This window comes from Erythrolamprus reginae, chromosome 9, assembly GCF_031021105.1.
Source record: "Erythrolamprus reginae isolate rEryReg1 chromosome 9, rEryReg1.hap1, whole genome shotgun sequence".
In the NCBI taxonomy this organism is placed as follows: domain Eukaryota; kingdom Metazoa; phylum Chordata; class Lepidosauria; order Squamata; family Dipsadidae; genus Erythrolamprus; species Erythrolamprus reginae.
In genome coordinates, this window is record NC_091958.1 from 19,511,393 (window position 1) to 19,654,650 (window position 143,258).

At 41.1% G+C, this 143,258-nt stretch overlaps 4 protein-coding genes across 16 annotated transcripts in view; all 4 read left to right on the forward strand.

Moving 5' to 3' along the window:
• The window catches only part of NUDT7 (nudix hydrolase 7), a 20,485-nt gene extending 19,537 nt beyond the window's left edge, over nucleotides 1-948 (forward strand). Inside the window, exon 5 of the mRNA XM_070760422.1 lies at nucleotides 305-948. The gene's annotated coding sequence lies outside the window, so the exon portion shown is untranslated. The remainder of the gene's footprint in view (nucleotides 1-304) is intronic.
• Nucleotides 949-17,278: 16,330 nt separating this feature from the next.
• Nucleotides 17,279-101,102, forward strand: VAT1L (vesicle amine transport 1 like). Its single transcript, XM_070760426.1, has 9 exons — nucleotides 17,279-17,622; nucleotides 34,425-34,554; nucleotides 45,073-45,288; nucleotides 58,832-58,974; nucleotides 67,265-67,368; nucleotides 71,940-71,995; nucleotides 73,308-73,502; nucleotides 98,485-98,568; nucleotides 100,320-101,102. The coding sequence occupies exons 1-9, from the start codon at nucleotides 17,348-17,350 to the stop codon at nucleotides 100,419-100,421; spliced, it is 1,305 nt and encodes a 434-aa protein (XP_070616527.1). The 5' UTR covers nucleotides 17,279-17,347; the 3' UTR covers nucleotides 100,422-101,102.
• A 12,522-nt stretch (nucleotides 101,103-113,624) lies between these two features.
• Nucleotides 113,625-121,734, forward strand: CLEC3A (C-type lectin domain family 3 member A). Its single transcript, XM_070761676.1, has 3 exons — nucleotides 113,625-113,745; nucleotides 115,042-115,125; nucleotides 119,885-121,734. Exons 1-3 carry the CDS (start codon nucleotides 113,631-113,633, stop codon nucleotides 120,274-120,276), a joined length of 591 nt encoding a protein of 196 aa, XP_070617777.1. The 5' UTR covers nucleotides 113,625-113,630; the 3' UTR covers nucleotides 120,277-121,734.
• A 16,786-nt stretch (nucleotides 121,735-138,520) lies between these two features.
• Nucleotides 138,521-143,258, forward strand: part of WWOX (WW domain containing oxidoreductase) — a 760,885-nt gene continuing 756,147 nt past the window's right edge. For 12 of the 13 annotated variants that reach the window (XM_070760429.1, XM_070760430.1, XM_070760433.1 and 9 more), the window contains exon 1: nucleotides 138,527-138,713. In XM_070760429.1, coding sequence (XP_070616530.1) covers nucleotides 138,607-138,713 — 107 coding nt within the window. In that variant the 5' untranslated portion in view covers nucleotides 138,527-138,606. Of the gene's footprint in view, nucleotides 138,714-143,258 lie in introns of all 13 variants that reach the window. The other variant, XM_070760427.1, reaches the window with a different exon arrangement.

A 143,258-nucleotide genomic window follows, 5' to 3' on the forward strand; every position in this document is an offset into this window, starting at 1 on the left:
TCATATCTTTTACAAGCAACCTTACAATCTCCCTAGAATCTTAAGTCAGTATAATACCAAGGGGGGAAGAAACTGGATAATTCCAGAATTAAAAATTACGAATTCAACGAATAAAACCTCCAAGAAGTATAACACTTTGTCCCTATTATATTATGCTGCCAGTAAGACAATGTTATGATGCTCATTTTTATTTATTGCTCACTGAGCATTGGTCTCTGCTTAGGGATTTCTCATCCACTAAGAATTTCTACTAGACAAAAAGTACTTTCGTAATACAGGAAGCTTCTTGGTTGATATTTAACAGATTAACAGAACTGGAACTTGGAAGGGACCTTGCAAGTTATCTAGTTCAACCCCCTGCCCAAGCCGGAGACCCTACATCTGCCTCTACCTAGAATTGAACTCACTGTTGTGGCCCACCACCAGCCCAGGTGAAGAGGATGGTGTGATGCATCAGCGGCCTTTGTAACTGGCTGCCGAGTCAGACAGGAGGCTGGAGAGGACTCAGTGCCAAAGGTGGAGCTTCAGCCAGGGCTTTCAGAACTTCCTGAAGCTCCCATCAGTGATAAGAAGAGGAGGAGCCTATTCTCAATGCACAGGGATGGATAGCTGCCAAAAGGCAGGAATGGTTCCTCAGGAGGAAGTCTCAGGAGTAAGGCTTGCAGCTAATTGGCCACTCCCCTAGCCTATTTAAGGGATGATGACAAAGGAGCCAATTTGCAGGAAACAACTTCATTCATATTCCTCCTTCATGTCTTGACTCCAGAAACATCTGATTGGCTCTTGTTCTCTCTTGGCATTCTTCCTGCAAATTGCTTCTGGGCATTTTGCCAACCACTGTAAGATTGCTGTTATCTATAAGACTGTTTACTCAGAATTGTTATTTCATGGACTCATGCTGGCTGTTAATGAAGTTGAATTAACAGCTGGTGTTCAGAAAAGACTGCTTTAAGCTGTATTTGTGTTTGAGGACTACTAAGAAAACTCATTAGTAGCCCTTAATTAGTAAACTAAGGTTTGTACAGACTCTGTGTGTGCTGTGTTCTTTGTGGTCCATAGTTGCGGCAGAACAACATGGGTGTCCTCCTCAATCCACAGCTAATTTTGGACCATCATTTTTTGGCTGTGGTGAGGGGGGAATTTGCCCAGGTTTGGCTGGTGCACCAGTTGCAGCCCTATTTGGACAGGGAGTCTCTACTCACAGTTGCTCATGCCTTTATCACCTTGAGGTTCAACTACTGCAATGCTCTCTATATGGGGTTACCTCTGAAGAGTGTTCAGAAACAAGAGCAATCATGGGCCTCCCCAGGCATGCCCATATCTCTCCAACACTCTGTGGACTGCATTGGTGGCTGATTGGTTTCCGGACACAATTCAAAGTGTTGGCTATAAGGCCCTACATGGCATCGGACCTGATTACTTGTGGAACTGCTACATGAGTCCCAGTGACCGGTTAGGTCCCACAAAGTCGGCCTTCTCCAGGTCCCATCAGCCAATGTCCCTTGGCGGGGCCTAGGGGAAGAGCCTTCTCTGTGGGGGGCCCAGCCCTCAGGAATCAGCTCCCCATAGAGATTTGCACTGCCCCCACCCTCCTTGCCTTCTGTAAGAGTCTTAAGACTCACAAGGCTTGGGGCAATTAGGTCTCAGCCCCCTGGCCAACAAAACGAAATACAGTATATGTTGTATGATTGAACTGATATGACTGTTTTTAAATGTTGAAATTTTTAGATTGCAATTTTAAATTTAATTAGATTTGTCTTTATGTTGGATTGTCATATGTTGTGAGCCACCCGCGTCCTCGGAGAAGGGTGGCATACAAATCTAATAAATAAATAAATATATAAACACTCACAACCTCCTGATTGTGAGACAAAGAGCTCCACATCTAGGTCAGATATCAAAAACTCAAGCAGGTTGGACTTTGTTGGCAGTTACATGGAAGATGACGAAGATGACCCAAGAACTTAAGCAACACTGCAGACTAAGCTGGATGTTGAAATAAAGCTAAAATTCTAGAATTACAGTGATCCCTCGGTTAGCGCGGGGGTTACGTTCCAAGACCTCCCGCGCTAACCGATTTCCGCGTTATACTGGATGCGGAAGTAAAAACACCATCTGCGCATGCGCGCCCTTTGTTCCATGGCCGCACATGCGCAGAAGGTGGAGCGACGCAAGTTCGGAGGCTGGCAATGCAATGGTGATTTTTCCGGGCTCCTCGCCGCTACCCACAGGGCAGCGTTGGCGGCAATGGCAATGGCAACCCTCCCTCCTTCCCTCCTTCCCTTCTCTCCCTCCCTCCTTCCCTCCTTCCTTCCTCTCACCGGCTTTCTTGGGGCAGCGCTGGCGGCAATGGCAATGGCAACCCTCCCTCCTTCCCTTCTTTTTAGCGTCGCCGCCTCCACTCCGTGTGCAACGTTTAGGAGGCATCTTCCAACAAGTCTGAACAAGTTCCAACAGTTGCAAAGCTTTTTTTTGCGTTTGCAACGATTGGTCGAGATTTTGGCCAATCAGCAATCAGTATGACGTCATCGGGCGGGAAAAACCGTGGTGTAGGGAAAAAAACACGGACTTATTTTTTAATTAATATTTTTTGAAAAACCGCGTTGCAGCGTTTCGCGCTAATCGAGAACGCGCAAATCGAGGGATCACTGTAAACTATTTCTGTGCAATCACCAAGAAAGTAGGGGTATATGGTTGCATCGCTATGTATCCATTTCAATTCAGAGCTGATTTTACCTTTACTATTATTGACATTGTTCCTCTTGTGTAGAGGACTGTTTGGTTAGCTTTCATGGCTGAGACCCCCCCCCCCCAATATCTATAGGATGACACATAAATAATGTATAAACCCAGCCTGCCTAAACACTCTATGCAGAATCTGCACCATCACGGTTAGACCTCTGGCAATTGCAGAAAAACAGCAGTGACTTTGAGTTAGATAAGATAATGTCTTCTATGTTTTGAAATGGGGGATGCAAAATCATTTGCAAGATGAACAGTATTTTTTTTTTAATCCAATACAAGGCAACAGACTCCTAGGTGGAATAATGAGCTTTAAATGTACCTCGCAGAAGCAGAATCCATCTACTTTCTAAATATACTACACATTTATCCTTGAGGATTGTTTACTTAAGGGGGTGCTATTTTGCTAAGCATTTTGATTACCTGCAGGATTTCTCTTTCCATTAGGAGGCTGCTGATATAATCGAGGGAGTCAGTTTAGTATAGTGATTAAGGTGCTGTGTTTTAGTTCTGCCTTGGGCAGGAAAGCCAGCTAGAAGTCTGTTGGGTCTGTTCATTATTTTCTTAGCCATGGGAAGTGGACAAATCACTTCTAAAATGCTGCCTAGAACCATCAGTGACAACAGCGTCTTTTCATTTGCAAATAGGAGATCCAGTGGTGTCCTAGTTCCTCCACTTTAAGTTTAAAAAAAAAATCTGAAAATTTACAAGACTATTGCATTCTCATGCAAAAATTCACTGAATTCCCCAAATCTCACAATATTTTATAGTTTGGTTTTGCTCCCTCGTAAGCATACATACATGCATACATACACCCTCACTGGGACTTGAACCTGCAACCTTTGCCTTCTAAGGCAGAGAACCTCTAGGCTACAGTATCCAATCCCTTCAGCTCTCCAGCAGGGAAAGGTTACATATTTTTGTATCAAATTACCCTGGTGTATTAAAGGAACATCACAGCTCCTATTTTTGCCTCTCGGCCCAAGCCACGGCTATTTCCAAGGCAGTTAATTTTATTGATAGCCGACAATTCTATCTGTATGTATCACATGTTTTTTTGCTGAATTTGAAAATTAAGGGAGACTAGGATAGATCTATTTCTGCCTTATTTTGGCCTCATCAGCTAGCCATACCCTCACTGGGACTTGAACCTGCAACCTTTGCCAGGGAAAGGCAGAGAATTAACCTCTAGGCTACAGTATCCAATTCCTTCAGCTCTGCACCAGGGAAAGGTTACATATTTCTGTGTCGAATCACATATATATGCTACCAACCTGCCTTCCATTGACGAGCTCTATACTACATGAGTCAAAAAGAGGCTGCTAAAATATTTACATCCTAGACATAAATTGTTTCAACTCCTAGCCTCAAAATGATGCTATAGAGCACTGCACGCCAGAACAACTAGACACAAGAACAGTTTTCCCCCAATGCCATCACTCTGCTAAACAAATAATTCCCTCAACACTGTCAAACTATTTCCTAAGTCTGTACTACTATTAATCTTCTCATCGTTCCCATCACCCATCTCCTCCCACAAAAGACTGCATGACTGTAACTTTGTTGCTTGTATCCTTACAATTCATATTGACTGGTTCCTAATATGATTTGATTGCTTATTTGTACCTGGACTATCATTAAGTGTTGTACCTTACGATTCCTGATGAACTTTTATGCACACTGAGAGCATATGCACCAAAGACAGATTCCTTGTTTCTCTAATCACACTTAATAAGAAAAACCATTTAGAATGGACAGAGAAAAAAAAATATTATGAGATCGCTTTCCTAAGAGACAAGAACAAGAACAAGTTGGGCATTTAATGTTACATTATTTCACTCAAGGAGATAAAAGCCAATTGCCTCAATCAACTTTCTGTCTGCACCAGAGGGATGATCTTGTACAGCCTTGTTTTTGTTTTATTCTTTGCAGTATGTTCTCTTGCAAAATATTAAAAAAAAAAACCTAAAGAAAATTGTTAACATGTTAGAGCAGACCAGCAAAGTCCTCAGTTTGGTTTTGGCCTCAACTTTGAAAGTTCATAGCTGGATTTTGACAATCATTCTCTCAGTCCAGTGCAGGGGTCTCCAACATTGTCAACTTTAAAACTTGTGGACTTCAATTCCCAGAGTTCAATTAAATTCCCAGAGGAACTCTGGGAGTTGAAGTCCACGAATCTTAAAATTGCCAAGCTTGGAGACCCCTGGCCTAGTGTCTCGACTGTTATAAAGAAACTTAGAGGAAAGGATAATAACTGTTCCTTTTGAGGCCATTGGAGGAATAAATCTAACAAAAAGAGAGAAAAAATTGGCTTTCCCCATTATCGCTAATAGACATCTTGCAAATTTATGATTCCCTTTTTGCAGCAGCTTCATTGACTTTTAAATGGAAGCTACATTTTCCTTTGGATCCTTAGAATTTGCAGCGAATGCTTGTTTCACTCCATTTCTCAGCCTTTCCCAAAGACATTTGTAACTTTGGCCTGGCAGGAATTTCAAGCACAACTGTACAAGATGGTTTGGGTGATGGATGGGAATCCTGTAAGAAGGCAAAACAGAAAAAAACAACAACCTGTGGATGTATCCATTGAAATCATCAGGAACTGGGCTCAGTTCAAAGAAAACTATTTTTTTTAATTGAAAAAAGCTTCCTTCTTGGACTCACTTTTCATTTTGCTAAGAGATGAAAGGAAGGTGGGTTGAATGTATCTCTTAAATATTGTGTGGGAGGATGTACGGATGAAGATACTATCAAAGAACATTAGAAACTATCTCGCAATTATGGGAATCTATTGCCTGAGCTTTTAAACTCCCCCCTCAACAGTTCTGGAAAAAACCCACCCAAATTAAACTCAGGGATCTATTTTGCCCTATCCAGACAATGCACTAAAGCTGAACACCTTTGGACACAGTGTGTAGGCAGAGAAATTATATTAGCAGATTCTCCCAGTTTTTCTAGGATAAAATTCTCCCTTAAAGGTAACAGAAGCACCTTTCCTGGGAAAAATTCTTACCTGAAAATGGGAGAGAATTGGGATGTTCTTTCTGCACCAACTCAGGAAGCTCAGACTGCCCAAGGAGCTGCTGATACAGTTCTACAGAGGAAAAACTTTGAGTCTTTCATCTGCGCCTCTATAACTATATGGTTTAGTTCTGCAACCCAACAAGAGATACACAAATTTCAGAGGAGAATCAGAAGCAGAAAAAAACAAGTACAGTGTTCCCTTGATTTTCGCGGGTTCAAACTTCACGGAAAGTCTATACCACGGTTTTTCAAAAATATTCATTAAAAAATACTGTGCGGTTTTTCCCTATACCATGGTTTTTCCCACCCGATGATGTCATATGTCATCGCCAAACTTTCGTCCACCTTTAATCAATATTTTTTTTAATAAACTTTAATAAATAAACATGGTGAGTAATAATCTAAATGGTTGCTAAGGGAATGGGAAATTGTAATTTAGGGGTTTAAAGTGTTAAGGGAAGGCTTGTGATACTGTTCATAGCCAAAAATAGTGTATTTACTTCTGCATCTCTATTTTGCAGAAATTTGATTTTCGCGGGCGGTCTCGGAACGCATCCCCCGCGAAAATTGAGGGAACACTGTACTGCTAATCTGCCTTCCATCGAGGCCCTTTGTACTGCACAAGTCAAAAAGAGGGCTGTGAAAATATTTACAGACCCCTCACATCCTGGACATAAACTGTTTCAACTCCTGCCCTCAAAATGACACTATAGAGTACTGTAAACCAGAACAACTAGACCCAAGAACAGTTTTTTCCCAAATGCCATCACTCTGCTAAACAAATAATTTTTTCAACATTGTCAAACTATTCACTAAGTCTCTCCCCAGAGATCAGAACTGCCCCCCCCCTCCTCGCCTTTTGTAAACTCCTTAAAACCCACCTTTGCCGTCAGGCATGGGAGAATTGAAACATCTCCCCCAGGCCTATACAGTTTATGTATGGTATGCTTGTGTGTATGTTTGCTTTTAATAATGGGTTTTTTAGTGTTTCTTTTAAATTATTAGATTTGTTATATATTGTTTATTATTGCTGTGAGCCGCCCCGAGTCTACGGAGAGGGGCGGCATACAAATCTAATAAATAGATAAATAAATAAATAAATAAATAAATAAATTACTATTAATCTCATCATACCTAGCCCTCATCTCCTCATTTATAACTGCATCACTGTAACTTTGTTGCTTGGATCCTCATGCTTTATATCAATATTGTTTCCTAATATGATTTGATTGCTTATTTGTACCCTATGACTATCATTAAGTGTTGTGTTTTGTGATTCTTGATGAATGTATCTTGCCCTGTATGGACACTGAGAACATATGCACCAAAGACAAATTCATTGCGTATCCACACTTGGCAAATAAAGATTTTTGTTCTGCTCTATTCTGTTCTACTCTCTATATTCTATATTCTAATTTATTTATTTGTTTTTTTATTTATTAGCTTTGTATGCCGCCCCTCTCCACAGACTCGGGGCGGCTCACAACAATAATCAAACAGTATACAATAAACAAATCTAATATTTAAAAAGTATCTAAAACCCCATTAATTTAAAACCATTCAATGCAAGCATACTATACATAAAACTATATAAGCCTGGGGGAAATGTCTCAATTCCCCCATGCCTGACGGCAGAGGTGAGTTTTAAGAAGTTTGCGAAAGGCAAGGAGGGTGGGGGCAATCCTAATCTCTGGGGAGAGCTGGTTCCAGAGGGTCGGGGCTGCCACAGAGAAGGCTCTTCCCCTGGGTCCCGCCAAATGACATTGTTTAATCGACGGGACCCGGAGAAGGCCAACTCTTTGGGACCTAACCAGTCGCTGGGATTTGTGCGGCAGAAGGCAGTCCCGGAGATATTCTGGTCCGATGCCATGAAGGGCTTTATAGGTCATAACCAACACTTTGAATTGTGACCGGAAACTGATCGGCAACCAATGCAGACTGCGGAGTGTTGGTGGGACATGGACATATTTAGGGAAGCCCATGATTGCTCTCGCAGCTGCATTCTGCACGATCTGAAGTTTCCGAACACTTTTCAAAGGTAGCCCCATGTAGAGAGTGTTACAGTAGTCGAACCTCGAGGTGATGAGGGCATGAGTGACTGTGAGCAGTGACTCCCGGTCCAGATAGGGCCGCAACTGGTGCACCAGGCGAACCTGGGCAAACGCCCCCCCCCCCCGCCACAACTGCAAGATTCCTTATTCTATTCTATTCTATTCCATTCTCCATACTATTTTTTATTCTATTTTCTATTCTATTATGTGATAAGACCAAGAGATTGCAGGAAGATGGAGAATCATGTACACTGAAAGACTCATTAAGCAAAAGAACGATATCTATTCTTTTTTCACCCATCAACCCTCTTTAAAAGAATTTCTAAAGCAAATCCTCTTCATCCAATGGAGTGAGAGCAAATAGAACACAACCTGGAGAATGTAAGTGAATGCATTGTATAGCTCTTCCACTGAAAGCAGAACCTGTTTTCACTCCCATGTACATTATGGGTGTATATGTGTGTGTGTGTGTGTGTGTGTGTGTGTGTGTGTGTGTGTGTGATGGAAAAGAAAATAGAGCTCTCGGTAGAGTCTCTAAACAGAAAATTGCTTCATTACATCCATGATTCATACTGACTTCTGGAGAGAAGGGGGGGAAAGAGCTTTGAGTGGAGTTGGCAGAAAAGAGGGGGAAGGAAAACAATTATCTTAGATTGTGAATATGCTTTTTGACTGACAATATTGCTTGATATAGAAAATTGGCCTAGAGAAGTTTTCATGCCTCTCCTTTTACTGATTCGCTTTCCATAACGATGACAAGCCATTGGGAAATAGATCCCTTAAATGAATGAAAAGGGATTGTAATTTCAGTCATTGTTGTTAGTTATGAAGTTGTGTCCCACCCATCAAAGCCCACGGCAACAATATCGCCAAAAAGGCTTCTAGAGTTGTTAACCTGATCCTACGTAGCTTCTGCTCCGGCAATCTCACACTACTCACAAGAGCCTACAAAACTTTTGCCAGACCTATCCTAGAATACAGCTCATCTATCTGGAAGCCATACCACATCTCGGACATCAACACCCTTGAAAAGGTCCAAAGATATTTCACCAGAAGAGCCCTTCACTCCTCCACTCAAAACAGAATACCCTACGAAAATAGACTAACAAGTACTGGGTCTAGAAAGCTTAGAACTACGATGCCTAAAACACGATTAAAGTACAGTATTGCCCACAAGATCATATGCTGCAACGTCCTACCTGTCAATGACTACTTCAGCTTCAACCACAACAACACAAGAGCACGCAACAGATTAACCGCTCCAAACTTGACTGTAAAAAATATGACTTCAGCAACCGAGTTGTCGAAGCGTGGAACTCATTACCAGACTCAATAGTGTCAACCTCTAACCCCCAACATTTCTCCCTTAGACTATCCACAATTGACCTCTCCAGGTTCCTAAGAGGTCAGTAAGGAGCGTACATAAGTGCACTAGTGTGCCTTTTGTCCCCTGTCCAATTGTCTTTCCTTTATCTCCTATATCATACATATTTTCTTCCTTTCATATATCTTCTCCTCTATTTTATATTTTTCTTTATATATATTACCTCATGTCTATTCTCTTCTATATGTATTGTGTACTGGACAAAATAAACAAACAAACATGGACAATGTTCCTCCAGGCCTCCGTCCTCTACCATCCCCTGGAGTTCGTTTAAGGTCACGTCAACTGTTTCAGTGACTCCATCCAGCCACCTCATTCCCTCTCATCCCCTTCTTCTTTTGCCCTCCATCGTTCCCAGCATTAAGTTCTTCTCCAGTGAGTCCTTCTCATTAGATGGCCAAAGTATTTGAGTTTCCTCTTCAGGATCTGGCTTTCTAAAGAGCAGTCAGGGTTGATCTCCTCTAGGACTGACCGGTTTGTTCACCTTGCAGTCCAAAGGACTTGCAGGAGTCTTCTCCAGCACCAGAGTTCAAAGGCTCCATTCTTTGGCCCTTTCTTATGGTCCAACTTTCACAGCCTTACATTGCAACTGGGGAAACCATAGACTTGACTTTACACACTTTTGTTGGTAGGGTGATGTTTCTGCTTTTTAATATGCTGTCTAGATTTATCATAGCTTTCCTCTCCAGGAGCAAGCGTCTTTTAATTTCTTGGCTGCAGTCCTTATAATATAATATAATTATATATTATATTAAATTATATTAAATATAATTTGTCACTACCTCCATTTCTTCCCCATCTATTATTTGCCTGGAATTGTGAGGGCCAGATGCCATGAGTTTTCTTGATGTTGCGTTTCAAGCTAACTTTTGCACTCTCCTACATAAACCGCATCAAGTAGCTCTTTAGTTTCTCTTCACTTTCTGCCACTAGAGTGATATCATCTTCATATCTGAGTTGATTGATATTTCTCCCAGCAATTTCGATAGTAGAAATAAAAAATTCCCAAGTATGAGAAATTCAACATTGGGACCACCACTTACCTGAAAAAAGAGATAGGTTATCCTTGATTAGATGCGCTCAAGGAGATGCTAGATAGACAGGATTCTTTCAATTGGATTCTAGAAGTGACAACAGAATGATGTCTTAAATCAGTGATTTTCAACCTTTTTTGAGCTGCGGCACATTTTTTACATTTACAAAACCATGGGGCACATTGAGGGGGGAGCGGCTAAAAAGTTTGTACAAAAAAATTTTCTTCCTCCCTTTTGCTCTATTTCTCCCTCCCTCTTTCCCTTCCTTTTTTTTCTATCTCTCCATCCCTCTTTCTTTCTTTCCTATTTTTTGCTCTTTCTTTCTCCCTCCCTCCCTCCCTCTCTCTATGTCTTTCTCTCTCCCACCTTCCCTCCCTCTCTTTCTCTCTCTCTTTCTTTCTTGTTCTCTTTCTCTCTCTCTTGTTTTCTTTCTCTCTTGCTTGCTTTCTCTCTCTTGCTCTTTCTTTCTCTCTTTCTTTCTGTCTCTGAGCTTCGCGGCACACCTGACCATGTCTCACGGCACACTAGTGTGCCACGGCACACTGGTTGAAAAACACTGTCTTAAATAATCCAAATTCTACAACAGACAAAAAATAGCACTCAATCAAGTTTTGAGAGCACCAAGGGCTCCACAGACAAAAATAGTTCAGGTATACCCAGTGATGGGCTGCCAAAATTTTTACTGGAACAGGGTTTGTGGCTTAATTTTGTGGGTGTGGCTTGATGGTAGGAGTGGTTTGCCGGCCATGTGACCGGGTGGAAGTGGCTTGACAATCATGTGATTGTGGTGGCTTAAAAGTCATGTGACTGGGTGGGAGTGGCTTACCGACCAAGGTAAGTTTTCATATAGGTGCTTGGACTCTTTTTCAGTGGATTAAGTCACATTATTTAAACAGCCACAAAAAGGACAAATGATAGACAGCATCATTTGTTGAGGTGCACAGTAACATTTTAAGGTTTTGTACTGAACCCACAAAGTTCAGTATGATAACAGATTAGGCAAGTAGCTCAATTTTCTTTAATTACAATAAAAGTTCAGTTCTAGATAATGATTAAAATGATTAAAGCGTTTATGGGTAAAAACATACTATTGAATTATTTCCTATTTTAAAAGTCGTTAAGGATCATACTAAGGTACTTAAGAAGGAAGGACAATAAAAAAACCTATTAAGTATTCAATAAATAGTGTATAAATTTACTACCCCCACTGCTTTCCCCCCTTAATGGGGGCAGCAGCCCATCACTGAGTGTACCCTATTCCATACTTCATTTGCTTATGTTGCCTGGTAGTGGGAATATTTTTATGACATGAGAAGGAATTGCTGGGCCATGTAATCAACAATATGCACAGAAAAAATCCAAGCTTTGGTTTGTGGGGTCCTTGGCAATCTCTGACCTTGGTTTTTTTCTTTCAGACCTCTCATTACCCAACTAGGTAACATCATCCATGCTAGAAGGCAGTGAGGTTTGCTCTCTGCTTACATAGAACGGTTTGCCCTGTCAGTGTGGAAAGGAAACTGTTTCCTTGATTCCTGATCATTGGAACCCATTACTTTCTAACACTGATGATGTTACCTGGATGGGTAATCAAGCATTTCAGATACCACCTGTTGTGGTTAGCTCTGCCCCTGCTCCTGCCCCAAGGACTGTGGATGTGGGGGAGACATCCACATGCCGCAGGCCTGTTTCCCCCCCCCCAGTGGAATCTGCTGATGAAGGCTCCTCTGACCAAGAAGACATGAGTGACAGGGAGGAGGAGAGTGTGGCAGACAACTCAGAAGGAGATCAATTATCTAGCTCCTCCTTGGATTCAGAACAAGAGTTAATGATACAGCCATGCATGCAGAGAGCGATGCATAGGCAACAACAACTGAGAGATTATTATCAAAGAAAATGAGGCCACCTGTGGTTGGGTGGGGCTGTGGTAATTAGTGAGGCTGCTATAAATAGCAGCCTGTGGGTTTGGCCATTGTGGAGGATTATCTGATCGTTGTGTTTCGTGACTGCTTTACTGACTTTGACCTTTTGTGTGCTGATTTTTCCCTGCTTTGAAACTAAACCAGAGCAAAGTGTGTTTCACTTTGTGAAAGAAGAAGGACTGTGAATTGTCTCACAGCTGCAAGCTAAGTATCACAGAACTGATAAGGGACTTGTACAAATTACCAGTTTGTTAGGAGATGAGTGCTCTTTGCTATACCAAAAGAGGTCTTGGTTTAAGTGAATTTTCAGTACAAAGAACATTGTTTTGAATTTTCAAACGTGTGTGTGTGTCTGAAATTTGTGAGAGCCCAACAGAATACCACCAAGGCGTCTGTAGAGATTCTGAGTCATTCAGGTTCTTGGATGAGAAGTTAAAAAATAATAAGAAGAAAAAAAGCACCTTTGGAACACACCACCAAGGACTTCACAGTTCAATCCTGAACTACCAATATTCTCTTCTGTTAGATTCTTGTTTATGTCTAAACCTTAAGCATATTCATTTCAAGGCTGCATCAGAGCCAAATGAATTCATATTGCTGTGCTTCTCCTTATTTTCACAAAAACGTTGAATTGTTGATGGGTCCACTGTTTCCTGCGTTTCCCGTTTGCCCTTCCTCACCTGTCTTTGTGATGTCACAATGCAGCCAGACTAATTAAGCTTCCTAGCGGCATTGTGTCATCCCATCCACTGTTTGTGATTCAAAATTGGCTGCTATTACCCCTGAGATTAAAGCAAAACAGAGATTGAAGCAACGGTTGGAGAAGAAAACATCAGTAAAATAACACCATCCTAGGGAACCAATTTTGCCTTTTTTGCACTTCTATTTTTAAGGTGGACTTCAGAAAACCTTCAGAGTCAGATTTTCAGTGCAGTCTTGTCTAAGGAAAATTTTCTACAATATAATTTATTATCATTTATTATAATTTATTGTTGTTGTTATTGTTATCATTATCATCATTATCATTATTATTTATTTATTCAACTTCTGTGCCACACAATCTCAAAGGACAATATAAGAGGCAGCCACAGAGAAGGCCCTGCAACCCGCATTGCTTAGTCGACGGGACCTGGAGAGGGCCAACCCTGTGCTATCTTATTGATCTCTGGGAGGCATACGGCAGGAGACGGCCCCGTAAATAGTCTGGCCCTAAGTCATGTAGGGCTTTATAGATAATAAACATCATCTTCAATTATGATCAGAGACTAATCAGTAGCCAGTGCAGCACATGGAGCATAGGTGTTATATGGGTGTACCGAGCTTGCGCAGCTGCATTCTGCACTATCTGCAGTCTCCGAACACAGCATAGATACCAGGATCCTTTTCCAAAGCTGATAACCAGCCACTTGAAGTCAGGTTCTCATCTTCTCAAACAGCCTTTTCCCCCCCTCTATATTTCAGAGACGCCCCCTCCCCAATCCAAGCTGCATTAGATGGAAAGAGAAATCCAGTCTCTTGAACTCAGCTTGACTCTTGAGTGACTTAGTGAACATGGCCCTGTTATTTCCTTGGCTACAACAAATAAAGAGTTTGCTTAGAGTTTCCCAGTGTCTTCCATCTAAGTACTACAAGGGCCAATCTTGTTTAGAGATCAAATTCAATCCAATGCTGCTTTAAAATTATCTCCGGGACCGCCTTCTGCTGCACGAATCCCAGCGACCAGTTAGGTGCCACAGAGTGGGTCTTCTCCAGGTCCCGTCAACTAAACAATGTCGCTTGGCGGGACCCAGGGGAAGAGCCTTCTCTGTGGCAGCCAAGGCCCTCTGGAACCAACTCCCCCCAGAGATTAGAATTGCCCCCACCCTCCTTGCCTTTCGTAAGCTTCTTAAAACCCACCTATGCTGCCAGGCATGGGGGAACTGAGATACCCTTTCCCCCTAGGCCTTTACATGGTATGTCTGTATGTATGTTTGGTTTTATAATAAGGGTTTTTAACTGTTTTAATATTGTATTGTTATATGCTGTCTTTATTACTGTTGTTAGCTGCCCCAGTCTACGGAGAGGGGCCGTCATACAAATCCAATAAATGAATGAATGGAGGGGATCCACTTTTGGAAGTAGGTATTGGGTTGGTTTGTTCACATGAGTGTTCTCTAGGATTAGGTTTCTTTCTCAGTTGTTTTCAGTTTTTTTTCCACCCAGAAATTTGAGAGTGTGTGTGTGCTGGCATATGATTTTCCTCTCCAGGACTTCCTATTTTCTACACTAAGTACTGTTACTTAGGATACATTGCTTCTGAAAAAGGATCTGACGGGTTGTTATTTTTTTTATCATCAACATCATTTCTTTAAAAAAATACCTTTATTGAATAGAATAGAATAGAATTTTATTGGCCAAGTGTGATTGGACACACAAGGAATTTGTCTTGGTGCATATGCTCTCAGCGTACATAAAATAAGATATACATTTGTCAAGAATCATGTGGTACAACGCTTAATGATTGTCATAGGGGTCAAATAAGCAATGAAGAAGCAATATTAATAAAAATCTTAGGATATAAGCAACAAGTTAGTCATACAGTCAACATGGGAGGAAATGGGTGATAGGAATGATGAGAAAAACTAGTAGAACAGAAGTGCAGATTTAGTAGAAAGTCTGACAGTGCTGAGGGAATTATTTGTTTAATAGAGTGATGGCGTAGTAGAGTGATGGCGTTTAGTAGTGATGGTGGAAAAAAACTGTTCTTGTGTCTAGTTGTCTTGGTGTGCAGTGCTCTGTAGCGACGTTTTGAGGGTAGGAATTGAAACAGTTTGTGTCCAGGATGTGATGGGTCAGTAAACATTTTCCCCGCCCTCTTTTTGACTCGTGCAGTATACAGGTCCTCAATGGAAGGCAGGTTGGCAGCAATTTACATTTAAACCAACAGAAACAAAGACAAAAAAACATACAAACAAAAACATAACATACACAACACAACACAAAACACAACACAAAACAACACAAAAGCATACAACTTTATAATACAGAGGTTACATTGGTTAAGCAACTGCTAGCAGAGGAATTTATTTGGCAGAAGATGGATGGATGGATAAGACCTCATCAGATTAGATTCATGCCAAAATGCTCAGATAGTTCGGATGCAACTGAATTTGTCAACCAGTTGGAAGCAACTTTCCTGAGACCCATGTCAAAAAAGCCAATCTACCAGCTACAAAGGTGGATTTGAACCTGTGTGGGGGTCACAGCTCACACAAAACAGGTAAAGTGTTGATTGCACTATTGTGACACCTGTATTGAGTTTTGACAATAAAGAAAAGAGCAGGCAATGCTATTTTTAGGAGCATTCTTCACCCAATTCTTCCTCCCCCAATTCATTACTGAAAGATAACACCTGAAAAGATCCACAGGTGTAGCATTTCTGATTTTTTTTTTTAGCCAGGCAACTAGAGTTGAAAAAAAAAAGACAATTTAATAGGGATGATACTTTTTAGTATCACTTCCTCTAGCAAAGCTTAAAGATAGTTTATTTGAGAACCTCCTTTAAAAAAAATCATGACAAATTGGAACAGGATGATGAATCATGACTCAGTCCCTTATCTGAATCTTTGGCAGATGTTGGGATTGTATCCATGGCTATAGTAGTCATACCTGCATCTGAAATTTTTCATGGGGGGAAAAAAAAGCATCAATAGGAAAAAAAGACAATTGTGGGAACATTTCAGGTGGAACAATGGAATTTAATTGGGGACAGTGGGTTCAGAGGAATTCTGAAGACTACAATTCTTCTCCAGTATTATTAAGGATGATTTCATCTACTTAATTTTTTGCTTAGATAATAATAACAATGACAACAGAGTTGGAAAGAACCTTGGAGGTCTTCTAGTCCAACCCCCTACTTCAGAGAGATGGTTATCCAACATCTGCTTAAAAACTTCCAGTGTTGGAACATTCACAACTTCCGGAGGCAAGCTGTTCCACTGATTAATTGTTCTGACAGGAAATTTCTCCTTGGTGCTAAGTTACTTCTCTCCTTGTTTAGTTTCCACCCATTGCTTCTTGTTCTACCCTCAGGTGCTTTGGAGACTAGGTTGACTCCTCCTTCTTTGTGGCAACCCCTGAGATATTGGAAGACTGCAACCGTTCTTCATATGTTTTAGCCTCCAGTCCCCTAATCATCCTGGTTGCTCTTCTCTGCACTCTTTCTAGAGTCTCAATATCCTTTTTCAATGGTGGTGACCAAAACTGAATGCAGCATTCCAAGGGTGGCCTTACCAAGGCCTTATAAAGTGATATTAACACTTCACATGATCTTGATTCTATCCCTCTGTTATTGCAGCCTAGAAGTGTGTTGACTTTTTTGGCAGCTGCTGCACACAGCTGGCTATTTAAATGGTTGTCCACTAAGACTCCAAGATCCCTCTCACAGTTACTGCTGTTGAGCAATGCACCACATATACTGTACCTGTGCATTTTGTTTTGTTTTTTGCCTACATGTAGAACCTTACTTTTTTCACCATTGAATTTCAGTTCCGTTCCCTGTTTATGCTGTCAAGGTGGTTGGAAGCACAGCCTACTGTTCTCTTCTTTATTCCATTCCATTCCTCTCTCTTATTCTATTCTATTCTATTCTACTCTGTTGTATTCGCTGCCATTGGAAAGGCAAAACCTTGCAGTATCATCACCGGCCACCCACCCTCTCTCTGAAAATCCTTTCCTGGCTCCTGAGGGGTTTACAAACCTGGGGTTGCCCTGGATAAGATAAGAATAAAATAAAATAAAATGATAAGATAAAATAAAATAATAAGATAAAATTATAAAATAAAATGATAAAATAAGATAAATAAAATGATAAAATAAGATAAGATAAAATAAAATAATAAAATCAAATCAAATAAAGTACAATCCCTGCCCGTCTGCGCCCTAGGATACAGTACCCAGCCGGCGGCCCCCAGCCCGGAGCCCCTTCAGCCGCCCGGCGATCTCCGCCGCGCGCGCCCCTCGAGCGGATTGGGTGGAGCGGATCTTTGGGGGGGGGGCTGCGCGTGGGAGAGGCGCAGACGGGCGGCCGAGACGCGCGCTCCCGCCCCTCCGCCTCCCGCTCCCTTCCGCCCGCGCGCGCCCCCGTCCCCCTTAAACGCGGCTGCCCATCCAGCCCCTCCGTCCTTCCCTTCCTCGCCCGCCCGGAGCCGCGCCATGGCCAAGGAGGGAGCCCAGAAAGCTGAGGAGACGGAGCAGATGATCGAGAAGGAGGCGCCCGAAGGCGGCGGTGGCGGCGGCGGGGCCGGGAACGGAGGCAACGACGGCGCCCACAACGGAGGCGGCGTCGGCGGCGTCCAGAAAGCCGGGGATGCCAAAGAGATGCGAGCCGTGGTCCTCTCGGCTTTCGGCGGCCTCAACAAGCTCCGGGTGTCCAAAAAAGTGATGCCGGAGCCTCAGGAAGGCGAGCTGAAGATCCGCGTGAAAGCCTGGTCCAGTATTCCCGTTTTTTTCCCTCATGTCAATTTTTTCCACGAATTTTTATTATTGTTATTATTGTTGTTCTGGTTAGCCAGCAGTCGTCTGGAAGCATCTCTCTGTCTTCCTTCCTTCGTCCCTCCCTCCCTCCTTTCTTCTCTCTTTCTTTTAGGTCTCTCTCACTCTTCCTTTCTTCCTCCCTCCTTTCCTCCTCCTTTCTTTCCCTCTCTTTCTTTTAGTCTCTCTCATCCTTCCCTCCCTCTCTCCCTCCTCTAGCATATATATTTACATTATTGCATTCCTTCCCCCTCCCCTTTTCTTTCCTCCCTCCCTTCCCTCTCCTTTCAATTCTCCCTCCTTTCCTCCTTCCTTCTTTCCCTCTCTTTCTTTTAGTCTCTCTCATCCTTCCTTCCCTCCCTCCCTCTCTCCCTCTTCTAGCATATATATTTACATTATTGCATTCCTTCTCCCTCCCCTTTTCTTTCCTCCCTCTCTCCCTCCCTTCCCTCTCCTTTCAATTCTTCCTTCCTTCCTTCCTTCTTCCTTCCTTATTTCTCCTCTTTCTTTTAGTCTCTCTCACCCTTCCTTTCTTCTTCCTTCCTTTATTCCTCCCTCCCTCCATCCTTCCCTCCCTCCTCCAACATATACAGTATATTTACATTATTGCATTCCTCCCTCCCTCCCCCTTTCTCTCCTTCCTTCCTCCCTCCCTTCCTTCCCTCTCCTTTCAGTTCTTGCTTCCTCCCTCCCTCCCTCCTGCCCCATTCCCTATCCATCCATCCTTCTAGCCATCCTTTTCTGCCTTTTGGTTTGATGGGCAAAAAGGGCATCTTCAGAAGCAGGCTGGGGGGAAAGACTCACCCATTCCAGGCAGTGCCATTAGGGACTCTTTTAATTCCAATATAAATACATGAGTAAGAGAAGAGGAAGGCGATAAACTCCCCCCCCCCAAGACCACAAAAAAAGAACCCTGTTTCTCCCCCACCTCTTTCTCCAGCTACTTTTGCAAAGTTCCAGCTCAATCTCAAGAATGGGGGAGGGGAGGGTGAATTCTATAGAGAGACACTCCCCCCCCCCCTGCAATCGGTGCCTTTCTTAACCATCATGGAGAAAGAGCCTTAAAAAAAACACACACATAACTGAACAAACAAACTGGGATTCTTCCTAAGTTATGGAGCATTTGTCTGGAGCCAAAGAGCCTTTGACTCAGCAACAAATGCACATGAGAAGTCATTGTTGGTAGGAAAATGTGCACAAAATTGCAAGCAAAAGTGACCCTCTCTTTTCTTTCTTTCTTTCTTTCTTTCTTTCTTTCTTTCTTTCTTTCTTTCTTTCCTCTTTTCATCTCCCTCTTTCTCCTGTCCTCTCCTCTTCCCTCTCCTCCCTCTCCCATCCATGGGCACTCAATAATGGGGTGGCAGTGAATCTTAAAAATGTGAATCATGATTCCCCCCACCCCAAAAAAGACCAGTGTATCAGAAGCCCTTTTCAAGGTCCCCACCCCCAAAAAACCATTTTTTTAAAGGACCTGTGTATCGGAAAGCCTTTTCTGAATCCAAGCAGCATTTTGGCCTGTTTTGATCTCTCTCTTTTTTTGGGCATCTTCCCATTTTTCTTCCATCTGTGTCCCCCTCAGCTGTGTGTGGGTGTTGACTCAGCTAGATAAGGAGCCGATTGTCTTTCCTTCCAATAACTTCAAGGTCTTTTCTTTGGTCAAGCTCATGAATTTCCCCTGCTCTATGTTTTAATTCTCATTTTGGAAATTCTCTGTTAGAAGGATGCTGGTGACTGTTAGACACAGAGCTACGGCAAGCTGAAATTAACTCAAGGCCAACAAAACTCTTGTGGAGATATTGAAAGCTTGGACAAACGTTTGAGTTGGGATTTATTTATTTTGTTTGTTTTGTCAAGTACATATTGGTGGTATACAAAGATTTAACAATATTTATATACTGATGCTAGTAAAAGAGAAACATTAGGACAGGGGACGGAAGGCACTCTCGCGCACTTATGCATGCCCCTTACCGACCTCTTAGGAATATGGAGAGGTCAACAGTGGAGGGTAAGGGTAAAGTTTTTGGGGTTAGGTGATGATACTACAGAGTCAGGTAATCAGTTCCATTCATCAACTACTCGGTTACTAAAGTCATATTTCCTGCAGTCGAGTTTGGAGCGGTTTACTTTAAGTTTGTATCTGCTGTGTGCTCGTGTGTTGTTGTGGTTGAAGCTGAAGTAGTTGTTGACAGGAAGGATGTTGTAGCAGATGAAAATCTTGGAAAGGGCATTTATGTATGTATGTATGTATGTATGTATGTATGTATGAATGTATGTATGTATGTATTTATTTATTTATTTATTTTGTCCAATACATAATACACATTGAAGAGAATAGATATAATATAAATAAAGAAAAGAATAGAAGAAAAGATATAAAAATGTAGGTGAACATATTTGAAAGGAAGAAAAGATAAAGAAGATAAAGGAGAGACAATTGGACAGGGGACGGAAGGCACACTGGTGCACTTATGCACGCCCCTTACTGACCTCTAAGGAACCTGGAGAGGTCAATCGTGGATAGTCTAAGGGAAAAATGTTGGGGGTTAGGGGTTGACACTACTGAGTCAGGTAATGAGTTCCACACTTCGACAACTCGGTTGCTGAAGTCATATTTTTTACAGTCAAGTTTGGAGCGGTTAATATTAAGTTTGAATCTGTTGCGTGCTCTTGTGTTGTTGTGATTGAAGCTGAAGTAGTCATTGACAGGTAGGACGTTGCAGCATATGATCTTGTGGGCAATACTTAAATTGTGTTTTAGGCATCGTAGTTCTAAGCTTTCTAGACCCAGGATTGTTAGTCTATTTTCGTAGGGTATTCTGTTTCGAGTGGAGGAGTGAAGGGCTCTTCTGGTGAAGTGTCTTTGGACATTTTCAAGGGTGTTGATGTCCGAGATGTGGTATGGGTTCCAGACAGATGAACTGTATTCAAGGATGGGTCTGGCAAAAGTTTTGTAGGCTCCGGTGAGTAGTGTGAGATTGCCAGAGCAGAAGCTGCGTAGGATCAGGTTGACAACTCTAGAAGCCTTTTTGGCGATATTGTTGCAGTGGGCTTTGGCACTTAGATCATTTGATATTAGTATTCCAAGGTCTTTTCCAAAAGACCAGTGTATTAGAAGCCCTTTCCAAGGTATTTTTTTCCCCAAAAACATTTTTTAAGGGACCTGTGTATCAGAAAGCCTTTTGGCCTGTTTTGGTCTCTCTTTTTTTTGGCACCTTCCCGTTTCTTTTCCATCTGGGTCCCTCTCAGCTCTGTGTGGGTGTTGACTCTGCTAGATAAGGAGGCGATTGTCTTTTCTTCCGATAGCTTCAAGGTCTTTTCTTTGGGCAAGCTCATGAATTTCCCCTGCTCTATGTTTAATCCCCATTTTTGGAAATTCTCTGTTAGAAGGATGCTGGTGACAGTTAGACACACAGCTACTACAAGCTGAAATTACTCAAGGCCAGCAAAACTTGTGGAGATATTGAAAACTTGGACAAACTGTGACCAAAACGTTGAGTTGGGATTTTTGCAAAGTGAGCCGTAGAAATCAGAAATAAGGATGAAACAGACTTGCAAAGACCATACCATTTTTGAGCTCTTTTCCTTACCTGAAGGAAATACACATATTTAAGCAAATGACAACTTCCTCATTGTGAGTCTGAAGGCAAGATCCTTGAGTTGTGCTTATTTATTTATTTGTTTATTTCTTTTGTCAAGTACATATCGGTGGTATACAAAGATATAATATTTATATACATGATACTAGTAAAAGAGAAACATTAGGACAGGGGATGGAAGGCACTTTAGTGCACTTATGCACGCTTCTTACTGACCTCTTAGGAATTGGGAGAGGTCAACAGTGGATAGTCTAAGGGGAAAGTTTTGGGGGTTAGGTGATGATACTACATAGTCTGGTAGTGAGTTCCATACATCAACTACTTGGTTATTAAATTCATATTTCCTTCAGTCGAGTTTGAAGCAGTTTACTTTAAGTTTGTATCTGCTGTGTACTCGTGTGTTGTTGTGGTTGAAGCTGAAGTAGTCATTGACAGGAAGGACGTTGTAGCAGATGATTTTATGGGCTATGCTTAGGTCGTATTTAAAATGATGTAGTTCTAAGCTTTCTAAACCTAGGATTGTAAGTCTAGTTGTGTAGGGTATTCTGTCGCCAGAACTGTGGAGTTTTTATGTTGGCAATATGGGAGTGCATTTGCCAGTATCTTCCTGATTATTTTAATCTGCTTGGTGGCCCTGAAATTTCTTAGGCTATCTAACTAAATAACAAATTCTCCTGCCTAGGTAATAGTTATGCTTAGTGCTGCTTAGCTTCCTTGCCCAAACAAAGTTAAGTTGTTGCCATCTATTGAAATGCAGTGTTGGAAATAGTTCATAGTAATAGCATAGCATTTAGACTTATACAGTGGTACCTCTACCTAAGAACGCCTGTACTTACGAACTTTTCTAGATAAGAACCGGGTGTTCAAGATTTTTTTGCCTCTTGTCATGAACCATTTTCCACTTACAAATCCGAGACTCTGAAACTGTAACCAGAAAAGGCAGGGAGAAGCCTCCGTGGGGCCTCTCTAGGAATCTCCTAGGAGGAAACAGGACCGGAAAAGGTGGGGAGAAGCCTCTGTGGGGCCTCTCTAGGAATCTCCTAGGAGGAAACAGGGCCTCCACCCTTCCTGTGGTTTCCCCAATTGCACACATTATTTGCTTTTACATTGATTCCTATAGGAAAAATTAGGAAAAATTGCTGCTTCTTACAAACTTTTCTACTTAAGAACCTGGTCACAGAACGAATTAAGTTTGTAAGTAGAGGTACCACTGTATACCGCTTCACAGTGCTTTCCAGCCCTCTCTAAGCGGTTTACAGAGAGTAAGCATATTGCCCCCAACAATCTGGGTCCTCGTTTTACCGACCTTGGAAGAGGATGGAAGGCTGACCTTGAGCCTATTGAGATTTGATCTACCAAACTGCTGGTGATCAGTAGAAATAGCTTGCAGTACTGCACTCTGACCACTTCACCACTGAGACTCATGTCCAACTCTGGCTCAACCCAACTCATGGGGATTACCTAGACACACAGTTTTGGCAGGAGGCAACCTTCATTTGCTACTGCCTCTTTCTAGGATGCTCTCACAGTTTTCTCATTTAGCTGGTTTTCTGTAAAAAAAAAAAATCTCCCATTCAAGGACTAGCCAGGCTCAATCCTGCTTAGCTTCTGAGCTGACAGAAAGTAGGTCAAGGGTAGATTGTGTTGCTTAGTTTCTTCTGTGACTGTATGAACTTAAACGTACTTTAGCCAGAAGTCATGGGACTTACTCTGTTGGAACATTTTTTGTTTCTTTTCCAGTTTTAAAAAAAATTAAGAGAGATTAGAGTGGCACAGTATATCTTTGTGTGAGCAATCTTTCTCCGGCTTTAAATTGTTCCTCTTAAAGGTTTTAACATCTTGGGGTGGTTTGATGTTGTGTTTGTTGTGAAATCAGCAGGATATATTTACTGCTGCTCTACAAGGCCATTCCAAACAATGAAGATAATTGGAAGGGAAGAGAAGTAGGAAGTGGCACATAAAAAGTGGTTTAGACTAGAATTAACCACCAACCCATCTCTTCCATCTTCCATCTTCATATTAAAACCGCCTTCTAATGATGACATGGAAGGATGGGAGTTTGCTCTACCAATCAAATCTTTATTATAGTCCTAATCCTAGCATAAGAAAGTGGAATGCAACAATTAAAATATAAAAAATTAAAATTACACATTTTTTTAAAAAAAACCAATATACAGTAGTTTTAAAAAAGTGTGTTTGTGTGTGCATACACACAAGCATACATACATCACAAAAATCTAAAACCTATAGGGAGGAGTAAAACATTAGACAAATACATGAAAAATTGATACGTCATTAAATGTATAGCAATTCATAATACTCATATAATAGATAGAATTCTTTATTGGCCAAGTGTGATTGGACACACAAGGAATTTGTCTTGGTGCATATGCTCTCAGTGTACATAAAATAAAAGATACATTTGTCAAGAATCATGTGGTACAACACTTAATGATTGTCATAGGGGTCAAATAAGCAATGAAAAAACAATCAATATTAATAAAAATCTTAGGATACAAGCAACAAGTTACAGTCATACAGTCCTAAATGGGAGGAAAAGGATGATAGGAATGATGAGAAAAAACTAGTAGAAATAGAAGACTTAGCAGACTTAGTAAAAAGTTTGACAGTGTTGAGGGAATTATTTGTTTAGTAGGGTGATGCGTTCGGGGGAAAACTGTTCTTGTGTCTAGTTGTCTTGGTGTGCAGTGCTCTGTAGCGACATTTTGATGGTAGGAGTTAAAGCAATTTGTGTCCAGGATGCAAGGGGTCAGCCTCTTTTTGATTCATGCAGTATACAGGTCCTTAAAACCCTGCTGTTCTGTTCGGGTCTGTGAGACCCGAAATCAAAGTTTGAGACCCTGTAAAAAAATTTCCCTGCATATCTGAAACTTGAAATTTCATGACTTTTCATCATTTCAGGGGTTCTCTCTATGAGAATTTTTTTGGGGGGGGTGGGAGGTTTCTTTCTTGCTGAAAAAAAAACCCTCCCTAATGTTATGTTCCCGGGTCTATTTGACCCGGACTGCAAATTGATCATTTTAGGTACTTATATTTGGTCTTTTTGAAAGCTTTTTTCACCTGGAAACATGTTTGAACATTTCTGCACACAATGGAATGAAAATTGAACTGAAAAAATTAATCCTTATTGGTTTATTTTGCACATAAATGTGCCTCCCCCCCGTTTTTGTGAAAGTTTTTTTCAATTTATGGATAGTTTTGCTTGCAAAATGCAGTCTATTTTACTGGAGTTGGTGTGGGAATGGTACCTTGAACATTTCTGAATATAAGAAAAATATAAAGGAACTGAAAAAAATGATTCTTACTGGTTTTTTAACATCAGAAATAAGGCCTCCCCCCCCCCCTCGGCTGCTTGCAACCATTTTCACTTTTTTTTTTTAATGCTCCAAATCCGAAATATTCTTTAAAATCTTAGGCATCCATTTACTCAATTTAACAATGCTGATCATCAAAAAATATTTTTGGGGTGGTGGCTAATTGTTTTCTGGGCAAAAAAAAAATCATAACTTCGAATCTGTTTCTGTTCGTATATGACCGGACCAAAAATATTTTTTTTAGGTACTTGAATTTGATCTTTTTGAAAACTTTTTCAACTGGAAAACTAGTTTGAACATTTATGAACATAATGATATGAAAATTGAACTGGAAAAAGTGAGACTTATATTTTTATTTTGATCAAAAAGCCCCTCCCCCCATCCTTTCTGAATTTCGTATCAATTTCAATTTTTTAAGGCTACAAATCCCTAAGGAATTTTCCCCCAAAAGGTTTGATATACTAAATTGAACATTTCTGAATATAAGAAAAATATAAATGAACTGAAAAAAATGGTTATTATTGGTTTATTTTTGCCACAAAAGGGACCCCCCCCCCAGCCTTGCTGTGTGCCATTATTGTCACTGTTTATACATATTTGTCTAGAAATATTTGGAATATCCTTTTGAAAATCAACCACATTGTAGCCAGATAACTAATTTTATGAAAGAAATCCATTTTACTAAAAAAAGTATGTAAGTTTGAAATTAACAGCATAATTTTTATATAAATTGAAATAACTTTATATGCAAAATAAACCAATATGCATCAATTTTTCCACTTCAATTTTCATATCATTATGTTCAGAAATGTTCAAGCTACAAATCCCACACCAACTTTAGCAAAATTGAATGTATTCTGCTAGCAAAACTATCCATAAAGTGAAGACTATGTCACAGAAACGGGGGGGGAGGCACATTTATGTGCAAAATAAACCAATAAGGATTAATTTTCTCAGTTCAATTTTCATATCATTGTGTGCAGAAATGTTCAAGCTACCAATCCCACACCAACTTTAGTAAAATAGACTGCATTTTGCAAGCAAAACTATCCATAAATTGAAAAAAACTTTCACAAAAACGGGGGGGAGGCACATTTATGTGCAAAATAAACCAATAAGGATTAATTTTTTCAGTTCAATTTTCATTCCATTGTGTGCAGAAATGTTCAAACATGTTTCCAGGTGAAAAAAGCTTTCAAAAAGACCAAATATAAGTACCTAAAATGATCAATTTGCAGTCCGGGTCAAATAGACCCGGGAACATAACATTAGGAAGTTTTTTCGAACAGAACAGAAGGCAGGTTGGCAGCAATTGTTTTCTTCTGCAGTTCTGATTCTCCTCTGAAGTTTGTGTCGGTTTTGTTGGGTTGCAGAACCAAACCAGACAGTTATAGAGGTGCAGATGACAGACTCAATGATTCCTCTGTAGAGCTGAATCAGCAGCTCCTTGGGCAGATTGAGCTTCCTGAGTTAGCACAGAAGGAATGTTCTTTGTAACATTCATAAGTAACAATTTAAATTCTCATTAAGGTTACTTTGAAACCCAGTTTGAAAGTTAGTTTGACAGATTTTAAGCACTGTTGGAAACATTGTGTTGTAGCGGGTTTAGTGTCCACAAGCAACAAAGAAATATAAAATTATCCTCTGCGCCCTTGCCATTTATGCAATAATGGTGAAATAAGGCTGTATGTTTTCATATAGTATGTGATTAAAGGTGATTAGAACTGCACTTTTCCCAAATGGATGGAAATAGGTGTTGATGCAAAATGTACTGCAGAGCATTTCAGTTCAAGAATCCAACTAATTTTGCCTATTTCAGGGGTGTTCATTTTCTTTCAACCTCAAGATTTTCAATAATCATCATGCTTTGAATGTAGAGTGTATTCCATCTTTATGGATATTCTTTTGTAGGGTGGTGTTTCCACATTATTTTATAACTTTGACCAATGGTAGAGTTTCACAGTGACTTTTTCTGTCTCTCCCCTGTTCTTGGCTGTGCCCATGTGCCACCTCTTATCTGTTCTTGCCATGGCACATGTGCTATTATCTTATAGATACAAAAAATAGGAATTGTTTGGCTAATGAGCTATTAATAGGCTGTTAATACCTATTTGATCTGTAGCAAACATACAATATGTGCACTATAGTTTCAGTTAGGTGCATGTTTCAAAGGACACTCAAAAAGTAAATTCACTCTACCACGTTTGGGGGAAATTACCTCCAGACTGGTTAAACTGAGTCCTGGAAACCCTAACCAATTTGGGCCCTAGTTAAAAAGATTTTGAGAAATCACAGGTTTGTTGAGAGGCTATGTTTTAAATCAGTGGTTCTCAACCTTTCTAATGCCATGAACCCTTAATAAAGTTTCTTATGTTGTGGTGACCCTCAACCATAAGTCTAGTGCCAATTCTCCCAACAGAGCTTTAAGCTGATTGGCAGGAAACTAAGAGGGATAAACCCACTGTAAAGGTCTGATTGGTCTGATTGTAAACATATGTTCCAAGGCGCCAGAATAGAAGCGTTAGTTCCTAACACCATAGGAAAGTTGTCTTTTCCCATGCTCTTAAGCGATCCCTGTGAAACGGTCGTTCGACCTCCAAAGAGGTCCTAACCCCCAGGCTGAGAACTACTATTTTAAAGGATATGTTAGCAGAATGAGCAGGAGTTGGAGAAGATTCAGCTCTTTATGGAGCTACATTCTGGAGTTCTGGAGATCTCACCTACAAAAAGATATTGATAAAATTGAACAGGTCCAAAGACGGGCTACAAAAATGGTGGAAGGTCTTAAGCATAAAACTTATCAGGAAAGACTTCATAAACTCCATCTGTATAGTCTGGAGGAGGGGACATGATCAAAACATTTAAATATGTTAAAGGGTTAAATAAGGTTCAGGAGGGAAGTGTTTTCAATAGGAAAGTGAACACAAGAACAAGGGGGCACAATCTGAGGTTAGTTGGGGGAAAGATTAGAAGTACAGTGTTCCCTCGCTTTTTGCGGGGGATGCGTTCTGAGACCCCCCACGAAAGTCTAATTTCCGCAAAGTAGAGATGCGGAAGTAAATACACTATTTTTGGCTATGAACAGTATCACAAGCCTTCCCTTAACATTTTAAACCCCTAAATTGCAATTTCCCATTCCCTTAGCAACCATTTAGATTATTACTCATCATGTTTATTTATTAAACTTTATTTAAAAAAATATTTATTAAAGGCGGATGAAAGTTTAGCGATGACATATGACGTCATCGGGCGGGGAAAACCTTGTTATAGGGGGAAAAACCCGCAAAAGTATTTTTTAATTAATATTTTTGAAAAACCGTGGTATAGACTTTTCGTGAAGTTCGAACCCACGAAAATCGAGGGAACACTGTAATGTGAGAAAATATTATTTTACTGAAAGAGTAGTAGATGCTTGGAACAAACTTCCACACTGTAATGTGAGAAAATATTATTTTACTGAAAGAGTAGTAGATCCTTGGAACAAACTTCCAGCAGACGTGGTAGATAAATCCACAGTAACTGAATTTAAACATGCCTGGGATAAACATATATCCATCCTAAGATAAAATACAAGAAATAGTATAAGGGCAGACTAGATGGACCGTGAGGTCTTTTTCTGCCGTCAATCTTCTATGTTTCTATGTTTCTGCATATTTTTCAAAACAATGTGCAGAGAAAGGACTCAAATTGTCCTCCTGAGAATGCCCCAGAGACTAGATCATCTCTGATACTCAAGTCTGAAATACCCTTTTCAATCCAAGGGTAACACAGTGGTGGATGTGACTGCAAAAGACCAATCGATTATTTAAAACATTTCACACTTTTGAAAATTGAATTTCCTGTATAGACCGTCCATGCATGAAATGTCCACGTGCATCAGAGGTCCACAGACAGAATTTGAAGCCGCAGCTCCTGACATCATTAGCGTGTCCTGATAGCAAATGTAACTTTGTACTGTCACCTTGCATTGGCACCCATGCTGAAATGAAATTCCAGTTGAGAAGCGCTCATGGATGAATGAATATCGATGCTCTGGCAGTATAAAGGTAGGAAAACATTTCAGTGAAGATTTGACATGAGGAGAGTATCACTTGTGAAGCATTTTTCAATGGAGTTCAAGCAATAGAAATATCTCCTGTTTGCCACCAGGTCAGAAAAAAAATCATATTTCTGCCATCCAAGTCTGGCTCCTATTACACAAAGCCTTGGCATTTTTAAAAATCAAGGTGAAATGCTTCAGTACTTATTTTAAAAGACCTTGACCTTGAAAGAGGCATTAAGGCAACTGTTTGGTGGGAACAATTAGTTGTATTGCAAAGGACCAGGCTGCAGTCATACACTGGATCTTGTTGCTTAGTTTATTTATTTATTTATTGGATTTGTATGCTGCCCCTCTCCGGAAACCTGGGGCGGCTAACAGCAATAATAAGACAGCATATAACAATAATCCAATACTAAAAACAATTAAAAAACCCATTATAATAAAAACCAAACATACATGCAGACATACCATGCATACCATGCATACCATGCATAAAATTGTAAAGGCCTGGGAGGTATCTCAATTCCCCCATGCCTGGCGGCAGAGGTGGGTTTTAAGTAGCTTACGAAAGGCGAGGAGGGTGGGGGCAATTCTAATATCTGGGGGGAGTTGGTTCCAGAGGGCCGGGGCCACCACAGAGAATGCTCTTCCCCTGGGTCCCACCAAGCGGCATTGTTTAGTTGATGGGACCCGGAGAAGACCCACTCTGTGGGACCTAACTGGTCGCTGGGATTCGTGCAGCAGTTTGACTGAATGCCTAGAATTCTCACTCAAACTACACTGCTCAGAAAAATAAAGGGAACACTCAAAGAACACATCCTAGATTTGAATGAATGAAGTATTCTCATTGAATACTTTGTTGTATGTGCACATCAGCATGTGAAATTGATTGTCAATCAGGGTTGCTTCCTAAGGGGACAGTTTGATTTCACAGAAGTTTGATTTACTTGGAATTACATTGTGTTGTTTAAGATTCTTGACAAATGTATATTTTATTTTATGTACTCTGAGAGCATATGCACCAAGACAAATTCCTTGTGTGTCCAATCACACTTGGCCAATAAAATTCTATTCTATTCTATTCTAATCAACTCAACCCATTTTTGCAAAGAGCCAGCTCTCATGAGAAGTGTATAATTTTGGGAAAAGTGGAAAGAAGAAGAAGAGGGCAATAAACAACAAAGATCAGTAAACTTTATTCTAGTGTGCAATTTTCCCCAAAATAAGACATCCCGTAATAATAAACCCAGTCAGGCTTTTTAGTGCATGATGATAAGGCCAAGCACTTATTTCAGGGCTCAAAAAAATATAAGAGAGGGTCTTACTTTTGGGGAAACACGGTAACTTTGCAATAAGTGTGTCATTGAAAGAGTTGAAGAGCCAAGCTAGGGCCAGATTATCTTGGAGAAAGTCAACTAGTGTACACAAGTTGTGTACACAATCTGTGCACAAGAACGGGTGCTAACCTGGTGGCGTATAATCCTTCCGTGATCGTGGATTATGGGCATTGTAGTCCAAAGTACCATGGTTTGCCTACCCTTGGGACGGAGGTGAATGCAATCTGATCTTGGATGGTGTTAAATTTCATTCTGCATTAGAAATGGTAGCTGTCTGTCTTTGTCCAGCGTCTATATTCCGGCGCCATTCCATTGCTTTGCTTGTTTTGGGCTTGTTTTGTCTGACGCAGTCCTTCCTATTCCACTTCTGTTCCTTATAAAATATATTCCGCAACACTAAGCATCATATTGCTGTTTACCAAAGGCTTATGTTTGGGGGGAAAATAAAAGCAATGAGCATGGGTTAGAGAAAAGTATCTGTCATTCTTCTCCTTTTCATTGTAATGCACGTCTGATTCAATAATAGGCCAAGGATTCTCTATTTCACCATCTCAGGGTTTTATCTAATTGGAGGTAGCCATTAAGGGTATTTCTTTTTCTTTCTGCTAAAAAATGTTAACTCAGAAGGAGTAGAAGGAGAGAGCAGGAAAGGGACCCAGGGAAAAGGAGTCTAACTGGAATGTAAGAAATCTTTAAAAAGCACATCAATAAAAAAGAATGAGGCAGCATTCACTAGTTCACCAAGCCACTTTCAGCAAATTAGGCTTAAGTGCCCAAAGAATAACAGTTCTGCCTTTGGATAAAACAAAACACGGAACAGCTTAGTATCAGCAAAAAACTCAAAAAAACTCCAGTGCTGGGGATAAGCATTGTCTTATTTCCATTAACATATTTAGTGGGAATTCAATTCAATTCAATTCAATTTATTAGATTTGTATGCCGCCCCTCTCCGAAGACTCGGGGCGGCTAACAACAACAATAAAAACAGTATAACAATGGAACAACTCTAATAATAAAATTACATTTAAAAAAACCCAACAATTTAAAAATCATACAACACATACATACCAAACATAAAATATAAGAAAGCCTGGGGGAGATGTCTTAATTCCCCCATGCCTGGCGATATAGGTGGGTCTTGAATAACTTGCAAAAGACAAGGAGGGTGGGGGCCGTTCTAATCTCCGGGGGGAGTTGATTCCAGAGGGCTGGGGCCACCACAGAGAAGGCTCTTCCCCTGGGGCCTGCCAAACGACATTGTTCGGTCAATGGGACCCGGAGAAGGCCAACTCTGTGGGACCTTATTGGCCGCTGGGATTCGTGCGGTAGAAGGAGGTATTCTGGTACAATGCCATGAAGGGCTTTAAAGGTCATTACCAACACTTTGAATTGTGACCGGAAACCGATCGATCGACAGCCAGTGCAGGCCACGGAGTGTTGTAGAAACGTGGGCGAATTGAAAATCTCAAAGACAGATCTGGGTTATTCAGATATCTTTGTCCCAAATCCCACACATGTTTCGAAGGTTTCCATCATTGCTTCCGGTCGAATAGGTACACTACAGAAATCCAGGGAAAACTCTTGTAATAAGGAAGTTTGGGAGTCCTGAATTTAAAACTACAAAATCCAATTGCTAAGAAAGACCGTTCAGTGAGTTAAGGCCCATTTTACCATTTTTGCCAGAGTTATTAAGGCAATTTGCTGCAGATGTTAAGTGAATCTGCTTGTTGGAAGCCGTCTGTTGTGAGTGCTCCCTGTCTACTTCAGGTCATGTCAGTTTCTGAGGAGGATGAGCCAGGCCCCTCTGGATATCCTGGGCCAGGGGGGTTGCTAGATGAAGCAGAGAGTGAGGATGAGGCAGGAAGTGACTTGAGTGAGGCTGCAAAACCACTAGAGGGCGCTGATGTGACAATGGGTGAGTGGTCCCAGTCAGAGAGTGAAGAAGACATGAGAGTGGAAAGCCATTGGATAGACCCTCGGTATAGAAGGTTGCTCCGAAGGCAAGAGGAGTTACATAGTAAAAGGTATTAGTTTACAGCCTTAGCCTCTTTGAGGTGTGATGTCACTTCCAGGCAGTATAAAGGAAAAGGATTGTGGGAAATGGGGTGTGGAGAATCAACATTGTTCAATGGAAGAGACGTGAGGCAGGGATTGAACAAGGCTGAAACATCATGATTTCTGCTTCAATAAGGGACATTCTTTGTTGGATGTTGTGCTGGGCAGCTTTCTTTTCTTTTTTTCTTTTTAAATATATTTTATTGGTTTTTGCACACACATAACACAATACAAACAACATACAACAGTGCTCTGTGCATGTGTCCCATCACCTGACTGGGCAGCTTTCGGTGGGCAAAAGCATATATTTAAGAAATAAATGGACTTTATCTAAGGAATGCAGATAAGACCGAGTTTCTGGCGCTCTTCCCAAACATAGATTACAGCTAGCCCTAAAGAGAAAAGTAACTTCTTTTATGTCATTTTAAAACCCTGTGTTTCATTATACTGTATATGTTTGTGTTCAAATAAAGAGTGGATTTTATCATAAAATAAGTGATTTCTGAGTTGGGGTTCGTGCCGAGGGCCTATTGCACAGAACACCATCTTAAAAGGATACAAGTAGTGATCACATCATCCTGAGATGATGAACCTTCCTCAGTACATGCCAGTTGCCAGGTGCCCAAATTTCGATCGTGTGACCGTTGGGATGTCATTGAAAACTGGTCCTAAGTCACTTATTTTCAGTATTGTCTTAACTTTGGTCACTAAATGAATACAGTGATACCTTGTCTTACAAACTTAATTGGTTCTGGGACGAGGTTCTTAAGGTGAAAAGTTTGTAAGATGAAACAATGTTTCCCATAGGAATCAATGGAAAAGCGATTAATGCGTGCAAGCCCAAAATTCACCCCTTTTGCCAGCCGAAGTGCCCGTTTTTGCACTGCTGGGATTCCCCTGAGACTCCCCTCCATGGGAAACCCCACCTCCAGACCTCTGTGTTTTTGCGATGCTGCAATTTCACTGAGGCTCCCCTTGCTGGGAAACCCCACCTCCAGACCTCCGTTGCCAGCGAAGTGCCCATTTTTGCGCTGCTGGGATTCCCCTGCAGCATCACAAAAACACAGAAGTCCGGAGGTGGGGTTTCCCATGGAGGGGAGCCTCAGGGGATTCCCAGCAGCACAAAAACGGGTGCTTCGCTGGCAACGGAAGTCCGGAGGTGGGGCATCCCAGCAGTGGCAGTGGGTTTGTAAGGTGAAAATAGTTTGTAAGAAGAGGCAAAAAAATCTTAAACCCCGGGTTTGTATCTCGAAAAGTTTGTTTGACGAGGCGTTTTGTAAGACGAGGTATCACTGTAGTTGCAAATCGAGGACTGCATGCTATTAGTTCATAATAACCACGTGTGAATAACAGTCTGGAGCTGATGAATCAGCTGATGCCACCTTCTTTGAAAGATATTGGACTATGGGAAACAATCCAATGAAAGTTATCAGTATTTGTGGGGAAATGAATGCTATGTTTCATTTAAAAAAAATTGCATGCTACGTTAATGCAGAATAGCAGAATAGCTTCCTTAAAAATTAAACCATTTGCAACCATTCACCCTATATCAGATGTTGGCAAATAGAGTCTCCTCCTAGTGTGGTGTCCTTTTTTCCTCTGCCAACAGGAAGTTTGGCTTCCCCACCATAGAGTCTCTTCCTAGTGTGGCATCTTTTTCCTCTGCCAACAGGAAGTCTGGCTTTCCCACCATAGAGTCTCCTCATGCGCGGCATCCTTTTTCCCCTCTACCAAAAGCCCTATCAATTGTGGTGCCGATGGGTGACAGGGAGCAGAGGGATGAAAGAGCCACATGTGGCTCCAGAGCCATGGGTTGCTGACCCCTGCCCAGTAATGGGTTCCTACTGGTAGGGGCCACACCATGGTGTTGTAGCAAAAATCAAGTTGCACATGAAGCTCCACCTGACTGGTGGGCAGGCGCATGTTACTTCAGGTTGTAAACTCTTCTTTCCTTTAGAAAAACTGCTAGGAAGTCATGTACATTGAACGAGATTTGCTGCTCAATCCATTGTTGGTGTTGCCTGCTTCTTTTAAGTTCTTGAAACTTCAAAGACAACATGCTGGTTTTGGGGGCAGGGAATGGGGGTTGGGGTGGGGGGAGGTTAATCAATGAAAGAAAATGTGTAAAGAGATTCCTATTTTTAACCAGAAATTATGATGGGAGAAGACAAAGAGAAATAAACAATATAACTTGAGTATTTTTTTCCTAAGAGTATCCCAAAAGACAAACAGTGAATTCAGCTTGGGGGAAGGGGGAATGAAAAGAAATCTCATGCAAAGAGCATTTTTGGGTTTTGGTGACTAAAATATGATTGTGAATGGCATGATAGGTTGTGTTTATCTTGGAATGTAGGCCTTCATATCTTCCCTTCTCATTCTTTTCCTCCCTTACAGCGGCTTAAATTTTATTGATCTGATGGTTCGCCAGGGGAATATTGATAATCCACCTAAAACACCACTTATACCAGGATTTGAATGCTCTGGAATTGTAGAAGCTCTGGGTGAAAATGTGAAAGGCTACGAGGTAATATGATGGTGCTTGAGAACAAAACAATACACCCATAAACCATGATTAACCGGTGGTTCTCAAACTGTGGTCCACAGACCTCTGAGGGGGGCACAATGTCATCAGAGGACATGTCCATAAAGGCTTGAAGAAATGTTATGATTTATGATAATGTTATGATAAGACCTAACCCAAGACAATACTAATAATAACAATAACAACAACAGAGTTGGAAGGGACCTTGGAGGTCTTCTAGTCCAGTGTTTCCCAACCTTGGCAACTTGAAGATATCTGGACTTCAACTCCCAGAATTCCCCAGCCAGCATTGCCAAGGTTGGGAAACACTGTTCTAGTCCAACCCCCTGCTTAGGCAGGAAACCCTACACTACTTCAGACAGATGGTTACCCAACATCTCCTTAACCACTTCCAGTGTTGGAGCATTCACACCTTTTGGAGGCAAGACATTGAATTAGGTCTTGGGAAATCTTGGCCAAGGTTCATGGCCACAAAAGGCATTTAAAGGAAGGTTTGTTGTGAAGAAAAAGTTAAGAACCACTGTGATACATGATGGTTAGTTTGGGTTTTATTATAATGTGATGTGTGTACGTACCTACCTATTGTTGCTTTGTGTTATGTGCAAATCAGGTTATTCAACAGACTGTCATTTAAATATCCTGGCATGCTACAGTGTCTTCCCGATGTTGAATTCTAAAGCAAGGGTCTCCAATGTTGGCCACTTTATAAATTGTGGACTTCAATTCCCAGAATTGCTCAGCCAGCTAGCTGAGGGTTTCTGGGAACTGAAGTCCACAATCGTAAAGTGCCCAGGGTTGGAGGCCCCGTTTTAAAGTATTGTGAATCAGTACCTCTTGATAAGGATATAGTAGAATCCCCCAAAATGGAACAAATCAATTAATCAGATAACAGTGAATTTCAAATGGTAGAGCACTTGATCATTAAGTGGTCTTGTACATAGATTCAGGTTGAACCATAAATAATAATAATAATAATAATAATAATTATTATTATTATTATTTATTAGATTTGTATGCCGCCCCTCTCCAAAGACTCGGGGTGGCTCACAGCAATAATAAAACAGTGTGACAATGTAAACAAATCTAATATTAAAAAGCATCTAAAAACCCCATCATTTAAAAACCATGCAACACACGCATACCATACATAAAAGCCTGGGGGAGATGTCTCAATTCCCCCATGCCTGGTGATAAAGGTGGGTCTTAAGTAATTTGTGAAAGACAAGAAGGGTGGGGGCAATTCTGACCTCTCTGGGGGGAATTGATTCCAGAGGGCCGGGGCCGCCACAGAGAAGGCTCTTCCCCTGGGGCCTGCCAGACGACATTGTTTAGTCAATGGGACCCGGAGAAAGCCAACTCTGTGGGACCTTATCAGCCGTTGGGATTCGTGCAGCAGAAGACAATCCCAGAGATATTCTGGTCCGATGCCATGTAGGGCTTTAAAGGTCATTACCAATACTTTTAATTGCGACCGGAAACTGATCGGCAGCCAATGCAAGCCACGGAGTGTTGGAGAGATGTGGGCGAACCTAGGTAACCCTGGTTTGTTTGCTTTTGGTATTAGAATAACATGTCCCCATTCCAATTTGTGTTCTATATCTACCAGGAGAATGGTTTTAAAATGGCTGGTTTCGAAATAGATCTAAATATAGCAGGTATATAAATATATATAAATACAAATATAGCAAATGCGCAGCAGCAGTGCTGTAAAAGCAGTTTTAGAAGGCTGGCATCATAACATAATTTTCTCTTGAAAAAACAAAAACAAAATAGGAGCGCTGTTGGTAATGTAGCCAAAGGAACATTTCCTGCATAGGAGAAAAGATGTGCAGTATTGCAGAAACAAACATCATCATCATCATCATCCCTTAATGACAATAGCTATGCTTGGTCTTAATAGAACATAGACTCTTTCAGGGCAAACTGAATAGGATGAAATTTAGAACGAAATAAGATGAAGCCCTCAGTATGAAACATGAAAAGCTAAGATAATGTAAAGGTGGGTCTCAAATTTACAACCCAATAAATCATTTTCAGGAAGGAAGGAAGGAAGGAAGGAAGGAAGGAAGGAAGGAAGGAAGGAAGGAAGGAAGGAAGGAAGGAGTTTGAGTTTAATCAGATTTGTATGCCGCCCCTCTCCGCAGACTCGGGGCGGCTCACAGCAATAGCAATACAATGTAAGACAAATCCAATATTTAAATTAATTTAAAAACACCACAAATTAAAACCAATCATACAAACTAGCGTACCATGCATAAATTTTATAAGCCTAGGGGGAGGGAACATGTCAATTCCCCCATGCCTGACGACAGAGGTGGGTTTTAAGGAGCTTACGAAAGGCTAGGAGGGTGGGGGCAACTCTGATATCTGGGGGGAGTTGGTTCCAAAGGGTCGGGGCCGCCACAGAGAAGGCTCTTCCCCTGGGTCCCGCCAAACAACAAAGGAAGGAAGGAAGGAGTGCGATGTACAGGTCTCAGTTGACAAGGACTTATCACTCCCATCTTATTTCAGAAGACATGGGATAGTAACAAGGGAGGCAAGAACAAACTAGACTGACAAAGGTGAGGAGGAAGGAAAAAAGAGGAAGTCGGCTTGCCTATGACCTAGAACAATGTTTCCCAAACTTGGTAACTTGAAGACATCTGGACTTCAACTCCCAGAATTCTGGGAGTTGAGGTCCAGACAACGTCAAGTTTATTATTTATTTTATTTATTATTTGGATTTGTATGCCGCCCCTCTCCGAAGACTAGCCAAGATTGGAAAACACTGACCTAGAAGATTACAACCTCCATTGCTGTAAACTCAGCAGAAGATCAGCTGTCTTAATCTGGGCAGTGTTGGCAGCTTGTCAGTGTTGTAGGGCTGAAGCTAGGTGACTGGAAAAGATGCCTAGGGGAGTGAACAATGGCATTTACTGGGTTCATCCAAGATACTCTAGGTCACTGGCCAAGGTAGCCTTGCTCCCTCTTCTTCTAAGGACACCTCAAATACATGTCTGCTTAGGAAGGTGATGGCAGAATCCAAGAACCTCTTTCTTTCTTTCTTTCTTTCTTTCTTTCTTTCTTTCTTTCTTTCTTTCTTTCTTTCTTTCTTTCTTTCTTTCTTTCTGCCTGCCTGCCTGCCTGCCTGCCTGCCTGCCTGCCTGCCTGCCTGCCTGCCTGCCTGCCTATCTATCTATCTATCTATCTATCTATCTATCTATCTATCTATCTATCTATCTATCATCTATCTGATTGGATTTATAGGCCGACTCTCTCCGAGGACTTGAGGCAGCTTACAACATATAAAAGAAAACAATCTGAGGCAATGTCATAAATCCAATTAAACTAAAATCCCCAATTATTAAAAAGTAAAGCATTCCCACTCAAACCACAACCATACATAACATTCATCGATCAGGGAGCTACAGTCTAATAACCCCAAGCCTGGCGGCATAGAAGAGTCTTTAAGCTCTCACGGAAGGTGGGGCAGTACGGATCTCTGGGGGGAGCTGATTCGAGAGGGATGGGCCCCCCACAAAGAAGGCTCTTCCCCAAGGCCCCACCAAATGACATTGCCTAGTTGATGGGACCTGGAGAAGGCCGACTCTGTGGGACCTAACTGGTCACTGGGACTCGTGGCTGAAGGCGGTCCTGCAAGTATTGTGGTCCGATGCCATGTAGGGCTTTATAGGTCATAACCAACACTTTTAATTGCATCTGGAAACCAATGGGCAACCAATGCAGTCTTTGGAGTGCTAGAGAGATATGGGCATGTCTAGGGAGGCCCATGATTACTTGCGTGCTGCATTTTGCACAATTTGTAGTTTCTAAACACTCTTCAAAAGTAGCCCCATGTAGAGAGCATTGCAGTAGTCGAACCTCGAGGTGATACGGGCATGAGTGACTGTGAGTAGAAACTCCCAGTCCAAATGCCCAACCTCTATTAGGAATTAGAAGGAAATGCCTCATTAGGAATTTCAGAGATTCACATTAAAACAGGGGTCCTTGCTTGCTTCCATCTAGACATTAACTGCAATGGTCCCATCTGCTCTCCACATAAGAACCAGCCACGCAGCCATCCCTGCTTCCAAGTGGCTTGTATAAAATAACCTAAAATATAGTTAGATTGAATAGTAAAAGTGCATCTATTTAATATATGTGTGCTTACTGCCCTTATTTCCTTCATTCTTGATTCATCAGAGATTTCATTGTTAAGGCCTTTGGGCTTTTGAGCTAGTTTCAAGCAACATTCAGGGCAATCGGAGTTTGAGATTCCAGCTGAAAAGGAAAAGCAATAATTTCTTTTTGGGCCCTAAATCTGTTTTTCTTTGAAAGTACAATGAGAAATAACCCCGGGGCTATTCAGACAATGAGGAGATAACTGCATTTGCCTCTGTGCAGACTGCAGTCAAGACAGTAACTTATGAATTGTTAAACTGTCTACTATATCAGCCTTAGTATTTGGCAGGAATAAATTTTACTTGTCTTACTGAACGAGAGTCTGCAGTCTTCCTTCTAAAACAAAATTAAAAGCAAGCCACCCTTTAAAAAATTACCAACTTCTCAGCAATAGCTATGGGTTGTAGAGTTTAAATGATGGCCTCTTTTATTATTTATTGTTTCAAGGTTGGCTTACTATATACAGTATACTCTGACATATATTTACAGTATATTTGTGTTTTATTGGCCAGGGGCTATAAACAAAATGAAGTTCAATGTAGAGAAAAGTAAAATCCTACACCTAGGTAAAAAGAAACCCCAAAACATACATACAAACTGGGTGAAACCACACTCAACACAAGTGACTGTGAGAGAGTTCTAGGAGTCTTGGTGGACAATTAATTAAATATGAGTCAGCAATGTACAGCAGCAGTGGCTAAAAAAGCCAACACAATCTTGAGTGGGATACAACACAATCAACAGAGGGATACAATCTAGGACTAAAGAGGTACTAACACCACATTATAATGCCCTTGTCAGACCACACCTAGAGTACTACGTTCAATTTTGGGCTCCACACTACAAACTCTGGAAAAAGTACAGAAGAGGGAAATTTCTCCTTAGTTCTAAGTTGCTTCTTTCCTTGTTTAGCTTCCACCCATTGCTTCTTGTTCTACCCTCAGGTGCTTTGGAGAATAGGTTGACTCCTTCTTCTTTGTGGCAACCCTTGAGATATTAGAACACTGCTCCCATGTCTCCCCTGGTCCTTCTTTTCATTAAACTAGCCATGCCAGTTCTTGCAACCGTTCTTCATACGTTTTAGCCTCTACTCCCCTAATCATCTTTGTCGCTCTTCTCTGCACTTTTTTCTAGAGTCTCAACATCCTTTTTGCATCATGGCGACCAAAACCAAATTAGGTTTTTTAAAAATCGCTTTTCGTCCAAGAAGCTTCTTCAGTTCAATCCGATTCATAAGAAGTTTCTTGGGTAAGAAATGAAACATTTTCAGAGAAGATAAACCAAGCCTTTTGAAAAAGCACCTTTGAGATAATCATAACCTGGATGATTGAGAATCTCCATAGACACCTAGCATGTTTTGTTAACTCAATTGACTGTAGTTTAACTCAGTCAACTGAAGTTCATTCTTCTTAAGCCAAGTAGACTTTTAACATATTGGGCAAACAAGCTAGTACAGTATATCCATTCAACTGAAATAACCAGTTATGGTTGCAAGAAATCTCACTCCAAATCTGCAATTCATCAACCAGTTGAATTAGTTTGTTTCCACTTTTTTGGAGAAGGACTGCAATTGAGATGTTCAACTTAAATTCTTAGCTTTCACCCATTGTATACAATGCTGTATCATTTTTAATATTTGTTAATAATGAAAGAAAGCAGGCTAACCATTTCATTTCACATAAAAAAATTCTACTTTTTGCTGATGGGGAAGAAGAGGTAGAGAAATAGAAATGTCATCCTGTTTCAGTAGCATTTTAAAGCGATCAGCAAATTTTACAAGTTTGTCATCTTTTCTGTATCCCAAGGCAGTTAAAATGTGGCACTACTCGAGATGCTATAAATGTTTCAGTGCTATAAACCTCTCAATCCAGCCCTACAGCCTTTGAGTGAAGACAAGTTGGGTTGTAAAAAAGTGCAGTAGAATTTGATCAAGATCGAAAAACACCGTTTCAAAATAAATGAATACCTGGGAGCTAAAAGGAGAGGTGCTTGCCGTTTCATTTTCTCATTTTGAAAGGTCACCCCCCAAAAGACACACAGAGTTAATAGAATTTGAGATTATCTATGATGGAAAGTATAATCACTGATTGAGTATTTAACAGCCTTTAACATTTAATAGGTGTCTTCGTTAAAAACAAAAGATAGGATTTGCGTCCAGTGTGGCCTATTTCAGTTCCCTGGACTGCTAGTTTATGAAAATAATATTTGATATTATTGAAAATGTACACGTAGATTCAAGTCAGCCTAGCTTGTGGTCGGTCTTTTTTTAAAGCACATTATGACAGTTGGGTGTCTTAATTCATCACTCAGCACTCAGCTGTTTTATTTGTCCATTTTAATCATGCTACAGTGCTTTGTTATTTAGTCAGCATTTATAACAGCAGTGAAGATCTCCAGCTTACCCAGATGTTGTTGGATTACAGCTCCATCTGTTTAAATGAAAATAGGGATGAGGGATGCTGGAAGTCAAAGTTGTACAACGTCCAAACTTGATCAAGTGCATTGACAGTGTCAATGGTCACTGTTTCTGTTTTGCATTTCGCAGCAACTACAAGGGTCGAACAGACAGTAACCCACCACATTTTTTTCTTCAATAATTATTTATTGAACACAATGGAACTTACACACAAGAAGGAACAATGTTTTTTCTACACTCCCGAGTGAGACACAAGGACACTTATGCCCTGTCGATATCACTCTTTGTTCTGGTCACAAAGCCATGTCCGCACTGTGCGAATCAACTCTAATGGCCTCACCCTCTGTGCCCAGCGACTAACCATACTTCTGTCGACTGCAGATTCTCCATAAACTGTACACAAATGTTTGTGAATGTTCCCAACAATTTCTTTCTTCACAGTGAGAAATTTAATGATGACATGCTGCTTGTAACGTACATCACTTACAGACGCCATTTCGAAACACTGCTGCAGCTACGCTATAGGTCTGAAGAAACACAAAATTTACATACACACTCCTGACAATTCAAATAATGTATATCTAAAGTTTTGCATTCATACCATTACTGTAGACTGAGGAAAAAATGTGGTTCATTAACTTTCTGGGCGACCCTCGTATCTCCCAACCTGGTAGACCAAGACTCTCCACTTTCTAAACAAATCCCAAATTGCAACCTATTTCAGTAACACTGGAATCCTGAGTAACCTCTAAAAAAACAAGCTCTCTTCAATATTTGTTTTTTTATTAAAGTTGTATGTTGTCCAGTTTCTCCACCAAGCACTTCTGGGCAGTTTACAATGTCATAAATAACAGAATAAATCAATTACAAGATTGACACGTTGCCACAAAAGCAGAAATATTAATATTAAAATGCATAAACCAATGCATAGATAGGGTTGAAATGAAATCTTGTCCTGGTCTGCTAGCCACCTTCAAAACGGGATAGTCGAAGCCAGTTATAAATATAACTATTAATAGAAATGAATTATATTAATATAATAACAAATTAATATAAATACGTAAGCTTGCTTCTACAACATGGGTAGAACTATACTACTCGACAGCTAGGCAGTCTTTGAAGCATGCAATTGTAGCTCGCATTAATGACGCCCAACTGTGCCATAACACTGTATTCCTGCTGGCTGACTACCAATTATTTCATCTGTCTTAATAATGCACTTCTCGGAAAAAGTACAATGGACCAAGCTAATTAAGTAACCAAAATAGTTTTATTTTAGATGAGCTCATGTGAAGAATCAGGGGGCTGTAGCAAAAGCCTTGAGTTGTTATCAATAGGCGAGTCAGCTTTGCAGTTTAATTTCATTTTCTTCCTCCAAAGCTGCAATTCTGTATTGACATCTGAATAAAACTGCACTGAGCGCTTCAACACGCTATGGTGAACGATAACAATTGAATCAATTAAAAATTGATTTTTGCTACTTTATATGGGAAAACTGTCTTCTTTTCCCTCTCCCCATATTTTATCGTATGAATAATTCAATATCAGCAAGGTAAGGAATGGATTGCTTCTTTAAAAACTATCAAAAGCAACCTGATAAAGTTGAATGTAGTGTAGGCAGAAGAATGCAGAGATACACATGTTGCCGTCTGAATCAAACAGTGTTCTCCGAAACACAATTCAGCATAGAGAAGCAGCTTATACATGAATTTAAATCCACAGATATTAAGAATGCCAGGAGGGGGTGGATATGCAATGACTGTTAAATACTTTTCATTTAAAATGTGGAGCATATAGGACTGATTTTGCTTTGGGGTTGGAATAAACCAGCTCTCTAAATTGGTTTAAACAATAAAGCACTGATTACTTTGAACTTTTGTTCCCAAAATACTGTATTATGGCAAGCATAGTTTTTATGATAAACTAGGAATCTCCAAACTTGGCAACATGGCTGGCTGAGGAATTCTGGAAATTGAAATGCTCAATTGCCAAATATGAAGATCTCTATGACAGAGTATTATCTGCACAATTCTTTTAGTTTCAAAAGAAAGAAGTCTCGGGCTCATTTGAGAAACTGAGTAGATCTGTTGCTCTGTTTTAGGAGAAAATATAGTCCTGCTCAGAGGAAAAATGGGGGGTAGAAATATGGTATTACAGTGTTCCCTCGATTTTCGCGGGTTCAAACTTCACGAAAAGTCTATACCACGGGTTTTCAAAAATATTAATTAAAAAATACTTTGTGGGTTTTTTCCCTATACCACGTTTTTTCCCGCCCGATGATGTCATGTGTCATCGCCAAACTTTCGTCTGCCTTTAATAAATAGTTTTGTAAATAAACTTTAATAAATAAACATGGTGAGTAATAATCTAAATGGTTTCTAAGGGAATGGGAAATTGCAATTTAGGGGTTTAAGGTGTTAAGGGAAGGCTTGTGACACTGTTCATAGCCAAAAATAGTGTATTTACTTCCGCATCTCTACTTCGCGGAAATTCGACTTTCGTGGGCGGTCTCAGAACGCATCCCCCGCAAAAATCGAGGGAACACTGTACAATAATAGCTGACATATTTCTACACATTTTACATCGTTCCTTTGCCCACAATGACTCTCATCTGCCCTCATAATATGTGGTTATAGCCTTGATCACTGGATGTTACAGTCACCAAGGGCTAACTACAGGGGTGAAATCCAGCAGGCTCTGACGGGCTTTGGAGAACCGGTAGAGGGAATTTTGAATAGTTCGGAGAAGCAGCAAACCCCACCTCTGGCTGGCCTCAGAGTGGGATGGGAATGGAGATTTTGCAGTATCCTTCCCCAGGAGTGGGGTGGGAATGGAGATTTTGCAGTATTCTTCCCCAGGAGTGGGTTGGAGTGGGGATTTTGCAGCATCCTTCCCCAGGAGTGGGTTGGAGTGGAGGTTTTGCAGTATCCTTCCCCAGGAGTGGGGTGGGAATGGAGATTTTGCAGTATCCTTCCCCAGGAGTGGGGTGGGAATGGAGATTTTGCAGTATCCTTCCCTGGAGTGGGGTGGGAATGGAGATTTTGCAGTATCCTTCCCCAGGATTGGGGTGGGAATGGAGATTTTGCAGTATCCTTCCCCAGGAGTGGGGTGGGAATGGAGATTTTGCAGTATCCTTCCCTGGAGTGGGGTGGGAATGGAGATTTTGCAGTATCCTTCCCCAGGAGTGGGTGGGAATGGAGATTTTGCAGTATCCTTTCCCAGGAGTGGGGTGGGAATGGAAATTTTGAAGTATCCTTCCCTAGGAGTGGGTTGGAATGGATATTTTGCAGTATCCTTCCCCAGGAGTGGGTGGGAATGGAGATTTTGCAGTATCCTTCCCCAAGTGTGGGGTGGGAATGGAGATTTTGCAGTATCCTTCCCCAGGAGTGGGTGGGAATGGAGATTTTGCAGTATCCTTCCCCAGGAGTGGGGTGGGAATGGAGATTTTGCAGTATCCTTCCCCAGGAGTGGGTGGGAATGGAAATTTTGCAGTATCCTTCCCCAGGAGTGGGGTGGGAATGGAGATTTTGCAGTATCCTTCCCCAGGAGTATGTGGGAATGGAGATTTTGCAGTATCCTTCCCCAGGAGTGGGTTGGAATAGAGATTTTGCAGTATCCTTCCCTAGGAGTGGGTTGGGAATGGAGATTTTGCAGTATCCTTCCCCAGTAGTGGGGTGGGAATGGAGATTTTGCAGTATCCTTCCCCAGGAGTGGGAAGGTAATGGGGAAGGAAGTGGGGAGGGAATATCCTTCCCCTGCCATGCCCACCAAGCCATGCCCACAGAAATAGTAGGGAATTTTTTTAAAATTTTGACCCTGGTTAACTGCCAATGTCTGAAACCAGCCTGTATTTTGGGGGATAACTTTGTTAGGACGATCCAGAAGACTGTAAGACCGATTGTATTTCTTCCCAACGGTTTCAGATTGGAGACCGAGTCATGGCCTTTACCAACTACAACGCCTGGGCTGAGGTGGTCTGCACACCGGTTGACTTTGTGTACCGCATTCCCGACGACATGAGCTTCTCTGAAGCAGCTGCCTTCCCCATGAACTTTGTAACGGCGTACATGATGCTCTTTGAAGTGGCCAACTTGCGAGAGGGCATGTCCGTGCTGGTCCATTCTGCGGGAGGCGGAGTGGTAAGTGGATTCCGTTTCACTTCGGTTCTATAAAACAATGTTTCCCAACCTTGGCAACTTGAAGATATCTGGACTTCAACTCCCAGAATCCCCCAGCCAGCATTTTCTGGCTGGGGGATTCTGGGAGTTGAAGTCCAAATATCTTCAAGTTGCCAAGGTTGGGAAACACTGCGATAAAGAATTAACAATTGTCGGTACAGAATTAATCATTACTATTGTTGTGGATTGTGCAGTTCCATCTTCTAGATCAGTGGTTCCCAATTTGGGGCCTATGCCCCATAATGTGTGTGGGGGGGCAATTTGACTTTTAATTGGGGCAATTGGAACCTTGTTTAAACCAAGTTGTTGTTGTTATTATTATGTCAATACAACACAGCAAACCAGATCACTATGCTGGATTTCGTATTTCATCACCAGTCGGGCACTTCGCAAGCACCTAGGACTGCGTGATGGAGCGGCGAATTATGTCTGCCGATCCCAGTAAAGCGGCCTTTTGCAATTGACAGGTGGAGATTTTGTCAATTCCGATGGTTTTCAAATGTCCGCTGAGATCCTTTGGCACTGCGCCCAGCGTGCCAAGTACTACTGGGACCACTTTCACTGGCTTATGCCAGAGTCATTGCTTTTAATTGGGGCAATTGGAACCTTGCTTAAACCAAGTTATTGTTGTAGTTGTTATTATTATTATTATCATCATCATCATCACCATCATCATCATCATTATTTTAGGCTTCCTCCACATGAGAAAGAGTTCACTTTTTGAATAGTAAGAATTATATATCACGGGAGGGGCAGCATCAGGATTTTAGAGATGCTTTTGTTGCATGGGCAAAAAAAAGGTTGGGAACCACTGTTCTACATTGAGAGGACCAGGTCAGTGATGGGCTGCTGCCGATGCGGGGCACTCTATAGGGTGGTAGTAAATTTGAGCATGCCTGTGCAGTTGCACATGACCGGCGTGCGCATGTGCACACACCCTATGCAATATATATGCAGGTAGCCAAATCTTGGCAATTTTTGCCTTTTTTTGCTTCCGCGCATGCATAGAAAGAAAGAAATTGGTGAAAATTGCAGAAATCTCTCACGCGAGATTTGGCTTCTGCGCATGTGCAGGAAGCCAAATCTCATGCCCGGACATGTGCGCAGACATGACAGATGCACGCATGACTGTGCCCGCCATCAGGAGTGTGCCAGGAGCGCACCAGTAGCACTGGCGGTGGGCAGCCCTCCGGTGAGCTAGATGTAAAAAAACCCACCAAACCATAGCAATAGCAATAGCATTTAGACTTACGTACCGCTTCATCCTGCTTTTACAGTCCTCTCTAAGCAGTTTACAGAATCAGCCTCTGGCCCCCAACAATGGAAGGCTGAGTCAACTTTGAGCCGGTGGTGAGATTTGAACTGCTGAACTCCAGCTAGCAGTTTGCTAAAGTAGCCTGCTGTCACTCTAACCACTGCACAACCCTGGTTCCCGGCAACCACATAAAAATCTCCCCTTCCCAAAAGAAAGTGCTTTCAAGTGGGGGTTACGTCATGTAAATAGAGGAAAAAGATACCAGAATTTCAATTTCACTATAAATAGGATTGGATACAAAGCAGTTGTTGGAATTCATTCTCTTTAGCAGATTTTGTGTACTTTAAAGCCATATGTGCTGTTTGCAAGCCCAGCTTGTGGAAAGAAAACTGGCACCTCGACCAAGAAAGTCTGTAATGACTTCCTTTCAGAATAAAATAGAAGAATAACTATTGGCTTGTGAATCCTGGCTCCTAATCTGTGGATATTGGTGAAAACGGGATGAGCTGGTTAAATTAAAATGGAGAAAGAGCAACAGGAGCTTCCAAAAGCGAATGTACATAGACTTTCCATGTAGAACTAGAGATACTCAATTGAATAGTTTTTGGAATAATCTTAACAGGATTTTATGAAAAAATATTTTTTAAAGTAGAGATATTCAATGTTTCCAAATGTAAAATAATGCACTTGGGGAAAAGGAATCCTCAATCTGAGTATTGTATTGACAGTTCTATGTTAGCAAAAACTTCAGAAGAAAAAGATTTAGGGGGCACAATCTGATGTTAGTTGGGGGAAAGATCAAAAGCAACGTGAAAAAATATTATTTTACTAAAAGAGTAGTAGATACTTGGAACAAACTTCCAGCAGATGTGGTTAGTAAATCCATAGTAACTGAATTTAAACATGCCTGGGATAAACATGCCTGGGATAAACAAACCCAAAGATAAAATACAGGAAATAGTATAAAGGAAGACTAGATGGACCATGAGATCTTTTTCTGCCGTCAATCTTCTATGTTTCAATGATATGTCACAAAGGGCTTTGGAAAATAGAGATGTTAGCTTTATCTAGGGCAGGGGTGTCTAACTGAAGGCTCAGGGGCCGGATTTGGCCTACGGGGTGCTTAGATCTGGCCCACGGGGCTGTGATGCAAAAAGCGAAGGACCAGCTCGCACTGCCTCTGCCAGTGAAAACAGAGCTTGCAAGGGCCACAGGCAACACTCCCAAGCTCCATTTTCACTGGCAGATGGTTTCAGGAGGCTGTCACAGCTGAAAACGGAGCCTATTTTGGCTGGCAGAGCACTGGAACCACCACAGGTGCCTCTAACTTGAGTGATGTTGAGCTGGCCATACCCACCCTATCCATGCCCACCAGGTGGGGGTTCCAATTACTAGCCACTACCTGTATGCTCTCCAGGATTGTCGAGGGCGTGTGCATGTCCAATGCATGCGCACATCCGTTGGTGTGAGATTTTGCTTCAGTGCATGCGCAGCAAGCGAAATCTCACACAAGGATGCTCGTGCATGTGAGATTTTGCCAATTTTCGGTGATCTCTTTGCTTCGGTTCATGCGCAGAAGTAAAAAAACACCAAAAATCGGTGAAATCTTGAATGCACAAGTGTCCTTGTGTGAGATTTCGCTTTTGCATGTGCAGAAGTCAAATCTTGCATAGGCGCATGCATGCACACATTGGGGCGTGGAAATGCATGCACATCTCGGTTTCCACTATCCAGAACCTCGATCCCAGCCGTACTGGCTGCAGCCTGATGCCCACCCCAGCCCCTTAAGGTTAAACACAACCCTGATGCGGCCCTCAATGAAATTGAGTTTGACACCACTGATCTAGGCCAAAATCTTGATCACGTAAGTTATAAACTGTCTAACAAAGACAATAAAATAAATACAATAACCCATGTTAACTCTGTACTTGTGATGGCGAACCTATGGCATGCGTGCCACAGGTAGTACATGGAGCCATATCTGAAGGCACACGAGGTCTTGCCCTATGTCAGCTCCAGTGCGCATGGCCAGTTGATTTTCGGCCTTCTTGAGGAACTGGGGGGAGACCATTTTCGCTCTTCCAGAGCCTGTGGATGGTGAAAAATGGACCCAACAGATCAATCGGAGATACTGAGATTTCAGTTAGGCCTATGTGAATGCACATGGTGTGTGTAGCATGTTTGGCGGGTTGTGCGCACATGCGCAGGGGGAGGATATTGCATTATGGGTGTAAGCAGAGGTGCTCGCATCTTTTTGGCACCTGAGCAAAAAAAGGTTCACCGTCACTACTCTGTACCCTTGTTCAATGTTCGATGATTACTCCCGAGTCATTGCAATAAAGGTCTGGAGTTATAATCTCATGATATTGTAATTTTGCATAAACAAAGAAGACATTTATTTGTCTCAAGTATTTCCTTCCTTCTCCTAAACTCCGCCAAACTCCCAAAAAGTCTCCTCACCCAAATGCAAGCCATTCAAATCATTTGAAAAGAAATTGGGTTCAAGAGAAGGAGTTACTGAATTCCTTGGGAGCGGAACTGTTTATCCGTTATTTGCAAATAACACCATACAGTCATGTAGTTAAAATAACAAAGAGTTGCAAAAAAAAAAGGAAAGGTCAGTTTAGAGACTCCCACACTAGCTCATGGCAGGAAAAATATCTGCAGCGGCACCATCCGAAACAATTATTGCCTATAAAGCTGGTTTATAAAAAATGCAAGGGAGTAGGCACTGGACGTAGCCCCAGGAAGGTGATTTGTAGGCTGGTGTGGATAACATATTCCAGGGCTTTAATGTCTACCAGGAGGGAGGACAGGCAAAGTACCCCATTTATTTCCAAATGTCATGGGCGTTCTTGAGCCATCCAGTAAAACAATGGAGGCCCTGTAGCACAAGAATCTTGGACTTTGTTTTGCATTCATGAAAAGTTCCATGTCATTGTTCCAAATCCTCCAAACATTCCAGGAGCACATGCTATCTTGCAACATCAAAAGTGTGGGAAGCCTTTTGTAGTCTTGGACCAATTGATTTATGGAGAGTTCTCCATTGGTTGCCTTGCAAGAAAAGCAGTCCAGGAGATGGGTGAGCGGTAGGGTCAATAATGGACTGCTGCCCCCATGGGGGGGGGCAGGACAGGACGCAGTGGGGGTAGTAGGTTTATGCACTATTTTTTGAATTAATAATAATAATAATAATAATAATAATAATAATAATAATAAGAAGAAGAAGAAGAAGAAGAAGAACAACAACAACAACAACAACAACAACAACATCATCATCATCAACAACAACAACCACACAAATCAACTAAAATTGAATGGGGTCCAAAGACAGGCTTCAAAAATGGTAGAAGGTCTTAAGCATAAAACGTATCAGGAAAGACTTCATGAACTCAATCTGTATAGTCTGGAGGACAGAAGGAAAAGGGGGGACATGATCAAAACATTTAAATATGTTAAAGGGTTAAACAAGGTTCAGGAGGGAAGTGTTTTTAATAGGAAAGTGGACACAAGAAAAAGGGGGCACAATCTAAGGTTAGTTGGGGGGAAAGATCAGAAGCAACGTGAGAAAATATTATTTTACTGAAAGAGTAGTAGATGCTTGGAACAAACTCCCAGCAGACGTGGTTGGTAAATCCACAGTAATTGAATTTAAACATGCCTGGGATAAACATCCATCCATCCTAAGATAAAATACGGTACAGGAAATAGTATAAGGGCAGACTAGATGGACTATGAGGTCTTTTTCTGCCATCAATCTTCTATGTTTCTATGTTGTGCCATTGATAGAAGTAATTGTTTTGTCCAGAAAGTCCAGTTGCCTCTTGGGGAAAAAAAAGCACCTTTGGGACAACCATAGCAATAGCATTTAGACTTATATATCGCTTCATAGTACTTTTACAACCCTATCTAAGCGGTTTACAGAATCAGCATATTGCCCCCAACAATCTTGGTCCTCATTTTACCCACCTCGGAAGGATGGAAGGCTGAGTCATCCTTGAGCCGGTGGTGAGTTAGCTGAAGTAGCCTGCAGTGCTGTCACTCTAACCACTGCACCATCCTAGTTCTATTTGGATGATTGAGAATCTCTATAGACATTCTGTGAATTCTTGTGTTCATTTTCCTGGTCAGAATTGATTGCAATTCAGATTCTTGTATCTTCTTTATTACAAACCTTCCGTCTCTGTAAACCACTTTCCCCCATTATCTTGTTTTGCCATGGAACTTTATTTATTGTTTTAAGTTTATTTACATTGACTTTTTTGTAATCCAAGATACACGTTCAACTCCACTGAAGCTTTCCCCCTTAATAACAAGCATCTAACATTACACAATCACTTCCCCCACTTCTCTTCCTTTCACTTCATCCATTCTCTGTTAGAAAATATTCAATTAGAAGAAAATTAGATACCTAGATGACAAAATTAGAGATCAAGGTTGGGGTGGGGGTTGGATTGACACCGGAAATAATTAATTGGAAACTTATAAGTTTGGGGGAAATTAATTATAAATAATGTACTAACTCGATACTGTTTTTATTATAATATGAAAATATTCTAAAATGTATTGAAGAGGTTTGTATGGAGAAAACAAAATTACAACCCCACCCTACCCCAAAAATGAAACTATTTAGGGGACAAGTGAAAATACGTGGACTTTGCTTCACCCTCTAAAAAGAGAAGTCTCCAAAATCATTGACTTGAATGAAGTAGCTGGGATCCAACTACTTGTCTTGAAGGGCTGTTGTCTTGAAGGGCTTAGTTGGGATCTATGTCTGGATGCTCAATGAATGAACTAGGGAATCAATTCAATTACTGGAAAACAAGAGACTTTAAGGCAGCTATTGATATTTTAAAGCCACATTATGATTTAAAAAAGGAAAGTGGTTTAAAGCCATCCAAATCTAGGGGGGGGGGGGCAATTTAAATGGTTAATGATGGTATTTAAGGCCCTGTCCTCAAACACACCAAGTTTCTTTGCAACCTATTTATCTTGGTATACACCATTGAGGGACTTACATTCAGCCTGGAAGGGTTGGTTGAGTGTTCCCACAGACACATACTGCAACATCAAAATTGTGGGCCTTTCAAGATCTGGCCCAATGCCTGTGGAGCAATCTACCCTTAGAGCTTCAGGTAGAGGATAATCTTCTCTGTTTCCGCAAGGCATTAATTCCTCTTTGATTCAGCAGATTGAAACATCCTTGTTTTGGGGATCAGCAAGAGGGGAAGACATTGGAGAGGTTGGGAAGGTTGTTAACAAGTTTTGTGGTTTTATTAGTTGTGTTTTAGTTAAGTGTGTGTATTACCTACTGTCTGTCTTTGGTAGTTGTATATGGCTTGCTGCTATGCCTTTTGTTAAAAGGGCATTATAAACAAATGTTTATTATTGTTATTGTTATTAATACCCTGTTTCCCCGATAGTAAGACACCCCCGATTGTAAGACGTATCGGGGGTTTCAGGGGGGTTGGCTAATATAAGCCGTACCCCGAAAGTAAGACATATGTCTTACTTTCGGGGAAACACGGGGGTATTGCCGGGGGGGGAGCCCGATGACGTCGCTTCCAAGCTCCCCGCGCGCCCCTCGCCTTCGCCTCGCCGCGGCGCCACCGCTTCTTCCCCGGCTTGGCAAAGCGAAGGACGGCGCTGGTCCGAAGCGAGCCGAGCGGGCGGCGGCTTGCAGTGAAGGCGCTCATCCCAGCAACCGAGTCCTGCCGAGTCCTCCCCTCCAGACACACGCTTCCCTGACACGCGTCTGTGGCTCCACGCGTGCACGCCGCTTGGAGCCCTGAGGTTGAACTTGGAAAAGGGCTCACGAGGCTCCTGTCCCGCGGCTGCCCTTCTGGACTCTGGGGAGATGCCTTCGGGAACGCGACCCTTTCAATTTTTTTCCAATGTAAGACATACCCCGAAAGTAAGACGTAGTGGGGCTTTTGGGGGTAAAAAGAAAGTAAGACACTGTCTTACTTTCGGGGAAACACGGTACTAGAAAAAATTCAAGTCAATGCAACCAATAAACTGAAGGTTTCATGAAATGCTAGAATAGATTAGAACAGGGGTGTCAACTCAATTTCATTGAGAGCTGCATCATGACTGTGTTTGATCTCAGAGGGCCAGGTGTGTGTGGTTGGGGTGTGTGTATGACCATGGCACGCCCTCCCAACGCCCCATTTTTGGCTGTGACAGCCTCCTGCATCTCTCCGCTAGTGAAAATGGGCGCCATCCCATTTTCACTGGCAGAGGCACCGCAGGCTGATCTTTGGCTGTTTCCAGGCCGACATTGTGGGCCAGATCTAAGTACCATGCAGGCAGGATCTGGCCCCTGGGCTTTGAGTTTGATAGCCCTATACTAAAAGATCTCTTCCCTCTATCTCAGTGCCATTAGTGCAATTGAGATTTTTTTGGGGGTGTGGGGAACCATTGTGTCCCAGTGCAGAGTCCCCTTAGAAATGATGCACACACCATTTTTGGCAAACAATCCCATTTACTATAAATAAATCATCTTATTGGCTATGATAAAAAGTTCATACAAAACGGAAAGATTGTTTTCTCAGTAAGTCAAAATGTTACTTTCTCTTCTTAAGAGCTGGCCCGATATCAAACCCCCAAAGTAAACAGGCAATTAAATCCACAATTATCAAAACTCACAGAAGTTGGCCGACAGCCCAGTACTAATTATTTTCACAGAACGATAATCCAGAATTCAGAAAACAGGAATGAATCAACCACGTTGTCTCCAGCAAGTGACTCTATATATTTACACCTTAAATAGCCTCAGGGTGTGTCCCATTAGCCTTCAGCACTACTCACGAGGGGACCTCCTCCTACAGAGCCAGTCATGCCTACTAGCTGCCCTGTGTGCCCTAGCATCAAATAGAGGCTCCTCCTCTTTTCCTGAGTCACTCAGCTCAAACTGAGGAGGTGCAGAAGGCCCTGGTTGGCTTTCAACCTCTGGTACCGAACAATCCTCACTATCAGATTCAGGTGCCAGGTGCATGGGATGAACTGGCCGTGCCACAATGATCTCCTGGTTCTTCTGTATCCGTGACCAGCTGCGTGGGATGCGGGCAGGCCACAACAGGGAACATTTTGCCTTTTTATCTTTCCAAAAATCTCTGAAGACTTGGATCTTCTTCCAAACATTGGGGCTAAGTCAAGAGGTCCACAATATGAGTGGTCTGTCATCTGATGGGAAGGGTCTGGTTTATTTGTTCCAAAACGTTGTTTTCTATGGGTTATTATGAGACACCTAAAATCATTGCGGGAAGTAGGTCCCCCATCATTTCTTTAAATACATTTTGTTTAGTAAGAGCTGGATATGTGACGCAAGGAAGGCTTGGAGATTATTATACATCATCAGAGTCATTTTGAGGGGGTGAGGTGGGCAACAATATAAGCTTAATAAATAAATTTCAAAGATGAGAGGTTGCATGGTGCAGCTATTTGCACTGAATCATGATTATTATATTCAACATGATTATGATATTGGAAAATCGGCATCTGGAATGGCTAAGAGTTGGTTCTTTTTCATCTCTCTGGACAAGATTTCCAAAGATCTTGGCTAAAACCTACAACCTGAAAATCTTTCTTTTGCTCATGAATATCTGATCACCATCTCTACCAAGTACTGTCAACAATTAGGGATCTGATCACTCTTCATCCCAGCAAGCACCTAAAAAAGTCTAATTTCTAATGGATTGGGGTGCCTCTTGACTAATTTGGGAATAAATATAGTATAAAGATAGGGGCATGGTGGCTCAGGGGGTAAGATGCTGAACTTGTCAGTCAGAAGGTCGGTAGTTCAGTGATTTGAATCCCTAGTGCTGCATTACGAAGCGAGCTCCGACTACTTACCGCAGCTTCTGCCAACCTAGCAGTTCCAAAGCATGTTACAATGCAAGTAGAAAAATAGGGACCATCTTTGGTGGGAAAGTAACAGCGTCCTGTTAGCCGGGGTGGCGCAGCAAGTAGAGTGCTGTACTGCAGGCCACTGAAGCTGACTGTAGATCTGTTGGTCAGCGGTTCAAGTCTCATCACCGGCTCAAGGTTGACTCAGCCTTCCATCCTTCTAAGGTGGGTAAAATGAGGACCCGGATTGTGGGGGCAATATGCTGGCTCTGTTAAAAGGTGCTATTGCTAACATGTTGTAAGCTGCCCTGAGTCTAAGGAGAAGGGGGGCATAAAAATCAAACAAACAAATAAATAAATAAATAAATAAACAAACAAACAAACAAACAAATAAATAAATTCCCCACTGGGCTAATACTCAATGTTAGAATACCAAACTTCAAACAGAATATATGTGGCAGTGGTGGTTGTTCAGCCAATAACACAGACCAATATAGTAAAGGTATAAATATTCACAATGTATACAGAATAGACTAACCAGCATATACAGTCAGCTATACACATATCCAGATTAAGCAATCATATACAGTTCTAAACATACAGCACTAATCATTAATATTAGACACAGTTCCACACAATACAATAATACAATCCATAGACCAATGTTTAGCACACAGTAGGCACATCGACCAATATTTAGAACACACCAATATAGTATATTGGTGGTTGGTTTCTTAAATTGGGTTTTTTTAAATTACTTTTAATATTAGATTTGTTTATATTGTCTTTTTACTGTTTTTAGCCACCCTGAGTCTACGGAGAGGGGCGGCATACAAATCTAATAAATAAATAAATAAATAAAATAAATATTATTAGCACACAGCAATATTTTAGCACGCAGCAGTATTAAGCACACAGCTATATCTTTTAGCACACAGTAATATAGCAAGCATTATCAAGACTAACCACAATAGCCGCCCACAACCAACAATATAATGCAATACAATAGAGACCCAATAGAGAACAACACATCTGTCTCCCTTTTATGGATAATTGCAGCCTAGCTCTTAAAGTAACATTATTGCAGCCTAGCACTTAAATTAACATTATACTATTTCCACCAAACATATATTACTGGTCAGTTCACATATTGACAAACGCAACCAATGCAGTACATAGTACTGACATGTTCCATGCACCTTTGGCGTTTAGTCATGCCAGCCACATGATCACGGAGACATCTTCGGACAGTGCTGGCTCTTCGGCTTTGAAACAGAGATGAGCAGCACCCCCTAGAGTCAGGAATGACTAGCACATATGTGCAAGGGGAACTTATCCATTAAAGTATAAAGGGGGAAATCAGGTCATTTGATTTTTATTTATTTCGCTTCCACCCAGTAACCCAGTTTCTCCCTCCTTTGTGAGAAGAAGAACTTTCCTTCTAGGAATGTTATTTGGATGCAAGTACTAATCCTGTCTTCCCCTATGAACAAAACTGGGAAATCTATCAACAGGGAAGGTATTTGTGTGTGCGCATTTTACAGGGATGCTGCCTAAGCATGTTCATTTTTCATAACCAAGAAGCCGATTCTGTCACATTTCCACTTCACTCTGCAAATGATGCCTATAAAATATATATTAAAATGGAAGGCATAATGCAAAACTCTACTTGCCATCAATATTTTAAACATGGAATCCCTTTGCTATGTGGGGAAACCCTCCTGAATATTCCTATTTTTATATATGGTTATTGAGCCAAAGCTGCGTTGCCAGATCTCCAAGGAGTTACTAAGTTAGTAGTTCCACTTTGTTCACACGGCTAGTAAATATCTGAATCAGGGCACTTTGCTTTAAAACTGGAAAAACTTGATGAAATTTTTCTACATTGCCCTCCCCAGACTCATAGAGCTTGGGGGAGAGCAAAAAAACAGGCCTTTCGGTTCAACCAGAACGAAATGCTCTAAACTTGGGGAAAACAGGCATGTCAATGCGTGCCGGGAGCGGAGACGGGTGTCACACCTGGATGCGCGGGAGGGTGCATGGAATTATGGGTGTGAGGCAGTGATGGGCTGCCAAACCTTTTATTGCCACAATGTGGGCGTGGCTAATTGTGTGGGTGTGGGTTGATGGTCATATGACCGGGCAGGAGTAGCTTGCCGGCCATGTGACCAGGTGGGTGTGGCTTGACAATCATGTGACTGGGGGTGGCTTAAAGGTCATGTGACTGGGTGGGAGTGGCTTACCGACCAAGATAAGTTTTCAGATAGGTGCTTGGACTCTTTTTCAGCTGATTAAGTCACATTATTTGACTAGCCACCAAAAGGACAAAGGATAGACAGCATTATTTGTCGAGGAGCACAATAACATTTTAAGGTTTTCTACTGAACCCACAAGGTTTGGCATGATAACAGATTAGGCAAATAGCTCAATTTTCTTTAATTGCTATAAAAGTTCAGTTCTAGATAATGATTAAAATGATTAAAGTGTTTATGGGTAAAAACATACTGTTTAATTATTTCCTATTTTAAAAGTAATTAAGGATCGCACTAAGGTACTAGAGAAGGAAGGACAATAAAAAAACTATTAAGTATTCAATAAATAGTGCAAAAAATCTACTACCCCCACTATGTCCCCGTTCCCCACCCCACCCCCGTGGGGGCAGCAGCCCATTACTGGTGTGAGTACACACATGTGTACACAAACAAAAAAAGATTCACCATCACTGGGCTAGGAAGTGAGGCAAATTCCCTACAAAGGTCCTGTTCAAATATTTCAGGTGTACCTGGTCCAAAGGGAGAAATGTGTTCATTTTATGGTTACGTTGTTCATTTCCTTGCATCAGAGCAGATGAGGAGATAAAGAATATTCCCCAATATTTTTATTGCAGAGCAAAGATCTTAAAATAATAGTCTGCTTGGTTGTACAGAAGGTGTGCTCTATTCTGATAGCTTAAACGTCTTCTCACTATAGTTCTTCGCCCGTGATGCATTGCAGAAAAAGCTCTCCATCTCGTAGTGCATTAATGACTAAGGCACTTTTGGGAGGCATCGCCAGATCTCAACACACAACAGTGTTTTTCCGCGAACTGTTCTTTTCCTTGTTGATTGGAAATACTCAACAAATAGAAGGAACTAAAGCTGAATGGTTAACATTGTAATTTCAGCTGGTAATTGAGTTTGGAAAGAGACGTTCTTCTCTCAATCCCCAGGAATCCCATTTGCAGCTGAAATACAACATTTGGCACATACTTTATGCCTGTAGTGGAGCTTTTGAAAGTTTGGACTGTTAATGCTTTTTCAAATTAAATTGGGCTTGGAATGTAGGTTCAGTTGAGGTCCGTAATCAGAGTTTGAGCCAACATTGTGACCACAGAGAGTTAAGTGCTTCTTGGCTAAGATTTAAAGGCCTGAAAAATGAGGAAACCATCCAATTGATTCCCTTCATTAAAAGATAAATTCCTATCTCCAATGAGTTCACATTATGAGAAACCTTTGTACTCTGGTAAATATATATCTTGCCTTGGCCATCACTTGGAATTGAGGTACACCGTTCTTCTTGATGAGCTTTTATTTCAATTTCTTGGAAGTTTCCCATGCAGCTCTTAGTCTGATCTGACTGCTTAGCTTTCAGAAGTCAAGTAACTGCTGTTTCATTTAGCAAATCATACAACTACAAACACAACATCTTAAACAGAGGCTAGATGGGGCTGAATGGCAATATGAGGTTCTTTGATCCAACCATATCTTACTGTGTTCTCCTAAATCTGACCCTAATTTTAATCCTAGGTATATATTACAATAATATACAGTGGTACCTCTATTTACGAACTTAATTCGTTCCATGACCAGGTTCTTAAGTAGAAAAGTTTGTAAGAGGAAGCAATTTTTCCCATGAGAATCAATGTAAAAGCAAATAATACATGCGATTGGGAAAACCACTGGAGGATGGAGACCCTGTTTCCTCCCAGGAGATTCTTAGAGAGGCCCCACGGAGGCCTCTCCCTGCCTTTTCCGGTTACAGTTTCGGAGGCTCGGGTTTGTAAGTGGAAAATAGTTCTTGAGAAGAGGCAAAAAAAATCTTGAACACCTGGTTTTTATCTAGAAAAGTTTGTAAGTAGAGGTGTTTGTAGGTAGAGGTACCACTGTACTACTTTTCAAATTTTCTCTTATTTAAATCCAGTTTACAGGTAACTTGGTTCATTTTTAAAAAATAGCAAGTGGTGCTAACATAATATTGCCCAATGGTGACATAACATAGCATAACATTGATTTTCAGTGGTAGGGTAAATAAATAAAAGTATTTTCAGGTGATTTGTTGGCATAGAGCCAGTTACAGAATTTCAGTAATGAATGATGAATACATTTGATATATCCATTCAACTCATTTTCAAATGCATTGTAGGGACAAGCTATTGCTCAACTGTGCTCAACGGTTCCCAACGTTACCATCTTTGGAACGGCTTCTTCTTTCAAGCACGAGGCCATCAAAGAGTCTGTGACCTACCTGTTTGACCGAAATATGGATTATGTCCAAGAAGTTAAAAAGTAAGTAAAGAGTGAGTTTGCATTTTATTTGATAGGGGAAATTGCTAATGGAGGTGAAGTTAATTTTGGAAAAATATTTTTATGGTCCTATTGTAAACGGTCTTTTAGAGTGAAAAAGGAAAAAGTCTCACAATATGGGTGGTTTGTTGTTTTGTTGTTTTGCAACTCCTATATTGTGTTTCTGGATAACAATGAGTGACCACTTATCAATAGGAAATAAAATGTTATTAGGTCTCCAATAGGCTTAAAACATGTACAATATATCCTCTTTAATGAATCTTTCTTTTATGTATACCGAGATAGTAGTCAGGAAATCCAGATGTGAAAGAACCTCACTCCCTTAATCTATTTCTATGCTCCCTTAATCTAGAATCTATTTTTATCTGACAATAGCAATAGTATTTAGCATTTAGACTTATATTCTGCTTCACAGTGCTTTACAGCCTCTCTAAGCCGTTTACAGAGTCAGTATATATTGCCTCAAGCTGGGTCCTCGTTTTACTGACCTTGGAAGGATGGAAGGCTGAGTCAACCTTGATTTGATCTGCTAAATTGCTGGCAGCTGATGATCAGCAGAAATAGCTTGCAGTAGTACTGCACTCTAAGCACTGCGCCATTGTGGCACGACAAGCCAAGTCAATGGGGAATCTGGATTTCTTTACTTAACAATTGTGTTAATAAACTTAACAAATGCCGTGATTCACTTAACAACTGTCACCAGAAAAGTCGTAAAATAGGGCACATTCACTTAACAAATGTTCTACTTAGTAACATAAATTTTGGGCTCAGCTGCAGATGTTGCTTGAGGAGTACCTGTGGTTGCATTGTACGGCTCACTTTGTCATTCTTCTCTCCATCCCCAAATATTGTTGCTTATGTCTTAGCCAGTGGTGGGTTGCATCTGGTACGGGCCACACTATAGTGTGGTAGCGGAAATAGAGATGTGCGCATATGCACCCACGTGAGATTCGGCTTCTGTGCATGTGCTAGAAGGGAAGTCTCGTGTGCATGAGGTGTTGCTGATTTTGGGCGGTTTTTTCGCTTCCATGCATGCCGAATCTCAACCTGATGCAGAAGTCGAATCTCATGCCAACACGCATGCACCTACCCTCTGGATGCATGTGCGCCCATGCCTGTCTCCGGGAGCATACCAGTAGCGCCGGAGAAGAGGAACCCTTGCATGGTCTTAGCCCAGGAGTGTCAAACTTCTTGTCATTTGAGGGATTATGTTTGATCTTGGAGGAGGGGAATGGGCATGACCAACTCAATATCATTCATGTGAATTAAATGTCACTCATTTTTGGCCATGTGGCCTCCTGCACCCATCTGCCAGTGAAATGAGCTTGTGGGACTACGTATGAACTCTGTTTTTGCTGGCAGAGGCTGTCATGGCTGACAACAGAGCTCGGGAGGGCTGCAAGCGTCTCTCCTGAGCTCCCTTTTTTGCCGGCAGAGCCACCGTGGGCTGGCCCTTCCCTGTCTCTAGGGTGTAGAGGCCAGATCTAAGCATCCCCTAAGACCATGATGGCGGACCTATGGCACACATGCCACAGCTGACATGTGAAGCCATATGGGAAGGCACGTGAGTCCTTTCCGTGTTTCATTTCCAGTGTGCATGTGCGTGCTGGCCATCTGATTTTCGGCCTTGGGAAAGGCCGTTTCATACTCTGCACACTTCAGGGAAGCTTCCCTGAAGCCCCAGAGGCAAAAAAATCCCCAACGGGCAAACCCGAAGTTCAGAAAAACAAACTTCTGGTTTGCCGTTGTGCTGTTTTTTGCACTCTGGAGGGTTCCAGGGAAGCTTCCTGAATCCTCGGAGTGGGAAAGAAATGCCACAATGGCAAACCGGAAGTGCATTTTTCCGAACTTCCTGTTTGCCCGTTGGGGGATTTTTTTTTCACCTAACAGCAGTGGTGGGTTCTTACTAGTGCTGCATCAGTAGGAACCCACTGGTTTTCAATGATTTTTTTTCTGGTTTCTCTGTGTGGAAGAAGCCCTCAGCTGTGCTTTGGGCGAAGAAAAAAGCTCGGCATTAAGACGAGAGCAGGCGGGAGGGCTTCTTCTGACACGGAAATGTTGGGGGGGTGGGAAAGGCGCCGGTAGGAACCCACCAATGCCTGCGAGGCTTGAGAAAGGCCTGTGCACATTCGCAGGGGGCACACGGACCAAAAAAGGTTTGCCCCCACTGCCCTAAGACCTCCCTGTCTGCGCTCCACTGTGTGTGCTTAATCAGAGTTTAGCTTGTTCGACAAAACCAGCGGAAAATCATAACTTCATGCAGCAGAATCTGCATTAACCCAGCAATATGGACATTTCCCTGCTTGTGTTCCTTATTATTCTGCCTCACGGAGTAAGTGGGTAGAAACTGAAATCCAGGAGCAGGTTATGAGTAGTGCTTACTTTCTCATTAGGGCATAATTTGTTCTCTTGAAGAGCAAACACGGTATTATGTACTCCGTAAGCTATAGATGCAAAAGGAAAGGTTTTGCCTCCCGCTTTTCTTCTGCTTTCATCTTTCTTTCTCTTTTAAAGAGAGGTAAGTCAGAAGGCTTTTGTAAAAGAGCAGTGATCAAAAGAAATGTTGCTAGTAGCATTCCTCAACAATTGTGCAGGGCACAGGCAAAAAATAGTAATAATGGCGATGAAAGTCTTAGCTCATAGCACACCAGATATAAGGGGAACGTAGTGTGGGTGATTGACATGGCGATAGCAGGAGATAGTAGAAGATAAAGACTTGGAGACTGAAGTATCAAGACTGAAAACTGAAGTTGAAGAACTATAAACAGAAGATTATAGTGAATTTTGGCTGCAATGGTCTCAATTATTAGCACACTGCGTGGCACACTTACAGAATCTGCGCATTGAAATCCTGGTTTTCTTTAACAAACAGACCAGTGACCTGTTTTAGGGTTTTCCTGCCCTTATCAATCTCCCTACTATTCTTCTGAAAGATGGATCTCCCTCTACTCCAAACTTGCTGGGACTTCTGCTTTTTGTGGCTGTTACCATTTTGGATGTGGAGCGTGAAATTGGAAATGGAGGGATTTGTGAGATGTTTGATGCCGTAGCAAAGGGAATCGCAATAACGCGAGCTAATCTGCAAATTGTTCTCATCAGAGAGGCCCCAGAGGGTCTCAGAATAATTCCTTCTCTTTAGAAATATCCAGATGATCATGCTTAGAATCCCATCTTCCCATATGAGGGAGAGGGGCGGCATATAAGTCCAATTAATAAATGAAAAACGGCTGCAGATTTTGGCTCTGGCTAGTCTGAAGAAGAGAATAATTAGGGGTGACATGATAGCAGTATTGTTGTCAAGCCAGTGCAGAAGTTAGTGATAAATTAACAACTTGCCACACTAGATGGCCGATGTTTATGGGAACTTGGGAGGGGTGGTTTCCATAAGGGAACAGATGCAGCCACAAAGCATTCTTTCCAGTGGTTCAAGGACATCCTATGCCCACCCACCTGGTCGGAAGTGGAAGGAGGACTTGCCACACTGACACAATCTGAGTGGGCAATGAGACAGGTTTGTGTGAGTGGGACAAGGGATGTGAACTTTTAACTGAGTGGGAAACTCAGATTCAGGTTTCCCGGTGTAGGTGCCAGGAGGGTGATAAATTGGAACATTGAGGTATACTTTGATTTTGACTCTGATTTAGATTGGATGCTACCTGGAACCTTGACAACTCCAGTATTTGAGGGTCAGCCACAAAGAAGAGAGGGGTCAAATTATTCTGCAAAGCATCAGAGGCAGGACAAGAAATATTGGCTGGAAATTGATCAAAGAGAGAAGCAACCTTGAATTAAGGAGAAACTTCCTAACAGTGAGGACAACTAACCAGTGGAACAGTTTGCCTTCAGATGTTGTGGCTGTTTTTAAGAAGAGTCACTTGTTTGAGATTGTATAGGTCAGTGATGGAGGGCATATCTGCTGGCATGCTAGTTGTTGCCCTAGCTCAGCTCCAGCCTGCATGTGTGTGCCGGCCAGCTGATTTTCAGCTCACATGGAGACTCTGGGAGGGCATTTTTGGCTTCTGGAGGACCTTGGGGGGATGGGGGGGAGTTTTTGCTCTACCCAGGCTCCAGGGAAGCCTCTGGATCCTGGGGAGGGTGAAAAGCAAGCCTACCGGGCCTACTAGAAGTTGGGAAATGGGCTGTTTCTGGCCTCCAGAGGGCATCGGGGGGGATGTGTGTGCAGGGAAGCAATTTTTGCCCTCCCCAGGTATTGAATTATGGGTGTGGGAAAAAGATTTGCTATCACTGGTATAGGTTCTCCTGCTTGAACAGGTGGCTGGACTAAATTACCTCCAAGGTCCCTTCCAACTCTATTCTACTCTATTTTTTACTCAGTATGGAAAGCAAGACAAATTGCTCGGGTCTTCTATCTGTTTTAATATCTATCTATCTATCTGTCTGTCTATCTATCCATCCATCCATCTTCTATCCATCCATCCATCCATCCATCCATCCATCTATCTATCTATCCTGCTCAAAAAAATAAAGGGAACACTTAAACAACAGAATATAACTCCAAGTAAATCAAACTTCTGTGAAATCAAACTGTCCACTTAGGAAGCAACACTGATTGACAATCAATTTCATTTTGTTGTCAGCACATTCAACGTTGTACAGAACAAAGTATTCAATGAGAGTATTTCATTCATTCAGATCTAGGATGTGTTATTTGAGTGTTCCCTTAAAACACTCATAGACCCATAAAACAAAATTCACATGATGTCCAAAGACCGGTCCCAACACACATAACAGTCCCAAAAAACATGCCCCACCTACCTCAAATTCCCCATCACGAACCACCCAAACATCTACACCACAGACCAAATAATACTGTCCAACAGATCACTGGTGGTGACCCTTTAGTTCACTGTTAAGTGCAAGTATAGCTCTGGGATAAAAACTATTCAGAAAATGTGTGGTCCAAGTTTTAATTGTTCTGCATCTGCTGCCAGAAGGCAACAGTCCAAAAAGATTGTAAGCAGGATGAGAAGAGTCTCTGAGAATGTTATGCACCTTCCTAGAACAGCGAGATGCAAAGATATCATCCAGGGCTGGTAGCTGGAGCCCAATGATATTCTGGACAGTTTTAATGATTCTGTGTAGAGCTCTTTTATCTGCTACAGAGGTGCTCCCATACCATGCGAGAATGCCGTATATTAGGATGCTCTCAATGGTGCTGCGATAGTTGGACAGCAGTAGATGCTAAGATAGATTTATCTGAGCATTCTCAGAAAGCACAGCCTCTTTTGTGCCTTCTTCACAAGCATGTTAACATTCATAGTTCATGAGATGTTCTCTGTGATATGAATACCCCCAAATTTAAAACTATGAACCTTCTCTACCTCTTTGCCGTTTATGTGCAATGGTGAATGTACATCTCTCGTCTTCCTGAAATCAATTATCAGTTCTTTATTTTTTTGGTGTTAAGTGTAAGATTAATTAACCTTTTGATATCGAAACTGATGCATATATTCTAAATAGAGAATGGTTGAGGTTTACACAGACTTGGTTAATTTAAGGCAGAACCCTGGCAACTTGGTTGCTGTCCACATTTTCTTTGAATGTCATCGTCTTTCTTTCTTAAAGGATGCTTTCAAAATTGCTCCATTGATGTGGCTGAATCCTGCAATTCCACCATTCTTTTAAAAGTACAGATTGTGCTGTGATACCTGTCAACTAGTCATTGGATTACTTTTTTAGGGAAGTGCGGAATCAGAATGAGTTTTATAAACAATTTTTCTATAGCTTAGTGTGGCCGGATAACATCCTAATCCTAGCAAACTATTTACAGGTAATATAATTCCATCACCCTCTCTGTCATCAGATGCCCAAGAAAAGAAAAGAAAAAAGACTCATAATCTAGGTCATTAAGTTTAACCTATAACCCTCATAACTGCTATTAACTGATTTCAGACAATAATTGTCAGGAGACAAAAACTGGTCTTGGGATTTAGATGTAATTTGGTGCACCTTATGCCCTTCAGACTCGGTAGAGTACAATTATATGTAATGAGTGCACCAGTGATTTTCATAATTATTTAATTGAATTGAACAATTGAAACAATCTTTTAACAGCTGCAATAGTGGCTGATGCATATATTCTATGCAGAGAAAGGTCTTGAAAGATTTGGTTAATCTAAGGCAGAAACCTGGCAACCTGGTGGTTCCATCCACAATCTTAGGATTTCATCGTCCATCAACTGCCTCCATTGGGAACTGATTGTAAGACATTATAGTCCAGAGTTTTGGCAGACTGAAAGATGTAGACTTAAATTTACAACATGGATTTTGCTTCTTTTGAGAACATACACTGAAGTTGGCTTCTCACTGCACATTTGTCTTGGATCTTTCTGTGCATAAGTGTCTCTAAGGAAGCTCCACAATGAAACATGAAATAATAATAATGTGGATTTATTCTCACTCTATCTGGCATTTTCTACCATGGATTCTCCAAAATATTTGTTTAGGGCAGGGAAGAGAAAAAGCAGGGGAGTGGGGAAAGAAAGTAAAGGAGAGGGGACATGATTGAAACATTTAAATATGTTAAAGGGTTAAATAAGGTTCAGGAGGGAAGTGTTTTTAATAGGAAAGTGAACACAAGAACAAGGGGACACAATCTGAAGTTAGTTGGGGGAAAGATCAAAAGCAACGTGAGAAAATATTTTTTCACTGAAAGAGTTGGAACAAACTTCCAGCAGATGTGGTTGGTAAATCCACAGTAACTGAATTTAAACATGCCTGGGATAAACATATATCCATCCTAAGATAAAATACAGGAAATAGTATAAGGGCAGACTAGATGGACCATGAGGTCTTTCTCTGCCGTCAGTCTTCTACGTTTCTATGTTTCTATGAGAGTATCAAAAGCAGAGGGTGAGTTTTGTTTCTTCTTCATTTCAACATGTAGAGAAGTAGGTGCTCCATTTTCTAAATGCTGTAGATGGTCTGTGTTTTCATTTGAATTGATTGCAAGATAAAACAGATTGAACAACTTTGACTTGTAGGTGCTTAATAATAGAATGCCTTATGAAAAGTGTAGGAAATAATTATTGATTGTGAGGGCAAATAAAATTTCCCTGTTCACAAGGGGGCAGTATCCGCAATAGTAAAGACAACTTCACCTTTGAATTGAAGACAGCTCCTGGTGACTCTGTAGATAAATAATCCTCTGTAGTTTTCTTGGCAACAGTAAAGAACCAGGCTGTCTTTGTTTCCTTCTAACCCTTAAAAAATCCCTCCCAGTTTAGCTGCAACTCTTTGATTTGAAGATTTCCTATTCAGCACTAAGTAGATTTGACATTGCATTGCCTTTCAATATTAGCGAGGTTGGCCAAATCATTTTACCTGCTGGACTGCTATTCTTATCTCTGCAGAGAGCTGTGGATTACTCCAAATGAAACATTTTAATAGTTGACCTTTATGCATTACCTTTCTCATCTGCTACAAAGAATAACTTTGAAAGATAGGAGAAAGCCACTATCAAGGCAATGGACAGATAAACAGGACTTCATTTCAAGACAGTAATTTGGGAAAATGTCTCAGATAAATTAAATCAGATAAGCTTTTGGAAGAGAAGGAGTCACAGAGTCTGGGGGCAGAGTTAAACGAGAGATCAGCCTAGAATCCCTATGTCACTACAAGTAGATTAAGTCCAATTCCCCTTGCATTCCATGACCAGATTCCTGTGCATAAGCTGCTTAGCAACAAAATACTTTAATTGGAACTTCCTGTATGGATCTGGCCCTCCCTTAGTTGACATAAAGATGGGAAGCGGCAAATTCAGATTCTCAACATGATTCTGTTATAGCTGTTCCAATGTAAGAAGTCCTGACTTTCATGATAATGGTTTCTTAGCTTGTTGGGCTGACAGCCTTCTTCACATTTAATTAAAGAATGGAGGAGGAGTATAGTTTATAGTTTATTGGTAAACCAATACTTAAACTGAAAGGGTCAATGCACAAATAATATAATGGTAATACTAAAGAGATCTTGTATATTCTTGTATATATTTGTATGCCGCCCCGAGTCTACGGAGAGGGGCGGCATACAAATCTAATAAATAAGTAAGTAAGTAAGTAAGTAAGTAAGTAAGTAAGTAAGTAAGTAAGTAAGTAAGTAAGTATTTGTGGATTTGGTCTTCACCTCCCTATGATCAGCCTAGCACCTGATGCACAGGTAGTCCACATGTAACAACTCTCCAGTTTATGATTGTTTGAAGTTATGATGACATTGAGTAGCAAGTATCTTCACACAGTGTTTCTGTGCTTTGTAGGATTTCTGCAGATGGTGTAGACATTGTCCTGGATTGCCTTTGTGGTGAAAATACTGGTAAAGGCCTCAGTCTACTCAAACCACTTGGGACTTACATTTTATATGGTGAGTAAATCAATCCTGAACTTCTCAAGAATCACCATTCCATTGTAGCTGCTGTAGCTGATTTCTAATGAGTGGTTGCATGAAAAATTCAGTTACTGTTTCAAATATCAACCAAGAAGCACCTTAAGAAATGAAAAGATGGCAGAAATAGAAGAGAAGGGGTATGAAAGATAAATGGGACCAATTCATCTATGCTGTCCATCCAGGCTGTCTTTTTTCATATGACCAAACCTGAAGTCGTTCTTGACCATTTTGCTCTTGGAGAAGAATATATTATGGTTTAAATTGAAAAGTTATTAAACATGTTGATTGATAGCATAGAAATAATAGAACCTTGGATGATATTCTATCAAGGGCATCCAAAATGCAGTTTTAAATACAGTTTCCCCACTTTCCCACCTTTTACTATCTGATAAGCAATCCTATCTGCAGGGATATGATAGAAAGTTTAACATACAGCAGGATAATTTTTAGGCTCAGAACTCAGGTTCCCCACATTTAGTGACAAATATTATTATTATTTTTATTATTTATTAGATTTGTATGCCGCCCCTCTCTGTAGACTCGGGGCAGCTCACAACAGTGATAAAAACAATACATGGTAACAAATCTAATAATTAAAATCTAAAATAACAGTTTAACATTAAAAAGTCTAAAAAGAAAAAAAACCCCAATAGATAAAATACATACACACAGTAATATCATGCACAAAATTACATAAGCAAGGGTGGGGGATGTCTCAGTTCCCTCAAGCCTAATGGCAGAGGTGGGTTTTAAGGAGTTTATGAAAGGCAAGGAGGGTGGGGGCAGTCCTAATCTCTGGGGGGAGTTGATTCCAGAGGGTCGGGGCCGCCACAGAGAAGGCTCTTCCCCTGGGTCCCGCCAGACAACATTGTTTAGTCAACGGGACCCGGAGAAGATCAACTCTGTGGGACCTAACCGCCGCTGGGATTCGTGCAGCAGAAGGCGGTCCCTGAGATAATCTGGTCCAGTGCCATGAAGGGCTTTATAGGTCATAACCAACACTTTGAATTGTGACCGGAAACTGATCGGCAACCAATGCAGACTGCGGAGTGTTGGAGTAACATGGGCATACTTAGGAAAGCCCATGATTGCTCTTCATTGGCAGCAGAGAAAAATCTCTCATCCTGAACCTTATCATTTAAAAGTCCTTGTAGAAGAAGCTTGACATGGCAGAGACCCACTCATATATAATTTCTGAATAATTTCAGTACAGAATTATTAATACTATTCATTACTCTGTCATTTCACAGATTCTGGAGACTGGTAGACCAAGTGTTGTTGACCTTTAGATGTCAAAGTGCTCAACAATATTTTAAATCCCCCTTTTTTTGTATTAACAAAATTTGGGTTCTCACAGCCATGTTACTGTTATTTTTTAAAAGCACCCAATTCAAATTATGAAAACAATCCTAACATTGACATAATTAAAAATAGGCTCTTTCCGGGTTCTAGTTGTAATTACGTTGTGGAGGAAACGGAAAAATAATTCTTCAATGGATCCCATCAAGCTCAAGGAAACAAACTGCAAAGATTTCAACAAGGCCCTTTTAATTCAAGCCCAGGTTAAATAATCCAAGAATCTTGCAAACTGCAAAGTAATTTTTCCACCTTCACTTAAATTAATTAGGATGGGCTCTCTTTGAATACTTTGAAAAGCTAGGTTCTTCATCACCTAGGCTGAGATGCAATTTATATAATAACCTACCAATGGATTCGCTTTCTATTTCTTGACAGTTAATCTAGTTTCCCTTCCATTATTTTCACAGCCATTTTACAGCCTCTCTTATACTGTGTATCAGTATAATGTGTATATAATACAGGTACTATTTCAACAGTCTAATTGGTGAGGCTCGCTCATTTTTTAAATGTTTCCTTTTCTCTTGTTCACTCAATTTGGTTTCTCTTGAATAAATGCAAACTCCCAAGACATATTTTTATGGGCTTGTGTTAAGTTAACTTTTTATGGCAATGCATATGCAGAATAGAAATCTTCTGCCACCTTCCCCATATATTATCTTCACAAGGTTAAATCCCGTATCAATATATTCCTAAACAAGCAGTCTTCCACAGTAAGGTAAAAATTTTTAATTCAAAATATATGCTCTCCAATATGTTCTACCTCAAAAAAAAATTACTCCCAATTTTTTTTTTCAAAAACCAAAACATTAAAAATTTACATCAAGATTAATCAGCCTCACCAAGAAAAGGTCTTCCTTCCTCATTGGAAGTTCTTTCTAAGCATCCTCTGAAACTTATGAGGGACAAAGCAACTATCATAAGATCTACTAGACACTATCATTTCCTCCCCTTTTATCATGTTGTAGCTAGAATACTGCAGAAGGACATGGAGTCTACAACAGTGGTGAAATCCATTTTTTTACTGCTGGTTCTATGGGCGTGGCTTGGTGGGCACTGTGGCTTGATGGGTGTGGCTTAGTGGGTGTTAAATCCTCAGAAATGAAGAAGCATGACACAGGCCAGACCAAATCCAATGGTTTATTGAACTCCACACAGTAACTGCTCCTAGATCAAGTAACAACAATGAGAGACCACGCCTGGCAGCTATTTATATATGCTACTGCCAGGCATAGCGAACCAGTTAACTATCAGTATTTTACCACCAGGAAACTCAGGATATAACAATGGGCATGGCAGGGGAAGGGTACTACATAATCCCCATTCCTTCCCCACTCATGGGGGAAGGATACTGCAAAATCTCCATTCCCACCCCACTCCTGGGGAAGGATACTGCAAAATCTCCATTCCCTCCCCACTCCTGGGGAAGGATACTGCAAAATCTCCATTCCCTCCCCACTCCTGGGGGAAGGATACTGCAAAATCTCCATTCCCTCCCCACTCCTGGGGAAGGATACTGCAAAATCTCCATTCCCTCCCCACTCCTGGGGAAGGATACTGCAAAATCTCCATTCCCTCCCCACTCCTGGGGAAGGATACTGCAAAATCTCCATTCCCTCCCCACTCCCGGGGAAGGATAATGCAAAATCTCCATTCCCTCCCCACTCATGGGGAAGGTTACTGCATTAATCCCCATTCCTTCCCCAATTCCTGGGGGAAGGATAATGCAAAATCTCTATTTTCACCCCACTGCGGTTCCAGCTCGAGGTGGTATTTGTTGGTTCTCTGAACTACCCAAAATTTCTACTACTGGTTCTTCAGAACCTGCTGGATTTTACTCCTGGTCTAGAGAAACAGAATTTTCCATGTCCTTGAGATATCCCCTTGCCAGCAACACAACTCACCAAAAAGAAGATGAAAATAATGCACACTGTTTGCATTTGCATCATTAATGTGGAAAGCTCCCACATTGCCACTAGGTAAAGGGCACATGGATTAGGTGTTCATTCTATGGCAACTGAGTGTCAGGCATTCCAAATAATGCATCCATCATAAAGTGAACTCCAAGTCCTTTTTAAAAAAAATCAAAGTACACATTTATTTAGATGCACCATATTGGCACTAACTGGAGAAAAACCAGTACTAAAATCCACAGGCTTTTCACCACAATATAAGGTTCAGCTTTTAGTTTCCCAAAATAAATGATTACATTGCCCAACCAGGATGCCATGTACATGACTCATTGGATGGCTATGATGTCATGACACATACACATACAGTTTATATAGTAGATAATGTATATCTTTGTGTGCCTGTGTGTAATATGTATGTACACATATGGCATATATACATAGAATGAAATAGTATATTTTGGATGTTCAGTAATCTTAAATATTTAGGGGAATTTTATTTCTTTGAGGCGAGGAGAGGCCAGGCACCCTAACCCAAATCCTTGAGATGAGTTGGCCTTTAAGCCAGTTACATTTATTCATTTTATTTATTTATTGGATTTGTATGCCGCCCCTCTTGGTAGACTCGGGGCGGCTAACAACAATAATAAAAACAGCATGTAAATCCAATACTACAACAACTAAAAAAACCCTTATTTTAAAACCAATCATACCTACAAGCAAACATACCATGCATAAATTGTAGAGGCCTAGGGGGAAAGAGTATCTCAGTTCCCCCATGCCTGACAGCAGAGGTGGGTTTTAAGGAGCTTACGAAAGGTAAGGAGGGTGGGGGCAATTCTAATTTCCGGGGGGAGTTGGTTCCAGAGGGCTGGGACCGCCACAGAGAAGGCTCTTCCCCTGGGCCACGCCAAACGACATTGTTTAGTTGACAGGACCCCGAGAAGGCCCACTCTGTGGGACCTAACTGGTCACTGGGATTTGTGCAGCAGAAGGTGGTCCCTGAGATAATCTGGTCCGGTGCCATGACCTTTAAGCCACCACCCCGGTCACATGATCATCAAGCCACTCCCACCTGGTCACATGGCTGGCAAGCCACACCCACAGTGTGGTAGTAAAAAAAATTACAGCCCTTCGCTGCTTTATGGGATGGAGATGCTGTTTTATGATTTTGACGCAGGATATCAATCTTCTCCCATTTCATCCTTGTGACGTATGAATAACCTGCATCTGTGATCATGTTTTCTTCTGCTACTTCCCTCCCTCTTCACTGTTTTCTAGGCTCATCAAATATGGTTACTGGGGAAACCAAAAGTTTCTTCAGCTTTGCAAAATCAGTAAGTACAAGGCCCTTCCAGCTTTGTTGGAGCTTCTTTGTATGTGCTGTGCTTCCCCCTCCACCGTCTTTTCCTCTCTCTGCCTTTAATAGCATGACTCATCTTTTGCAGATTCAGATCCCAGCAAAAGTATGAATGTTTCATTAGGTTTATTGATTTATTCTTTGTACCTATAAAGTAATGGCAAGGAGTACCATATTAAATACTATATTTTTTTGGACTATAAGACACACTGGTGTGTAAGATGCACCAAGATTTTGAAGAGGCACCATATTTTTCAGAGTACAGTGTTCCCTCGATTTTCGCGGGTTCGAACTTCGCGAATAGCCTATACCACGGTTTTTCAAAAAATATTAATTAAAAAATACTTCGTGGTTTTTTCCCTATACTATGGTTTTTCCTGCCTGATGACATCATACATCATCGCCAAACTAATAATTTTTGCAAATAAATAACAAAAAAAAAATATTGTTAATAAATAATTATGTTTATAAATATCAGGATCACTGTGTCTTATTCTATGGAGAGCACCAGTAATAAGGGTGAGTAAATGGTTGTTAAGGGAATGGGAAATGGTAATTTAGGGCTTTAAATGGCTTGTGATACTGTCCATAGCCAAAAATGGTGTATTTACTTCCGCATCTCTACTTCGCGGAAATTCGACTTTCGCGGGCGGTCTCGGAACACATCCCCCGCAGAAATCGAGGGAACACTGTATAAGACACATCTTAGATTTGGGGGAGGAAAATAGGAGGAAAAATCTGCCTACGTACTATTCATCTGGTTAGGACATTATTTTATCCCCTGGTTAGGGCTGGAAAAAAAATCATATTTGAAGAGAGTAGCAATGAAAACAAGCCTGCAAAAGCTTCGTGCTGGAAAAAAACTTCCAGCACTAAGCAAAAAATGGGCCCATTTTTCACAAAAATGGGATGCGGGACAGGGCTTCAGATGAACAAAAGTGGCTCTATTCAGTGTATAAGATGCACCAATATTTCCGCCGTCTTTTAGGAGAGAAAGTGCCTCCTATACTCCAAAAAATATGATACATTTCCAGTCATAGATGAATCAAAAAGCCACTGAGGCTATATCTTAATTGTTCATCTGAATCCACCTTTGTTTCATGTCTTTTTTTGAGATCCTCCAGTATGTTGAACCATTGAAATCTATACTGCAGCTCCTCTGGCCTCCTGTCTTCTGTATATTGAATGAGTGAGTGAGTGAATGATGACGAGGTACATTATGCATTTCCAGTGTAATATGCAGGTGGAATACCTTGGTTCTAATCGTGTTGCAATTTGTGTGCCCTTAGTGGTGGCAAGTGGAGAAGGTAAATCCAATCAAGCTTTATGAAGAAAACAAAGTCATGGCTGGATTTTCTCTGCTGAACCTGCTTTTCAAGCAGGGCCGAAGTAGCCTTGTCACGAAAGTAATGGACACTCTCATAAAACTTTACAACGAGAAGAAGATCAAACCAGTGGTTGATTCACTGTGGGCGCTGGAAGAGGTAGGGTTTTTATCTTTTTCCTTCTCTGATAGGTTTGTTTTGGTTTGTTTTCTTAAAACAATGCGTTATTAAAATAGGTCATAGGCATTCCATCTGCATGCTTCAAATAACATGATGAGAGCACTGGAGTTTTATAAGTTTGTATTTTTAAATACAGTATAACTCTTGGCATAAAGTTGAGAAAAGCAAGGATCCCATTTCCTGGTTTTATGTTCTAGTGCAGTGATGGCAAATCGTTCATTCATTCATTCATTCATTCATTCATTCATTCATTCATTCATTCATTCATTTATTCTTTCATTCATTTGATTCGACCTCTATGCTGCCCAATCTGAATGGGACTTTTTTGATTCACATGCCAAAAAGGGGGGAACGTAGGGGGGCACAGTCATGTGATCTCACACCCATAATTCCATGCGCCCCCCTATGCATGTGCGCATGACACTCTCTTCCCCCTGCTCCCAGCATGGAATGGCACACTTGTTTTTCACTCTAGAAAGGCTTCAAAGCCTTTCTAGGAGCCTGGGGAGGGCAAAAACAGCCTTCCTACCCCATCCAGAAGCTGGAAACAGAGCCTGTTTCCTGACTCCCAGTGGGCCCAGAAGGCTCAGAAATCATCTGGCGTGCTGGACCTGAGTTCGTGTACCTACCACATGTGCCATAGGTTCACCATCATGGTTCTAGTGTGTTAATAATTAGCATACTCGGTGTAGTTTATACATTGGCAGTGTTCCTATTTTTTTTAAAAAAACATGAATAGTTTCCAGTCATGTGTACTTTGCTGTCTGCTGTATCTTAAAATGGAATGATGATGATGATGATGATGATGATGATAATAATAATAATAATAATAATAATAATAATAATGATGATGATGCAACGACTCTGGCATAAGCCAGTGAAAGTGGTCTCAGTGGTCCTTGGCATGCTGGGCTCAGTGCCAAACAATCTCACTGGACATTTGAAAACCATCGGAATTGACAAAATCTCCATCTGTCAATTGCAAAAGTCCGCTTTACTGGGATTGGCACTCATAATTCGCCACTACATCACGCAGCTGTAGGTGCTTGGGAAGTGCCCGACTGGTGATGAAATATGAAATCCAGTATAGTGATCTCATTTGCTGTGTTGTATTGACATAATAATAATAATAATAATAATAATAATAATAATAATAATAATAATAATAATAATAATAATAGTTGAAAGGGACCTTGGAGGTCTTCTAGTCCAACCCCCTGCTTAGGATTTTCTAGCTTATTGTCTCAAAAAGCTTATAGGCAACATTTGTAGATGTACGAAATGTTTCAGCCTGCCATGCGTGTTAAAGGTAGGATACTTTGTCTAGCATAGAGTTTTCCAACCTGAACACCTTCCATATGCATCAACCTCAATTCCCAGATCACACAGCAATGGCCGTGAATTCTCTGAGTTAGTGCACACATCTGAAATTTGCCCACATTAGGAATCATTGATCTAGCACACCTGAAGAGCATCAGACAAACATGAGGAAAAACAGATAGGGAGAAAGCTACAAGGACGATATTTCAGAGAGATAAGGAGTCAGGCTGAATATGAGTCGAAAGGAAAAAGAAAAAAGGTGGACTGAAAAAAGATCTGAGGACTTAGCTAGAGAAAGGTTAGTATCTTAAGGGGAGTTTAAAGGCTTGACAAAAAACCTCTAAGCATGCCATGCTTGTTGTGTGCCATAATGGAAATATTTGTTTGTTTGTTTACTTATTAATTTATTAATCAAATTTACATACTTGGCTATGCCACAGAAAGTGACTCTGAGCTGCATGCAGTAAAATCAGGAAATGAATAAGACAATCATTAGTTAAAACCATTATGTAATTATCAGTGATGGGCTGCCAAAATTTTTACTGCCACACTGTGGGCGTGACTTATTTTATGGGTGTGGCTTGATGGTCATGTGACAGGTTGGGTGTGGCTTGCCGGCCATGTGACCAGATGGAAGTGGCTTGACATGTGACTGGGGTGTTTAAAGGTCATGTGACTGGGTGGGAGTGGCTTACCAACCAAGATAAGTTCTCAAATAGGTGCTTGGACTCTTTTTCAGTTGATTAAGTCACATTATTTGAATAGCCACAAAAAGGGTCAATGATAGACAGCATTATTTATTGAAGAGCACAGTAACATTTAAAGGTTTTGTACTAAACTCACAAGATTCAGTAGGATAACAGACTAGGCAAGTAACTCAATTTTCTTTAATTGCTATAAAAGTTCAGTTCTAGATAATAATTAAAATGGTTTAAGTGTTTATGGGTAAAACATACTATTTAATTATTTTCTATTTTAAAAGTAATTAAGGAACATACTAAGGTACTTGAGAAGGAAGGACAATAAAAAAACTATTAAGTATTCAATAAATAGTACATAAACATACTACCCTCACTGCATCCCTCCCCCATGGGGCAGCAGCCCATTACTGGCAATTATTTTAAACATGAGAAATTATAAAAACAGAAGCAAGGAAAGGGAACAATAGACAGATGGATATTAATAATAAGGGAGCCACCTCACAAATTTTCCAGTCCCTGATGCTCCAAGGCCTAGTACCCTCATATGAAAGATATACACTGCTCAAAAAAATAACACTTAAACAACACAATATAACTCCAAGTAAATCAAACTTCTGTGAAATCAAACTGTCCACTTAGGAAGCAGCACTGACTGATAATCAATTTCACATGCTGTTGTGCACATTCAACTTTGTGCAGAAGTATTCAATGAGAATATTTCATTCATTCAGATCTAGGATGTGTTATTTCAGTGTTCCCTTTATTTTTTGAGCAATATATTCAACTAGGATATATTGGAATAAACCTTCGAAAAAATATGTATGAATTTTAGTGCAGTTTCTTTTTTTAAAGCAAGAAAACTAGGCATGGCACAAAAAAAGGTTGAGAAATGAGAAATGAAATGAAATCTAAAGAACCATAGATGTTCTTACGCTTATATTTGTAAATGGTGTTGTGCTATCTTGCAAAATAACGTTCTTCCATTTGTTTGGTAACACTTCATACCATTTGGCAGCTGTCTCTCCTATCACTCTGACATTCGCTTGAGAAGTACATAAATACAGTCTGTTCAAGACTATAGTCTGGCTCATTCATCAAGCCTACTCGCTGTCATCTGGTGGGGGAATTAAAAAACACACATTAAACCTCATATAATTACCCTTGTCCTTTCCTTTCCTCCCTAAGATACACATTTATTTTTCAATTAGCAGTCGGAGGCTTTTCCTGAGTTGCTGTATTAAAGATGCTGTTTGTTTGTTTGTTTGTTTATTTATTCGACTTTCACGCCGCCCAATTCCAAAGGACTCAGCAATACTCAACAATATAAATATATATTAGGTCGGTTGTTTTGCCCTGACTCCTTTGCTGGCTCGCACACCAGTCTAAATGGTGGCACTGGAGCTGTCTGCTTTATTGGCATTTCTGAAGTTAGTGCCATGTTGTCTGCCCCATCTCAGACTTCGAATCTGCACTCACTATGATAGTGCCCCAAAAAAGCAGAGCCAGAATCAAAGCATTGTTGTTTAATATAAATAAATAAATGTATATGTGTATGTAAGGCTACACTAGATGAGTTGCTGTAAGTTGTGGACTGTTTACTAATTAGCTTCCAGCGCTGTTTTCTTAGCTTCCGTAGGTAGGCAATTTTAACCAGGTGTTCTCCAAATTGAAATGTTGTTATTGTTGTGATTATCAACCTTATTATCAATATTATTACCATTATTAGATAGAATACATGGAATCAAGATCACGCAAAGTATTGATACCACTTTCTAAGGCCACACTTGGAATGCTGCATTCAGTTTTGGTCGCCACGATGCAAAAAAGATATTGAGACTCCAGAAAAAGTGCAGAGAAGAGCGACAAAGATAATTAGGGGATAAGAGGCTAAAACATATGAAGAAGGGTTGCAAGAACTGGACGTGGCTAGTTTAATGAAAAGAAGAACCAGGGGAGACATGAGAGCAGTGTTCCAATATCTCAGGGGTTGCCACGAAGAAGAGGGAGTCAAGCTATTCTCCAAGCACCTGAGGGCAGAACAAGAAGCAATGGGTGAAAACTAAACAAGGAGAGAAGCAGAAATTTCCTGACAGTCAGAATGGTTAATCAGTGGAGCAGCTTGCCTCCAGAAATTGCAAATGCTCCAACACTGGAAGTTTTTAAGAAGATGTCGAACAACCATTTGTCTGAAGTAGTGTAGAGTTTCTTGCCTAAGCAGGGGGTTGGACTAGAAGACCCCCAAGGTCCCTTCCAACTCTGTGGCTGTTGTTATTGTTGTTGTTGTTGTTGTTATTATTATTATTATTATTATTAGTAGTAGTAGTAGTAGTAGTAGTAGTAGTAATAGTAATAGTATGTATGTACATGTACATGTACATGTACAGTATATGTATACGTATCAACAAAGTAAGGTTGTAATCTTCAATGCAGGATAAAGAGCCTCCAGTTTTCAATCCAAATGGTAATGCAGACAAGCCACAAAAAGTATTCCCTCTAAAGCTTCAAGTAGTTAAGAAAGGGGAGAGAGAGAGGGAGGGAGGGAGGGAGAGAGAGAGAGAGAGAGAGAATGAGCTTTCAGGACCCTGGACAGATCACTAGGAGCTGGAAACTTGGGCTCAGCGAATTGTTGCTCCAACTGAGGCTCTATGGATGTTTGAAATCTTTTGCTGTCTGCTCCTCCGAGGTTCAACCAACCATCTCCAGCTGAAGATGCTCTCAAGTGTTCTGTCTTAGATTCCCAGATGGTACTGCTAAGCAGGAAACTTCCTGATGAGAGAGATCCCAGTTTATCCTCAAAGCCCAATCTTGTAAGCGAAGGGTCTGCAGACTTCACTTGGGGACTTTGAGTCTATTACTTTCATTATTGATTGTTCTCCCTGCCTTGTGTGTTTCTATGTTCTGGCCCAATACAATATCATGACTGTTTTGCTACGAGGTGTTTTTTGACTGACTATTGACAGTGTGAACAAATATCACAGGTATCCATGGGAAATAAAAACCAATAACTATATCCATCTATACCAGCTATGTATGGGTGGATATTAACTCACTATGTTAGTTGCTTTGTTATGGTAAAGTTCACTTTGTCAAACTAAATATTAGAAACAGACCACTGATGTTGTTAATCAAGGCATTTCCTCCCCTAAGATTTGCTGCTAAGCTAATGAAACGTACTCTATGTTCGTACTTGATATTTCGGTGACAACATTTCCTTTGTCCTGCAGATCAATCTATCAGTGGGGAAAAAGACAGGGGTGACATGCTCCTGGTTCAGATGGGCCTGCCGGTGGTCGGAGAGCAAGCAGCAAAGGAAGATCGAGGCTTCGTCCACCTGCCCAGATGCCATTTGGGTTCTTTTACACTGTGCATGCACAAAGCATTCTGTCCATGCGCAGAGGGTAAAATAACCTAAATGGCAGCATCTGGGTGGTGGGCGGAGCCTCACGTTCCCTTCGCCCTGCCCTCCAACAACCAACAGGCATGAGCAACCTGGGAGCATTTCAACCCTGATTAAGCCTCACACTGCTGTCGCTACCAGCTCTCTAAGACCACAGAATCCTCTCCTTTCCTCTCCCCTTCTCTCCCTCAGGCTTGCCCCAAAGAAGCCTCTCTAATCTTATACCCTTCCCTCCCTGAGGCTGGCCCCATTGATCCTCTCCAAATTCCCAGCCCACCGGACGGATGAGTCATGCAGTGGCCAGTGGCAGTTGGAACAGAGTTATTTTCATGTGGGAAGGGGGAATGCATTGTCTAACTTAAGCATAAAACGTATCATGAAAGACTTAATGAAGTCAATCTGTATAGTCTGGAGGACAGAAGGAAAAGGGGGGACATGATCGAAACATTTAAATATGTTAAAGGGTTAAATAAGGTCCAGGAGGGAAGTGTTTTTAATAGGAAAGTGAACACAAGAACAAAGGGACACAATCTGAAGTTAGTTGGGGGAAAGATCAAAAGCAACATGAGAAAATATTATTTTACTGAAAGAGTAGTAGATCCTTGGAACAAACTTCCAGCAGACGTGGTAGATAAATCCACAGTAACTGAATTTAAACATGCCTGGGATAAACATAGATCCATCCTAAGATAAAATACAGGAAATAGTATAAGGGCAGACTAGATGGACCAGAAGGTCTTTTTCTGCCGTCAGACTTCTATGTTTCTATGTTTCTAACTCCTTAGCATCAGAGCATGTTAATAATAATATAAGAAATACTAGTAATCTGGGGGCCATTTGAAAAAGTCTTTTCTTAGTGAAAACCAGCCAGAAGATTTAGCAATAGCATTATAGCAATAACATTTAGATTTATATACCGCTTCACAGTGCTTTAAAGCAGTGATTTTCAACCTTTTTTGAGCTGCGGCACATTTTTTACATATACAAAATCAAGGGGCACATTGAGCAGGGCGGAGTGGGGGGGGGCTAAAAAAGTTTGGACAAAAAAATTATCTCTCTCTCTTTCTCTCTTCCTCCCTTTCGCTCTATTTCTCTCCCTCTTTCTCTCTTTCCCTTCCTTCCTTTTTCCCTCCTTCCCTGCCTTTCTTTCTCTCTCTTGCTTTCTTTCTCTCTCTCTTTCTCTTTCTCTCTCTCTTGCTTTCTTTCTCTCTCTTTCTTTTTCTCTCTTTCTCTTTCTCTCTCTTCATCCTTTTCGCTCTATTTCTCTCCCTCTTTCTCTCTTTCCCTTCCTTCCTCTCTCTCTCCATCCCTCTTTCTTTCTCTCTTCCTTCCTTCCTCTCTCTTTTGCTCTCTTTCTATCTCTCCCTCCTTCCCTGCCTTTCTTTCACTCTCTCTCTCTTGCTTTCTTTCTCTTTCTCTCTCTTCCTCTCTCTCTTGCTTTCTTTCTTTCTCTCTCTTTCTCTGTCTCTTGCTTTCTTTCTCTCTCTCTTTCTCTCTCTCTTGCTTTCTTTCTCTCTCTTGATGAGCTTCGCGGCACACCTGACCATGTCTCGCGGCACACTAGTGTGCCACGGCACACTGGTTGAAAAACACTGCTTTAAAGCCCTCTCTAAGTGGTTTACAGAGAGTAAGCATGTTGCCCCCAACAATCTGGGTCCCATTTTATCGACCTTGGAAGAATGGAAGGCTGAGTCAACCTTGAGCCTACTGAGATTCGATCTGGCAGCCGGTGATCAGCAGAAGTAGCTTGCAATACTGCACTCTAACCACTGCACCACCGAGGTTTAGAGATTGCTTGTCACTGTAATTCCATCACTGTCGCAGTGTATGTGCACTTTAATCTCCACTGGAACATAACACATTATGATCAGATTGTTCTTTTATGCTGGCCAGTGGAATTATGTACCCAAGGTGGAATTTAATTCCATTGCTCGATATTAGCACAGAAAATAGCCTTCCATATTTGAATGCTAAATTGAATCCTTGGTTATTTGAATCGATCAGCAAGGGTATTTTAAATTGGGGATCCAATTTAAATTTACTTGCTTGTTTTCGAATATCAGGGAAGCTGATATCATCCTACCTGCTGGCCTATTCAAACAGGAGAGCTTCTTGAAACAAGCCATCAAACCATCCTTTCCTTGCAGTTATTAAATTTCCCAATCAATTTGATGATAATTATGTCCCAAGTAATAATTATGTTCCCTTTAAACTAGTTAAAGCTGAATTTCGGAGTTTGATGCTTTGTGATGCTCAGTTGTATGTTATGAGGAATCTCCAAGTTTAGAAATAATCTAATCACAACTCTTGAAAATCTTACTAGGAGTTCCTTAATCAACTTCCAATGTCCTAACATGCTTAGAATTAAGCTGCATTTCCCTCAGGCACCAATTAAGCCTCTGATATGTCAGATTCTGGCTGAAAGCAGGTCTACTAGGAGACTTCCTTAGTTCATCTCATCTTGCTAGTTATTCCTTTCCACCTTAAAGCAAATTAATGATGTTTTGTCATATTGCAGTCTTACCTTGTCTGTACGACACGCTTTGCGATTTGATAAAACTCTGGCTAAACCAAAGCAGAAGATTTGGCATCTAGGCATCCGAAATGACAGAACCAAAATTTCGCATCCCTTTTATAATACAATCATTCCCCCTTCCTAGATATTTCTATAATGTCTTTCAAGATCCACATGAGAAGCTGTTGACTCGATTAGAATTACTGTATCTAGGGGATATACATTGGAGCAACGGGTTGAGGCGCAACCCAATCTTTAAAGATTATATGTTAAATTACTAACATAGATTGGGGGTTTTTTGGGGGGGGGTATAGATTATTTTTTTTGTATTAAATTTTAAACAAAATTGTTGTAGCACTAGAAAGTTTAAAGGAAACCTCTATTTGTCAATAGTTTTTTAGCAAACTAGATATACTATATTCTTGAGTTTAAAGTAAAAATATAATCTAAAAATATGAAAAAAATAACTCCAAATAGACTTATGGCAAGAATTCCTACTTTATTACACTAAGTAGGAGGGCTGTGTAGAATATTAATTCATTAGCCAATACTTTTTCAATTAGTTTTTTAAATTGTTATATTTAGTATATTTCTCATTAACATTTCATCCTGATTAGGCAAATATTCTGAGCTACCTTCCTCAACCTGATGCTTTCCCATAGTGTGATTAGAAGAGTTGTGGACTGTGAAAAGCTATATAGGGTTAGGGTTAGCAAGATAATTAAACTTGCATTTCTTGCTTTTAATAATGGGGGTTTTAGTGTTTTTTAAATTATTAGATTTGTTCTTACATTGTCTTTGTTATTGTTGTGAGCTGCCCCGAGTCTATGGAGAGGGGCGGCATACAAATCTAATTAATAATAATAATAATAATAATAATAATAATAATAATAATAATAAGCCTCTTAAAGCCAAAGTTATTTCTGTTCTGAAAATATGTCCCATACTGTACTATTAAAATGTCTGCTGTGCATCTAATGATTATTATTTGGTTGTAATCATCATTGGAGCTGCATTGGTAGATGATTGGTTTCTAGACACAATTCAAAATGTTGGTTATGACCTATAGAAACAGAAGATTGACGGCAGAAAAAGACCTCAGGGTCCATCTACTGCTGCACTCTAACCACTGCGCCCGGCGTGGTGCAGTGGTTAGAGTGCAGCACTGCAGGCTACTTCAGCTAACTGCTTTGCTGTAGTTCAGCAGTTCAAATCTCACCACTGGCTCAAGGCTGACTCAGCCTTCCATCTTTCCAAGGTGGGTAAAATGAGAAGCAGATTCAATTCAATTCAATTCAGTTTATTAGATTTGTATGCTGCCCCTCTCCGAAGACTCGTGGCGGCTCACAACAATGGTAAAAACAATATTATAATGGCACAAATCTAATATTAAAAGAAATAACTAAAACTCTATCATATTAAAACCAGACAACACATACCGCCCCGAGTTTGCGGAGAGGGGCGGCATATAAATCCAATAAATCTAATCTAATCTATACATACCAAACATAAATTATAAGGAGCCTGGGGGAAAGGTGTCTCAAGTCCCCCATGCCTGGCGGTATAGGTGGGTCTTGAGCAGTTTACGGAAGACAAGGAGGGTGGGAGCAGTTCTAATCTCCGGGGGGAGTTGGTTCCAGAGGGCCGGGGCCGCCACAGAGAAGGCTCTTCCCCTGGGGCCCACCAGATGACATTGTTTAGTCGACGGGACCCGGAGAAGGCCAACTCTGTGGGATTTTATCGGTTGCTGGGATTCGTGCGGTAGCAGGCTGTTCCAGAGGTACTTTGTTGGGGGCAATATGCTGATTCTGTAAGCCACTTAGACAGGCCTGTAAAAGCACTATGGAGCGGTATATAAATCTATTTTTTTACGCAACCGCCTCTTCCCTCATACCTCGCTGCGACCAGTAAGGGCCCACAGAGTCGGCCTTCTCCAGGTCCTGTCCACCAAACAATGTAGGTTGGCGGGACCTTGGGGAAGAGCCTTCTCTGTGGCAGCTCTGACCCTTTGGAATCAACTGCCCCCAGAGAGCCACACTATCTCCACCCTACCAGTCTTCCGGAAAGCCGTTAAGACCTGTCTTTTCCAGCAGGGCTGGAATTAGGTGATTGCAAGTATGTATGGGGGTTTTTTTTTATGACATCACTGTTTTATTGTATTATTGAGTTTTTATTATTAGATTTTAACTGTTTTTATTGTTATTGTATTTATTTCTACTGTTACCTGCTCAGAGTCCATTTTGGAGTGAGCAGCATATAAATACAATAAATAAATAAAATATAATAAATAAATAAATGCTACAATTCAACTCTGCGATATTCTCTTCTATCTGTAGTGTAGCATTTTGTTCAAACGCGCCCTATGCAGACTCAGGATTTTTTTATTTTCAGTTGCACCATGTGTTTGATTATCTGGATTCTAAAATTTATCTCATCAATGATTGTATCAAAACACTAAGAACATTTTCCTATTACATGGCTCCTACCGAACTGCTCTGTGCTGGCTTTTAAATGACTATTATCACTGACTTTTGTGCCAGGCAGCTGGTGCTACAGAGCAACTTGTTTCATTACTTTGTAGTTTTTTTAAAAAAATTGAAAGAATAAACTCCAGCAGTTCTCTGCCAAAAGCCTAACTCTGCACAAAAAAACCAAGAGTGTTAATATTTTAGAAGGATGAGCTAAACATTTTGGAATTCAAATATGTATTGGCTACACTTGAATTCTACCCACAACGTCCCATATTCCCCTCTCTCAGCCACTCTAAATGTAATATATTATATTCCCCCTGAGCATTGTTATATGGAAGATCAACTACAAACCTTGATGGCTATTTGAGATATTACCCCTGGTGTAAAATGTCATTGCCAAGATATTAATAGTGACAGTTAGAAAGGAACATGCAATCCTGGTCATGAAAGTTCAATTGTGGTTTTTTTTAAAAATTCACTGTGCTGTTGTTGACCTAGAAGTTTCATTTGCAGATATAGGAAGAATTGTCTCATCCTGGTCCAGCTTTCCCAGGATCTTAGATAACAATAGGAAAGTGGAAGGCCAGTCGATAGTCCCACTATTTGTTGTGATTCCGTCCGAGGCCCCTCAGGGAACGGCTGATCTTCTGTCGGTTTCCTGCTCAGAGGGGGACGATGAGGAACAGGAGGTGCAGGCAGACGAGGAGGAGGAATCCCAGGCTGAGGAAGAGGGGGAACAGCCAGAGGCCCCCGAGAGGGAGCTCTCCCCAGCAAGCAGCCTGGATTCCTTAGAGGAAAATGCACAAGCAATAATCGATCTGCGACAGAGAAGAGCAACACAAAGAAGGGACCAATTGGCTAGGTACTTTCAGCACTAAAGAGGCAACAGCTGGGTTTGGGCGTGGTGCTCTCTGGAAAGGCTGAAAAGGCAGACCCACCCTTCCTGGCTTGTGGAGTATTATCTTTGGGAGTCCTGGGACCTGGCTGTGATCTTTGGCGTCTTGGAATTCTGGTTTGTGACTTTGACTACTGAAACCTTGGGGGGAAAAGGTGGGGGTCTTATGCTCTACAGTGGTGGGTGTGCCAGCAAGAAGTCTGCTGTATTGTCTGGCCATCAGGACTCTGCTGTGAAGTCTCATAGCCTGCCTGTTGGGAAGAACAGGTTTTTCTCTGTGTTTATTTTTCAAGCTATAAAGTGCTTTTGCTTTTACCAGCGTGTCTGGCTGTTTTTTCCAGTTGGTGTTGAGGTCTGGGGGAACCCAGACAGAACACTATTCAGAATTACAAGTGATGGGGTCTTCGTTGTAGTACTGTAGTAGTAATTGAATTAGGGGTGGGGAGAGAAAATGGGAAAGCTATCTGAGAAATGCAGTTTTATTGAACAATATTTGTTGCTTTCCTTTTGTAGCAGCTAGGCACAATTTCACTATGTTATGGCTGGTACTGACGGTCTGTTGAAAGATGGGAACCTTATAATTTATTGTCTCTTCCTGGGAATTCTTATCAGTGGCTGGATTAATACCCCATGCCGCCCCAAATAAAAATTACAATAAAACTTCCTCTATGAGGAGCAAAGTAATCTATGGGAGGAGTGGTTTCCCCCCTCCCCTTCTTATTGATATTTATTATTGCTGATTATGCTCTTCCATCGTGTTTGAAGAGGACCTTGACAACTAATGGGTTGTGGGCTGTATGTGATGTGTCCACAGGTGGCTGGTAAGGCCTATACGGGCCTGAAATGGTCTGCCACATGTCAGGCAGGCATGTGTGGGCACCCTTGTCGCAGCATTTGCAACTCTGGTTTTGCGGACTGCTCGCTTCTCTTCTTCTCTGAATGTTCTTCTGGCCTCAGAGGTCTGCCAGCCTTGGTGGATCAGCATGTGCCATGTTGATCGATCTTGTGCCAGGGTTTCCCAGGAGGTCGTACCAATATCGAAGGTCACGAAGGAAGCTTTCAATGTGTCTTTGAATTGCTTCCTTTGTCCCTTGTGTGATCGCTTTCCTTTAGACAGCTCACCATATAGAAGCTGTTTAGAGATGGGATGGTTTGGCATCCTAGCAACATGACCGGTCCAGTATGTCTGCCCTGCAGAGTGGGAATTGATAGCAGGAGGACCTCATTGTCAGGCATCCTACCACCAGATCCTCAGAATTCTATGAAGGCAGGTCATGTGGAAGTGGTTGTATTGTGGGACAAAAGCTACAAGCAGTGGACCAATTTACATACCCTGGCAGCACCCTCTCCCATGCAGTGACAATTGACATTGAGGTCAACTGCAGAATCACTACGTCAAGCATTTGGCAGACTAATGACCAATGTGAGGAACTGACATGGAATAAGTCTTGGTTGCGCAGTGGTTAGAATGCAGTACTGCAAGCTACTTCTGCTGACTGCTGGCTGTAATTCACCAGTTCAAATCTCGCCACGGGCTCAAGGTTGACTCAGCCTTCCATCCTTCCGAGGTGGGTAAAGTGAGGACCCAGGTTGTTGGGGGCAATATGCTGTAAACCGCATAGAGAGGGCTGTAAAAGCACAGTGAAGCGGTATATAAGTATATAAGTCTAGGTTATTGCTAATAAGCCTTGCTACAAAGCTCAAAGTCTACCAAGCAGTACTACCAGCTACCCTGTTGTATACCAGTGAGACTTGGACTATATTTATTGTTGATAACTGCTGATGGGAGCATCTTGAATCTAATCAGAGCAAATGTGTTTAAGGAGTAAAAGGAAGAGGAAGAGCTACAGCGCAATCCAACTTGCAAAGTTCTCTTAATATAGGCAATCACCATCAAAGTAGTTTTAGCCTTCCAGGTGGAGTTGGATTCCCTGCTATAGTCTGCCTGATAGCCTTGAGTACAAAAACTTTTTTTCCTTACTTACCTCTTTGAAATCTTTGTGTGTCTTATACACCAGTGTGTCTTATAGTCTGAAAAATATGGTACTTCATCAGGTAAAATGATTTACAGCCAGGAAGGAATAGAGAAATTCAAAACTTTGTTTGAGTGTTTGAGCCACTGAAACTTTCAGGCTGATTTTCAACTTTTTTGCTTTTTTTTTCATTTCATTTCCATCTGGTGTGCTGAATTGATTTGGGTAACTTCAAAGTTTCCACACACTCCCCCACCCCCAGTATCATTGACTGTAATGCTAAGAACCTGAATTATTGGTTGTTGCTTTATTTACAGTTCTTTATATCCTGCCATTCAGGATAATAATCTCCCCAAACCCTTTAGAAATAATGTAGGCATACATGCCTGCGTGTAAACAAAGTCTAGGTGGTGATAATAATTCTTGGGATCATGGGAAGCGAAGCAATATACCTAGTTGAACAGCCTTCATCCACCCTTCCTTCCTTCCTCTCTTTTCAAAATCTTACCGCTTTGGGTTGTTTGTATAAAAGGATCATGGAATTGTGTGTGTGTGTATACACAGACAGGAAATTTGTGTTTCCATTAATATCACATAGACTGGAAGGAGACTAATCAGTTCTTAGGGGCTGGATTGGCACAAGCTACTTACTGATTTTATTAGCTCATTTTAATCCACTCCAATGGGTTTCAAATTGTACAATCCAAAAAGGTTGACTTGAGAGATATGTAGTAGTAATTGGTTAATTTTGGGGAAAAGTGAAATATGAGAATTTGATTTAAATTTTGGAAGTCAGATGGCGAAGATGAGAAATGGTGGTAGCACTATACTATAATGATGTAACACAAAGTTTACTGATTGTTTAGACTTTAAACATATAGAAATTTACTTTATGAAGTATATTCATATATTATGAATAGTTTGTTTTATTGAATTATATGTTATATGTTATATGTTACATATACAGTATATACATGTTTCATATAAAGATATACATACATATGCTGTACATATATATATATATATATATATATATATATATATATATACACACACACACACACACACACACACACACACACACACACACACGGTCTTGGTATATTTGGGTTTCTTCCCATGTAGGGTTTGGAAATTTCTGGCGACGTTTCGATGAGGTCCCACTCATCATCTTCAGGCTGGTGTTTCTGTCCTTGTTCTAAGGCGAACACTGCAAGACCTAAGCTGCCTTCCTTCTATAAATACTGGTGGCTGGGTGTGGTTTGATGGCTCAGCAATTGCCTGCTGTGTAGAAACTTCCTGGTGAGTCAGTGGGGTAACATCTGGGGTCGTTGGTGTTGGTGTAGCTAAGTATGCTGATTAGTTAATGGTTGTTGATTAGGCGTGATATCCTGAGTAGATATCAATGCCTAATCAACAACCATTAACTAATCAGCATACTTCAGCTACATCAAGGACCCCAGATGTTTCCCCACTGACTCACCAGCAAGTTTCTACACAGCAGGCAATTGCTGAGCCATCAAACCACACCCAGCCACCAGTATTTATAGAAGGAAGGCAGCTTAGGTCTCGCAGTGTTCGCCTTAGAACAAGGACAGAAACACCAGCCTGAAGATGATGAGTGGGACCTCATCGAAACGTCGCCAGAAATTTCCAAATCCTACACGGGAAGAAACCCGAATATACCAAGATCTATTTCGGGCTTATTTTCCTTAATCAGACAGCCACACCCCTTTACTGGGATTTGATTATATATGTAATTTTTTATTAGCTATATGATACAATATTAAAATTTAGATAAAAGAGATTTTATTAATGTTTGCATTGATGTAATGTAACTAGTAAGACGGAGAAAAAGAATTTTTATTTAGACTTTTAAGAATTGATAAGGTTGTATAAAATTGAAAATTTTTAGATGAGGAGAGGCCTCCATTGAGGGAGTAATAAGAAAAGGAAAGTTTGTATATGATTGATTTTAAGCATTGTTGTTGTGTTTGTAACTATATATTGTTTTATTTTATGGTGGAGAAAATAAAAAATATATACTGAAAACAAAAAGGTTGACTTGCATAAACTACAAACCCACAACCGACTTACATTACAACTAGCCAATCTATGTCTGTTGAGTGCATGCAGCTCCTAAACCATTCATTAGCCTATCCAAGAACATTGTGGGAACATAGTCATTGGCTGTGATTGTGCTCTTTTTCACATAACCAGTGAATAGTTGCGGCTTTTAGGAGTTCCTGTGACAGCATAAATGCTTGCTGTCTGTGGGTTGATGCCAGCAGCTGGATGAGCATCAAAACAAGAAAACCAGACAGATGCTTTTATCAGTTTGGGCAAGATCTGGATCAGCTACGTGTGCTATTGGCGTTACCAAAGTAACTCTGACGCTAAAAGCTTGTAATTTTAGGCCACATGACCTGTAACCATGGAGACCTGATCCTCATAATTTGCAGTGGCATGTTTTAGTAGCTTGTTCCTTAGCAATATGGGGATAAAGCAGACGGGGAGTAGAATGACAGGCCAAAAGGGTCTCCTTTAACTCTTCTCTCACTGCTGTGGACTAGAAAGCTTAAATACTGTATGCCCTTCAGAAAAATCCCAGTAATGTTTTATTTATTTATTTTATTTTTATTTATTTTATTTTTATTTATTTTGTCCAATACACAATGAGGGTTTTAGTGGGTATATATCTATATACATATAGTAAAATACATGATGAAGGTTATAGAGGAGATACTCATAGTAAAATATATCTAAGAAATAATAGAAAAGAAGATAAAGTAATAGAACATATCAATGAAAGAATAGAAGAAGAGATATAGGAATAGAAGAAAGGTGTAGGAGATATAGGAGAGCAATAGGACAGGGGATGGAAGGCACTCTAGTGCACTTGTAGTTGCCCCTTACTGACCTCTTAGGAATCTGGATAGGTCAACCATAGATAATCTAAGGGTAAAGTGTTGGGGGTTTGGGGATGACACTATGGAGTCCGGTAATGAGTTCCACGCTTCGACAACTCGGTTACTGAAGTCATATTTTTTACAGTCAAGTTTGGAGCAGTTAATATTAAGTTTAAATCTGTTGTGTGCTCTTGTGTTGTTGTGGTTGAAGCTGAAGTAGTCGCCGACAGGCAAGACATTGCAGCCTATGATCTTGTGGGCAATACTTAGATCTTGTTTAAGGCGTCTTAGTTCTAAACTTTCTAGGCCCAAGATTGAAAGTCTAGTCTCATAGGGTATTCTATTTCGAGTGGAGGAGTGAAGAGCTCTTCTGGTGAAGTATTAAAGGCTACCTGTAGCACATCCAAATCAGTCGGATATTTTCCTTATCGACAAAGTCAACATTTTAGATTAAGGAGCATTGCCTACTAATATCTGACTACTGTCTCTATAATAGACTCAGACACACAAGCATTTTACCTTGGAATGTGTGAAATGTGTGTAAACACTCTAGAAAATGTCCAGAGATATTTTACCAGAAGAGTCCTCCACTCCTCTACTCGCAACAGAATACCCTACGCAACTAGACTCACAATCCTAGGTTTAAAAAACTTAGAACTACATCGTCTTAAACACAATCTAAGCATAGCCCATAAAATCATCTGCTACAACATCCTTCCTGTCAACAACTACTTCAGCTTCAACCACAACAACACACGAGCCCACAACAGATACAAACTTAAAGTAAACTGCTCTAAACACGACTTTAGGAAATATGACTTTAGTAACGGAGTAGTTGATGCATGGAACTCACTACCTGACTCTGTAGTATCATCACCTAACTCCCAAAACTTTACCCTTATAGTCTATCCACTGTTGACATCTCCCGATTCCTAAGAGGTCAGTAAGGGGCGTGCATAAATGCACCAGAGTGCCTTCGGTCCCCTGTCCTAATGTTTCTCTTTTACTAGTATCATATATATATAAATATTATATCTTTGTATACCACCAATACGTACTTGACAAAACAAATAAATAAATTAAATAAATAAATAAATTCTTAAAAGAAACTTGGCTAATCTTATATCAACCTCACATTCCAAGCATTCATACATCCTTTTTATTAAGAATTTTTCAATTACGTTAAAAGATAAACTCAATCTAAAGAAACAAAAAGAAAATAATTGGAAGGAAAAAAGGAAGAAAAAGATAAAAATATAATACAGAAAGAATAAAAAAATACATGAAGAAGTGGCTTCCAAACTTCAACACCACAAGCTATACTGTAAGCCACTGAAGCTGACAGTAATCTGTAGGTCAGCGGTTCAAATCTCATCACCTGCTCAAGGTTGACTCAGCCTTCCATCCTTCCGAGGTGGGTAAAATGAGGATCCGGATTGTGGGGGCAATAGGCTGGCTCTGTTAAAAAGTGCTATTACTAACATGTTGTAAGCTGCCCTGAGTCTAAGGAGAAGGGCGGCATAAAAATTGAATAAATAAATAAACAAATTTAGTATCTCTTTGCCTTCTCTAAAAGTTACAAAGAAATTTCTCCTTCTCTGCTTTAGAGAAGAATAAAAACATAATTTATTCTGCCAGGTGTTAAGAGGTTGGCATTATTTGTGTTTGGCTCAGCATATTATGAGAATCGGGCAGGTGTGATCCTTGGATTGTGGATTATGCCCAGCTGTGCCGAAGGCATATTGACTTGCAGTTTTATTTAGTGATAGTTTTGCTCTTCTGTTTTGAATACTTTTCAAAAGAAATATAGAAATAAAGTCGTGCTCCGCTCTTTTTAACCACTTTGCCCGTTGCTATTTTTGGAAGCGGAATAATTTGTTGTTTACTTTAATCCAATATTTTGTCTTTGGAGTCTAGCATTCACTCCTGAGATTTCCAGCTGGCTCTGTTCCTTATTTCCAGAGTTCATAAAAGTGACCTAGTGCTGCTATCTAGTTTGGCGGTTACATTTTATTGCTTCTTTGTTAGTATTATTAGTAATGCAAATTCATTCCTTTATGCGGATGTTCTAATCTCCTGTGAGAAGTGGGGCAGTTTGCAGCCAAAGGTCAGCATTAAACTCTTGTACAAAATGAGTTCATAGCCTTTTGAGCACTCCTCCTGAGGCAAAATGAGAAGTAAAGAAAACATATTTTTCTGAGAGAAAAGAATTTACACACACATACAAATATTACCCATTCTTATATTAAGGCTCTGATCATCCAAGCAGAAAGATTATACCACCCATTCAAAGAATTGGCTATCAGGAATGATGGAATATTATGGAATATGATGGAAGATTCTGGAATTTGGCTTATTTCCATTAAAGCAAAATGTAATAATATGCACATAGGCCTTTCGAGGGGTAGTTTGATGCCTACAATGTATGAAAAATATTAGCAATAGAATAGAATAGAATTATTTTATTTTATTGGCCAAGCGTGATTGGACACACAAGGAATTTGTCTATTGGTGCAGATGCTCTCATAAAAGAAAATATAGATTTGTTAATGATTGTCATAGGGGTCAAATAAGCAATGAAGAAACAATCAATATTAATAAACATCTTACAAGCAACAAGTTATAGTCATACAGTCATAAGTGGGAGAAAATGGGTGATAGGAATGATGAGAAAAAGCTAGTAGTAATAGTAGTGCAGACTTAGTAAATAATTTGATGGGAATGAGGGAATTATTTGTTTAGCAGAGTGATGGTATTCAGGAAAAAACTGTCTAGCTGTCTTGGTGTGCAGTGTTATGTAGTGCTAGGAAAATAGGAAAAACTCATCTAAATTTTGCAGAAGTATAGCCCTTATCCCTGGAATGAATGTCAAATCTGCCTTAGTTACAGAAATACAAGCACAAGCCAATATTGAATTGGAACAGATCCTGATGATCAGATGCTACATTTTGTGAGCTGTCTAGTGTGTGAACACAATGGAGAGCTGCTTTCTTCCCCTCCATGGACTATAATTGTGGCAAAAATTCATTTTTGCTATTGGCTTGTGTGTCCCACTAGATTTGGCTGCATCTCTTATGCACAGATTTCTCTAAAAGCAGGAAGTGGACATGAATTTTGGAGATGTATGAATGGGTTTGTTTTGCTTGCATTTTGGCAAAAGGGGAAGGAGAAAAAATACTCTTCCATAGCTTTTTTCCTTTCCTTTCCCATTCTTTTTTTTTTCTATTTAAAAATGCACAATGGCAGGTTTCTGTAGGTTTTCCCCTCTGCATCAAATGAGAGGAATTTGAATGGAATGCTTCGGAGAATATTAACTTTATTTGCAATGGGGGTAGGATTAAATTAAATGCCTTTAGTGGAAGAGAGAAGCTGTCTTCACATGTTGATTAAGCCATGGTGTGGTTTGGTTTCAGCTTGTGGTATGAACCAGTAAATTTATGTTTTTAAAATCACGTTTTGGGCCACTGTGAACTAACAACAAACTACGGTTAAGCCAGCTTTGCGTACTGTGTGAATCAGATCATACGAATGGGATCTTCCTATTGCAGACCCACTACCAACCACATCTAGTTTGGTCTTTGCGTGCCATTGATCATGGCTGAAAGTGGTGTAAAATTACTCTGGGTAGCTGAACAATGTAAAAGGCTAATTTAATTGATCACTGCTAAAGAGAGGATTTGTGCCTGATATTTTGTGAAGGTTTAAAAGGCAAGGTGCCACCTTCTTTGGAAAATTGTTTGGGATTTTGAGCCAGGGTGGCGCAGCAGGTAGAGTGCTGTACTGCAGGCCACTGAAGCTGACTTGTAGATCTGAAGGTCAGCGGTTCAAATCTCATCACCGGCTCAAGGTTGACTCAGCCTTCCAGCCTTCCAAGGTGGGTAAAATGAGGACCCAGATTGTGGGGGCAATAGCCTAGCTCTGTTAAAAAAATGCTATTGCTAACATGTTGTAAGCTGCCCTGAGTCTAAGGAGAAGGGCGGCATAAAAATCAAATAAATAAATAAATCATTTTTTTCAGGTTTCTTTACCCCTTGTGCTTAGCTATTGTTTCCATGATAACTTAGCTTCCCTAGATTTAGTTTTTCAAGCCCAAACAAACTGCAGGTGGGAACTCAGTCTGAATGGTTTCAAAAACATTATATTGGTATAGCTCAGTGATGTCGAACCTATGGCATGGGTGCCACAGGTGGCACATGGAGCCATATCTGTTGGCACACGAGCTGTTGCCCTAGGTCAGCTCCAACATGCATGTGTGTGCCGGGCAGCTGATTTTTAGTTACATAAGAGTCTCTGGAAGGACCATTTTGGCTTCCAGAGAGCCTCCGGGAGGATGGGAGAGGATATTTTTACTCTCTCCTAGCTCCAGGGAAGCCTTTGGAGCCATGGGAGGACAAAACACGAGCCTACTTGGCCCATCAGGAATTGGGGAACAGGCTTTTTCCAGCCACCAGAGGGCTCCGGTGGGTGGGTGAAGCTGTTTTTGCCCGTGCCAGGCATTGAAGTATGGGTGTGGGCACTCACACATGTGCGACAAATACACATGCACACTCTTTCAGCACACAAAGAAAAGAAGGTTTGCCACCACTGGTATAGGCCCATGAGGGCAAACCTATAGCATGCGTGCCACAAGTGGCACAGGGATCCATATTGGTAGTCACACAAGCTAAGGTCTGGCGTGCATGTGTGTGCCGGCCAGCTGATTCTGTGGCCTTCTGGGCCCACTGGGAGTTGGGAAACAGCCTGTTTTCAGCCTCTGGAGGGGTTGGGGAAGATCCATTCAGTAGTATCTCCCCAAGCTTCAGAGCCTTTCTAGGAACCGAGTGGGGCGGGGTGGGCAAAAACAGCCTTCCCCATCCCCTGGAAGTCTTCCGGAAGCTGCAAACATTCAGTTTGCTCACTTCTGGTTGAACTGGAAGTTCTATTTTTTCACTTTACCCAGAGCCTTTCTAGAAGCCTGGGGAGGGCGAAAATGGCCTTCCCCTATCTCTCAGAGGTACCCCGGAGATAAAAAATGACCCATTTGCCAACTTTTTCAGCAAAAAAAAAGGAACTTCCAGTTCAATGGGAAGTAGGCAAATGGAATGTTTCCAGCCTCTGGGGTGAGGAAAGCCATTTTCACCCACCCCAGGCTTCTGAAGCTTGGGGAGCGCAAAAAATGGGCTTCCCCACCTTCCCTGGAGGCTGAAAACAGGCTGTTTCCTTATTCCCAGTGGGCTCAGAAGGCCTGAAAATCAGCAGGCCGGCATGCACACTTCTTCAGGGTGGGAAATGGCCCATTTTTGGCCTCCGGAGAGTAGGGAAGGCCATTATCGCCCTCGGCAGGCTCCTAGAAAGGCTCTGAAGCCTGAGAAGAGCAAAAAAAATGGAACATCCGAAGTTGGCAAATAGAATGTTTTCAGCCTCTGGAGGACCTCCAGGGAATAGGAAAGCTGTTTTTGCCCTCCCCAGGCTCCTAGAAAGATTCTGAAGCTTGGAGAGAGTGAAAAACGGGCATGCCATTGCGTGCCGGGAGTGGTGGTGGTTCACATGTACATGCACAGATGGAGGGCACATGGATTTATGGGTATGGGCATGCATGTGTGCACCCCACCACCGTACCTCCCCTTTTGACATGTGAACCCCCCAAAATTCTATCACTGGTATAGGAAATGTGTCATCCAATGAATTGTGTTTATTCAATAACTCTTAATCACTTCATTGTATTGTGAAAATATCTAGTGTATAGAAACCTTAATAACCTCTTTCCTCTTTTCCCTCATCCATATTAAGTGGCATATATTGTCACAGAAAGCACAAGCAATTTCTTTCCCACCCACCCCACTATAATATTGCATTTGAGTAGCTCCCGAGGCGCAGCTATGTTTCCAAAGAACAAATGATACATAGACAGCATGATTATTTTTTTTCCCTTGGTAGGGTTGGAACAATTTAAACATTTGTTCTCCATAGACTTAAGGGCTTGTAAAATTGCAGTTAGCTGCTAATCATTCTATACCTTTAGCAAAATTTCAAATTACTGTAAAGCAAGTGTTGGAAACCATTGAAAGTCTAAAAGTTCTCCAATTCAGCTGCAACAATAAAGTGCCTGCGTTCTTTAGGGGAGAAAATGGGTTGGGTGCCTATTGCTCAGAGCTGGCTAGCATATGAATGGTGCTGAAAACCATTCAGCAGCATCTGGAGCCCCACATGTTAAACAGATGGCTGATATGATGATGGCTTAAGAACATAAGAAAGGCCCTGCTGAATAGGTCCAAAGCCCACCGAGTCCAGCATTATGTGTCACACAGTGGCCCACCAATTGTACATGGGGATCTTGAGCAGAAAGAGAAGGCAAGACCCTCCCTTTCCCTTGACCCCCAACAAATGGTACTCAAGGGAACCCTGCCTGCCTCAACCAACATAGAGGCGGCACTTGGACATCCATTTCAATAACCACCGATACACTTAGCTTGCTTAGTAAGTCAGTCCCTAATTGTTATTGAACAAACCATATTCAGAACTGATAAACTAGATCAGTGATGGCGAACCTATGGCATGCGTGCCACAGGTGGCACATAGAGCCATATCTGCCGGCACGGAAGCTGTTGCCTTAGTTCAGCTCCAACGCGCCTGTGTATGTCAGTGAGCTGATTTTCAGCTGGCACAGAGATTCTGGGAGGGCGTTTTTGGCTTTCAGAGGACCTCCAGGGGGATGGGGGAGAACATTTTTGCCCTTCCCAGACTCCAGGGAAGCCACTGGACCCTGGGGTGGGTGAAAAACGGGCCTACCAGACCCATCAGAAGTTGGGAAACTGGCTGTTGCTGGCCTCTGGGGGGGCAAGGGAGGCTGTTTTTGTCCTCCCCAGGCATTGAATTATGGGTGTGGGCACTTGTGCATGTGTGATAGCGCATGCGCACATTCTTTCGGCACCTGAGGGAAAAAAGGTTCGCCATCACTGAACTAGATTGTTTGGAGACCAATTGTTAACATTGGGCTTTCATAAAGCAAATGTATGTATGTATGTATGTATGTATGCATGCATGCATGCATGCATGCATGCATGTATGTATGTATGTATTTATTTATTATTTATTTGTCTGTCTGTCTGTCTGTCTGTCTGTCTGTCTGTCTGTCTGTCTATCTATCTATCTATATATCTATCTATCTATTTATTAGATTTTATGCTGCCCTTCTCCGCAGACTCAGGGCGGCTCACAATAAAATAGGTACAATAATACAATGCATAAGTAATCTAAATTTAAAATCAAATCTAAAACCCCATACATTTAAACAATCATCCACACTCATCCCATGTACATTCCAATTATTGGCCGGAGCTAGGCCTAACACTCAATGACCCCAAGCCTGCCAACAAAGGTGAGTTTTTTAAGCCTTGTGGACAGCCAGGAGGGTGGGGGGTGGTACAAATCCTTGGAGGGACTTGATTCCAGAGGGCCAGGGCCGCCCAATGTTCAAGTCTGTCGAGATCCTTCTGTACCTTGAGCCTATTTTCCGGAGTGTTGGCTATTCCTGCCAGTTTGGTGTCATCTGCAAAATTGATGAGTTTCCCACCTATCCCCTCACACAAATCATTGATGAAGATGTTGAAGAGTACTGGGCCTAAAACAGAGCCTTGGGGTACTCCACTGCATGCTTCCCTCCATGTAGATGCAGTTCTATTGCGCATTACACAATGAGTGCAGTTGATCAGCCAATTTTGAAGTCATCTGTTCGTGTTGCTGTCTAACCCACATTTTTCTACTTTATCTAGTAGTAGGTTATGGTCTATTTTATCAAATGCTTTACTGAAGTACAAGTAAGTTATATGGACAGCATTCTTCTGGTTAATTTTGTTTCATTTTTATCTAAAGTCACATAGTGTGGGAGAGATCACCTTAGCATCATTAGAAGAACAGGGACAGAAGAAGCATGTGCTAAACCCAGGGAGGTAGGACAGTATTAGAAGAAGACTTAGATTGGATTATTTTTGATCCCTGGGTGCAAAAGACAGATGGAAGTGAAAACACAAGCGGACCTGCAAGATTGTGTTGTTGTAGCCATCGGCAAAAGGTTTCACTTTAATTTTCCTATAGAGTGAATTTCCTGATAAGATGTACCTTGTAGAGCTGAAACATGGACAATCCTGAAGAATTCTAAGAGTTTTAGTCTAAGTCTTCTGAAGGCATCATGTTCCTAGTTCTGCCAGACACATTTACCCAAAAGAAATTTCCAAACATGTTCTAGGAAATAGTTATAGGTTGACAGAGCTGGAAGGGACCTTGTAGGTCATCTAGTCTAACCCCCTGCCCAAGCAGACCCTACATCATTTCTGACAGATGGCAGTTCAAATCTTCTCTTGAAATGATAAGACTCCCACAATTTCCAAAGGCAACTTCTGTACCATGGGTTGATTGTTCAATCTGTCAGAAATGTTTTCCTTATTTCCTTGTTGAGTCTCTCCTTGTTCAGTTTTCATCCATTATTCCTTCTCTGGCCTTCAGGTGCTTTGGGAAATAGGAAAATACTTAGAACCTCCTAAAACAGGTTTTAGATAGCAGCTTTCCTAGTGCTGTGATATACTGGTGATACAATATTTTCTTTTCTTTTCTGATGTGTAATTAATTCCATGTCTTTCTTGGGTTTATACTAAAAGTCAACCCGAGCATTTTTTTTTTTACATACATATGTATTCTAGGAAACATACTTGTGCTCAAATAGTTGTGGGGTGGTATTTTTGTCTTTGATTTGCTTTGCTTTTGCATCACAAAGAGGAGTAAAATTTAAGATCTGTTGTTTATAGGTGAAGGAAGCAATGCAAAGAATCCACGACCGAGGTAATATAGGAAAATTAATTCTGGATGTGGAGAAGACACCTACTCCTTTGGTAAGTTACAAGAAGTAGAAGATTTCAAATCCAACATTGATCCATATGTGAATATTGAAGAAACCTTCACACCCTTTATTAGCTCCCTAGCTCTGACCTGTTGGGTTATTGTTCCAGAGGTATTTTTATTTACCAGATTCTTCAATGCTTTCAACCATGGCAGAACTTCTAATGTCCTATCATTAATGGAAATTTTCAAGGAGATATTCAGAAATGTGGCTATTTAATAATAGCCCACGCTGAATTGTCAAACATCAGGCATTGACCATAGAAGACATTTTATGATATTTGTATTATATCAAAGTTTTATGATTATTTATTTATTTATTGGATTTGTATGCCGCTCCTCTCCGAGGACTTGGGGCGGCTCACATAATATCAGAACAACATATATACTTATTTAAAAATTCAATTAATATGGCTAAAAAGTCTTTAAAACTCTAATATAATTTTTAAAAAACATTCATCACCATTCACTCAACCAAACATACTAAACATTCATTGATCAGGGGACTAAGATCTAATGGCCCCAAGCCTGGCAGTGTCTTTAAACTTTTACAGAAAGTGAGGAGGGTGCGGACAGTGCGAATCTCCCGGGGGAAAAGCTGATTCCAGAGGGCCGGGGCCCCCACAGAGAAGGCTCTTCCATGTTTATGTCATAAAAAGATTTAGAAATTCTGCAAAATATCAATTCCATAAGAGTCATCAGTTTGGAATGTATTTGGATATCTGCCAATTGGTGACCATGCCTTTGCAAATCATTGCTTGGATCCATCATTTATCCTTTTTCTGAAAGCACCTTGAAAATGGCATAATGTATGCAAACCTGGATGGGTTGGACATCTATGGGTGTGTAAGAGATAATGGTGACGAACTAAAATGTCACTTTCCAAATCATGGCACTCCTCCCCTTTTATCTTGTGTTCTGTTGGGCTCTCTGGTAGAGTCCTCCCAAAAATTCACAGGTACAAATTTCAGACACACACACGTTTGAAAATTCAAAACAATGTTCTTTATAATGAAAATTCACTTAAACTAAGCCCTCTTTTGGTATAGCAAAGAGCACTGGTCTCCAAACAAACTGGTAATTTGTACAAGTCCCTTATCAGTTCTGTGATACTTAGCTTGCAGCTGTGAGGCAATTCACAGTCCTTCTTCTTTCACAAAGTGAAACACACTTTGCCCTGGTTTAGTTTCAAAGCGGGGGAAAATCAGCACACAAAAGGTCAGTCAATAAAGCAGTCACGAAATACGTGATAATCCTCCACAATGGCCAAACCCACAGGCTGCTATTTATAGCAGCCTCACTAATTACCCAACCACAGGTGGCCTCATTTTCTTTTATAATTCTCTCAGTTGTTGCTGCCTATGCATCGCTCTCTGCATACCTGGCTGTATCATTAACTCTTGTTCTGAATCCAAGGAGGAGCTAGATGATTGATCTCCTTCTGAGCTGTCTGCCACACTCTCCTCCTCCCTGTCACTCATGTCTTCTTGGTCAGAGGAGCCTTCATCAGCAGATTCCACCGGGGGCAAAACAGGCCTGCAGCATGGGGATGTCTCCCCCACATCCACAGTCCTTGGGGCAGGAGCTGGGCCAGAACTAACCACAACATCTTCTTGTTGCAATTCTTGACAAAGGCTGATACCTCTGCCTTTAGGGTCCTCTCCATTATGCTTGTTGCGTTGCACATTAGTCAGAGAATTATATTGACTGACATGTGCCCTTTTCGGCTCCGTTTCATCCCCAGATGGCCAACGACAGCACGGAGACCAGCGAAGCTGCCGAAGAGGAAGAAGACCACGAGGGGGACAATGAGAACAAAGAGTGTATACCATTCATTCAACAGTAGTTGGAAAAGGTGGGAAGGAGAGCTGGAAGAGTTGATGAAGCAGAAGAAGGGAAGACAACTGGGGAAAACCCACTTTGTGCACCAGTGAAACAAATGCTCTAGTACAGTGTGTGCTGTTTTGTTTTTCCTTTTGTCTGCAGTCAGCTGAGCTATCAGGTGTTGGTCCATTGATGTTTTGAACTGAAGTGCCATTCTGACTTACCCAGTATTATGACATTCCATCCCGTGGTCTCCAGTTTGCCTGTGAGAGTCTTGTTGAATACCTATCAAAAGCCTTATTGTCACCTACAGCAATGGGAGACACAAGCACCTTTCCGTGTCGGTTCCAGAAACAAATTTTCAATCCACTATGATAAGGTTGACATGGGTTAGTTTTGGAGAGAGGGGAATGTTAGGTTCTGTGGACAGGGTAGTCCATATGTACAGTAATTGCAAGCAGGCATAGCCTGAACTCTTTCTTGGCATTTTCTTCACTTAAAACACGAATATGCCCAGACCAACCCCCCAACCTAATACCAACTTTATTTAGATAACTTTAAATTAAAATTGAGAAGCAATTTTATCTGATATTGAAAGCATCGGGCTAGAAAAGACAAAGGTTAGAAAAGACAAAGACGTTTATCCAAATGTCTTAGAGCAGTGTTTCCCAACCTTGGCAACTTGAAGATATTTGGACTTCAACTCCCAGAATTCCCCAGCCAGCGAATGCTGGCTGGGGAATTCTGGGAGTTGAAGTCCAGATATCTTCAAGTTGCCAAGTTTGGGAAACACTGTCTTAGAGAACCACTAAACTATTGCTAACAAGTTTCCTCAGTCTAAAAACCAAGAAACTATAAATTGTAATTCCACTTTAGGAACCAAGCCACCTGAGTAACCTTGGGCCAGTCACTTTCTCTCAGCTCTAAGAACTGGACAATGGCAAACCATTTTTGAAAAACCTTGCCCCCCACCTCCAAAAAACCTGCAATCCTTCAAGGACTTGTTCAGGCAATCTCTTAGAATTGGACACAATTGAACCGAAGGGAAACAAGTTAAAATTAGTTATTTGATAATACGGGGGAATATGGATGAATGGAAATCAAGCTATTAAAATGTATTTACGGGCAAGGAAACAAGAAAAAAACGTTTAATGCTTGCTTTCTCTTTGGTGACCCTTAACTTTTCTCTTTTCTCAGCCCTATGACCTGTTCAGACTGACCCACAGGCAAACTTTGTACTCATGTTTTCTAATAAGTGGGAAAGTTAGTACAAATAAATCGTCTCTGTTGATAAATTGATATAGAGCCTTAAACTATTGCATAGGCCAGTGATGGCGAATGCACAAGTCCCCACACCCATAATTCTACGCCTGGGGAGGGCAAAAACAGCTTTCCCTGCCCCCTGGAGGCTCTCTGGAAGCTGGAAACAGCCTGTTTCCCAACTGCTTGCCCAGTCGGTTCATGTTTTGCCCTCCCCAGGTTTCAAAGGCTTCCCTGGAGTCGGGGGAAGGTAAAATCATCTTCCCCTATCCCCCTGGAGGCATTCTGGAAGCCAAAAACACCTTCCCAGAATCTCTGTGTGGGCCAAAAATCAGCTAGCCGGCACACACATGCACGTTGGAACTGAGCTAGGGCAACAGCTTGTGTGCCAGCAGATATGGCTCCACGTGCCATCTGTGGCACCCTTGCCATAGGTTCGCCATCACTGGCATAGGCCAATGTTCTCCTTCATGACAAAATTATAACCATTAACTGGGCAATGATATGAGTGAACCCTGATAAATCCATGTGCACACAAAGCCCTATCTTACTATACATTTGCAGAATTGTTCATGATGTATCAATAAATATGCATCTTGAGTCACAAACTAAAAGTTATGTGGTAGGCAATTACCAGGTTTTTTCTGCTCTGTAAAATCACACCATCTTTGTTAAACAAGCAACTCATTTCTCAAGAAAATACCTCGTGTATAATATTGTTTGGTACACAAAGAAAATGATCCTCAAGAGATGCCAAGACACACTGATTTGTGTAACTTTCAGTGTATAATAGTTGTTACAGGAATAGTAGTGCTCAGACTCCACTAATTAATTAAAATGTGTTCATTAAAAATAATGCCAACAAATGTTTATAGTTGGTTTACCTAAATTATATTATTGTACAAAGAAAATTCTTCAGAATGACTTTATACTTTTACTTTATACCATATCCTAAATGTTTGTTTATCATTTTTAAGCATTGTTAAGCAAAACAGCACTCTTAATAATACTTAAAGGTAGCTCAAGAGTAAATATCTCCACTCAACACATAAAGATATATTAGACTCTTAATGCTTTATCCCAATGCTGACACTTTGTGTAAACCTCACGATATTCTTGTCTCATTACCATTTTCCTTATACACAAAGTACTGTGATTCCATATCTTGTACTCACAGGGAACCTTGATTTCCTAGGCAGTTTTAGTGTTATCCACTTTATTAATCGAAAAAAATATTTGCCCAAATGTCTTGGAGAACCACTAAACTATTTTCTCAGAAGAAAGATACATTTGCATTAACTATTTTAAACATTCCAATTTTATTTTTCTAATTTTCTTGTATGTGCTTTCTGTCTGTTCAACAGTTGGGTTCAAACAGTTGAACCCAAATTCAACAGTTGGGTTCAACAGACAAAGAATAAGCCATTTTACAAAGATTATTCCTTTTATTTTGAAGGTGTCGATCAACCAAACCACAGATGAAAACAAATCAAGTTAAGGATGATAAAAGCCAGAAGAAAGGGAAAGAGTTGAGATAGCAAGATGTTGGAATAATTGATCATTATTTATACACATCATTTAGTGTAAGTATATCACTTTTCAGAGCACTAGAAACTGAAACAGTCAGTCTAGGTGGTGGCATGTAGTCCAATCAGCCATAATATAAACTTTATAGCCATTTTTTTAAAGAAAGGGGTGGGAAAGGATCTTGTCCATTCCTGTATTGTTACTTCCCACCCCTATCTCAAATCTCTAGTTGTGTTCTTTTTCCAAGGTGGGGAAAATGGATTAAATGGTGGGAGAACATCTATACTAGTTTGTAATCCAGAGCTAGATCGAGAAATGATCCATTCAAACAACTGATTCGATTTTTGAGAATTGATCGGACTTCATGACTTGTATTGATTCATAAAACTGATGTGAGTCAATTCAAAGGCTTGGCTCAAACAAGCAAATTGATTCAATTGGTCTTTTAAAAGCCATTTTTGCATCTACAATCTCTCTCTCTCTCTTCCTCCCTCTCTCTCTTTCACTCACTTCAAAATGATCCAATAAGATTTAAGCACCAATGTATTTTTTTAAAGCCAGTTTGCTTTCAATATTTGATCTCTTTCAGGTATAATCATCTTCAGACCGAATGTTTGCACATTAGTAAAAATGAACAGCTTTGATTCAAGCCCTACTTTTTGGAATTTCACTGGCAGCATCATTATAACCTCAGTGTTGTTTATAAGAGCCTGCTGCCACTGCCCTGCCAATAGATTTTATATCCATCATTAAAATAATATTCCTGCAGCATTCTCATTCTACCACCATCATCCTTCCCTTATTACCCAGGTATCTCTACCAGTGCAACAATGATTAATAGCCTCTTTCTTCATGGATTGGTTTCAACCCACTTTTGAAAGCCATTTAAATTTGCAGCTGTTGCAAATTCACGTTACCATTCCATTTTTGTGACTCATACCGCAGCTTTTTCTTTCGCAGTAAAACGATATGTTTCCACAGATGCCATCTTTTCCAGAATATAGAAGAAAGCAAAAATAGATGGAATGAAGGGACCAGGTCAAACAAATGCCAAAAGAATGCCATGTTTTAGGTGTCTTTTAAGGGCAGAAGCCATTGCAAGCTTACTACTGTAATCAAATCAAACTTTATTGTATACGAGTATCAAAAGTTGCCTCTTCCAAGAAGATCAGCTGAGCCTTCACTTGAATCCTTCTTTTAGACTTTGGGAACACAGAAGACTTTGGTAAAAACTCCCTGAGTAGGCCAACCTTTTCGCATCATTGCAGTGGTCCACATATTCATCTTCTTGTGTCTAATTCAATCCCCAGAAATACCCAGCAATTAGAAATTAGACCAGTGAAAGCCAGGAATTTACCATAAGCTCCTAACTTAAGCAGGGGCAGATGCCTTAAAACTACATCTTTGTGACATTTTTCTGACTAAACATCCAGAAAAGAAACTTTTAGAAATAAGACAAAGCTGCAGGAATTGCTTTTGATGGAAAAGATTTGTCTCCATGGCTAAATGGCAAAATAACAGAGTTGGAAGGGACCTTGGAGGTCTACCAGTCCAATCCCCTGCTCAGGCAGGAAACTCTATTCCTGGTTTTTCAGACAAATAGACTTAACTTTCAGATAAAGCAGAGTTCTGGAGCACAGAGGGGAAACATTACAATGTTTTCTGCACCGTGCATGTAGTAGAAATTAATGCATAAATCCCTAAATCTCTTGTGCATCCTCCTGGCTACATTCTTCATCACTAATTTATAATGTTTTGTAATCCCTTAGGCCTGGCTTTTGATTTTAATCCGTTGTCCATCAGTCTTATATTGCAGAAAGAAAAATGCATTCCTACTTTCCCCTTGGGTAGGTTTGCCCTTCTTGATGATGGCAAAGATACCCAGAAGGCAGCCGAAACCTCTAGCCAGCGATGCAAAATGTATTATCCCTTTCCACCCAATTTTCATCTTGAGTATTCCCATCCACAAAAAAAGGCAGAATCCGACTGAGTGTATAATTTGAGGGTAAGAAAGCCAGAAAATTAATTGGCATTAGATTAGCCTTGGTTCCCGCACTCTCTGTTTTACAATTGTCGTGATGATAGCATTAGAAACATCTGCGGTTCAGGTCCTTTTGTGCTTGAAGGCGAAGGTACATATGAAGTAACGCTTACTTTGCTCCTCTTCAGCTTTGATGTTGCCTTTGGACTGCTGATAACTCAGACAAATTGATCTCATGCTTAGTCCTGCAGCATTGCAGATATCGAAACAAAAAGGGTGTGCGTTTGTGGATCATCTATTTGCTTAATTGTGGAAATCACTTCAGAGACACAACTGTCCATGGATGCATTCTTTTGAAACAAGCCGGCGCTTATATTTTATGAGCTGGAGAGAGGCCTTTACATTCAAGTGGAATCAAAATAGCCCAATATTCATGCAAACTAAGAACCTGTGAGCCATTGAATTCAATCTTAGGTGCCTGAGCTTCACTGGATTTTCTCCTGGGATTAGGTGAAAGAGTGCAAAGCATTGGAAGCTCCCTCTAAATCTCTTAGTTTACCTCCTTCCCATTTGTCCACAAACCCAACATTATTTCGCTAAAATTGCATCTTCAGGGAAACTTAGAAAATTTGAAAGAGATAACTGCCCACTTTAGAATACGTTGGAAATACAGCAGGTTATATAGGTGAAGTAATATCTCCATAGATGTAAAGCAGTGGCAAATAAAAGTCTCTAAATGCATCATTAAGCAAGCCTTGCTTTCAATGTGCAGGGAAAAACTGGATGGAGTTGGGGAACCTGTAAGTTTGCAATTCTGCCAATATTGGGGTTGGGTAGAGTCCTATCAAGACAACAGGAGACACTATATACAAAAGGAATTTTGTTTAATCAGTATTATTGCTGGGGAATAGAGTTTGGAATCTTTGAGCCCCAAACCTCTTGTTACTAATCTGCTTTTTATCTAATGAATCGATTGCTTCCATCAAGTAAAAGGAAATGAGTTCCCAAATTTGGATTATGGAACTATGACAGCCTCTCTTCATCATCCACCTGAACTAAGTAATCTGAAATGTTTTGTTTTAATTGTTCTCTGTTGCTTTAGAGCTTTTGTTATATTGTGCCTACCAAGCAAATGATGTTTACATGAAAATATAAATAAACTATGAAGCATAGCATTAACTTTGACTCATGGCATTTAATACGGCATATCTAAGGGTTGAAAAGAGAGGTGGGCTTGGGAAGAGTGGGGGAGGGAGGGTGGGTGCCAAACTCATGCAATTTCCAGACCCTTGAGTAAAGGCTGTGCATTAAACTAGATGTTCCTGCAAGCATGAGCTTCTTACTTCTGCAACCCAATACCTTGGGAAAAAAGAAGTCATAATGTCAGGATAGTTAAATATTGGTGGCATGGTTTCCTGGTATTTGAGAGGTTAAGTAAGTTAAGGAAGTTAAGAAAATTAGCACACTTCCAGAGGAAAGGAAAAGGAAATTGCTGGCATGGTTGCCAAATAAAAGGAGTTTTTATGCATATGCTCTGGGAATGCGTTGAAATTCAAAAATTTTTGAAGGAAGTACCAAATGAAATTAACAATATGCTAAACATTAATTGGATAATCACGAAAGAATTAGCAACACTAGTTAAATATGGGGAATTATGAGAATTTAAAGAATTCAAAACAGCAGCTTTGGAAAGCGCTCAAGCAGTAATGGTATTAGGGTGGAAGGACAGCAATAAATGGACAATCCAAAATTGGTACTGGTACATGGTGGACCACATCCACTTCGAAATTATGGAAATAAGATTAAATAACTTTGATGAAAATAAATTGGAGAAGCTGATGGCACGATGGAATAAGGTGAAAAATTATATCTTAAGTAGAATTTATGACGACAATGTAAAAAATAAATTCCAATCACTTTTTGTATGTAAAGAAATGTAAACCGGAGCTAAGGAAGAAATTAAAACTTATTGCAAATAATTTAACCCCCTAAATGTTGGTGGGGTTTATTGGTGTTGGGCACTTTTTCTTTAAGCATTTTTTTGTTGTTGTAATAAAATTTAATAAAAAATATATTTAAAAAAAAAGAAAATTAAGGAGGTTTAGGAAGGTATTTGGGTTTCCTGCCTGAGGAAGAGGTTGGACTAGATTCAGTGGTTCGCAACCCTTAATACAGTTCCTCATGTTGTGGTGACCCCCAACCACAAGACTAGCGCCAGCTCTCCCAACAGAGCTTTAAGCTGATTGGCAGGAAGGTCAGAGGGACCCCCCCCCTGTAAACACTTGATTGGTCGGATTGTAAAAATGTGTTCCAAGGCACCAGGATAGAAGCTTTAGTTCCTAACACCATGGGAAATTTGTCTTTTCCCATGATCTTAGGCGACCCCTGTGAAATGGTCGTTTGACCCCCAAAACCCCCAGGTTGAGAACCATTGGGCTAAAGATCTCCAACTTCCCTTCCAATTGTGGTATTCTATTCTATTATCATAATTTTATAAGCCTCATGTATCCCAGCAGCCAGTTAGGTCCCACAAAGTTGGCCTTCTCCAGGTCCCATCGGCCAATGTCGTCCTGCAGGGCCTACGGTGAGAGCCTTCTCTGTGGTGGCCCTGGCCTGAGTTGCTTCGAAAAGGGTGGCATAGAAGTCTAATAAATAAATAAGCCACCCACAATAGTGAGAAAGGAATGGACATTTTTGCACTCCTATTCAAGAAAAGGAAATGCATCTTTTCCAAAAGACATCAAGGGAGATTACTTCTGCTAAGTTTGGCATAGATGCAATTTTTAAAAGAGTCGCCTTGTCCTGGCCTGGGGAAATTGCAACCAGGTGGCCTATGAATCTGCTTGTTTTGCTATGAATGTAGGTATTCTGAATGGGTCACATGAAATTCCCCTCTTCCCTTTCTTTAGGAAGATTACCTTAATAGCTTTGGCCAAGCATAATCGCCAGCAATACATTACCATGGAAACAAAACAGTTGGCTGATTGCTTAATATGGGCAGGAAGGGCAAAGTTTCTCCATCCCCTCTGCGCCACCAAATGTGATAATCCAATTGCTTAGCATGAATACTGAGTTAGCCCATTATCAGGGTCACAGAATATATTCCACTGTAAATGAACCTCAATGGCCAAGTTTTAATTGCACACAACTGACAAGGGGAAACTAATTGTTGGAAGAAATATCCATCTGGTTCAATTCCAAGCTGGGAGAAGGGCCCTGGAAACATGATTGGAAGGTGGGGTTTTTTATTATTATTTATTGTTTGTTTGTTTGTTTGTTTGTTTACTTACTTACTTACTTACTTACTTACTTACTTACTTACTTACTTACTTATTTATTTATTAGATTTGTATGCCACCCCTCTCCGTAGACTTGGAGCGGCTCACAACAACAATAGAACAATTCAAGACAAATCTAATAATTTAAAAACATTTAAAACAAACCCGTTATTAAAGCAGACATACACACAAACATACCATACATAAATTGTATAGGCCCGGAGGAGGTGTCTCAATTCCCCCATGCCTGACGGCAGAGGTGGGTTTTAAGGAGTTTATGAAAGGCAAGGAGGGTGGGGGCAGTTCTAATCTCAGGGGGGAGCTGGTTCCACAGGGTCGGGGCCACCACAGAGAAGGCTCTTCCCCTGGGACCCGCCAAATGACACTGTTTAGTCGACGGTACCCAGAGAAGGCCAACTCTGTGGGACCTAATCGGAGAAGGCCAACCTGTGGGACCTGATCTTAAGGCCAACTAATTTTTAAAAAATTAATGATGAAACAGAACCAGCAAGCACATGATTCTGGTCAGGGTGGGTTCCAATTTTTTTTACTACTGATTATGTGGCTAGGGCTTATTTTTGTGGGTGTGGCTTGGTGGTCAGGTGACTGGGTGGGCATGGCCAACTTGTAAACTGTGGTGAAACTCACTTAAGAATGCTCTTGCTTAGCAACCAAAATTTTGGCCTCAATTGTGGTCATAAGTTTTTCTTTCTTTCTTTCTTTCTTTCTTTCTTTCTTTCTTTCTTTCTTTCTTTCTTTCTTTCTTTCTTTCTTTCTTTCCTTCCTCCCTCCCTCCCTCCCTTTCCTTTCTCCTGTCCTTCTTTCTTTTCTTCCTCCTTTCTTCTTCCTTACCTTTCCCCTCCCTTTCCTTGTCTTGAACTGAAAGTGTCTTAAACTGAAAGTGCAATTTTTTCCAGGTTTCAGAAGTGGAAAAGAATTTGGGGTTCACTTTTGAAATGATTTAAATCCTTAGTGGAGATCGATTTGAAACAGAACCCGTTTGCCTTCTTTTTTAAGAAGCACTTTCAAATGCTGCCATCTTCAGGATAAACTGCACAACAGCTGTTGAATGAGGATAGTGATCTGTTTCACTCTTCAATATTATACAACCATGATGGAGAATCTATGGCACGCATGCCAGAAGCTCACGAAAGAAAAAGATCTTATCCAGGTTGGGGTTCCTGTTGACCTCCTCTACCAGTGCAGTTGTGTGCTCATGTACAGGAAACAAATCTTATGAAAAGATATGCGGATGCGGGTGATTTTTTTTTGGGTTTTTTGCTTCCGTGCATGCGCAGAAGGAAAAAATTGCCCCAAATTGCCGAAATCTTGCACGCCTGCACATCCTCTTGCAAAATTTTGCTTCCTGTGCATGCTCAGAAGACAAATCTCTGACATGTGCACCCACTCGCCTGTCATGTGTAGCTGCGTGCACAGCTCCATTTTCACTACCGTCCAGGTAAGAACCCAATACTGACAAGTGGTGGGATTCAGTTTTTTAAACTACCAGTTCTGTGGTTGTGGCTTGGTAGCCGTGGCTTGGTGGCCATGGCAGGGGAAGGTTCCTGCAAAATCCCCATTTCCTCCCAATCAACTGAGACTCGGGAGGCAGAGAATAGGTGGGGATGGAGCCAGTCAGAGGTGGTATTTACTGGGTCTCCGAACTACTCAAAATTTCCACTACAGCAGTGTTTCCCAACCTTGGCCACTTGAAGGTATTTGGACTTCAACTCCCAGAATTCCCCAGCCAGCAAATGCTGGCTGGGGAATTCTGGGAGTTGAAGTCCAGATACCTTCAAGTGGCCAAGGTTGGGAAACACTGCACTACAGGTTCTCCAGAACTGGTCAGAACCTGCTGAGACCCATCTCTGGTTATATCCTATACAAAATCCAAAGCTGGATTGCAGCTATCTATATATTTTATAAATGCTTTTTGTCACTGTGGATTTGTGTATTATAATAGATGACTTTTGATGGCATCATATGTTCTCGTTTTTTTTAAAAAATAATAATTTTTATAATATCAATAACAATAGAACATACACATAACATATAACCATGTGCTCAGTGTTTAAGTGCCTGCCACCAGACAGCATTCATACCCCTCCACCAAAATGGGAGCATATTTTGTATATACCATTTTAACTCAAGAGCAATATATCTATTTACATATTATTTATTTTATTTTTATTTATTTATTTTGTCCAATACACTATGCACATTGAAGAGGAGATATATATATTTCTATGTTCCGGTGATCGAGATGGCTGCTGCCTCATCATTCACATACGTACCTGGAACTCGCATTTTTAGGACTATTCTTGATATATATAGATATAGATAATATATATAGATAATATATATAAAGAAAATGATAGAAGAAAAGATATAAAAATAGAGGAGAAGATATATGAAAGGAAGAAAAGATAAAAGAGATAAAGGAGAGACAGAAGGTACACTAGTGCACTAGTGCACTTATGCACGCCCCTTACTGACCTCTTAGGAACCTGGCGAGGTCAATCGTGGATAGTCTAAGGGAAAAATGTTGGGGGTTATGGGATGACACTACTGAGTCAAGTAATGAGTTCCATGCTTTAACAACTTGATTGCTGATTATAAAGTGATTCTAATTTATTCTTTATAGCTCGGTCTCGAATTCTACTGACCACATATCCTCCTACCTTGTCCCATCGTCCCATCAGTTACTGCGGATTAGTTTAATTGGCAGAATTCACCCTCTTATCCATAATCTCAAACTGAATGTGATCCACCATATACTGATACCAATTTTGTATTGTCCATTTTGTCGCATGCTTCCAGCCTAGGACTATTACCGCCTGAGTGCTTTCTATCGCTGTTTCTTTTATTTCTCTAAATTCTCCCATCTTGTTCCTTTTGACAAGTACCGCCATTTCCTTTGTAATTGTCCACCGTATATTTAACATCCTATTAGTGTCCTCTTGCACTTCTTTCCAAAAGTTCTGCACTACCGGACATTCCCAAAACATATGCATAAACACCCCTTATCTTGACACCCGTGCCAATGCTTTTTGTGTGTGGGGGAAAGCCTATAAATCTTTAGCTTTTTTATCATATATTGTTTCTTGAGAGTTCAAAATTCTGCAGCCAGTTTTTAATGTTCAGAATATCTTGATAACTTTTGAACGTATTGCAAATGTAGTGTTGGTAATTTCCTATTACCACCCAAGGAACACTTTTCAGCCAAACCTTCAGGATTCAGACTTGTTTATTTGCTTCTCATGTTATTATTTTTACATTAGAGATTTGGCCAAGCTCTTCATCCCATTTCTTTCTGTTTGGCCTGTCATTTCAAGTAGGCAGCCATCCTGTTTATAGTCTGACACCAAACCTATTTTTGTTCTAACCTTTTTGTGACTCTATTTTAAATGGCATTCTGAAGTTTCTACTCTATAACAAATACATGGGACTGGAGACAGTGCAAGAAGCTTAATACTAATTTAAATTAAATTAAATTAAAGCAATAAATATGGCTCTTAGCTCTCTCTCCCTCCCCCCCCTCTCCCCTCTCTCTCTTTTCCCCCTTTCTCTCTACAAAATCTTTAGCTTAGACAGCTTCAAACAGAGTTTGAAATTCCTATTTTACAGTAAACAAGGATTAAACTTGGATAATTGGTGTAGATAAGACCACCAGGAAATTCCAAGGATCCATATTTTTGTCAACACAAATGAAATTGCTAGGACTCAGAGTTATTAGACATTTTTTTTGTAACAACAGTATTTTCAGTTCTAAATCAATATTGGAATCTGCAGGACACATTTCTACAGATGAGGGCATATTTCTATAAATGTTTATGTCTTCATATGCATTAATATATAAAATCAAGACACTCCCACACCCTTTTTTTCTTGCCCTTGGCTCAAGCCATGTAATCCTGACCATCATTAAACCATCTTTCCAAATAGCCGTCATGTTTCCAGTGTCTTTCTTTCTACTTAGAACCAAACTCATATGGACATTTCTTCCAATAGTCTCCAATGGGCAGCCTCCTGTTATACAGGCAGCTGTCCCAAGGGCCTATTTACCAGTACAGTGGTACCTCTACTTACGTTCCACTAATTTGTTCCATGGCCAGGTTCTTAAGTAGAAAAGCTTGTAAGAAGAAGCAATTTTTCCCATAGGAATCAATGTGAAAACAAATAATGTGTGCAATTGGGGAAAACACAGGGAGGGTGGAGGCCCTGTTTCCATGCATGAGATTCCTAGAAAGGCCTCACGGAAGGCTTCTCCCCGCCTTTTCCGGCCTTGTTTCCATCCAGAAGATTCCTAGAGAGGCCCATGGAGGCTTCCCCCTGCCTTTTCTGGCCCTGTTTCCTTCCAGGAGATTCCTATAGAGGCCCCACAGAGGCTTCTCCCCACCTTTTCTGACCTTGTTTCCATCCAGGAGATTCCTAGAGAGGCCCATGGAGGCTTCCCCCTGCCTTTTCCGGCCCCGTTTCCTTCCAGGAGATTCCTAGAGAGGCCCCACGGAGGCTTCTCCCCACCTTTTCCGGCCTTGTTTCCATCCAGGAGATTCCTAGAGAGGCCCCACGGAGGCTTCCCCTGCCTTTTCCGGCCCTGTTTCCATCCAGGAGATTCCTAGAGAGGACCAATGGAGGCTTCCTCCCGCCTTTTCCGGCCCTGTTTCCATCCAGGAGATTCCTAGAGAGGCCACATGGAGGCTTCCCCCACCTTTTCCGGACCTGTTTCCTTCCAGGAGATCCCTAGAGAGGCCCCACGGAGGCTTCTCCCCGCCTTTTCTGGTTACAGTTTCAGAGGCTCGGGTTTGTAAGTGGAAAATGGTTCTTGAGAAGAGCCAAAAAAATCTTGAACACCCTAGAAAAGTTTGTAAGTAGAGGCTGTCTTAGGTAGAGGTACCACTGTACTCATTTCTTCCAAAGCTGCGAGTTACCTTGGGTTAACAACACTCATGCACCGAATGTCCAGACCTGACGGGAAATGGGAGTCAGAAGGGAGGTATTCGTTATTCTAAGAACAACAGGGCATTTCATGTGGAAGCCCAATGAGACATTTCATTCATTTCGTAAACAAGAAGCAGAGCCAATTCCTCACTGCGTTTTAAAAAAAAATAAAGGTAGCAGTTCTACTGGGATGTGAACTCTCCCAATTGCTACCTGGCTGTTCCTGCTCACCGTCTGAAGAGACATGAAGCCTGGAGAGTGTCTGATTTTCCTTTTCATGGGCATCGTTTTGCTGGATCTAGTGACTTGCCAAGCTTCCTCCTTCAAGACGAATAAACATGCCAAGCGAAAAGTAAAAGGTAAGTGATGGAGCCAAAAAGGTGAAAATGTCAGAGGATTATATTGTTTTGGGAATTACACACCTGGGACAAGGGAGAATTTGGGAACTAGACAATGTAAATGGATTTTCTGCGTCTCACCACTATATAGATAAAAGGCTGATATTGCCTCTTTGAAAAGATAAATATATGTCTCATTTATTCAATGAGTTGAATACCTGATAATGCTTTCTTCCTGTAAGTGGATGGCCTACAGATGAAGATATTGTACAAATAAATAGAAGAAACTATGGACTCATTTGTACAAAGTGCAGTAGGTTTTTTTTAAGTGCGATAGTCATTTAAAGCCCTTCATGGCACTGGACCAGAATATCTCCGAGACCGCCTGCTGCCGCACGAATCCCAGCAACCGATTAGGTCCCACAGAGTGGGCCTTCTCCGGGTCCCGTCAACCAAACAATGTCGGTTGGCGGGCCCCAGGGGAAGAGCCTTCTCTGTGGCAGCCCCGACCCTCTGGAACCAACTCCCCCCGGAGATTAGAACTGCCCCTACCCTCCTTGCCTTTCGTAAGCTACTTAAGACCCACCTTTGTCGTCAGGCATGGGGAACTGAGACATCTCCCCCGGGCATATACAATTTATGAATGGTATGTTTGTTTGTATGTATGTGTGTTTAGAAAATGGGGTTTTTAAAATATTTTTAAATAGTAATTTAGATTTGTTGTAAATTGTTTTCACTTTGTTGTGAGCCGCCCCGAGTCTGCAGAGAGTGGCGGCATACAAATCTAAATAATAAATAAATAAATAAATAAATAAATAAGTGTTACTATATATATCTGTCTCTCTCTCTGTCTCTCTATCTCTCACTGTCTATCATCTATCTCTCTATCTCTCTATCTCTCTATCTCTCTATCTCTCTATCTATCTATCTTGTATACACAAACACACACTTATTCAATACTGTACACCCATACAAAAACACACACTTATTCAATACACCCATACAAAAACCCACTTGAATAATGTTTGTATTAGATAATTATCTATAGAGTTGTAATTCTATTATTGTACAATGGTCTGATTCTAAAAAGCTATTTAAGACCATGCAGCATCGGTCTGCAACTTTAAATAACGTTTTAGGGATTATATTGCTATGTTTGCCAATCCTATATAATGAAGAATATCAAAAGTATAATCATATGTGCACCCACCCAAAAATAATATGTGCACCCACCAAAAAATAATATTCAAACAATATAAATAAATATTGTTAAAGTCTTAATAAATGTACCAATCTGTTTATTTCTACCTATTTAAGGCAAAGATGGTGACCTTAAGAGTCAAATTGAGAAGCTTTGGAAAGAGGTAAATGCGCTGAAAGAAATGCAAGCCTTACAAACAGGTAAGTTTTGGCGTGATTTTCTTTTACTTCCAGAAAAGGCTGCTCGAAGCCTCCTTCTCCATGTTCTATTTTTCAATTGCTACTTGAGCTTAGCTACCAGTAGAATAGAATAGAATAGAATATAATTCTTTATTTGCCCAGTGTGATTGGACACACAAGAAATTTGTCTTTAGTGCGTATGCTCTCAGTGTGCATAAAAGAAAAGATACATTTGTCAAGAATCATAAGGTACAACACTTAATGATTGTCATAGGAGTCTAATAAGCAATCAGGAAACAATCAATATTAATATAAATTGTAAGGATACAAGCAACAAGTTACAGTCATACCGTCATAAGTGGGAGGAGATGGGTGATGGGAATGATGAGAAGACTAATAGTAATAGTAATGCAGCCTTAGTGAATAGTTTGACAGTGGTGAGAGAGAATTATTTGTTTAGCAGAGTAATGGCATTCGAAAAAAACCCCTGTTCTTGTGTCTAGTTGTCTTGGTGTGCAGTGCTCTGTAGCATCGTTTTGAGGGTAGGAGTTGAAACAATTGATGTCCAGGATGTGAGGGGTCAGTAAATATTTTCACAGCTCTCTTTTTGACTGGTGCAGTATACAGGTCCTCAGTGGAAGGCAGGTTGGCAGCCATTGTTCTTTCTGCAGTTCTGATTCTCCTCTGAAGTCTGTGTCGGTTTTGTTGGGTTGCAGAACCAAACCAGACAGTTATGGAGGTGCAGATGACAGACTCAATGATTCCTCTGTAGAACTGCATCAGCAGCTCCCTGGACAGTTTGACTTTCCTGATTTGGCACAGAAAGAACAGTCTTTGTTTTGATTTTTTTAAAATGATGTTTTTGATGTTAGGTGACCATTTTAGGTCTTGAGATATGATAGGACCTAGAAATTTGAAGGTCTCTGCTGTTGATACTGTGTTGTCTAGCTTTGTAAGAGGTGGTAGGATGGGAGGGTTTCTCCTAAACTCTACCACCATTTCCACGGCTTTGAGTGTGTTCAGTTCCAGATTGTTCCAGTCCCACCACGAGAAGTCATGAAAATATGATTTCATTTCCCGTTGCACTAAAAACTATTCATTCAGTGGGCTTCTTTCTGAAAGGTGATTTAAAATACACTTGAAGAATCCCTGGTCTGGAACTTATTTGCTAAGCACTGAATTGACTTTACTTTGGCAAATTGCAAGACTAAATCAATACCGATCTTGCCTTCCATGAACAGCTAAGGAGGCTTCTATTTCCTCCTAGTTCTGCCCACTCTGATGTCAATGTGGACACTTCTGTTCTTTTGTGGCATACTGTGAAGTCAGTGAGGTTTACCAGAAGGGGCTGTTTTCTCCAAGTTGAAATAGTACAAATAACACAAAAAGTACAAATAAGTTGCTTTCATTTCCTCCACCCCTTCTATACTGCCTTCAAGACCAAATCTTCTAATAAAGAGGAATAACGTGGCTCTGTAGATTTACAGAATATTTTAAAAAAAAAAAAGATTTATAGAAGGTGGAATGATTGAGACTAAGTGTATGCTTGGCAGACAGAAATTGGTGTCAATGCCCATCTGCTCCAAAACATCCACCTTTGGTGACCAAAACAACCTCTGATACCTCCAGTATCATATTTAACTTCTTAAGAATGTCTCTGGGCCCCGAATGTCTATCCGCACTCTTTTTAAAAAGCAACATATAGCCAGGACTTTATTAACAGTTTAACAGAGTTGGAAGGGAGTTTTAGGAGTTTTTTAGCTTTATAATATTTTTAAAATTAGATTTCTAACACTGTATTATATTGCATTTATTATATTGTACACCGCCCTGAGTTGGTTGAGAAGTATGGCACAGAAGACAAACAAACAAACGAGTGAGTGAGTGAGTAAGTAAGTAAATATATAAGTAAGTAAGTAAGTAAGTAAGTAAGGAAGGAAGGAAGGAAGGAAGGAAGGAAGGAAGGAAGGAAGGAAGGAAGGAAGGAAGGAAGGAAAGGATCTTGCAGGTCATCTAGTCCAACCCCCTGCCCAAGCAGGAGATCCTACATCTGCCTCTACCTAGGATCGAACTTCTGATTGTGAGGCAAGAGCTCCACCTCTAGGCCATAGCAGCTTGGAAATATGCTTACTGGCTTGCAGGGGGAAAAAGATGAGATAAACGGGGGAAATATCTATCATCTGAATGTGACCCTTATGCCTTCATGCATTCCTTCCTCACCCATCTCCAATCCTGGCAAACAGAGGATAAGTATTACTCTGTTCACGTAATACACTTAAAGTGAATATTGAACTGATTTATTTTTCTGGGTTCGTACTGATTATTGAAGCATAAAGTAACCCGACAGTTTTGGTTTACCTAGTACTCTAAGCCAAAAAATCCTAATTGAAATTGACATTCAAAAGTAAATATGTTGTGAATGAAGCTATTAACTATGCATAAGTTCCACTTGTGAATGGAGTTCCTTTTAACTATGCTTAAGTTCCACCTGTGAATGGAGCCAGTAACTAGTGAAGTAATCAGGAAAAAATCCCTGAAAATAATGGAACAGTCCATATGCAGAGTTATGTGTTCTCCATCTCTGAATGTTGTTTTTAAAAAGAGAGACTAGACAGTGCTTTTCATGAATGGTTTAATTGGTTCTTCTCTTTTCTGTATGATGATTCTGAGCTAACCACCTTTTATCATAGTGATGGAAGAGTAATTACTGTATTTTTTGGAGTATAAGTTGCACCTTAGTTTTGGGGGAAGAAAACAAGGGGGAAAGCAATTTGCCTCCCAGCAACCAGAAAGCAGCACAGGTGATATATACTGTTTGCTGTGTATTTCTGTGCATGTATGTCTAACCCATAGAAATAGCAAAGAATCGGAGAACTGTACATTATGGCAGTATATTAATGCCAGAAAGCTTTCTTAAAACCCTACATGGCATTGGGCCAGAATACATCAGGAACTGCCTTCTACCGCATGAATCCCAGCGGCCGATAAGGTCCCACAGAGTTGGCCTTCTCCGGGTCCCGTCGACCAGACAATGTCATTTAGCGGGCCCCAGGGGAAGAGCCTTCTCTGTGGTGGCCCTGGCCCTCTGGAACCAACTCCCCCCAGAGATTAGAACGGCCCCCACCCTCCTTGTCTTTCGCAAATTACTTAAGACCCACCTTTGTCACCAGGCATGGGGGAGTTAAGTTATCCTTTCCCCCTAGGCTACTACAAGTTATGCATGGTATGTTTGTGTGTATGTTTGGTTTTTTATAATAAGGGTTTTTTAGTTGTTTTTATTAATTGAATTGTTCATGTTGTTTTACCACTGTTGTTAGCCACCCCGAGTCTGCGGAGAGGGGCGGCATACAAATCCAATAAATAATAATAATAATAATAATAATAATAATAATAATAATAATAATAATAAATGTAGTCATACTAACCCCTCCCAATTATTTAAATAAATCTACTCCAAACGTGATTAAGTCAGGGTTTAACTCAGCTGCCTTATCTTAATATTAAACAGGACACTGCTACATTTCAGATTATACTTGTACAGATGCTGTTCAAATAGTTGTGGCTTTCTGGAAGTATACATTATTCTCTGCTATTTAAACGAAGATACAATAGCAGTGGGCCTCTTCAGATCAAGCATTTTTTTAAAAAAAGCTTCTTCATTTTGTTAAGTTGTCTAGAACAATAATAAAGCAGTCTTTAAAAAATAAGTAATAATTTGATCATTCTATAGATATTTATAGTTATTGACTTACCTCCTTGAATCCAATTTCAGCAGCTGATTAGCACAAGAAAATGAAATTCTGCCTCTCCCTCCCAGAAGTTTGCCTCCTTGCAGTTTTAGTTTTACTTTCATTTTAGCACCTGGGTCTGCCTGCAGCTTTTATCATTTGTTTTTATCAGGCGGATAATCAGTTGCTCATGTTAATCAGGCTTTGCGCTGTTTGTTGCAAGGAGGTAAATTGCTGGCAGGCAGAGACCAAAGGGTGGGGGTGCTGGGTGGGGCTACATTCAGTGTATAAGATGCACTCAAATTTTCACCCTCTTTTGCTGGGTGAAAAGGTGTGTGTTACATTCTGAAAAATGCAGTAAAATGTTCAAGGGATTAGACATCAGATTGCAACTAGCGAGTGTTTTTAACTTGGTGGAAAGAAATGACTTCAATAAAACTTGTGTAAAAAGTATAGTTGGGATAATGGAAAACATTTTTTTTTAATTATACAATTTTAACCCAAGATGTTTGATGAAGCAAAAAGGAAGGCAATTTGGAAGGGCTAAAATGAATATTTTTAAAATTGACAATGGGTTAAAGAAGAAAGAACATTGATGTATATAGTCTGGAGGACAGAAGGGAAAGGGGGGACATGACTGAAAGATTTAAATATGTTAAACGGTTAAATAAAGTTCAGGAGGGAAGTGTTTTTAATAGGAAAGTAAACACAAGAACAAGGGGGCACAATCTGAGGTTAGCTGGGGGAAAGATCAGAAGCAACGTGAGAAAATATTATTTTACCGAAAGTAGATGCTTGGAACAAACTTCCAGCAGACATGGTTGGTAAATCCACAATAACTGAATTTAAACATGCCTGGGATAAGCATATATCCATCCTAAGAAAAAATACATTTATTCCCCCTCCACACACAAAAAAGGCCAAATGTTCATAAAATTGCACATGACTCATTTAATCATCACTTGGTTTAAGCAATGGAAGTTTGGGAACCAATCTTGGTTATAAATTGAGGGCTCCCTCTATTCCTTGTGTGTTTTTCATTCCATTCACAGTCTGCCTCCGTGGAACAAAGATCCACAAGAAATGCTACCTGGTCTCTGAAGATGCAAAACATTTCCACCAAGCCAACGAAGACTGCATCGCCAAAGGTGGGACCCTCGCTATTCCCAGAGATGGAGATGAAACCACAGCCCTGAGAGAGTACAGCAAGAAGAGCTTGCCAGGGGTGGCGGACTTTTGGGTTGGTGTCACTGACATGGTAAACGAAGGCAAATTTGTGGACGTCAACGGGATGGTCTTGAATTACTTCAACTGGGACCATTCGCAACCCAACGGGGGGAAGCGTGAGAACTGCGTCTTGTTTTCTCAGTCAGGTCAAGGAAAATGGGCGGATGAGGTTTGCCGTACTGCCAAACGTTACGTTTGCGAATTCCTGATCCCTTAGACCTCTTCCCAGCCATGGTTGTTGGAAGAGGTGCTGGAACGACAGCTTGCGAGACTTGCCAGGAAAAAATATCTACAGTGTTCCCTCGATTTTCGCGGGTTCGAACTTCGCGAAAAGTCTATACCATGGTTTTTCAAAAATATTAATTAAAAAATACTTTGCGGCTTTTTTCCCTATACCACGGGTTTTCCAGCCCGATGACGTCATATGTCATTGCCAAACTTTCATCCGACTTTAATAAATATTTTTTAAAATAAACTTTAATAAATAAACATGGTGAGTAATGATCTAAATGGTTGCTAAGGGAATGGGAAATTGCACTTTAGGGGTTTAAAGTGTTAAGGGAAGGTTTATGATACTGTTCATAGCCAAAAATAGTGTATTTACTTCCGCATCTCTACTTTGCGGAAATTCGACTTTCGCGGACAGTCTCGGAACGCATCCCCCATGAAAATCGAGGGAACACTGTATTGTAATTCTGGGAGCGAAGGTTCTTACCTGCTCATTCAAGCCACTAGTTGGAGGGGAACCAAATGAAATGATCACAAATAGGCAGTTGAGTTGCGGTTTCTGGATTTTTTCCTGAGATTAGCCTGCCACTTGAACCTGGATTTGATGGACCTTGAATTGTAGCAGACTTGCTCCTACGATCACTTGTCTAGTTAGTGAGATACTTCAGCTTTGTCTAGTGAAACCAATGGGATACATTCTGCTTTCAGATAATGGTCTTCTCATTACATTACATTGGTTGCTCCCCATTCAGCCGAGTTCTAAGAACTGGTAGCGCTGGTGTTGGGAGGCTCCGCCCACCCGCCTGGGACTCTTTTGCGCATGCGCAGAAGTGTTGCAAGTGTGTGTGAGCACGAATTGGTAGGAAAGGGTTTTAGAACCCACTACTGATTATATTTGACTTCCGATTTCATTCTAATTTTCTCTAGTTACTTGATCTCTCTTCTCCACGCCAGCTCAAATTTTACAATCTGGTTCTTAGTCTGAATCTTGACCACCCTGTTTCTTGGGAAATGAATTCGTATCTTGGTTAAACACTTTGGTGGTGATCCACTCACTGTCCCATTGATCTAATGAAGATTGAAATCTTTCATTGTCCTTTAGCGAGTCTGCGGAGAGGGGCGGCATACAAATCTAAATAATAAATAAATAAATAAATAAAATATAACTTTTGTAGAATATTTTACTTTTAAAGTCTAAGTTTAAGGTCTTTATCTTCTTGTTATATTTGAACCAGGGAAAGATTTCTAATGTTCAAAATATATCTTCAGCTATAGAAATGAATGTTTAAAATTATTGTAGGAGAAGGACAAAAAACAAATCTTGTAATACCGAATAGCGTCTTAAGTTGTCAATCAATGGATAATGGTAGATCTGGACAACCCTTGCCTCTGAAATGTAACATCTCAACATGCTTTACTGCTAGCACAGATAGATCGTTTTCTATAAACTTCATAACATTTAATAAAGTTATTTTTAACAGCATTAAATATTGGTTGTACGTTTATTTATTTGTATGTTTGTTTATTTAAAAGATATATATGCTTGTCCATCTTAAATATTTGATGTTTCTTACAATCACAGTATAACCAGTAGCCGTAAAACAGGAAAATGATCAAACAAAAACAAAAAAATATTTTGAATCCTCTCTCTGTACACACACACACACACATACACACACACACACACTAAATCAATTGAAATTATATAATAGCAATTTCTATTTCACTCTTGCTTTTTTCCCTAAGGCTCCTTCACTATAACCATATCCTTAGGATATCTTGCAGCAAGCTCCAGTCACTCTCATTCTATTTTATTCCATTCCACTTTATTCTGCCCTAGCATCTTGGTAAAAAGTCAGGCTGCAGCAATAAGTTGGTGTGGCTTGGCATTAATTTTATTATTATTATTATTATTATTATTATTATTATTATTATTATTTTTATTTATTAGATTTGTATGTCGCCCCTCTCCAAAGACTTGGGGCGGCTAACAACAGTATAAAAAGACAATGTAAACAAATCTAATATTAAAAATAATCTTAAAAACCCCAATTTAAAGAACCACTCATACGTACAAGCATACCATATATAAATTCTATAAGCCTAGGGGGAAGGGAAATTTCAATTCCCCCATGCCTGAGGACAGAGGTGGGTTTTAAAGAGCTTGCAAAAGGCAAGGAGGGTGGGGGCAACTCTGATATCTAAGGGGAGCTGGGTCCAGAGGGCTGGGGCTGCCACAGAGAAGGCTCTTCTCCTGGGTCCCGCCAAACGACATTGCTTAGTCGACGGGACCCGGAGAAGGCCAACTCTGTGGGACCTAAATTGCACCCAGAATATTCATAACAGGTGATGTCCAGGCTTAATCAAGTGCAAAGATAAGGCTGTAACACAACATACTTTATTTACCCTGTGCTACAAATCTCATTTTGACCTAACTTAGAATGTTGTGTGAAACCAACTGGAATCATTGTACTTGATGAGTTAATCCAGACCGATTACGTCTATAGGTCTGTGTTTGCACATTATGCTTCAGTGGGTTAGTTAAAGATCAGAAGGCTGCTTTGGCACAATTCAAGTCAGCTGGGTTGATTTTAAGATGATTTAATTACTTTTATCCCTTACTGTGTGGTGGGAACTCAACTGATAGGGTGAACGAGTCCTCGGAGAGGGGCGGCATACAAATCCTACAAATAAATAAATAACTCACAACTTCTTGCAAGGTGTGTGAGCCCGGAACATGAGCCAGTTCAGTAGCAAGGTCAGGAATAGGGTGCCTTTGGGTCTCCTTTTCAGAAGATCTAACTGGTAGGTGGCTCCTTAAGAAGCAACAAAGTTGGGGTTTTGCTTTCTTACCTCCCTCCAAGGAAACAATGAGAAGGTAAGTTCTACAGGCGTTAAAAGGATGTTGAGACTCTAGAAAAAGTGCAGAGAAGAGCAACAAAAATTATTAGGGGACTACAGGCTAAAACATATGAAGAATGGTTGCAGGAACTGGGTATAGCTAGTTGAATGAAAATAAGGACCAGGGGAGATATGATAGCAGTCTTCCAGTATCTCAGGGGTTGCCACAAAGGAGGAGGAGTCAACCTATTCTCCAAAGTACCTGAGGGTTGAACAAGAAGCTGAACAAGGAGAGAAACAACTTAGAACTAAGGAGAAATTTCCTGATGGTCAGAACGGTTGATCAGTGGAACAGCTTGCCTCCAGAAGTTGCGAATGCTCCAACACTGGAAGTTTGTAAGAAGATGTTGGATAACCATCTGTCTGAAGTGGTATAGGGCTTCCTGCCTAAGCAAGTGGTTGGGCTAGAAGATCTCCAAGGTCCCTTCCAACTCTGTTGTTGTTATTGTTAAAGCCTGGCCTGTTGGAGTAATTCTGTAACTCAGCTGTGAAATGGAGGGTGACAATTTGGAGACTTCGGAGTTTGAGCGCCAGTCGGTGGAGGTCGGGCTGAGTGCCCTCCTAGCCTTAATTCTCTTTGTGGTGGTGAAACTGAGTGTGGACACTGTGCGTAGGAGCCGAGCAAAGGTCTCATTGCTGGTGGTGGGCGCCAACCTGGTGGGATTGACAGCTGCCCTGATTGCTGTCCGTTCAGGGAAGGTGGTGAAGCTGACACTGCTGGACGTGCGCCTCCACGCTGCCCTCCTCTGCGGGACCCGGCAGATCTCCCTTGACCCCCACAGTGTCCAGTTCCTGTTGGGGCTGGGGGTGGACTTCGGGCACCTGGAAGGCTGCTGGGACAAGGGGCATTTCTTCACCAAAGTGGGCGTCTTCCAGGAGCACCTGCTAAGCCTTCTGGAGTGGCACAGGATGAAACTGGATCTCCGGATCTTGCTGGGCACCAAGGTGAGTGCGGGAGAGGGAGGCAATCCAGGTGAAGATGGAACGAAATGTCTCTGAGCATTTGGGCCGGTCTCTCTGTCCATCCCATTTGTTAAATTTAGGAGTTGGGCGGCTTAGAATTCCAACTAATAAATAATAAATAAATAAAAAGATAGATCAGTTTAATGGCCAGTCATTGGAGAGATCTTGCTGTTAGGAGATATCGTAGGAGGACAAGCTCTTGGGGGCTGAGGGTTGCACATAATAGCAATAGCAATAGCATTTAGACTTATACATACAAATCAAATCAAATCAAATCAAATCAAATCAAATCAAATAAATAAATAGATAGATAGATAGATAGATAGATAAATAAATAAATAAATAAATAAATAAATAACCAAACAAACAAACAAACAAACAAACAAACAAACAAACAAACTGCTTCACAGTGCTTTCCAGCCTTCTCTAAGTGGTTTATGGGTCAACATATATTGCCCCCAATAATCTAGGTCTTCATTTTACCCACCTAGGAAGGATGGAAGGTTGAGTCAATCTTGGGGATCATTGACTGACTAAATGGGTGATGAGGAGGCTGGAGACACCACAAAGAAGATGGACATGTATCATATGCAGTTGGTTGAGGAGCCTCAAAACAAGGGTGGGGGGATGTATTGTACTGCATAGCTTTTGACTAACTTTCTTCAAATTCTTTTTATTTTTCAAACTTTTCTCCACAATTTTCATGTACACATCTATGCAGATGTGAAAGGGGCAACATATAAATCCAATAATATATATATATATATATATATATATATATATATATATATATATATATATATATATCAATAGCATTTAGACTTATATACCACTTCACAGTGCTTTACAGCCCTCTCTAAGTGGTTTATAGAGAGTAATATATTGCCCCCAACAATCTGGGTCCTTGTTTTACTGACCTTGGAAGGATGGAAGGCTGAGTTAACCTATACCATAAGATATGCCAAAACATACACAATTATACATTTTTTCCAATCTATCCTGAATCAATATCCTATTTTTACACCTATTTATATCACCAGTAGGTTTTTCCTCATTTCTTTACACTCCCCTCCATCTTCTCCTTCTACCTTCTTTCTTCCTCCTTCCCTCCACTCTTTCTCTCCTGCCTTCCCTTTCTACTTTCTCTTTCTCCATGTTAATCATTTCCAGAGTGAGTCTAAACATAATTCATCTTATATTTAACAGACTGGTAATATGCTCATACGTCTTTCAATTATCAGTGTCCCTTCTAAACTCATTGCTTTCATCTTCCTTCAACTCGATGTCCTAATCCCCGCAAAATCAGTCGACCTTGCTGCTTTAAATGTTCTTTAAAAAGATACACAATATTTAATGGGATCTGCTATCTCAGTTTCACTGTTATTCCCTCTCAGCGTAAATTGATTGATTGATTGGTTTTGTCCAATACACAATGAGGGTTTTAGTGGATATACACATAGTAAAATACATGATGAAGGTTATAGAGGATATACTCATAGTAAATATATCTAAGAAAGAATAGAAGAGAAGATATAGTAATAGAACATATCAATGAAAGAATAGAAGAAGAGATATAGGAATAGAAGAAAGGTATAGGAGATATAGGAGAGCAATAGGACAGGGGACGGAAGGCACTCTAGTGCACTTGTACTCGCCCCTTAATCATCTTTTTGGCAAAGGAGAAATGCTTGTTCGTTTGTTTTGGGGGGAAAGAGTTTGGAAGAGTTTATACTTTTGAAAAGTATAAAAAGACTACAGAGTATCTTAGAATGGTTTACATTCTGCTTTAAGCAAAGTCCTGTTTAAAGGACAGAAATAAACATGTATGCTTAATGTAATTACGCATTATGTTTATTCTTCCCAAACCTAAACAAATTCCATGCAGTTTCAAAAGCCAAAATAAGCATAATATCCACTATTCCCATTTTTCATGAATTAAGTCAGAATCGTTCAAAAGTACATCCAACTTGCTTTCTTTTTTCCATGCATAAAATTGACAGGTAGAGGGAGATTTTTATGATTAAGTAATAATAACCTGGTACTGAGACAATCTATAAAATGGAACAAAAATTAGAGGGAAGTCTTTTTATTACTGGTTCTCATGCTCAACTTTAATTATAAACCAACAAAGCTTATTACTGTACATATTTACACAGATAAATGGCTGCATAAATGAAACCAAACAAAGGGCATTTGGTTAAGATTAAAACACACAGATACGCTAAGGAAAGCTTTGTTGGCTTATAATTAAAGTTGAGCATGAGAACAAGCAGTGAATGTTGCAATGTTTTTACTACCATACTGTGAGTGTGGCTTATTTTGCGGGTGTGGCTTGAGGATCATGTGACCAGGCGGGAGTGGCTTGATGATCATGTGACGGGGTGGCTTAAAGGTCATGTGATTGGCTTAAAGGTGTCCAACGTGACGTCACTCACTCACGTCAAGCGTATGTGTTATGGTTAGGGTGCCCGGCCTCTCCTCACCTCAAAGAGATACAATTCCCATAGATGTTCACTATTACAGTGATCCCTCGATTATCGCGAGGGTTCCGTTCCAAGACCCCTCGCGATAATCGATTTTTCGCGATGTAGGGTTGCGGAAGTAAAAGCACCATCTGCGCATGTGCGCCCTTTTTCCATGGCCGCGCATGCGCAGATGGTGGAGTTTGCGTGGGTGGCGGGGAAACCTGAATCTTCGTCTGCTCGCTGCTGCTGCGGCCGCCCAGCAGCTGATCTGCTCGGCGGCAGCAGCGAGGAGCCGAATCGGGCTTTCCCCTTTGCATGGGCGGCGGGGAAACCCCGATCTTCGTCTGCTCGCTGCTGCTGCGGCCGCCTAGCAGCTGATCTGCTCGGCGGCAGCAGCAAGGAGCCGAATCGGGCTTTCCCCTTTGCGTGGGCGGCGGGGAAACCCCGATCTTCGTCTGCTCGCTGCTGCTGCAGCAGCAGCGAGCAGACGAAGATCGGGGTTTCCCTGCCGCCCACGCAAAGGGGAAACCCCGGCTCCTCGCTGATGCCCCCGCTCGCCCGCCCGCCCGCCACCCGCCAGCAAGAGGGGGAGAGATAGAGAAAGAGAGAGAAGGAAAGAAAGAGATGAGAGAGGGAGGAAGAGAGTGTGAGAGAGGAAGAAGCAAGATAGAGAAAGAGAGAGAGAAAGAAAGATGAGAAAGGAAGGAAGAGAGTGACGTCATCGGGTGGGAAAAATCGCGATATAGCGTTTCGCGAAGATCGAGATCGCGAAAATCGAGGGATCACTGTACTGAACATCCAAAATATACTATTCAATCCTGTGTATACATGCCTTATGTGTATATACACAAAAATATACATTATCTACTATATAAACTGTATGTGTATACACACACACACACTCAGAACCAGTAATAAAAAAACCTTCCCTCTAATTGTTGTATAGAAAAGTGTGTGAGAGAAATATAACATTTTTTTCCCATACTATGTTGGAGAAATTTAATTTTTTCACTTTTGGTGGAGAGGATTTGAAAAGATAGATCCCTCCCCCCATTGGGTTGATTTATTGCTTCTATTCACAGCTTGGCAAGAACCATATTCCCAAACTGTATTATATATGAAATGTGGGTCAAGCTTTGCCTTTCCATCTCTTTAGTTCTCAGGTGAATTTTTAAAAAAGAATGTAGCGTCTGATTGGCCAAAGATCATTGTCTTAGCTGATGGATCCTGTGGCGAATCAAGTGCAATCCTTGGAATCAACGCAGAATACGCTGTGGAATCTTGCAATGCTTATGGAGCGAATGCGGTCATTGAGAGACCTGACCAGCGACAGGTAACCGTAAACAAGGAATCTTCTTGGGTCCTTAATAGATTCTGTAGGGTTGTTAAAAATCGCTTCAAACTAGAAGTAGAATCAGAGTTGTAGACTCTGTCGGGCTCTCTGGTAGACTCCTCCCAAAAATTCACAGGTACAAATTTCAGACACACACGTTTGAAAATTCAAAAATCCACTTAAACTAAGCCCTCTTTTGGTATAGCAAAGAGCACTCGTCTCCAAACAAACTGGTAATTTGTACAAGTCCCTTATCAGTTCTGTGATACTTAGCTTGCAGCTGTGAGGCAATTCACAGTCCTTCTTCTTTCACAAAGTGAAACACACTTTGCTCTGGTTTAGTTTCAAAGCGGGGGAAAATCAGCACACAAAAGGTCAAAGTCAGTAAAGCAGTCACGAAACACAACGATCAGATAATTCTCCACAATGGCCAAACCCACAGGCTGCTATTTATAGCAGCCTCGCTAATTACCACAGTCCCACCCAACCATAGGTGGCCTCATTTTCTTTGATAATAATCTCTCAGTTGTTGTTGCCTATGCATCGCATGCGTGGCTGTATCGTTAACTCTTGTTCTGAATCCAAGGAGGAGCTAGATAATTGATCTCCTTCTGAGCTATCTGCCACACTCTCCTCCTCCCTGTCACTCATGTCTTCTTGGTCAGAAGAGCCTTCATCAGCAGACTCCACCAGGGGCAAAACAGGCCTGCAGCATGTGGATGTCTCCCCCACATCCACAGTCCTTGGGGCAGGAGCTGGGCCAGAGACAACCACAACAGATAGTACCTTAGAACAGTGTTTCCTAACCTTGGCAACTTGAAGATATTTGGACTTCAATGCTGGCTGGGGAATTCTGGGAGCTGAAGTCCAAATATCTTCAAGTTGCCAAGGTTGGGAAACACTGCCTTAGAAGATCAGTGATGGCAAAACTTTTTTCCCTCGGGTGCCGAAAGCACATGCACACGTACTATCACACATGTGTGAGTGTCCACATCCATAATACCTGGGGAGGGCGAAAACGGCCTCCTCTGCCCATGCAGAAGCTCTCTGAAGGCCAGAAATGGCCCATTTCCTGAGTTCCAGTGGCCTGTTGGATGCATTTTTCAGCCTCCCCAAGCTTCAGAGGCTTCTCTCTCCGCCCTCTAAAAATCTAAAATGCGCTCCCAGGGGCGACAGTCTTAACGTCAAAAAGGCAGGAAGGCTCCCACCATATACCAAGATGGATTTGACTTCTGTTTCTCCTCCCTTTTTGAAAGCACAGGTGCCAACTCCAGAGATTCGTGCTCACAATCTGTACTTTGATCTCTCTGCTTACGGCATGGATAAATTAGCCACAGGAACAAAATTTCCAAAAACTGCATTCCATCTCAAAATCTATGGCACACTCCGCAATCGTTGTTTGGCTTTGGCTTGTCCTGCTTCTGACTCCAAAATTATAAAGTTCCTGCATCATACCCTCAATTCCACTGTGAGTATCTAGTGCAACTTCGCCGTTTTTATTTGTTTCTTTGTTTATTTATTTAGACAAGTATGAATCGGTAGTATACAAAGATATAACAATGTTTATATACATGATTAGATTAGATTAGATTTATTGGATTTATATGCCGTCCCTCTCCGCAGACTCGGGGCGGCTCACAACAATGGCAAAAACAGTACATAGTAACAAATCTAATATTTAGCAATCTAAATTACAGTTTTAAGTTAAAAAGTCCATAAAAGCAACCCCAATATATATATATATATAAAAACAAGCACACAATCCATCATAGAACAAAACTACATGGGCAAGGGGGAGATGTTTCAATTCCCCCATGCCTGACGGCAGGGGTGGGTTTTAAGGAGTTTACAAAAGGTAAGGAGGGTGGGGGCAATCCTAATCTCTGGAGGGAGCTGGTTCCAGAGGGTCGGAGCCACCACAGAGAAGGCTCTTCTCCTGGGTCCCGCCAGACGACATTGTTTAGTCAATGGGACCCGGAGAAGGTCAACTCTTTGGGACCTACCCGGTCGCTGGGATTCATGCGGCAGAGGACGGTCCCAGAGATATTATGGTCCGGTGCCATATACATGATACTAGTAAGAGAGAAACATTAGGACAGGAGATGGAAGGTACTCTGGTGCACTTATGCATGCCCCTTACTGACCTCTTAGGAATCGGGAGAGGTCAACAGTGGATAGTCTAAGGGTAAAGGTTTAGGGGTTAGGTGATGATACTATAGAGTCAGGTAGTGAGTTCCAGCAGTAACTATTTGGTTACTAAAGTACCAACACTCCGCAGTTTGCATTGGTTGCCGATCAGTTTCCGGTCACAATTCAAAATGTTGGTTATGACCTATAAAGCCCTTCATGGCATTGGACCAGAATATCTCTGGGACTGCCTTCTGCCGCACGAATCCCAGCGACTGGTTAGATCCCACAGAGTTGGCCTTCTCCGGGTCCTATCGACGAAACAATTTTGTCTGGCGGGACCCAGGGGAAGAGCCTTCTCTGTGGAGGCCCTGACCCTCTGGAATCAACTCCCCCCGGAGATTAGGATTGCCCCCACCCTCCTTGCCTTTCGTAAACTCCTTAAAACCCACCTCTCTTGTCAGGCCGGGGGAAATTGATTCCTGTGGGCTGTTTCCGTTTTATGTATGGTTTGTATGAGACATATGATTGTTTAAGGGGTTTTAAATTAAATTAATTAAGGGGTTTTAAACTGTTTTAATTATTGGATTTATACTGTTTTTATTGTTGTGAGCTGCCCGGAGTCTTCGGAGAGGGGTGGCATACAAATCTAATTAATTAATTAATTATTATTATTAATAATAGTAGTAATAATAATAATAATAATAATGAAGTTGTATTTCCTGCAAGTGGTTTATTTTAAGTTTGTATCTGTTGTGTGCCCTTTTGTTGTGGTAGTTGAAGCTGAAGTAGTCGTTGACAGGAAGGACCTTGTCGCAGGTGATTTTATTGGCTATATGACTATGCTTAGGTCTTAGGCTGACTCTGTAAATTGCTTAGCATGAAGCGGGATATAAGTCTAAGTGCTATTGCTATTGCAATCTGGAGATGCCTCCAAGACCTGACAAGACCTAACCCATGGGAGAGAAGTCTAACCTCTCCCTCAGCTAGAAGTTTTAACTTTATCTTGTCAACAAAAACTTCAGGGAACTATTCAGGAAGTTACTTTATAAATTTGAAGGCATACACACATACACAAAATAGGTTATGGATTGCATCAATCCATTTTGTTTTAGTCAATGTACCAGGGTCGAGCAAGCTTGCTGAATTTGTGTTTTGTCCACTCTCAGACCGTGTCTTATGATGGGGAGCAAAACACGTTCTTCTTTGAAGAACTCCACTGTGAGTGACATAGGGGAAGGTTTGGTAGGGAAGGTTTGCCTATTTGCCGATGACTCTAAAGTGTGCAATAGGGTTGATATTCCTGGAGGCGTCTGTAATATGGTAATTGATTTAGCTTTACTAGATAAATGGTCAAAGCAATGGAAACTGCAGTTTAATGTTTCCAAATGTAAAATAATGCACTTGGGGAAAAGGAATCCTCAATCTGAGTATTGTATTGGCAGTTCTGTGTTAGCCAAATACTTCAAAAGAAAAGGATTTAGGGGTAGTGATTTCTGACAGTCTCAAAATGGGTGAACAGTGCAGTCAGGCGGTAGAGAAAGCAAGTAGGATGCTTGGCTGCATAGCTAGAGGTATAAAAAGCAGGAAGAGGGAGATTATGATCCTTCTATATAGTATGCTGGTGAGACCACATTTGGAATACTGTGATCAGTTCTGGAGACCTCACCTACAAAAAGATATTGACAAAATTGAACGGGTCCAAAGATGGGCTACAAGTATGGTGGAAGGTCTTAAGCATAAAATGTATCAGGAAAGACTTAATGAACTCAATCTGTATAGTCTGGAGGACAGAAGGAAAAGGGGGGACATGATCGAAACATTTAAATATATTAAAGGGTTAAATAAGGTCCAGGAGGAAAGTGTTTTTAATAGGAAAGTGAACACAAGAACAAGGGGACACAATCTGAAGTTAGTTGGGGGAAAGATCAAAAGCAACATGAGAAAATATTATTTTACTGAAAGAGTAGTAGATCCTTGGAACAAACTTCCAGCAGACGTGGTTGGTAAATCCACAGTAACTGAATCTAAACATGCCTGGGATAAACATATATCCATCCTAAGATAAAATACAGAAAATAGTATAAGGGCAGACTAGATGGACCAGGAGGTCTTTTTCTGCCGTCAGACTTCTATGTTTCTATGTTTCTTAATCAACACTTTGGGCACGCCCAACATAAATACGTTGCTTTTTCTGCACCTGGGGGAAATAATTTCAGAAAAATTGGGTTGCCGTCAGGGCATTTATGCTTTTGGGCCTGGTTTCCTCTTGCTAACAGATAATGAACAGTATCTTCCAGCAGTCTTTCAATGCTTATAAGATTGACATTGAGCCACAAATTGGGGAACCGATGCTCCATTGTATCCGGTCCAGTCGCCGACTTTTTGAAATTATGCTGTCTCATCGGCGGGTGACAACTGCTTTCCTTGCGGAGGACAATATTGTGGTCACTGTTGAAGGGGAAGCAGCCAGAATGCTGAATTTTGATACAGGTCAGATTTTCTCTTTCATAACGGAAGGGTTTATATACACCAGGGATGGCGAAACTTTTTTCCTTGGGTGCCGAAAGAGTGTGCGTGTGTGCTATCGTGCATGTGCGAGTGCCCCATCCTGGGCCTAGAAAGCTTAGAACTAAGACGCCTGAAACAAGATCTAAGTATTGCCCACAAGATCATATGCTGCAATGTCCTGCCTCTCGGCGACTACTTCAGCTTCAACCACAACAACACAAGAGCACACAACAGATTTAAACTTAATATTAACCGCTCCAAACTTGACTGTAAAAAATATGACTTCAGTAACTGAGTTGTTGAAGGGTGGAACTCATTACCGGACTCCATAGTGTCATCCCCAAACCCCCAACACTTTACCCTTAGATTATCTACGGCTGACCTATCCAGATTCCTAAGAGGTCAGTAAGGGGCGAGTACAAGTGCACTAGAGTGCCTTCCGTCCCCTGTCCTATTGCTCTCCTATATCTCCTATACCTTTCTTCTATTCCTATATCTCTTCTATTCTTTCATTGATATGTTCTATTCCTATATCTTCTTTTCTATCCTTTCTTAGATATATTTTACTATGAGTATATCCTCTATAACCTTCATAATGTATTTTACTATGTGTATATATAGACATAGACACTCAAAATATTACACGGGGCAAAACCCGAACTCAGAACTATCTTATCTATCTATCTATCTCTCTCTCTCTCTCTCTCTCTCTCTCTCTCTCTCTCTCTCTCTCTCTCTCTCTCTCTCTCTATCTATCTATCTATCTATCTATCTATCTACCCACTAAACCCCTCATTGTGTATTGGACAAAACAAATAAACAAATAAAATAAATAATTCAATGCCTGGGGGGGCAAAAACAGTTTCCCCAACCTCCGCAGTCCCTATGGAGGCCAAAAACAGCCTGTTTCTCAACTTCTGGTGGGCCCTAGTAGGCTCGTATTTCGCCCTCCTCAGGCTCCAAAGGCTTCCCTGGTGCCTGGGGAGGAAAAAAATGTCCTCCTCCATCCCCCGGAGGCTCTCTGGAAGCCAAAAATGTCCTCCAAGAGCCTCTGTGCAAGCCAAAAAGCTGGCCAGCACATACATGCACATTGGAGCTGAGGTTGGGCAACAACTTGTGTGCCAGCAGATATGGCTCTACGTGCCACCTGTGACATCTGTCCCATAGCTTTGCCATCACTGGTATACACTGCTCAAAAAAAAAATTAAAGGGAACCCTTAAACAACACAATATAACTCCAAGTACAGTGTTCCCTCCATTTTCGCGGGTTCGAACTTCGCGAATAGCCTATACCACGGTTTTTCAAAAAAATTAATTAAAAAATACTTTGTGAGGTTTTTTCTATACCATGGTTTTTCCTGCCCAATGACGTCATATGTCATCACCAAACTAATAATTTTTGCAAATAAATAACAAAAAAAATATTGTTAATAAATAATTATGTTTATAAATATCAGAATCACTAAGTGTCATATTCAATGGTGAGTACCAGTAATAATGGTGAGTAAATGGTTGTTAAGGGAATGGGAAATGGTAATTTAGGGGTTTACAGTGTTAAGGGAAGGCTTGTGATACTTTCCACAGCCAAAAATTGTGTATTTACTTCCGCATCTCTACTTTGTGGAAATTCGACTTTCGCGGGTGGTTTCGGAACGCATCCCCCGCGAAAATTGAGGGAACACTGTAAATCAAACTTCTGTGAAATCAAACAGTCCACTTAGGAAGCAACCCTGATGGACAATCAATTTCACAAGCTATTGTGGACATTCAACTTTGTACAGAACAAAGTATTCAATGAAAATATTTCATTCATTCATATCTTGGATGTGTTATTTGAGTGTTCCCTTTATTTATTTTTTGAGCAGTATATTTTTTATATATCAAATTTAAAAACAACCTCTCTCCCTGTAGGTGGTGTGCAAGTAAAATGTTAAAGCTGTACATACAAAAGACCAGGTCCACACCTGAAAGTACAATTAAACTGATTTATTGCTAAAAAAAGGAGCACAATTATCAATTAACCTGTTAGGAGTTAAATAAAGGTCAATGGAATTCAATAGAGATTGGATTTAGTTTGCTTGTGGCTATGTAGGAATTCTGGGCAGCTCCCTTTTTTAACTCCACCCCTGGTTTTGCCAGGACTTCTCCTATAGCCGTGATGGCAAACCTATGCACGCATGCCACAGGTAGAACAGGGAATCATATCGGAGGGCACGTGAGGCATTGCCCTATGTCAGCTCCAGCAGAAATACAGCTCATATTAATCCCAGCATTAATTCCAATCTTTGGTTGCTTATACTCAAAATAATGCTTGCCAGCTAAAGAAAAGAACTTTATTGACTATCCTGGAACATGAGAGAAGCATTGGTCTATTCTGAAAACAGCAAAATAATAATAATAATAAAAGCCTCTCTCTTTTTCCTTTCTTTTTTAAACTCACTCTGTGGCAGGCTGTGGCGTTAATCTGGGCCTGAAAGGTTTGGAGTCAATGGAAGAATTGATTTATAAGGTGGCCACCGCTGTGGATCAGCAGGATATCTTTGAGGCCCTGGCAGCTAAAATCCAGCATTCCAAACAAGTGGTTGAAGATTTTAAGCAGAATGGATTATCTGCTACCATGTTTGAATGATCAGATAGGACGATAGCCGCTGCAGAGATTGATGGCCGTTCTTGCCTTTTTCTGCACATCAAGAAAGCAGAGAGCCTTTTCTTTGGATTTTAGGAAGAAGAAGAAGAAGAAGAAAAACCGAAGCAGAATCAACAAGATTAATTACGATTAAGATTTTAGACAGAACAGACCCAGACACATACATTCAAATCCATTTTAGAAAAATTACAGGGCTTTGGGTATGCGCCTTCCTGGATTTTATTCCCCAAACCGCAGCTCTGTATTATGTTAAGTAATACCTACACTCTTTTATCAAGGGTGAATTTAAACCCTGGTCTCTTTTTACTTAATATTTCATATTTGTGATTTGGGGGAAACTGGGGAAGAGTTATCATTTTATCTTAACAAAATTGCATGTCCTAAGCAAATCAGTCCATGCTAGCTTTAGGGGCTGCTTTGATTCCATTTTGTAGGAGTAAATCACTTTTGATATAAAAAAATATCTCTAGATGCTTCCCTAGTACCTGCCTAGCTCCTGGTTTCCTCTGTTTTTAATTGTTAAAATCCTTTTGATTAAATGAAAATAGATAGATAGATAGATAGATAGATAGATAGATAGATAGATAGATAGATAGATAGTAGACCTATACTATAGGCAGGTAGACAGACAGACAGACAGATCTATAGTAGACCTATACTATAGGTAGGTAGGTAAGTAGGTAGATAGATAGATCTATAGTAGATCTATACTATAGGTAGGTAGGTAAGTAGATAGATAGATAGATAAATAGTAAACCTATACTATAGGTAGGTAGGTAGGTAGGTAGGTGGGTGGGTGGGTGGGTGGGTGGATGGATAGATAGATAGATCTATAGTACACCTATAATATAGGTAGGTAGGTGGATGGATGGATAGATAAGATAGATAGATAGATAGATAGATAGATAGATAGATAGATAGATAGATAGATAAGGATGGAGTTACTATTTTCTTATTTTTATCTTCAGAAATACCTTAGAAAATGGAAGGTGAAAGCTATGCTGAAATGAAAAAGATGTTTAAAAAAAGTTTGTAAAATTGAGCACAACTCACTTAAACAACCACATTGCTCAGCAACAGAAGTTCCCAATTTATTTATTATTTATTTATTTTATTCGACTTCTATGCCGCCCAACCCCAAAGGACTCAGGACGGCTTACAACAATATATAAAAAATACAATATACAATAAAATATACAACTGTGCTTGTAAAAGTCAAGAACAACATGTAACCACTTTGAATACACTTTCAATACAGACAAACAAAACAGCATTAGCATTTAGATTTATATACCGCTTCATAATGCTTTTACAGCCTTCTCCAAGCGGTTTATAAACTCACCATACTGCCCCCAACAATCTGGCTTCTCATTTTACTCACTTTGGAAGAAGTCAACCTTGAGCCGGTGGTGAGATTTGAACTGCTGAACTCTAGCTAGCAGTTAGCTGAAGTAGCCTGCAATGCTCCACTCTAACCTCTACACCACCCCAGCTGTGTAAAAATGGTTTTTACGCAACAGTGAAACTGCTTACCTTCTCTACTGGTTCTAAAGCGTGTACTTTTTCACCCTCTGCGCATGCACAGATACCTTTGAGCATGGACAGAGGGTTAAAAACAGAAAATGGTGATGTCTGGGCAGGTGGATGAACCGGGCAGGACTGTTAGCATTTCACCACTGGTTTTACATCTGTGCTTACATTGAATCATTCTACTTTGGAAATAAATCCCTACCTTGGGAATGTAGGCTGTTCCATTACATTTCTTTGTATGCTGCACCATCTGGTGGCATTCTATGTTATTACATTTTTTTCTGCTGTATTTTCAGCCCAGCTGCTATGTGTCAGCCTAAAACAAAATGTTATCAGTGAAATCACAGGGACTTCAGGTGGAGGGAAATAAATACATTACTGTATTTATCATTTACAGCTTGTCTTTCCTCTTGTTGTTCAAACCTACTCACACACCTGTTTCTTCTCATCTTAACCTGTCCAATTGTCTCTCCTTATCTCATTTATCTTTTCTTCCTTTCAAATATGTTCACCTATACTTTTATATCTTATCGTCTATTCTTTTCTTTACTTATATTATTACATATCTTTCTCTTCAATGTGTATTATGTATTGGACAAAATAAATAAATAAATAAATAAATAAATCCTTAACAGCAGTCTGTGAGTTGGATTGGGATTAAAGTATACTAGAGTAGAGGAGTTGGAAGGGACCTTGGAGGTCTTCTAGTCCAGCTCCCTGCTCAGACAGGAAACCCTATACCATGTCCGACAAATCATATACCATTTCAGATAAATAAAGAGAGTGACCAGCATCTAGTTCTTTCAAAGAATTAACCATTACACTACATTTAGAATAGCTTTTATTCTTTTCTTTTCTTTCTTTCTCTCTTTCCTTTCTTCCTTTCCTTCTTTCTTTCTTTCTCAAAACATGTATAAGATAGCAGGTATTGGTGCTATAGCAAGTAACAATGAATTTAAACATGCCTGGGATAAACATATATCCATCCTAAGATAAAATACAGGAAATAGTGTAAAGGGCAGACTAGATGGGCTATGAGGTCTTTTTCTGCAGGTCAATCTTCTATGTTTCTATGTATAAACATCAAACAAAAGCAACATAGGTACAGTTCATTTGCAACAATACATTTGGGGGACAATAAAAATAAGGGGTGAGGAAAATGCTCTCAAACTGGAAAACACTTCAAAACTGCCATCTTGGAAATAAGGTGGGCGGGCGGGTGCTTCTTGCCTGCAACTCTCTGGAAGGGCTGATAAACGCGTGACCCCAAAACCTCACCCCACTTCGGCTGTTGGCAGCCCATTGTAAGAAATGTTGACAATTGTTTGCAAGAACTCAGCCACCGCAGCCTGCCCACCCCCAGATATTATATTATATTATATTATATTAATTAGATTTCTATGCCGCCCTTCTCTACTGACACAGGGCGGCTTACAACAGAAATAAATACAAAGGTGTAAGAAATCTAGCATTAAAAGGGGGGGGGAGGGGCTGAATGCCTTGTGCAAACTTTACCAAAGAAGGGAATTTTCTCTCTCTGTGTGTGGGGGGGGCTCCGTAGACCCTCCCGCCCTGCCATCTGTGCAATCATCCCCCTCACCTGCGCACGAGAGCCAGCAGAGACGCTTTCCCCCAATCAGCTGGCTTGGTTCCCCACGTGCGTTCGGCAAGCCGGAGACTCCATTTCCCAGCGCGCCCGGCGGCCTGCCCGCCCTGGGATTGGCGGGGCCGGGCGGAAAGGGCGGCTTTTCCGGCCGGTGGGAAGGGGCTGCGCCTGTCCCGTGAGCTGAGGCGGGAGTGCAGGTGGCTTTTCAAGGAAAGGCGCAGCAACGCCGGGTGGGCATGGCGGCGTTGAAGTTCGCCGGGCTGGACGACACGGACAGCGATGAGGAGCTGCCACCCGGCTGGGAAGAGCGCACCACCAAGGACGGCTGGGTTTACTATGCCAAGTGAGCCCCGCAGCATCCTTTGGCGGGGGGAGGGGGCGCTGAGGGGGGCGCAGGGGAGGAGGGGCGCTGAGGGGGCTCCAAAAGGGGAAGAGGAAGAGGTGGAGAGGAAAAGGGGGTGGAAAAGGGGGTGTTGCATGGCTCTGGGGGTGCAGGAAGCCAAAGGGGGGGGTGCTTACAGGAAAACCACCTTTTTGGGGGGGCAGGAGGATTGCAGGGGGGCTAAGGGAGGCGCAGAGGGGGCTCCCAATGGGGAAGAGGAGGGGAAAAGGGCCCGTTGCATGGCTCTAAGGGTGCAAGAAGCCAAGGGGAGGGGTTCCAGGAAGCCCACCTTTTTGGGAGGGTGGGAGTTTGCTGGGGGGGGGGCTAAGGGTATGTATGTGCAGGAGGGGCTGCAGAGTTTGCAGGTGGACAAGCCTACCTTACCAGATGTTGTCTCTGCTGCCGGGTGGAGTTTGTGGTGAGGCCGAGCTGGGTAAATTGTTTTTATTTATTTATTGCATTTATTTATTTACTTATTGTATTTATATGCAGCTCGCGATCATGAATGCAACAGCAGTAAAAAGCAATACAAATGTAACAATAAAATCAGCTTCAGCCACAATAATACACAAGCACGTAACAGATACAAACTTAATGTAAACCACTCCAAACTGAACTGCAGGAAATACAACTTTAGTAACTGAGTAGTTGATACATGGAACTCACTACCAGACTCAGTAGTATCATCACCTAACCCCCAGAACTTTATCCTTAGACTATCCACTGTTGACCTCTCCTGATACCTAAGAGGTCAGTAAGGGGCGTGCATAAATGCACCAGCATGCCTTCTGTCCCCTGTCCTAATGTTTCTTTTTTACTAGTATTATGCATATGAATATTATTATATCTTTGCATACCACCAATAGGTACTTGACAAAACAAATAAATAAATAAAATTAACAATGCAATTAAAAAAAACAATAATATAATATAATTATTTTAAAGACCTACATGGGACCAGATTACCTACGGGACCATCTTCTGTGTCACGTATCCCAGGTCAGGTCCCACAGAGTCAGCCTAGTCCCAACTGGTTCTCTATTGCCAAAAAAAAAAAAAAAAGCCATGTGTCAATGCACTTTTGGTTTAGGTTCCTAAAAGTTTGACCATCACACCTCCATTGGTGTAAACATAACTCACAACCTTGCTCTCAAAATCCAAACACAACAGAGCTGGGGTGGTGCAGCAGGTTGAGTCTTGTACTACAGGCCATTAAAACTGACTGCTAGATCTGCAGGTCAGCAGTTCAAATCTCACCACCAGCTCAAGGTTGACTCAGCCTTTCATCCTTCCGAGGTGGGTAAAATTAGGACCTGGGTTGTGGGGGCGATATGCTGGCTCTGTTTAAAAGTGCTATTGCTAACATGTTGTAAGCCATCCTGAGTCTAAGAAGAAGGGTGTCATAAAAATCGAACAAACAAACAAACACCACATTTATTTATTGCCATGCATTGGCATCCTTCAGTCTCGAAAGACCATGGTATCGTGCCCTGTGTTCCTCTAGAGCAGTGTTTCCCAACCTTGGCAACTTGAAGATATTTGAACTTCAACTCCCAGAATTCCCCAGCCAGCATTTGCTGGCTGGGGAATTCTGGGAGTTGAAGTCCAAATATCCAAATATCTTCAAGTTGCCAAGGTTGGGAAACACTGCCCTAGAGCAGCGTTTCCCAACCGGTGTTCCCCACACTAGTGTGCCGCGAGACACGGCCAGGTGTGCTGCGAAGCTAGGGAAGCTCCAGCTGGGCGGGGCGCTGCCGGTGCCTCCGATCTCCCGGCTCCTGCCCGATGCCACGGTTTCTGGCGCTCTCCTGCTGGTCCCAAAAGAAGGAAGGCAGGAAGAAGGAGAGCTTCATTCTTCGCGCCTTTTTCCCACCTTCCTTCTTTGGGGCCCAGCAGGAGAGTGCCAGAAACCGCGGCATCGGGCAGGAGCCGGGAGGTCGGAGGCACCGGCAGCGCCCCGCCCAGCTGGAGCTTCTCTGGCGTCGGCGGCAAGTGTCCTTTGGGGCCCGGCGGGAGGGCACTGGCGGTGGGAGGGGGGTGGTAGGCAGTGTTCCCTCTAATTTATTTGGGGGGTGGGCGGAAAAGTATAGTGTCTGAGCGGCAGTCCCTTCGGGACTGGGCGGCACTCTTTCCCTCTCACTCTTTCCCTCTCGGCTTCTGGGCAGGTTTGAAAAACTCTGAGTTGATGATGATTTTTAAGTGAGCCATTGCTCACTGCTCAGCTTAGAGGGAACTATGGTGGTAGTTGCAGCGGCCGCAGGCAGTCGCGGGGGGGGGTGGTGGCTGCAGCGGCGCAAGCAGTCGCAGGGAGATGGCGTGGGGTGGTGGTGGCGGCTGCTGGCCTGGCATATACGGCGTCCAGCAGCATGTCCAGCTGCCGCCGTCAGGGCTCCCGCTTGCAGTCAGCTGAGAGAGAGAGAGAGAGAGAAAGAGAGACATATAAAAGAGGCAGAGAAAGAGAGACAGAGCGAGAGAGACATAGCAAGAGAGGCAGAGAGAGAGAGAAAGAAAGAAAGAAAGAGAGACATAGCAAGAGAGAAAGAGAGACATAGCAAGAGAGGCAGAGAGAGAAAGAGAGAGAGATAGCAAGAGAGGCAAAGAGAAAGAAAAAGACATATAGCAAGAGACAGTGAAAGAGAGAGAGAGAGCAAGAAAGAGAAAAAAGCAAGAAAGAGATAGCAAGAGAGACAGAGAGAGAGAGAGAGGGAGCAAGGGAGAGAGAAAGACATAGAGGAAGGGAAGGAGGGAGAGAAAGAGAGCAAAAAAGAGAGGAAGAAAGAAAGAGGGATGGAGAGAGAGAAAGAAGGGAAGGAAGGAAAAGAGAGAAAGAGGGAGAAATAGAGCGAAAGGGAGGAAGAGAGAGGGTTTCTTTGTCCAAACTTTTCTTTAGCCTGCCCCCCCCCCCCTTCAATGTTCCCCAGGATTTTGAAAACATGAATAATGTGCCGCGGCTCAAAAAAGGTTGGGAAACACTGCCCTAGAGCATGAAGCCTGGGTAGGTTAGTATTAGTTAGTTAGGTATAGGTAGTTAGTTGGTTAGTAGGTTAATATACAGTATATTGATTACTAGATGAATCAATAAATGAATCAGTTCTGCTACTTTATATGGCATAATAAATCTATTCTCTCTTGGTACCCTCCCAATACTTGGAGATTTGGATTGGAATTTTGCAGCCTGACTGACCATAGGTGAGAAATCTAGCCCTGAAATTTATATATCTCTTGAATCCTAAATCACTTTGTGCAAAAACAGAGTGCAAATAATATTCTCTGTTAATGCTGATTGATTGCTCTTGCAGGGCGATGTAAAGGAAGTGTCTAAAATGATATGCTTTGTAGCATGTAAACTTTCTAAATTATATCCTTGAATATGTGGGTTGGCATGTTTGCAGTTATCCTGCCGCCACCCAAACCTTGCAGTGAGTTGCAAAAGCTTAGATAAAAAATGCTAGTAGTTATCACGAGAACGAGAAAATGAACTGTTAACCATAATCTAGTAATACCAGTAGGAAGCCAGTTAGGGATAATAGTTAAGGCATCCGACTGCAGTGAAAATCTACTTAGTTTCCCTACCGGTTCGGAAGTGCATGTTTTGTGAGCGCGCTACCATCGTGCGTGCTTGTTTTGCCCTATGCGCATGCGCAGAAGGCTTCAGAGAGTTAAAAATGATGACATATGGGTGGGTGGGCGGAGCCTCATGCTGCCACTACAACTGGTTCTCCAAATCAGTGGCAGCTACCGGTACACCCAAACCTGGCTTTAACTGGTAGCATTTCACCCCTGGTCTCAGGCCTACGAAAAAGATAGTGGTAAACCATTAGCAAAAAAACCTTGCCAAGAACCTGCAGGGAGGTGCAGTCAGGTGGTAGGGAAAGCAAGTAGGATGCTTGGCTGCATAGCTAGAGGTATAACAAGCGGGAAGAGGGAGATTGTGATCCCGCTGTATAGAGTGCTGGTGAGACCACATTTGGAATACTGTGTTCAGTTCTGGAGACCTCACCTACAAAAAGATATTGACAAAATTGAACGGGTCCAAAGACGGGCTACAAGAATGGTGGGAGGTCTTAAGCATAAAACATATCAGGAAAGACTTAATGAACTCAATCTGTATAGTCTGGAGGACAGAAGGGAAAGGGGGGACATGATCGAAACATTTAAATATGTTAAAGGGTTAAATAAGGTCCAGGAGGGAAGTGTTTTTAATAGGAAAGTGAACACAAGAACAAGGGGACACAATCTGAAGTTAGTTGGGGGAAAGATCAAAAGCAACATGAGAAAATATTATTTTACTGAAAGATCCTTGGAACAAACTTCCAGCAGACGTGGTAGATAAATCCACAGTAACTGAATTTAAACATGCCTGGGATAAACATATATCCATCCTAAGATAAAATACAGAAAATAGTATAAGGGCAGATTAGGTGGACCATGAGGTCTTTTTCTGCCGTCAGATTTCTATGTTTCTATGTAGACATTACTATTAATCTAAAATTCACTTGAAGATAT

Bases quoted from the DNA above. Each gene is read 5' to 3' on its own strand.
- VAT1L (XM_070760426.1), top strand. From the start codon at position 17,348: ATGGCCAAGGAGGGAGCCCAGAAAGCTGAGGAGACGGAGCAGATGATC. The intron at 58,975-67,264 runs GTAAGTAAAGAG...TGTGCTTTGTAG, and splicing joins TATGTCCAAGAAGTTAAAAA to GATTTCTGCAGATGGTGTAG. The intron at 73,503-98,484 runs GTAGGGTTTTTA...TGTTGTTTATAG, and splicing joins CACTGTGGGCGCTGGAAGAG to GTGAAGGAAGCAATGCAAAG.
- CLEC3A (XM_070761676.1), top strand. From the start codon at position 113,631: ATGAAGCCTGGAGAGTGTCTGATTTTCCTTTTCATGGGCATCGTTTTG. The intron at 113,746-115,041 runs GTAAGTGATGGA...TACCTATTTAAG, and splicing joins TGCCAAGCGAAAAGTAAAAG to GCAAAGATGGTGACCTTAAG. The intron at 115,126-119,884 runs GTAAGTTTTGGC...TTCCATTCACAG, and splicing joins AATGCAAGCCTTACAAACAG to TCTGCCTCCGTGGAACAAAG.